Source organism: Pelecanus crispus, chromosome 5, assembly GCF_030463565.1.
Source record: "Pelecanus crispus isolate bPelCri1 chromosome 5, bPelCri1.pri, whole genome shotgun sequence".
NCBI lineage: Eukaryota > Metazoa > Chordata > Aves > Pelecaniformes > Pelecanidae > Pelecanus > Pelecanus crispus.
Genome location: NC_134647.1, coordinates 17,396,313 through 17,527,459, shown reverse-complemented (window position 1 = coordinate 17,527,459; position 131,147 = coordinate 17,396,313). Strand labels below are relative to the sequence as shown.

General features: G+C 47.7%; 1 protein-coding gene across 1 annotated transcript; it reads left to right on the top strand.

The window, feature by feature from the left end:
* Positions 1-15,031: 15,031 nt before the first annotated feature.
* MARCHF4 (membrane associated ring-CH-type finger 4) lies at positions 15,032-125,039 on the top strand. The gene is made up of 4 exons (XM_075711381.1): positions 15,032-15,505; positions 91,632-91,787; positions 100,609-100,801; positions 124,678-125,039. Exons 1-4 carry the CDS (start codon positions 15,032-15,034, stop codon positions 125,037-125,039), a joined length of 1,185 nt encoding a protein of 394 aa, XP_075567496.1.
* The last annotated feature ends 6,108 nt before the right edge of the window (positions 125,040-131,147 follow it).

The following is a 131,147-nucleotide window of genomic DNA, read 5'->3' as shown; positions in this document are numbered from 1 at the left end:
CGAAGTAATATTAATGGTCCTTTGCCCTTGCACAGGAGCAGCATCCCTCCTTGGAGGATCTCAAAGTATAGTCCAGACCAAGAGGAGTTGGCAGAGCAGCTCTGGACTTCTGTGGGATGCAAAGTCTAATGCCAAGGGGGTTTCTAAGAGGCAGACCCAGGGTTGTGGCATGCCCAAGACTCTCCTAAAAGCCCTGAGCTTACAGTGGGTTCTCATACAACTGTTTGCTGTCCTCTACTGTGGCTTAGATGGGAGCAGCACAACACCACTGCTTTAATTAGGAATGTGGACTCAGCACAGGACTCTCTTCTGCCCCAGTCTTCACTCAAGCAATGATGCAGGAAGGTTGTTCTCATCTTAGAATCCTCTGTGAATGCAGTGCATGGAAAGTAAACCAGAATCTGGCCCTGGCAAACAGCACACTTAAGCACATGGTTAACTTGTAGTGTGTGCTTAAGCTTTTTAAGCCTCCTCCTTTAACAGAGTTGATTCTCCTTTATGTTGGAAGTCTCATCTACTACAGGAGGGGGGAGTCACAAGGTGATTTGTTTGTTATATTTTCTATAGCAGCCTGATCTAGAAAACACTTGCTGTCAGCTGCAGTATTTTGCTACCAGCTTGTCTCAGTGACTTCCACTGGGCTCCTTGGGATAGCACTTATTCCACAACAGGGAGTGCTCTTGAAGTGTCAGGGCAGCGTGCTCGCAAGGCGCTGCTGCAGTCTGCCTGGGCGGTGCTATACATCTCTCTATAAATAACAAGGGTCATAGGCAATGGGAATGCACATGCCTTTATTTAGGGGGGGTATTTCCCCATTTTGATCACAGTAAAAATCGTGATAGCCAGATCCTGAGAAACCGCTACAAAGGTTCTGTTTAAAAGAATGTGACTACAGAAAGCAGATGCTCATCAAGTTAAATAAGGAATTTAATTAGCCTGCATTTTATCTTGTTTTCAGCAATATGATGACAAATCGCATCTTAATAAAATAACATTAGGGAGCAGCACAATTCCAGTGCTTCAGGAAATGAGAAGCAGTATAAGTTATAGGCCTGTTCCCACCAAAGAAGTCATTCTCATTCAGAAATCTGACACGATGTTAAGACCGATAATGTTTTAGCAAAACGGTCCTCTGGCATTTAGAAAGATTTATAGTCACTTTCAGCTTAAAAGGCTTAATATAGGGTGGTGGGGGAGAAGGAAGTGGCATCAATAGCTCAAGGGACTGGTAGTGCAATTAATATTTTTTATTCCTATGGTGGCACAGGTGTGCAGGGTTCTTTACAGGTGAATAAAAAGAGTTGTGCTTTCCCCAGTGGGGCTATAACTAAACGTAGGCATTACACATTGTACAACAAGCAGCGGGTTTAGTGTTTGTCATGTAGTTGAATACGTCCAAATTCAATTACAAACTCGCTTCTAGGAGATCAGTTTTGTGTAACATCGTGAGGACAGGTCTTGCCTCACCCTGAGAAATGTTCATGAAGGATCCACAGAAAGTTCGCACATGTCATGGTCTGAGGGTTGCAAAAGTTTGTCTAAGCTCACTTGTAACTTCTGGGACTCAAGAAACTAGTATTGTTTGGAATATTTCTGTCCAGTGAAAGGGATTACAAAACACAAGAGTTACAACAATAAAAGATTATGAGATTTAGCTTCAAGAATAAAGGAACTACTTGTCCCATTCATCACGGTTGTCCACTGAGTTCTTTCTTTTGTCTGTACCAGGGAGCAGATCCATGTTTTAGGTGATAGATCATGGGATTATCACATAGCTGTCCACTAAGAAATGCACAGTTTGATCCTTGGTGATACCTTGAAGCAATGTATTTCACTTGCTGATCATATGTTGTAACAAGTTATTCCAGGTGGTCTATTTGACACTTTCTGTCTTTCAGATCCAGTGTTTGCTCCATAGCTCTTGTATTAGGAAAGGAGAAAAGTGTAAGACTTGTCTGATTGGATCTCTTGTCATGCGAGGGTGCACACGTACACAGACAGTACACACATTGAGTTTATACATGTATACATATTTATGCATATACAAATATATATATTTGCTGATAGAGTAATTTTCTGGATTCATGATTTCATGTATTAATCTGATTATGCTGCTATTGCTGAGGACAGAAGTGCTTCAGAAGTTTTTGATGAATTGGGAGTCTTCTGCCAGTAACTTCTTGGCCTGCATTTAGTTTAGGTTGATAAGGGCTGAAAGCTGTTGTTCTCTGACAGCTGTTCACTGATGTGTGTGAAATGAGCTTATAATTCTTGATCCAAGTCCTAGAAAACAGATGCCCATGCTACAAAACCCACCTTTGCTATTTAGACCCTCACTAACACCGTCTAGAGGGATGGTGATGAAGCTCTGCTCATTGCTATGGGGCAGCCTTGAATCAAAAGACAGTGCAGAGGTATGGGTTGGGAGTGGGTCTCCTCTTTTAACAGGCAACGAATTCCTTTTAAAATTATCTTGCAGGAACTAGATTTAAGACTGAGTATGGAAGGGTGAGGTTTTCCCTTCTCTCTGCCAGTGGAGGAAATTTTGAAATGTATTGACCTGGAAAATCCAAGCTCAGAAGCAGCAGCTGGGTTTTCAGAAAGTCCCTTGTTTCTTTCCCTGTTGTCCATCTGGATTCACTGTAACAAAGAGAAATCAAGCATTGCTTCTGAGGGCAAGTAAGGTTTGGAAATGGCCACAATTTCCGTACAATTTTGCCAGGATGGGTGGTGCTGCCCTGTGCTCTGAGAACACTGCTTGCTGGATGTGAAGGGCTCAGGTCTGTAAGCAGTAGTGGGGATGACTTTTCTCATTTGCAGAGCTGTTTGCAGATTTGGACCCTAAGCCCTCCTGGAGCGAATTGTGAAGCAATGCACAAATCAAATCAAGATGCTGACTGTGACTGCATCACAGCACAATATCATGCTGACAGAATTTGAGGCTAAAAGCAGTGACATTCATGTCTGGTGATGTCTAATACATCATATGGTTGTAAAGTGACAGCTGAGTCCTGGAGGACAAAGACTAACCCCTGTATGGCCTGCAAATATTTTCCAGTCCACGGACAAGTTAAAGACCAGGTCTTGAAAATCATTTGGTGCAGCGCCTGAACTTGATCTCTTAACAGCAGAACAGGTAGTTCCCTCTGAATTTGCACATGCTGTCAGGTTTTATTCATGGTGATGACACCATGCAGTATTAATGTTCCCTGTGGATGCAACCAACTTTTTTTTATAGATTTTCCAGACTTTCATTAATTACTTAATTGGCGCACAGTAATATAAGAAATTAAGTGTATTCCTATAGGGCAGTCATACTTCAGACAGGCACCAAGCTACTTGCAAGCAGAATTAAAAACAAACGAGAGAAACATTTCCAGTTGTCCCTGCTTCATCCCCGATTTCAGCAACAAAGCTGATATATTGCCAAGTACTGATCCCACTACCTGGGATTTGTCCAAGTTAAGAACTTATTAGTGCTTATTTGAGGGAAGAGGGGGAGAAAGACAGAACACAGCTTATATAAATCAGATTAAAGTATTGACAACTCTTAAGCAATGCTCATTCCAGGCACAAGCTCACTATGTGGTAACACCACTGCTATAAAAGAAGGGCATTTTGAATGCATGCCACTTTGCAAATACCTGGCAGGTCATGAGTTCCTGAGGCTTAGTTCCTAGAAGAGAAAACAGGATTGCTGTAAAAGTTAAATACTTTAGATGGAGATTATCTGAATGATTTAATAGGTGAGAAACTTAATGGCCGCTGAACCTTGCTTTTCCTGTAGTTGATGGTTCAGAGCCATCTTGGGTAAGAGTAGAGTAGAAATTGTTACAGCTGCTACAGACTAAATGACAAAATCAGGCTCTTGACCCAGGCCTAGTGAGCAAAGAACTGCACCGTGTGCTGTGATTAGCCTTGGCTTGCACGTTCAGTGGGAAGGGCATGGTTAAATGTGAACCTAGAAGAACAAACTCCCGTCTCTCATCTCAGTGTGGTTGCTGGACGTCAGGACCATGAAATATTAATAGTCAGTGTGTGTTAAGAGTCCCTCTCTCTGCCTGATCCACAGACGATGTGCATCTGTCTCTGTTTTCAGCCACAGAGCTCAGCTCAAGCTGCAGACGCTGGTGCTTTTCGCTTGGGAGCCCTTGATGCACCCAGCAGCAGGGCAGCTTTGCCACCGGTGTTGAGTTTGGCTTTGGCAGGTGGCTCTAGCTTCCTGACTGTCACCCTGGCATCTTGCATCAGCACTAAAAACCCCTGTGTTATTTTTATTTGATACTTTAGTCTCTTTTTTGCTACAAAGCAGAACATGAGCAAAGCACTGGAGGCAATGTGAGATGACCGGAGGAGGGATGGATAGCAGGGTGGTGGGAAGGAAAGGGGAGAGCTACAGTTGCAAGCAGAGACACCTTCAGTGGCTCTGCCAGTATCCTGTCCCCTTTCCCCATCCCTCTTTCACACACACACACACACACAGAGGGAATTGAGCAGTGGCAGATGGGGAAAGAAAATAGGTAAATAAACGTGTCAGTAGGATGGATTGGTTTGCACTTGGTCTCCTCTCATCTCTGTGCGTATGTCTACTGGTATGTAAAGATCACACAACCAAGGGATTTAGCACTGACCTGGAAAATATATACCACTGAACAGAAAAATGAATCAAAACGAAAAATGTAGGAAGGGGGTGGTCAGGGAAGAGAACAAAAGGAGATTAATTATTTTTCCTGTGTACATCAGGTTTTCCTTGGGACAGCAATTTTGTGGGAGCACATATTGCCAATGCCACCACAGGAGCAGCTCTGCCTTAGAGAAAACAGACCTGGCGGGCAGTTTCCTGCGCTGAGATCCCTCATGGTTTTGATCCTTATCTGCCTAAATGAGGGCTCCCAAAAAGGCATCACAGCTGGACAGGGGTGAGCTCAGCAGCAGAGTCCCAACACATGACGGCTTCAGACAGAAGAGACACCATCTCCCTCTGCAAGCTGTCCTGGTATCACACACCCAAGCCACATCAGGGAGGGCAAGAGGAGGATATATCTCAAAGTACTCTGGGCCAATCATCCTGTGATTTTCCAATTTTCTAGTAAGCTGGTGTGTCCAGAGGAAATTCTTCCCCTCTGTGTAGTGCCACCATGTAACTGAGAAAGCAGCATCCCAAGGAGGAGATTGTTGGTCTGCCCGCTCTGCCTTTTGCCTGGGTGACCAGGACTCCAGCCATGGGCTTTGTTTAGCATATGTCAGCAGCAACTCCTCATTGTCATAATGTACATAAGCACAGTCATTCCTGCAGTCCTGCCAGCTTGTGATCTTCCTCTGGGTTTCATCAGACCCAGGCCCTTTCCCAGAGTTACAATGGGTACCACAACACCATGCTCTGCAGGTGGCAAAAGCAGGTCCTGCACTGGGCTAAGCCCGCCTTGCCCCATGCACCCTCCTGTGCAGGGAGCCTGGGCAGAGACCCACAACATGGCCACTGTGCTGGGGTAGGGTGATGGTTGGGAGCAGGGGAAACAAGAATGGCTACCAGCTTCTCCAGAGGGGCCACAGCAAGCCTGAACGTCCATCCGTGCTCCTGCAGGGGTAGGTGGGGAGAATCTGGGTCACCATGCTGCCAGCGATCCTGGCCTCCATGCCCGGCATGGGAGCCTTGCCCAGGACCACAGGCAGGTTCAAGGATGGGATGAAGTTCAAATTTGGCCTGTGTCTTATGCATGGAAACCTTCCTTTTTAGAACATGCTGGAAACTTTTTTCCTAAGGCACTGTCTATCCCCCAGGGCATCCTTTCCTCCTTCTCACTGCTAGTTTCTACACAAATGCAGGATCTTTGGTGCTTAGTCACTCTACTGTTCGTGCTGTTTATTGCCTCCAACGGGCATAATTCTCTGCTCGGGAGAACTTTGAGAGTTGCTGTGGAGGAGCCATAGGCTGTTGTCATCCTGTTTCCAGGGGGCAATGAACAGCAGCAGTCAAACATCCATGGAACAAAGATTGTGTGATTATTGAGTTGTAAAGAGAGGGAAGAAAACCAGATATATATTGCATGTGTGCTTATTTGCACATCACACAAGGATGTGCAAATTGGTCTCAGAAGAGAGTCTTGCTATGAGGTAAAATAGATCCCCACGTAGCGGTTCACTGCTGACTTGAATGAGGGAATTCTCCTCGGTTTCCCTATGCAAATCAAATGGCTTGTAGCTCTTCCCACCTAGCTTAAGTGCTTTCAGGGCCAGGAGTTTACTCATTACATACAGGGCAGGTCAAGAAGGCAGGGATGTGAGTTTGGGGGTGACGCAGGGAGGGAAGTGTTTCCTGGCGTTAACGGCTTGTGTTTTCCCCCTCTTCTTGAATGAGAGCCAGCAGTTGTCTGGGAGGAAGATCCAGAGAAACCACATTAGTCTTAAGATGGAAAGGGCTGGTATTAGAGCCAGCCCATCAGCACAGCCATCTGCATCTGACCTGAGGGTTAAAAACCCATGACCAGAGAGAGCTAAAGCCTGTGAGGAAGGAAAAGCCCCTTCAACAGCCAGGAACTGCTGCTTATATGCAAACACTGCCTCAGAAGCAAGGGCTTTTGAGGGTTTCCTTTTGGAGGCTGTGAGACTGAATACTTCAGTCTAGTGGGACCAAGTCATTAAGAGCTGCATGACCCCAAGGACCAAAGGGGATTTCCAGCTCATGAGCAGAGAGGGCTCAACCCACTGGGAAACCCAGGTGCTCAGCACCTTCATGGAGGTGTTCAGCACCTGGCAGCATCCATCCCTAAAATGGTCCCCCTGCCATAAAATGTAATTACAAAAGCCTTTAACTACATAAACTTCTAAATCAATTAATTATCTTGGCAAGAAAATGTATATGGTTGTGAAATCTCATTGTAATTAACATAAAGTCCATTAGGAAATGGTAGATCTAGGCCATCACTTGGACATAACAGTCTCTCACTTCACGTGCTCCTGAGGTCCTGGGAGAGTGTGTCAATGTGATGCTCAAACTCCCTTTCAAATCATAGAACCATAGAACCATTTAGGTTGGAAAAGACCTTTAAGGTCAAGTCCAACCATTAACCTAGCACTGCCAAGTCCACCACTAAAGCATATCCCTAAGCAGCACATCTACACAGCTTTTAAATACCTCCAGGGATGGTGACTCAACCACTTCCTTGGGCAGCCTGTTCCAATGCTTGACAACCCTTTCAGTGAAGAAATTTTTCCTAATATCCAATCTAAACTTCCTTGGTGCAACTTGCGGCCATTTCCTCTCGTCCTATCACTTGTTACTTGGGAGAAGAGACCGACACCCACCTCACTACAACCTCCTTTCAGGTAGTTGTAGAGAGCGATAAGCCACTCATAAGACTAGACCCTTCACCAGCTTTGTTGCCCTTCTTTGGACACGCTGCAGCACCTCAATGTCTTTCTTGTAGTGAGGGGCCCAAAACTGAACACAGTAGTTGGGGTGCAGCCTCACCAGTGCCGAGTACAGGAGGACGATCATTTCCCTAGTCCTGCTGGCCATGCTGTTTCTGATACAAGTGCTGTGTCTGGACCACGTGCAAGGCCAAGACATCCCTTTCAGAACAAGGTTTGCATTCTGATGTACTATTGGGCGACCCTACTTAGAAGTGCAACAGTCAAAAATCAACTCCTGTTTCCACTGGTGTAAATCCATTAACTTTTTGACTCACTGCTCTTCCATTTCTCTCTGCTTACATCGCTGGCAGCACTCCATCTCCGACAGCCCTGCCTTTAAATCCACACTTATCCTCTTATCTGTGTCTTATCTCTTCCTGATGGAGCCCTCAGTTCTTTCATCGACAGACACTGTGCTTGTCCTTTGTGCAAAGGTGTGGGGAGGAGTCACCAGTGAAATCTTTGCACGCTTATTAGCGACACTTGTAAGCTTTCCTGTATTTCTGATGTGCATTGGAGCATATATTCCAGGCAAGGGAGAGAGGCAGTGCAGTATCTTAACAGGCTGTGGGTTAGCCCAGTGTTTTGTACCTGGCGTTTCCAGGCAGATCTGGAAACCTCTGGAAACCTACTGACTGCTCCTGCTGTGAAAATAAAATGGAGCTGGTACATGTGGTGGGTGCTTCTTCAGCACAGGGAGAAACTAGGATGTCCTCCTACAATGTTCTCCACTGTGTGCCTTTCTCTGATCTCCAGTGTCCCCTCCCTTCTCAAGACACACTATATGCAAAGAGGGTCACTTAGGAAGACAGCTAAAATGGTCTTCTCCTCATTTCTGGACCTTGGCATCTGCCAACATGGAAACTCATCTGCTGATGAAACTAAGAAGATTATCTGGCTTGTAAGTGACTTCACTGCCTGCATTGTATTTATGCAGCATGTGTATATTTGCCTGCTGATCCAGAAACAACTGCTGTAGCTGAGGAAGTTATCTGGGCAGCCTAAGATGTTAAATCCTAAGATATGGATTTGTAAGAATTTGGGGAAACAGTCTCAAATGTTCAAGATGTTTATTATACTGAAGCGGAGTTCTAGCTCAAGAGGGATCTCAGCTCAGCACAGGATTCACAGGATTAATCTCCTGGACGTCCTGGCATGGTGCCACCATGCATGAGCCCTTTATGCCACAAATGGGTCCTCCTAAGGACAGACATTCAGTCTTCCCATCCAAAGTTGCTCATGTTTTCTTAAGCTGAGTATGGCAGTGTTGTGCCACAGTATAATCATGATGGTCCTAAGGGGAATAACCTCAGTGTTACTGTGTCTGATCATGAATCCTGGTAGCTAAGCAAATGCCTGATGACATCCTCCCAGTTCACCTTGATTTGGAGAGCACAGTGTATCTCTCAGGATCAGCCCCTAATGGGCTCATTTAACAACATTGTTTTCTCTCTAAATCCCATGTCAGACAAGTAAGAGCTAGTTCTAGGACTGTTGCGTGTCACTAAAATAACATACATCTGAGAATGCAATTAGAGGCTTGAAATAAATTTGACTTGACTCAGGAGAGTAGTGGAAATATCCAAGGGACCTGTGATTATATACTTTCTTTTTTTTCTTTTTTTTTTTTTTTTTTTAATGTCTAAATCCCAGGTCCTTTTAGGTTTGGGATTTCTTGACAATTACTACATTCCTGGATAGATAAAACCACTCAGCATTTGGCTAAATGCCTTCTGAAGATATCCTGAAATGCACCATCTATTGCAGCTGCTCTATTCAAGTCACAGTTCTGACTAGTCACCCAAGGGGACAAGGAATTCCTTTTGTAGGAGTTAGTGTAGGACTTGTTACCAGGAAAGCTCTATGTTTGGGGTTGTCTAGTCCTGAAGAGAAGTGCTGTGGCTTTGCAAGTTTGAATTTGAAATCCAAATCGTGAAGGAGGAAAGGTGGGGGCTGTTGTCATCAGCAATTGTATCATCTCTCTCATGTACTGCTGCACATTGACTGGCCTCAAGACTGCTTGTAGAGAAAGCTCAATAAAACAAAGACCTGGATTTCTTCCTAAACCCAAGGAAAAAGATGTGTAGTTGTACTTCTTTGCTTGGGCTCCTGTTGTGGGACATGCCTGATTTTTCAAGGAACAATTCCTTCTTTTCCGTTAGCAGAGAGCAAGCTGCCATGGAAGTAGAAAAATTTGCTCTGTATCAGCACAGAGGCAGACCATGATCCTCGCACAACAGAGTGAGTGGAAATTCAGTCCCTGCTTGGGGAGAAAGCAATAGCACAGGGACTCCCTGTGTGCAAAGTACCATGCTTTTGCTCCAGCCCATGGCAGCAGATATACCAAGGCACAGCACTCCAGAAATTATTTCTGATCTCCTTTGAGAAGATCATTCCAATCAATACATGGATTATTTCTGGATGCTTGGAGGATGCATATCCCCCACCTGCTGAGCCCAGCTTCCCAGCAGCAGCATCCTTTGCATCGGCACATTTGCAACTGCCCAGAAAGAAAGAGAGACCAAAGAAAATGGAACAGAGCTCCCTCCAGCCCCCAGCTGTGTCTGCCCACAAGCTTCGTCAACTGAGTTATGGTAATTACATCACTTGAGATTTATTTAATATCTCCATCCGGGAAAAAGAACCAGGAAGTCTGGCTGCGACAAGCAATCAGAGGGCACTCAGCTGATGAGCAGCTCCCCATCACTGAGAGAGCAGTGGGCACCTTCGATGGATTGGATTTAAGTAATGGTTTGCCAGAGGGATGGGGCCCACGCCACAGCAATCAAAGCTCCTCTGCACCATTAAGGAGCTGTAAGTGGAGCAGGAGGTGCAGTGCAGCTATTGACCGAGTAGGTGGGCATGAAAATGGGTTTAGGTAACTGTTTACTTCCTGAGAGATGGAAAACACAAAGGGATGTTTCTCTGGCAGCTTGCTGGCTCTCTGATCGTGGCTGTCTACATCAGCATTTATATTGTCTGTCTCTCACATACTTGTGCACAATGACCGGTATGCTGTGTTCAAGCTGTTCAGCTGCAGTCCATGCAGAGCTTTCCTGCTTGCATTTGCCCTCTCACTCTCTCTGCCACTTTTTAAATCTCTGACCTAACAACATTTTAAAAAAAAAAAGATTTCTGGTATGATTTTATATCAGACCACCACATAGGCAGATCCAGTATTGCTGCTGCTCTAGCTACCCTTTTTCTTCCTTCCTCCCCTCTGCACTGAGCAATGGCTTGTACAGAGAGATGAAGAGGAGGCACATAAACAGCAATACATTTTTCCTCCTTGTTGAGGTGGTAGCTAAGGGCCAATGGCCCCACCCTCTGTTCTGGAAGACCAGAGTTAGAATATCTGCCTTGACCACCTGAATCCATCCTGATGCAGGATCTATAACAAACAGGCATGCAGGTCTGCACCGAGATGCCTGGGCATCTCTCCTTCTGATTTCCCAGTCAGTAACTCAGGTGTAATCAATCAAGAGGAACCAGTTCTCCACTTTCTGCTGATGGATCCATGTTTTTTTCTTCCCCTTTCTGTACCTGAAGAGGGCAGGGATAGTGTGTGCCAGAGCTGATGCCTCCCATATGTCTCCTCCCTACGTTAACCTCATGACCGCTACTGGGCTCAAGAGACACAGCGTCAAAACTCCCAGAGACAGGACCTTCTGCAAAAGAAGGTCTTGCCCATCATTTGCTGCACATTGCTTCCTGTGGAGCAAAGTTAGGAAGGCTGCATTGGCCTCCTGACAGCCCCCTCCTCTCACTGGGATCTCACCAAAGTGTCTCGGGCCAGCTCTTTCCTGTGCGAGCATTTTAAGCACGGCACCTTGATCCATACCAAGGGACCTGAATGCAGCATCCAAGTGTGAAAACATTGGCCGCTGTCCCATTTACCAAAAGAGGAATAATAGTACCCACTCACCTCTGGGAAGCATATGGAGCACCTCCAATTTATTATTTGTTTTATTTATTTTGTCACATTTATCAGCCATTCAACTCTCTGGGCACACAGCCCATGCATTAAAACCCAGAGTATAATACAAAGATCTCCTCTATCCTAAGCATATCCTTTCTGTAAAACCAGGCATGGGCAGGAGGGAAGGATGAAAGATGCTTTACACAAGCCAAGGATGACAACAATATATTTTTCGCCAATTCTGTTATTGATGGAACCATTCTAAAAATGTTGGCGACATCAAGACAAGAAGATGAGGGCAGTAAAAAGCAGGGGGGGTGGAAAGCCATCCTGGAGCATTGGCACAGAGACTCAGCCTCTAGCCAGCCTGTCTCATGCTCAGGAAGTCCCTAAAATGCTCTTCCCATTATTATTTCTCTAATGACCCCATTAGACACATGTGAAATTCTGAGAAGCCTTAAATATGTTGTAGAGAGCCACACTGGCAAACCTGCCCAGCTTTTCTGAGAAATGGCAGGCTGCAGTGATGAATGTTTTAGCTTTAGAGCATCCTGATGTGTAATTTATTTGCTGGAAATTAATTGCATGTGCTGGTTTTGTTCTCCTGTAGCGAATAATCAGTTTTGCTCCCTTTTTAATTAGGTAACAACATAGATTCCTCTGCTGATCATGGCACAGTGGTTTATGCATGTCACGTCTTATTCTAATCGTTGTCTAGGGCCCAGAACAACTTTTGAGTGACATTAAATTGTCTATCAGCTGTAACTCCTGGGTCACTGCCAATGAAGACCTCATGCACAAGACCAGCTAGAGAACCCAGCCTGGGCATTGGTGCATGCTGTATCCTACTGAAGCAGGAGTTTGAGGAAACCCTACGGAGAAACCAAATTCAGGAGCCTGAAATTTCAATGGCGTTGACATGATGTCGGACCCAGGCCCAGCTCTATGTCACCGAAAGGTGCGTCCCGTCTGGTGGGTGTTCGCTGGTCCCTGAGCTGAGACATTGCATTGACATTAGCCAGATTGCATAAGACTAGAAGCCTTCAGATCATCTGTATCATTAATACTTTTGGTCCACGTCAAACCCAGCACCTTTGTCAGCTGTTCCAGCTGGGATGGCAAAGACAAAGTCCCAGTGGAAAGCTAACTTTCCTCTTGTATTCGGAGGCTGGATGGGGCTGCATGGACACACATAGCAGGACAGGGTGGAAGAAGCCACCTCTGCCGATGTTTGCAGAGAAAAGCTAATGGACTCCAGCAGCTGCTACTTCAAATCTTCAAATAGGCTGAAGAGTGTAAAACCTGTCAGCTTTGGCTGCCATTGGTTACTTTTAGCAAATCTCTAATTAAGCGAGAGCGTTCAGTCATATTTACCCTTCATGGGCTACAAGGAACCCATATTTGTACTGAAATATATGCTACTGAAACAAAACAAATCTATCAGCGAGCAAACCCCGCTGGAGTGAGATGAAAAAAATATTGATTACCGTAGCTATTAAACCATGAAATCCTCTGCAACTAATTAATCTGCTAGGGAAAAAAAGTTTGTTAGTGGGATTTCGGCTTCCTGCTGGGAACCTGTAAAGCAGGCAGCGTCGCCCGAGAAATCCCCAAACACTCGATCGCTGCCACCTGCCCCGGAAAGTTTCCTTATTTCACGGGTCCCCGCAACGGCCGGTGGGAGGTGGAAACCAGCCTGGAAGCAGGCCGGAGCGCAGGGCGGAGGCTGCGGGGCGCGGGGGGCGCGGAGCAGCGCGGAGCTCCGCGGAGCTCCGCGCTGCTCCGCGCCCCCCGCGCCCGGCGGAGCTGTCCGCGGCCGGTGGTGCTGAAGCTGCAGCGGCCGCCCAGCCCCTTCCCCCGCCCCTCCGCCCTCCCCGGCGTGGGCTCTTGCAGGCAGCCGGCAGCCCGGGGCATCAGAGCTTGGGGAGGGCCCCATTTCTCCCTTTGATTCTCCCCCCCACACCCCTCCACCCCGCCTTTTTGCTTCTTTTTTTTTTTTTTTTTTCCTTTTTTTTTTTTTTTTTAAAGCCGGGGGAGGGAGGAGAGCGCGGCCACGTTACACCCCTCCCTTCCTGCAAATCCCCGCTTGCACTGCAAACAATCTGCCTTCCCCATTGCATGTAAGGGAGATAGCAACAGCAACATCATCACGGCAAGCCGGATGGGAGAGCGGAGAGGAGGCTGCTGCTGAAGGGAGGAAGGCACACACGCACACACCAGCTCGATGTTGCCAAAGCGGTAGGAGCCGCACGAAAAATAAGCCGTGCTGCCCCGTGTGTCTGGCGCATTGTGCTCCATCCGAGCCTTTTAGGAGGAAGAAGAGAATTATCTGCTCCGATTTTTTTTTTTTTTCCTGCCAGCGAGAGTGCGACAGACTTGCGATGGTTGAATGTCAATGCCTGTGAGAGAGAACAACAGTCAGAGGAGGAGGAGGGCAGAAGGGGAGGAAAATGAAGGTGGGGACGGTGGTGGAGAGAAAGAAGGAGCCTCGTCCAATGCATCAAAAGGAGGTCCCTGCAATTGCTGATAGAGCCCCGGCCGCCTCGCCATCCACAATGGTCTGTACAAGCTGCCAATGCGTTTGATGACGTTCCTGTTTTGTGAAAGGAGGAAAGGAAACGTGACCATGTAAGATCCACGTTTCCCCGGTCAATTACATGCGAAGAATAGATCCGATTTCGACGAGTTTTTTTTGGTCCAGGATGGTAACAGCTTAGGGAATAATACAGCCGCCTTCCCTCACCAATTTCGCTGTGATTTTTTTGGTGTGGTCCAGACAGCTGCTGGAATAGAGAAGGTCAGAATATATAAATATATATAAAAATATATATGATCTATATATATTATATATATATAAAATATATTTATCTCAGTACATCTGGGATTAAGCTCATTGAATGCTAATTATTTCTTTCAGGACTTTTAATATTTACAATGAAATCTTTTAAAGGCAACGGTAAAACCTGAAGCCACCTGGGAGTACAGCGTTGGAAACGTAGGGTGTTTTCCCACAAACAATGTGAAGGTCTTTTTTGTCAAAGAGGCAATTTTGATAATAACAACAGCTACCAATTTTGCATTTTGATAGCCAGACCGGCTGCTATTTTGTCTGGGTGCACACCGGGTCTCGTGTGATCGGGTTTTATTTTTTAATTGAAAAAAAAAATTAAAAAAAAATAGAAGAAAAAGGAAAATTACTTGAGATGCCAAACACTGTCGAGAGAACCATATTCTCCCCTCTCCCCACACCCACCGGAGACGTGGACCCTTCTTTTTTACAGGCTTAGGAGTTGCGAGAGCCGAGCAGGGGCTTCCTCCCGAGCCCGCCGCCCGCGCCTCCGGACCCTCGGGCGTGGGAGATTTATTTCCTCCTCCCGCTGATTTCTAAACAAACTTGTGGACGGGGGGGGGTAAGAATCCGCCAGGAGCGCAGAGTCGTGGTTTTTTGGTTGGTTTTTTTTTTTTTTTTTTTTTTTGTGGGCTTGGTTTTTTTTTTTATTTATCGTCATCCTCGGCGGATTTCAGCGGGCTGCCGGGGCTTGCACCCCCTCGCCCTCCGGCTCTGCTTTTGTCCTTTCCCCGCCGGCCAGCGCAGCCCCCCCCAGGCACTGAGGCCGCAGCGGAGCCCCCCCGGCCGCGGGGCGCCCGGCTCCTGCCCTTTTCTTTCCCACCCCGTCCCCGCCTGCCAAGGAAAGGCACATGTTAATACCACCCGGCGCGGTCATTTTCTGCTACTGCTGCTGCGGGCTCCTCCGTCCGAGACAGATGTTGCGAAACCAAGGCCTCCTCAAGTGCCGCTGCCGCATGCTCTTCAATGACCTGAAGGTCTTCCTGCTGCGGAGACCCCCCGCGCCGCCGCCGCCCTCCCCGCCGCCGCCGCTCCCCATGCCCGGCGGCGCAGAGGCGGCGGCGGGCGGCCCGGCGGGGGCCGCAGCGCCCGGGGGGCGCGGGCCCGGCTGGCGGGCGGCGGCGGCGGGCGGCGGCGGAGCGGGCAGCCCGGCCGCCGAGGAGTGGGGCAGCCCCGCCGGGGAGCCGCCCGCCTCCCTGCCCAGCAGCACCTCCTCGGATGACTTCGGCAAGGGCAAGGCCGAGGACCGCTACTCGCTGGGCAGCAGCGTCGACAGCGGCATCCGCACCCCGCTCTGCAGGATCTGCTTCCAGGGGCCCGAGCAGGTGAGCCCGCGGGGGGCGGCGGGCGCTGGGGCGGGGGCACGGCGAGGGCCCGGGGCGGCAGCCCGCCTCGCCCGGCGGCGGCGATGCCCCGGCCTGCGGGAACTGGGGCCTGCTGCTCGCGGGGGTCTGCCCGCTGCCGGGAACAGGACCCCCAACCCAGAGGGGCTCTGCCCTCCGCCCGCGGCTCCAGGATTTTGCGCCTCGGCGGTGTTTCCCTGGGAAATGTGGGGCGGAGGCCTGCTCCGTCCCCTTCTGCTGCCCGGCAGCCTTGCCCCGGGCACCCAGAGCCGTGCAGCTGTGGCATGGCAGGGACTCACGGACTCCTCCATGGAGCAGAGCGCATCTCAGCACGGTGGGCTTTTTGTCGCCTCATGGCTACCCGGTTGCGATGATCCCAGAAGTGATGCAAAGGACGCGTTTAATGTGCTGTTTGCTCTTAAAAATACAACTTCAGTCTGTATAAACACGTGGCAGGAGGCAGCCCCACCTCATCAGTGGCTCCCGGGGGATGGCTAGTAGGAGCTCTGCAGGTTTGCCATTGCTCCCATGCTCCCAGCTGCACTAGGAGGAAAAGCGCTGGTTACAGTTGCACCTGCTGAAGCTGCAGCCTTGAGATGCTCTTTGGTACAGACTGAGGTTGGGCCGGTGAAGTTTCCCTCCACTGCACAGGAGAATAAAACAAATGCAGCCTCACTAGAATATAAGGTGCCACCCTGGGGCATTATTCTCCCTATTTAATGACAATTAAAAGCAGTTCACCTATTTTCAGGCTGGCAGCTTCCTTACAGTAATATACACAGCAACATTTGTACCCAACGTGACACAGCTGCAGGCAGCAAGCAAGGCTGCAGACCTCTGCTTGCGGGATCAAGCCCAGATATGCAGATTACCTTTATTACTGTTGCCTGTGATAATAAGGGATCCTTGCACAAGAAGGGGTTGCGAGGTTCGACTTGGCTGATACCGATTTCCATTTTAGGCACAGATCCTGGCACGTAAAGTGATACGTTGAAAACTTGAGTCAAACAGGTTTTGCCCCATGTCTTCTTTCCCCTTCGTGGACCTGTGTGCTCTGCTACGGAAAGCCAGTGCTCATCTGAGAGTGGCCACACTCTGGCACACGTCCTGCCTGTCCCAAGGATAGTGCCCACGTCTGTAATGCAGCGATCGTGCCTTCCCTTGTGTCTGTCCAAGGATGGTGGTAATGGGGGCAGGGAGGTGGGGAATAGGCTCCCATTCTTCTTTGGGAGAAGCAGGGCCTGCCACCAACTCATCCAACTATCCACAGCCCTGATGAATGTGTCATACCAAGGGTCCCATAGATCAGAGCTCAGTGCTCAATGGACTGTAGCCTTCTCTAATGGTTTATGCAGCTGACTGATAGCTGTGAGACACACTTTTCACCATAGGCTTTTAGATAGGGGTGGGGGAAGTAATTTTTTTTTGGAGGTGCTTTATGCCTTCCTCACTTGACTGTCTCCTCCCCAACTCTTCTAAAAGTTGGAAGCCATGCAACTCGCTCCCTGGGAATTTGCATTATTCCACATCTCTAGTACTCTTCCCTGGCTTGCCATTCTGCCTGTGTACACAAGATGTAGTGCCTGCAAGATCGGCTTACGTGTCTGAGCAAATAGAGCCTAAGCAGAATTAAAATAGAGGTAGCTCACTTCCTTGGAGCACATTAATGCTCAAAAATAATTGGATGCTAATTTTCACACTGAAAACCTGTGTAAGTTGCATTGTAAAAGTGAGGCTATTTGCTGACCATCTGCCAGCCTACCTGAGTGAGAAGCTGAGCAGACGTGACTGGCATCTAATAGACTTTCACCAGGATTTCTCTTTTTTGCTTCTTACAGTTTCTGACTAATGTAATAAGACACTTACAGCTGGATTCTGCCGCTCGTCCTTGAGCAGTACCTTATTCCACAAATAATTTTTTCTTCACCAGCATGTCTTGAGGAGTGTCTGAAACCCTTTGCCCTGCAGCAGCTGGGAAGCACAAGTCATTACGGAGGCCCAAATCGTGGGGTTTTAAAGCGTGGCCAGATCCTGACACAGCTTCCTAGAAGTACAGTTCAGACGAACTGAGAGCTGAATCAGTGCAGCTGATGTCAAGACCTGTGGTTCGGTTTATTTGGCCCTTGCATCAATAAAACTCCAACAGGGCTAAATCCCGAATTCCTTGTTCCTTTTTATTATGGTGGTTATTACCAGTTTAGCCTTTATTTACCATTTGTTTTCCAACTCAACAGCTGAGCGAGGACCCTTCATGTTTCTGCCCCTTGAAACTATAAAAGTCATAGATGCACATTATTCTATACCACCCCTGCCAAGATCATCATGAAAATTTATCCACTTGGAAACAAAATATAATTGCTAGTTCTTTACTGTGCAGATTAATAACATTGACAGATATAAACAGTGTTTTATTTACCTGTCAAAAAGATCTGAAACTGCTGCAGCTGTGGGCAAATTTGCAGGGCTGCATCACAGTACCAAGAACAAAAGCCTTCATTATAAATTGACTGTTAGGCGCTCTAAGCTTATTTACCCAGATAAAATGACAGCGAGTCTCCAAAAGATGTTTTAATCCGTTTTGATTTAAAAAAAAAATCTCACAACCGCCAAAAAGGTTTTTTTACTAATCTGGCTTCACAAGTAGGTTTTATTTAATATCTAATGCAGAACAAAGTCAGTAGGGATATTCACTTTAAATTTATGATTGCCCAACATGCATGAATACTTCAGGCTACTGAATTGCTTATATCTTAAGCTACTCATGTTTGTTTGTGGCTCTTATGGGTAAGCTGAATCTTTCATTTTAAAATGTGCTGAGGACCGTAGGAAGAAGTAAAGTTCATTATTATAAAACTCTCCTGATCCTGGCATGTTACTCAAGAGGAACCAGTGATGCAGATGACAAAAAGTGGATCTGATGGCCAGGTGATCACAGCATCTGGGATCCCATTTTGAGGGCATGAAGGGCAAGCTCTGCTCAGGTCTGACAGTTGACAGAGGCAATTGCTTTTATTGAAAATGAGGGCTTAACATCATGGAAGTTGATGGGCTGAACTCTGAGCTTGGTAATGGCATTAGCTTTCAGGGGCTTGCTTGGCATTTTCAAAGGTTTCACTGAGTGAGCATCCTGCACCATTGTTGGCTAATTCTGAGACCTTGGATTGAACGGCAAAGCTCTGGGGAGAAAGTGGGAAAGAAAGGTGCTAGAGTATTTTCTTCTGTTTTGGTTAATGCTCAGTGTTTGCAGAATTTTGGCTGCTTTCCTGGATCTCTGACAATGTTCTGCAAGAGAAAGAAACTAAGAGCTCTGCTCTCACAAATGTTTCACAGTGCTTGGTATGGATCCAAGCTGAAAGCAAGTCATGGAGAGTAGCAGGAAAAGACATGGGTGAAAAGTCCCTTCACATCAGCAGATAAACTGTTTGCCCATGTCACAAAGAGTTAGCAGGACGGTGGGATTTAGGAGCTCAGAGTTGGTGCTAGCTGTGCTGAAAATAAATAGAAAAGCGTTCTTAAATGAAACTGAGATCATTTGGAAATCAGTGTGTCTCAAGAATTGCTTGTTAGATTGTCAGTTAGAGCGTGCGCACATCTTTTCTTACCTGTCAGTTTCTGTCTGCTTTTCTCTATTTCTCTGTTCTGGGGAAAAATGCTGTAAAGATGGAGCTTTGAAAAGTCAGTGCAGATAGGATTGGTTGGCTAAGGAGAATCAGAGAGAACAGACTGGGGACTGTTGCCTGCAGGCTGCTAGCTTCGACTTAGCTCAGTATTCAATAGAAATGCTTGAAAATAGACTATTCTTCCCACCAAAGTCCCCTCCAGACTTTAGGGACACCAAATCATTAATACGAGAACATGAAGACCTTCAGGGAAATTGGAAGGGAAGACAACTTATAATGGATATTAGGATATGCATTTCCATGTGATATGTCATTAGGCTGTGGAGCTCCTTGCTGCAGGATGTTAGCAGGACAGAGAATTTGCCTAAGTTTAATAAAGGATTGTAAAGCCATGTGGTTATTAAGGATATCTAGAGTCATCACAATTAATGATAACACTTCTGAAAGTAAAATTCATGCTTCAGGTCTGAAGCCACTCTAGAGATCAGGGTAATACTGAAGAGGAGCAGAGCCCGGGGGCTGGTCTCTAGCCCCACAGCTCACCAGCCCCTTATGTGTGGCCAGTGAGATCCGCCTCTCCAGGTGCATGTCTGGATTTCGTGCACATGTAATGTAATGTAATGTCTTCGGCAAGTAGGCACCTGCCATGCTCAGGACCTCCGTAGAGCTAATGTGACCCTAAATTACTCAGTCTGGATTAATACACCATTCTTGAGGGCCCTATGTAGGATCAGTGAACGGTTAGTACCATTGAATGGCTGGTCAGTAGCATGTGTTGCTTGAAATAACTAGTGAGAATCTCAACCCCGTTCCTGTTACAAATACAGGCACAGGCAGAAGCCATTATTAGCTTCCTGCCTGGTAGTGTCTGCAGAGAAGGCATGAACTAAGCCAGGAAATATTGCCACTCTACAGACTGGTCTTTCAGCAGCACAGAGGAGTGGAGGAAGTCTCTGGGATGCTTGATTTCTGATTTATAATATCATTAGATTGAGGAGAATCAGGTACCTCTTTTCTGGAGTGAGACAAAGAAGGAAAGAGGTAGCCTGTGGCAGAATTCTGAGCACGAGCACTATAATGACGAGTGGAAGAAATAACTGTGCAACCAGCATCACAAGCATGTCTAAAGCCAGGGAAACTTGGGAATTGGGATGCTGGTGTTTGGTGGGGTCTGTCCAAACTGGGTAGACCATCAGGACACTGTTTTCAAACATGGTGAATCACATGATGACAGTGCAGACTTTCCATCTACATCATTTTCATAGGTGTGTTCCCACAGGATTCATTTACTGGGTATTAGAAGAATAATCATTCATTGGATAACAGCCAGTCCTGCTAAAACTGAAGACTAAGAGATGCTGGGATGCAGTCCTTTAGGTTTCAATCTGTATATTGTAATTTATGACAGAAAGGAAGAGAAGATGCTTCCTGTGACATTCAGTCCACCTCTCTGCCTTCCCATCTTTGAATCTTAACACCTCTATAGCTAACTCTCCTGTTTAATCTGTTCCAGGATCAAATCTATGCTGCGCAGGCAGAACGTTTTTGGCTTTGGCAAAAGCTTTGCTTGAGCCATCAACTGAATGGAGCCCAGGATGTCATCTATTTTAGATTTAGACTCTGTTGCCACAGAGTTGATTGGCAAAGTTCCCATTAACTTCAACAGCAAAAGGATAGGCATCCAGTAGCAGGGACTTGACCCCTGTATTTCAATAATGTTGTGCACACAGCAGGGTTTCTATAAATAACAGTGAAGGCCACAAATCCCATTGGCTTTTAATTGCTCCAGGAGACAGGGTTTTCACCTTTTGTGCCTGCTGAAACTCTGATGCCTGACCCATTTATTTCAGTGCCGCTAGCTAGCCTGAGGAGCAGTTTTTCTTTTCTTTCACTTTTCCCTATATAAAAGGCTTCATGAAGGAACTTGTCTGTGTTTGTGTCACTGTTTCTTAAATATACATTTCAGGCCGTGATTAACAGTGGCTGATGTCAGTTAGTGACAGAACAAGCAATGCAAAAGCATGTAGCTCCATTGTTTGCATCCGTAGAGTCACTGTTATTTCCACAAAGGCAACACTTGCTCCTGGAAGGGCTCTGTCCGTACAAAACTGAATTGCATTCAGGTTGTCGTTCCAGCAAAAAATCATTCCCAGCAAGGGCCTCCTCTGTGGCAGCCTTTTGCTCACATTGATATTTTTCTATTCAAGGTTGGCCCAGTCCAGAAGTCAGAAATACAGTTGTGCCAAAAATCTGTGATGCTGTGTGTCCTGTGTGTCTGCTGCACCTGTTTTCATCACTCCTAGGCCTGGAGTAAGATAATAAGATAGACTGTAGTCGTTGTTGATCCGCATCTGTGGCCACCCCGTCCCTTTTACTAGCTGATTGCTAAAGGAATAAAGCCATGTGATGGTGTTAGCTGTTAAGAGTTTATGCTCATCAGCCCTCCTCTGAACCTATCGGCTGATTTCAGCCAGATTTGGCAGAGAGTGGAGATCTGAAAGGCATTAAATTCCTGCAGGTTTCATGGAAACTAGCTGGATGAAGAAGAGGAAACCTAGAAACGTCCTGTTGCGGGAGAGATTATAGCATTGGCTGCGCTACACACTGCAGAGTCCATGCAAGACAGAGCTTCAGCTGGAGCAAAAGCTTTAACATTAGACATAAAAAAACCCCCAACATGATATGGTTTCCATGGGAAACCAGACTCAAATAATACTCACAGAATAGCTTGTTAACTTTTTATCTTTCTGCTTTTCCTTTGTTAATCAGGGATACTTGCCTTAAATGAATTGCTTGGTGCTGAAGACTTTCTCGGTTTCCCCCATCTTTTCACAACCAACCTTTTATCCTTTTCTGATTTATCACTGGTTACAGTAGAACAGATTACATTGTTGGCAGTGGAGAGTGATGAGTGATGACTTTCTTCTGGTGAGGAAAAAACCAGCAAGACCTGGAAACCTATGTAGATAATAAATGGGCTGTCCCCATGCCCCTCTGTGAAAATTGATGAGATAAGGCAAAATGTTGGTGGGCAGACTGGTTCCAGTGATAGGGCCCAGATCCTGAAATCTTCACACATCTTTTCTTCCATCGTGTCATTTCTTCTTCATTATGCTCTTTGGTGGTTTTCTCTCACCTTCTCTTCTTCTTGGCCAAAGTCAATTGACACATCAGACCTTGGTCCCACCCATCCTATCTGGCTCTGCTCTGCACAGGTTCCTCAATGGCCTATGTACCTTCTTATCCAAGCACCCTCTGTTTCCAGCTTAAACACTGGTGGCATCACTCACAACATTCACACAAGTTGAGCCTGTTTCCCTGGGTGGGAGTGACGGAAGGAATGGTACAGAATGGGAGAATGATGAGCAAAAATATGTTTTACATGTTGTTTTATTCTTTCCTACATCTGGTGCCTTGTGTTTGTTGGAGAAACCAGGTTGTGCTTGGGGAAAACTGTGTAAACCCCATGGAGGATGGGGCAGTTCAATCTTGAACAGATTCCTGAGAAAGTTTTGTCTCCTCTATAGAAGAACTTTGTAGGGAACTTCCATTACGGGTGGAGAATAGGACTGTCAGCCATACTTTTTACCATGGAGTCACAGACATTTTAGACCAGCAGGTCCACACACAAAACAACTTTTCAGAACAGGAGAGAGAAAATGAACCTGATATTCCACCGGTTTGGGAGGCCAAAGACTGCTACTGTCTTTGTGGTGTCCCATTGTGCCATGTTGCTCTTAGCAGAAGTTTACCAAGGATTGCTTGATTGACAGTGTGTTTATGTTTAAGGTAAGGCCATGAGGTCACCTTTTCCATGCAAAAAGTATGTGTCATTGGCTAAGAGATCCATGTAAGAAGCACCTTTAAAGTTTGTAGTGCATTGAGCATTCAGAGGTGTTTGCCCTCACTGGATGCAGACAGTCCCGTAGCTGCAACCTCTGTGAAGTCGTTCCCTGTGATTACCATAGTACGTCTGGTACTATGTGGGTTTAGCTTCTGTTACTTAATCCATGCACTGATCATGCCCAAGCGCTGGGCAGTGCCCAGGTCTCAAGAGATCAATTAGTCCACCCATCCAATATCCTGACAGAGGCTGATCTAACCAGTTCTGAAGGGTGATCATGGTTGGAGACTCCATCTTTCCTGCTGCAGCCCATTTCTTCTTGCCCTGCCCACTAGGAGGAGAGCAGATTATTTTTACCATTTCCTTTTTTCCAAGCAGTAAGTAATTGAAGGTATTATCCAGTAGTTGCATGTAAATATAGTGAAAATTCATCCTCTGAGGACTTTACAAGTTCAAGTGACAACTGAAGCCATGACACTCCCTGTTCTTCTCTAGGCCAAACAATCCCAATTCTACCTTTGCTCTTATGATATGTTTTCTAGACCGCTGATCATCCTTGGTGTTATCCTCTGGACTCTCACCAAATGGTCCATATTTTGCTTTAAATGCACTGTCCAAAGTTGGAAGCAATTCTCCAGCTGATTCCTTGTCGGTGCTGAGCAGTGCAGAAAGGTTTTGAATCCTGTTTAACAGATAACAGATGCCATCCATTCCAGGGTGATGTTTGCCCTATTTATTTATTTATGGATCAGCAGAAGATTATTGATTGTTACTCAACTCATGATCCCATATAATCTCCGTGTCCTTCAGAACTGCTTCCTGGCCAGTCCTCCTCCATCCTGGCTCTGTGCAGCTGGCATTACTGCTTTGGTGGAGGAGCTGTACTTGGCCCTACTGAATTGCATCTTTTTTCCCCAGTCGTCTCCTCTGCAGTAGCAGCCCCTTCCAGGTGGGCCTGCAGGTGCAGTAAGCATTAACTCTATTGAATCTTCTGTGTCATTGATGACTTGAGCTCTTCTGCCTTGACTCCTGAGGAGAGCTGGGAGGAAAAGGCTGGAAAAGCAGCTGTGCTTTTCTGCAAGGATCATTTGGCTGCCAGAGTGAGACTTATGGCTGGGGCCTGTCCTGTCACTGTTCACTTGCAGCCATGTAGAGGAGGAGAGAATGGATCCTCATTACTTCAGTTCAGGTGTCCGCTCTCTGCCCCCAATTAAAGCCACTCTTAGCAAGGCTGAATATGACCTTTCCTGACAGATGCAGGCCTCCAGCCAGTCCTGCCTGAAATGTTGCCCCCACCACCCATTTCTCTTCTGCTTCTCCAATCACTTTATCATTGATGGGGTGGCTCACATTTCCCCCCCAGTCCCCTAGCGGGGTACCACAAAGCTGCTTTCTCCTTGTCCTTCCCATCTTTCTCCAGCTTGTCCGCTTCCTCCATTATGTCAGCCCTTAAGGCTGGCTCTGCAAGCTTGATTTGCTTCGGTCCAACCCCAGATCTCCTTCTGTCTTCTGGATATCTGTTATTGAATGCTCTGCTATCAGCTCAGTTTTCTTGTATCCAGCGTTTTCCTCCATGTCCATCTTTTTTCTGCCTTCCTCTTGTGCTAGCACTGTCACTTGGGGCATTAACCCTACCCTCAGCTTGAGCTTCTTTCCTCTCACTTCCCAGCTGTGTATTCATGTTGTGCCCAGACCTTCATTTGCTTTCTTTTGGGTTGCACAGACACTTGCTCAGATCCTTATTTCTTCCCTTCATTTCTGTGATCCCTTCTTCTCTACCTTCTTAGCACAGACATTGCCCTGCTTCAGTTAAGTCAAAATCAAGATGTGAAGATCATTTTCTTGACCGGTATTTTGATGGGAGAAGTGGTTCCCCTCCCATCAGCGTTCCTTGTTTTTACCCAGGTAGGTCCTGTCCAGTTTTTTAATCCCATTCCTAGTCTTTGGGAAAGCCAGGAAAGCCCTGTGGATGGATCTGATGAAGACATAACATACAACATTGGCATGCAGGAGTCCTGCTGACACTCTGCTGACACTTCACCCACGTCACATCAGTACCTGCACTGGCAATTTCATGTGGGTGGTGAACTAAAGCTCAAAGGGTGGTTTGCACTTTCTGCAAGTACAGGGCCATGGGCTAAACCTGCCCCTCCAAGCACCCCAGCACTTTTAGTTGTGCCAGGTCGTCTTCTCGGTCTGTCTAATATCCTGCATGACCTTGCTCTGTCTGATGAATGAATTATTTTCCCTCTCCTTTTCTCCTTGTTAAGCACACTAGGACCTGTCAGGATTAAAGGTGCTGGAGAAGTACAAGCAGATTATTATCCCATCCCAAGTGATATTAAAAGAACATTAAGACGGATCAGATGAGCATTCAAGAAAAGTAGGTAATAATAAAATACTATATCAGAGAGAAATAGCAGTTAAGTAATTAAAGAGGGGGTTTGCACAAGAGGCAGAAGTAAAGTTATGGGTGCTTCTGGCCTCTAGACCATTCTTTATTTTAATACTGTGGTAACCTTTAGAGGATGTCAGTAAGCCAAGCTTTGCACCAAGAAGTGAAGCAAAGGCTTTTCTTGCCCTAAAGAGTTCACATTTTAGGACATAAAAACCCAACATTTCCTTAACGTTGAAGAGAGGTGAATTCTTACAAGATTTAGGGCCAGAGGGTGTTATTGGGCTAGTCTAGTCTGAACCTTTCTATAATAGCAGTGAAATAAGTTCCCTCAATGAAATTCCTGCTTGAAGGTTAATAGCTGTGCAAGGACTGGAGAAGAAATATCCCACCTTGATTTTAAAATCTCCAACAACAGGAAATTGTTGCAGTGCCCAAGGAGAAAATCTGGGGAAACAGAGAACTGGAACTGACTTTGCATATGAACTTTTGTCTTTTCTGTCACAGAAAGCACCATGTACTGTGTGCATCCTTAGAAACCAGCTTCAGAAAATCTTGGCCTGGCTGGCAGAGGAGATTTCCCCCATGGAAAAAGTTTGTGGTTGAAGATAGCTTTATTTGACATCAGATTAAAAGAAAGAAACTTTCAGTCTGGGAAAACATGCATGGGATTCAGCTAGTTAGCAAAAACCAGTTCATAGCCTCCTCTGACATATGAAAGCAGAAGTGCTGTCACCTACATTTAACCCACGTTCAGAAAATTTTCTTCATAGGCAGGATGGCTACATCATTTCTAAGAAAAACATTTCTACAGCCCCCTATAGCCTGCAGTGAGGAATCCTACTTAAAATCCATCTTGCTAAGCTGTCGTGACCTGGCCCAGCTGCCACTGGCTTTCTCCTTCCCAGACCTCATGGATTTATTTCTTGCCCTTCTTGCAGGCATGCGAAAATCTGCAGGAGAGCCCCTGGCCTTCCCATCCTGCAGCTATTCAAGAGATTTCTTCTCTTACCTTTTTCTTGGTGTTGCCAGACAAGAGCTTCATGTCTTTGGAGGTGTACTCAGGCATATGATGCAAATGTCAAGGAAAGGTGGCAATTCTGACTGTTATATCTCAGGTCAAACAAAATCATACAACCCAAGAATAATGCAGGATACAGGTATCTCTGGAGGTCATCTTGTCCAACACCCTACTCAAGCAGATCCAACTAGATCAGGTTGCTCTGGGCCTTGTCCAGCTGAGAGCTGGATATCTCCAAGCATGGTTATTCCACTCACCTCTCTAGACCCCTAGTCCAATATTTGACCTCCCTCATAGTGAAAATGTTTTTTTTCTGATTTCTAATCAGAATTTCTTGTGTTCCAAATTGTGTCTGTTGCCTTTTGTCTTATAACCATGCACCTTTGAGAAGAGTCTGGCTCTCATAGAATCATAGAATTGTTTAGGTTGGAAGAGACCTTTAAGATCAAGTCCAACCATTAACCTAGCACTGCCAAGTCCACCACTAAAGCATATCCCTAAGCAGCACATCTACACAGCTTTTAAATACCTCCAGGGATGGTGACTCAACCACTTCCCTGGGCAGCCTGTTCCAATTCTTGACTACCCTTTCTGTGAAGAAATTTCTCCTAATTTCCAATCTAAACCTCCTCTGACACAACTTGCAGCCATTTCCTCTTGTCCTATCACTTGTTACTTGGGAGAAGAGACCAACACCCACATCGCTACAACCTCCTTTCAGGTAGTTGTAGAGAGCAATAAGGTCTCCCCTCAGCCTCCTCTTCTCCAGACTAAACAAGCCCAGTTCCCTCAGCCACTCCTCATAAGACTTGTTCTCTAGACCCTTCACCAGCTTTGTTGCCCTTCTTTGGACACGCTGCAGCACCTCAATGTCTTTCTTGTAGTGAGGGGCCCAAAACTGGACATAGTATTCCAGGTGTGGCCTCATCAGCGCTGAGTATGGGGAGACGATCACTTCCCTGCTCCTGCTGGCCACACTATTCCTGATACAAGCCAGGATGCTGTTGGCCTTCTTGGCCACCTGGGCACACTGCTGGCTCATGTTCAGCCAGCTGTGTACCAACATCCCCAGGTCCTTTTCAGCCAGGCAGCTTTCCAGCCACTCTTCCCCAAGCCTGCAGTGTTGCATGGGGTTGTTGTGACCAAAGTACAGCACCCGGCACTTGGCCTTGTTGAACCTCATACAATTGGCCTTGGACCATCGATCCAGCCTGTCCTGATCCCTCTGTACCGCCTTCCTACCCTCAAGCAGATCAACACTCCCGCCCAACTTGGTGTCATCTGCAAACTTACTGAAGGTGCTCTCCATCCCCTCGTCCAGATCATTGATAAAGATATTAAGCAGAACTGGCCCCAGTACTGAGCCCTGGTGAACACCACTTGTGACTGGCTGCCAACTGAATTTAACACCATTCACCACAACTCTTTGGGCCTGGCCATCCAGCCATTTTTTTACCCAGCAAAGAGTACACCATTCCAAGCCATGAACAGCCAGTTTCTCGAGGAGAATGCTGTGGGAAATGGTGTCAAAGGCTTTACTAAAGTCTAGGTAGACAATATCCACAGCCTTTCCCTCATCTGCTAAGCAGGTCACCTTGGAGGAAATCAGGTTAGTCAAGCAGGACCTGCCTTTCATAAACCCATGCTGACTGGGCCTGATCACCTGGTTGTCCTCTCTTTGCTGTACCTTTCCACATGGTGGCTGAAGACAGCAATAATATCTCCCCTTAGCCTCTACAGAGATTTTAGGAAGAGCTGTACAAAAGATAGGATTAAATGTCTGCTCTAGCTCCCTAGGGTGGATTTAGACAGGGGCTGAGATTTTTGTGATGGTAGTCAGATAAATACCAAGGGAAAATAGCCGCCTAGCCACAGATTGAAGAATGAGAACAAACATCCCTAATAATAGCAAAGGCTCAGATATTTCTGTTTGTCATAGCCAAGACACTTCTTGATCCAATAATCACTAAACCTCCAAGAAGCGATACTATTTCAAATCTGACTCTTATATAGAGATACTGGCAGTAGAAAAGCTTGATTGAGCAAGAACTATTTCTGTTTAAATTGAACAGAAGGATAAGCAAAAAGAGATCTGTAACTAAGGCTTTCAACTTTGCAAAAGCAGATTTTGAAAAATTAGGAATCTTTAAAAACATGCAATATAGCAGAAATTTATTGTATGTTTTCTGATGACTACCAAAAGCCATTAGTCTCATTATAGCAAAAAAAAGCATTCTGTTACAATTGCTGCTTTCTGGAAGCTCACAGTCATTCTCCCTTCTACAGGCTATTTTTGCTTTCTGCCTTCAATTAATTTGCCTAGAAAGCTGTTCAAAACCTGTCCCAAGAAGTATTTTAATAAAAATGAAAAATATTCTTTTCTCTCTTTCTAGCTTGCTTTTCTAAGCAACAGTACTTACCCATGTAAGTTCTAAGTCCATGAGATATACTCAGTGACATTTAAACTTCTTTGCCAAATTCAGCCACCTTTGATAAATAAAAGCTGCAGAATTATTAAGCTTTTATGAGTTGCATGAAAATAAGTAGCCAACTGGGGTATACTCCCACATTCGGTTTGTGATACCATGGAAGGGAACTGTCTTAAGAGGTCCATCCATGCTAGATATCAAAGAAGTGACCTTACTCCCAGGTACAAATCAGAGGGAACCTACACTTTGTTTGGCTCCATTGCTCCGAGAACTTCTGGGTTTGCTGTTATTTTTGTTCTCCATTCTGTTTAAAAAAAGGCAAGAAAAAGATCCATCTGCCAGCAGAGGCTGAGCCTAGCAAGTTTGAATGTAGTAGTAGAGTATGTCAGAAACTATACATTTAGGAAAACCAAGGAACTGCATAGTAAAGATTTTTGAGTCTTCTCCACTGATCACAGTCCAGGATCTGTTTTTTCAGTCAGACTCTTCCAAGGGCACTTCACAACAGGGCAGTCACACCCAGCCAAATGATGGCGTTTGTCCTTCAGGTAGCATGGCCGTGGAGGAGGTTGATGTAGAGCTGCCTAGGAGAGCCTGAAAGCCTGAACCAGCATCTTTGGTAGTTGGCTGATGGCAGCACCTCTTCCCCAAGCCTGCAGAACCCCATGTGTCACTCGATCACTATAGCAGATCCAGCTGGAGTGGGGGAATGATTGCAGACCAGTTAAGTGAGCGTGCACGGTGGGGAGAATATCAGAAATATTTCTGTGCAACTTAACGAGAAGAGGAACTTCGATCAGAGGCAGCCAAAGTGCATCTGTTGGTGGGAAAGCGAACTAAGCTGCTGGGACTCTTCAGATGTTGTTATTGTCGTGGTAAGCCAAGGGGAATGCAGAGATGGCTATGGGCTTATGGATTTCCACAGAGCAGTCGAAGAGGCTCCATACCAGAGATTATTTGCAAACACAAGGCATACAAATGTGTGTGTGTGTGTGTAACTGAGCTGCTCTGTGTGTGTTTAGGAGGATAAGAAACATAGGGGGCAAATGTTGCAATCTCCTCTGAAGCTAGCAGGTTTGCTACCATAGCATGGCTCTATTTTCTGTTTGGGTTGGATCCAGTTATTTTTCCCTGTAATGGATGTGAAGAGACCTCTGAGATCAGGTTTCTCTGATGAAACAGAAGGTGCAGGGGGATGATCCTGGGAGAGAAGAAGCTGGAAAACACATGCTCTGCTTCTGTGATCAGCACAAGGTTGTGTTGCACCTGATGGAGCCTCACTCATTCGCTCCTGCAGGCTATCCCACTGCCACCAAAAGAGCCCAATGGCATTCATCTGGTCCTCACTTCTTTGCATCATTCCCAGTTCTGCCTTTCCCCACTTGTGTATCTCCTTCTGTAGGATTTACAATTTCATCCCTCTCCAGGTGACGTCTCTCCAATGGGGGAATGTAACTCTGTCTTTCCTCACCAGATAATCCTCTGTCCCTAAGCGCTGTGATAGGAGCAGCAATACCAGCCCTCAGGCTGCAGGGGAGGTTTTCACCTTCTCTAACTACATCCTGAATGTTCCCAGTTTTTCAGCAGGCTCTGCATTTTGGCCTGATTAGGCTATTTGTTCTGTTGTATTGCAGAGACAAGGAGTGGTGCTTAGGCACAAGAGAGTATGTTCTCTCTGTATCCTGTAAAATAAGAGAAAATTTGCTCAGCTGGAAATGAAACAACCTGGAGTTCAAAACTCACTTCCACTGACAGCTGTTTTGCATTTTCATACACTTACCAGCCATCAGCACTGGCCAAGGTCTCTACCCCTAGGTAAATGCCCATAAGGCACTTAGCTATTTGTATGCTGAGATACTGATGAGTCAAAAAGAGGCTGTAGGAACACACGGAGATCAGGAAAACCATCCAGATCCCTGCAATTCAGCCTGCCTTAACCACATCTGGGACAAATATGCACCCCTTGAGTCCCCTTTCTCTGACTGCCCTGTGGTACATGGTTCCCCGAGGTGAGATAAAACCCATGAGTCCTCCTAGTTGACACTATTTGGTAACCCTCTGACACAGCTTCAGACGTAACGGGTGGGCCACAGGATGAATAAAAGCCCTTCCCATGATTTATATCCTGTCGGTGGGGAGGGAGGGATTTTTGCCAGATATCTATCTACCTATAAATGCGTACGGCATAACTGCTGGGACACAGCTGCACTCACGTGTCTGTCTTTAATCTGTTTCCTTTTAAATCACTGTGTCTACATTGCCTTGAGCTGTTTTTCTTCCCTCCTGAAATGTGCACAGCAGCATCGGAGGTAGGTATCTTCAGTGTATTGCTCCACTCCCAGACTGCACACCCTCTGGGGCTTTCATGAGATGGTTGGAGGACCATGGAGGTCAGGGACCTGGGTTCCCACTAACACACTCCCTGACCCCTCTGTCTTTCAAGGATCAGCATGATTTCCAAGCAGCAGCCAGCCACCATGCACTGCCGTAGTGCGCGTCGATCCCAGCGCTCGCTGTTAGGCAGGGATTTGCTGTGTGCGTATTTGCAGCAGTGCGGTGGAAGGCAGATGCCACGTGGCTGAGCCAAATGGGATAGAGAAGGCGATTAAGTGGTCACTTGTGGGTCACGTTTTCCTGCAGAGGGCAGCTTGGTGCCACGGTGCACATCTGGGCTGTTGTGCAGATGCAGCAGTTTCAGGCTGCTGCAAGGCACTTTCCTGGAGGTCTTTGCTGAGCTTACTGCAGGGTTGGAGACACAACACACCAACCAAAAGCTCCCCCAGCCAGGGACATTCCTGTGCAGAAAGCAGTCCTTTGGAAGGTAACTGCTCTTCGCTGTTACTGGTACATTTGTAGTCATAGATCAGCACTTTGGCTGTTTCTCCCAGTTAGCATGTGCATGGCACGTCCAGTGCAGCATGGTGATTTGCAGTGTATCATGACTCGGCTGAATCACAGTGGCCCACGGATCAGGCCCATGTGTCTTTTGTTTTTTCAATCCCCATACTAGTGCTCTGTGTCCACCCACTGAAACAGATCTTTCCATCTGGCTGGTCAGCTATGGGGTTCACTGGATCATGAAAGCAGGCTGACCTAAGACATGATGATGCTTAAGAACTTAGGCTTGTTTAGGCTTGAGCATTTTCTGACGCTGGGATGTCAGGCCTGTGACTGTGAAACAGTAGTGAGACCTTGCTGGACAATACAAGCAGTAAAGAAAACTTGCTGGTCAGGGCATTATTTAACCTATGTGAGAAGATCTCTAAGCACACCGTGATATAGAGGAAAACCACATGGCCTGCCCCGATGAGTGCTTGGAGAGAGCCACCTCTGCTTTCTATGGAGCCAGGGTTTGCCTTTCTGCTAGAGAAAAAAAGGTAGGCTGAAGGGTGTGGGGAACTGAGCAGCAGACACAGTCCTCTCAGATGAGAGGTACTGTAGAGATCAGTCTTAGCAAACCCCAGGTTTTAGAGTCAAGGTGGCAGCTCAGTCACTGGATAACAAACAGGTCCCAACCCAGGTGGAGGGTTGCTCACTGGCTCTAGGAGGACATATTTAGAGTAGTTCCCCCATGGTGACAGCTTGACTAGAGGAGGTTTCTCTTCCAGTTCAAGCGGACAAAGGAGATGAGCAGCAACCCAAGGATCTCAGCTTCACCTCCGAGCTTTGTAAACAAGCCGTGATCCTGGGCACATCACCGAGGCAGGACGCAGCTTCGGATTGCAGACACCTCAATGTGAGTGTTGCAATGTAGGTGTCTGCATGTGGACTGGGTGTCTAGGCAGTGGAAAATCAAGAGCTTGACTCATGCCCACACAATGATTTCTTAACGGAAAACATCTCAAGGTAAGTAATTGTGCCCCTAGTCAATACAGTCAGTGGAGCTGGAGAGCTAGACACCTACATTTGCTCGGCTGACTCACTCCCAGGGCTCTGCTGTCAGCATTGACAAGACCTCCATCAATTATATGGGAACACAGATACCCAGTGCACATGTAGCTGCTACATCTAGATATAGTCCGTCTGGACCTGGGTTCACCTGTAGTGATACATAGGGCCCTTTCATCCCACCATAAAGCGGGACTAGAAATCTTCGCTTCCTCCCAGGAAAGCCGTAAGGGATCCTTGCTTGACTATAAAACACCTAAACCGCTTCAAAGCTAGGTGCTCTGCAAATGCTGAGTATCGGCATTATTATAAGTAAACAGCAGTTCAGAAATGCACGCACAACGTTGAAGAGTAGTAAACAGATGGGAGAAGTTGCCAAATAAGGCCACGCTGAAGCGGTGAGCAAAAATAAGTGTTAGAGACAGTCTGACATTTTCATAGCGAGACAGACGCAGCCAGGATTTGAAGCATATAGCAATGAAATGGGGTCAAGGAGGTGAGCTGCCTTTTCTTGGCCAAGTTCTCCTGTTGGGCAGTCCCTTCTGCACTCAGACAGCAAGTGTTCCTTGTCGCTGGGAGTTTTCGAGATAATCACAGCGCAACACAGCTCCAGTGGACAAGGCAAGAAAAGCAATACTGTTTATGATGAGCTGCTGTGTGGGAGAAAAGAGATTTTAAACACATCCTTGAAGTCACTGGGTTACACCAGCACTGGGCTGAGTTGAACTGACAACTACTAATTACTGAGAGAAAAATGACTCACTAAACCCAATAACAATTGTCTTACATCTAATTAAAAAGGATGCTTTACAGTCAAATAGAAAACTATAGTCTTGGCATGGGGCACATGCAGAATGTGATGGACAGCCTGCAGCCTCACATATCTTTTACAGAAACAGAGTTCAAAAGTTCTGTGAGACATACTATATTTTAATTAACCAAAGCCCAGAGAAGCTGTTCTGTAAACATAGGCAGAAACTGCACGAGGACACCTTTCTCCTGGCAAAACACTGAAAGTCCAGTCTGATACTGCTAACAGCAAAACTACTCTGGCTTTCGAGGAGTGACTAGTTTACCTTTTCCGGTATCCATCTGGAATTGCTGCTGGAAACTCTCCCATGGGGAAAGCATTGGCAGAGAGGATCTCCACAGAGAAATAGTGAGAGGGAGCAATTCTTGGGGACTGACATAATAAATCTGTGACAGGCACTTCTGAAAATTCATGTGTCTGTCAGAGACATTAAAACTATTTCCTGTTGGTGTGATAAGAATGTATGAAATACTTGTCGGGGTTTACATGAGCATGGATTATAAGGAAAGCTCTTATATTTTAAGGGATTACATACTTTATTACAGTATATGCTACCTAAGTAGTACTTGAGAGCAGTTCTTGTGTGTCCGTGTGCTACAAGGGAACAGTAAGCAAAAGGCAAATGGTTGTTGGTGGTCTTAGGTGTAATTTGGATGAACAGGCATGGTTTGCCTCTTTTTGGCATCCAGAATGATCTTTTCACCTCCAGAAAGTGACCTGAAGTCTGTCTGAAATCTGAGTTGGTGTTGAAGCTCTCCTTGTTTGGGTGTAAATGGCTCCACCATGCTTCTGGGTCATCAGAGCTCAAGGGATCTGTCTCTGGTTCCCAGCTCACTTTTTAACCTTGGCAGGTCGTTTCCAATCTCTGTTTTGGGAGGGACAGACTCAGCAGGAGCTCAGTCTCAGCAGACTTTGACTCTGAATTTCAAACTGCTGGGCCTACTCAGCAGACAGAAATATCTGCTGGGGAACAGGGCACTCAGCATCTCTGGAAACGGCACCATCAGTTCAATGTCATTTTTATTTTTTAAGAAAAAGTTTGCTTGGTTGGTCTTTGTGTTAGTGTTACCTTCCTGTGCATATGTTGGTAATTCCTTGTTATTGGGTCATTTCTGTTTGTAAAGCACTTTAAGTACTGTTCAATACCAGTGTGGGACACGCTCTTCCCTAAGATGGTGGTGGCCTCCTGTTCGCCTCCCCTTCTCTTTTTCTCCTCTCTTGCAATTGCTTGAAAGTTCCCTTGAGCCCTTGCTTAGCTCGTTCACCCTGGACTCGAAATAGTAACACCCTTAATCCAGGGGACTTCTCTAATCCTGGGGTTGGAGTGAGAGGCATGAGTGATTGCTCTGAGCAGCAAACCCATTTATGCAAAGTGTTTCACTCTCTGAGCAGCATCGTTGAGGAAGGATGAGATTAGAAGGATATCACTGGCAAAGTGACTAAGAGATTTATCTTATTCATAGGCTTGGCTCGTACTTAAGGAATTTACATTATTGGGATTTTTCAAAATCTGAGCCAGTTGAATCTATCCTTCTTCCAGCAGTGTCACAGATATCGAAGGCCTGTTGTTTCCTTTCTAGTTCGTACCTTCCAGCACTCACACATCGCTCCCATTGCTTTCTTTGTTGCTTTTCCACACTTGTTTTCAAATGCCAGGAGTACCACAGGCTCCCCCAAGTTCCTAAGAGATTATCATAAGGTGATTCAGTGTCAAGACATTTTCCCAGGTATTCAGCCTGTTTTTTCTTTTGCTTAATTAATTTCTTCCTGATTTGTCTAGTTAATACTCTTGGGAAGGATTAAGAGGGATGCATCTCCCTCTGACACTGACATGTCTGGATATTTATAATAACGAACAGTTAGATCTCCTTGAAACTTCTAGGTCAGAGATCCCTTCTAGAGAGGGAGTTGGGCCAGACTGTAGGATGGAGATAGATATTTCTGTGCATCTGTCCTGAGAGAAAACCCTCGGGAGGTCAGACCTCAAGGATCCCTTACCCCAGCTGAGGTCAGGGGTGCCAGCGCAACGCCCCCAGCTCGCAACACTGAGGGAAGTCCTAAAGTACCTTTCCTGCACTAGGACTGTGTATGCAGCCAGACTACTTGGGAAATTATATCAGCAAAACACCACATTCCTCTGCTAATGAAGACTGACACCTTGCTGGGGGCCGGAGAGGTGGCAGGGCTGGGCTGGATGAGGAGTGGGGATGGCTGGGCTGGGCTGGCACAAACGAATTGCTCTGGGGAAAGGCGGCATGGAACAAGACGTGCAATGCTGGAAGGCAAAACGTCCACAGTAAGCAAAGTCAGGCTAAAGTCAGTTCAGAAACTGTGTCCTCCCAGCACGGTGTCTCCCTGCTCAGCAATTGAGCCAGGAGGAGTAGGGACATTCCCAAGAGAAAAAAAGAAAAAAAAAGGTGTCACTGAAGTCCAAGGAGAGGAAGTGGGTGTCACTGAAAGAAGGCAAAGTCTAATCTACAGACCTTTCCTCAGCAAAAGGATGACTTTCCAGTCTCTTGGTGGTGTGTGTGCATGAGCAAGCTGAGCCAATCTAAGCCCATGCAGCTATAGTGAGCAGCAAACTCAACTCTGCATTTCCATCCTTTCTGAGCTCTAGCACCAGTGACCATGCAGCCAGGGACTTGATCCAACAAGAATCAATTTTTTAAAAATTTTGATTAGCTTTTAGTTGGATCAGTTCCCTGATCTGATCACTCGGTCACCAACACAGCACTGGTGAAGGGGCAGGGCAGCACACCCAGGAGGGCAAGGGGAAGGGGGAGATGGCAGCGCAGACTTAGGCATAAACTGTGCATGGAATTGCATCCCGATACCAAGAATTTACCAACTCCCTTCTAGCAACAATGAAGTATAAGGCATTTGAAGATATAGTGCAGCAATTTCAAGGGGATTATTCAGCCCAGTGAGAAAAAGCATACTTAGGGCTCAACTCTTCAAGAAAACAAGCTCCCTACCTGGCCTGACATCTGAATATCTGTCCCAGGAGGGAGTCCCTTTTACCTCTGTAAAAGGAAAAAGAAAACTAGTGGCACTCTCAGGCATGGAGCCATGCCATTTTCATTCTCATATACTTTCCAGTTTTTCCCAAGTGACACTGAAGTTGTTCAGAGATGCAATGTCTTCTGGCCAACCTGGGAAGAAGGGTTATACTACAGCTGTGTATGAGGTGGTTGCAGGCTGTAATTCCAGAGATGTCTTTCTTAGACCCCCCAGTACAAAGCAGAGATTGACAGTCTATGGCCAGTCCGTGGGGGAGCTGCTAAAATGGTCAAGGGGCAGGAGCCCATGATGGGTGAGGAGAGGTGGAGGGAGTTGGACTTGTTCAGCCTAGCAATGAGAAGATGAAAGGGGAAATCTGCTGCCTTCTGCCACCTAAAGTCAGATTACAGAAACCGCAGAGCCAGAAGGGCACAGCAAAGGACAAGAGGCACTGTCACAAGTTGCAGCAAGAGAAATGCTTGTTATATACAGAAACAAACATTCACAGTGAGAGCGGTGCAGCCCTGAGACAAGGGCCCAGAGATACGGTAGGTCCTCAGTCCTCAGAGATCTTCAAGGTTCAGCTAAACAAAGCCCTGAGCAGCCTTGAAGCTAGCCCTGGTGTGAGCAGGAGGTTGGACTAAAGAAAACCAGAGACTTTCCCAACCTAAATTCTGCAACCCTACAAAAAACACAGGGTGAGGGGATTGAGAAGTGTTTGCAATGTCATTGCTCATAGGATTTAGACTTCTTGTTCTGGAGAAGGATGTTGGGAGCAAAGATTTTTACACATGCAGGGACGTGTGCCCACCCACTTGCCTGCCTTCATATGCGAATGTGCCTGCAGCCGTCTCAGTGGTGTCCCAACTTCTGTCTTATTGACCTTTAAATGCTTGAGCTGGCCCAGCATGAGAGCCTGCCCTAATGAGCACAGCAAAGCCACGGCCTGTTGAACGGGTGGCAGCAGTTGGTTCATCACTGGTGCCAAGGAGGTGCCTGTGCCTGGCTTCCCACTCATGTCGGGGGGGTTGCTGCTGCCATCCTTCACCTGCTGCTCTTTTAAGATCAAATTAATGTACAACCAGTGAAAACTGGAGCTAGAAAGGGCTGGATAGACCTGCTTTATGCCCACCACCTGCCTTACTTGTACCTCTAACATGGCCCCTGCCCTATCCCCTGCATAACCCCCAATCTCCCATATCATCCTGCCTCTTTCCACCCCATGGCCCCCAGCTGACTCCCCACTACTCACTTTTCTCCTTGTTTCCAAGCATGGCTCTCCTGCCTTTTCCCTCCTCTCTCCCTCAGATCTGGTGCTCAAGCCTTGATTGAAGGTCCCTTCTGTGCTCCCTGGGGACAGCAGCAGAGTGGGACTGGTGATGGAGCCACATTCTGAGGTCTGCTTAGCTCCCATGGTGAGACCACCCTGTGGTGAGCGTGAGGCTGGGTTTGGTGCCTCTCTCTCTCCCAATCCCCTCCCTCCTGGCAGAGATGGAAATAATTTCCTCCAAGCCTGTCTCGCTTATGGGACCCTGGAGCACCTGGACAAACTGTGTGCCCATGCCCATCCCAGCACTGCTGCCGCCCTTTCTCTATCAGGAAGCAAGGAGGGAAAAGCAGCCAGGAAAAAGAAAGCACTTCTTTGACCAACCTGGTTTACTGCAGGTTATCCCAGGTCCCTCCAGGGTGACATCAGACCCCTGTTCCCCAGTTCATCAGACCCTTTACCCTCACTATTATTCCCCAGTCCATCTTGCTGCGGCATCCCTGTCCTCCATTCCCAGTGACTGTCACCTCAGAGCCACACTTGGAAGAACCCCTCTTTACGCCCCCATTTCCCAGAGCCCTTCCAAGCTCAGTACTGCCAGCTCATCACAGTTGTGACTGTTGTCACACAGGGCCCTTTCCCCTCTGGCACATCCCCATCACCTGCGCATCCCCCGCCTCTCCCAGCGGGTCTCCCAGCCCAGCCTCCAGAAATGGTCCTCCCAGGTCCCCCCCTTCATCTTCACCTTCCTCCCTGGCGGGAGCATGGGAGGAAAAGGCGGGCAAAACCTGTCCCCATAGGGTGGGTGTGCTTAATTTGGTGTTTGTTTTCAGTGCCGTCTGCTCAGTCACTACTTAATGGAGTTCATTTGTGATGTTCAAAGAAAGGGAAAAAAAAGAGATATATCCCTGCCTCACTGCAGCACCTTCTTTCAAGGGAAAATACCTTCCCTGTTCACCTGTGGATGCTGGTTTCTGTCTGTGAGTTCAGCTGCCAAAAGGTTTGAGTGTGGTCACCTGAAACATGCTTTGAAATGCTGCTTATTTTCTCCCTTAAGAGAGCAGGTGACAGGTTTTAAATCTGGTCCTGTTCTGCCAAGGGAGAAAGCGATACCAAAATGCAGCCTGCCCCAGCAGAGGAGCCGGGCGAAGAGGACGGCTCTGGAAAGGCAGCGTGGGCTCGCCCGGCCAGCTCTGGCTGTCACAGGCAACCCCTGTACCTCCTGAGCATACCCAGTTTCTTCCCTCCCTGCTCTTGCTGCGGACAGACCCTGAGCATCCCTGCACTGGGGATGGCCGGGAAATCTCGACTGATTTCTAGCCTGCCCACAAGTCCAGGCTACTTGAGATCCATTTGGTTCTGTGTCCACAAAGCCCTTTATTTAACCCAAGGCAGGCCTTCAACCTCCACAATACACTCTAAAGTGTGAAATGGTCGATTCATATTCCTTTAAATTGCTATTAATTTCCTCTTTTAAAATTTCCCTCCCATTCTCCTACACTATGAGTTTGGATCAGGTGCCACAACCAGCCTGTCTGTCCCTGGACAGGGCAGCTTTCCCGGCCTCCACGTGGGGTTTGGTACCAGACGGCAGGTTTGCAGGGGAGCCATTTTCCTGATTTCAGCATGGGCTTCGACTCTTACTCAAGCCGCCATGAAAGGAGAGGCATTAAGGAATGGCTACAGGGTCTCCAGAGAGCCACACCCAAGCAGAAGTGTGAAATGTCACTGTGCCAGCGGGTGAGAAGGAAGAAAGTGTGTTAATGCTTTCAAGAAGTACTGTCAGGCCACAGACTTCATTTCTCAGCCATCCACCCCGCCACCCTATTTGCAAACCGCAAATAGTAACACGTCCCTCCGTGTCCCTCCCTCCCTCTCGGGAGCTGGGAGGCAAAATTAACTATTGCAAAGCCCACTGGGCGCATGAAACAAGAGTCCAAACGGTCTATGAAAAAGTCTTTCCACGATGTAAATTCTCACTCGTGATGTATTTTAGGCTTTTCATAAAATTAAAAATAAAGCGAGACAAGCCTCCTAACAGCGCTCAGAGCTGGGTGTGTGTGCAAGGCGGATTTTGGCTCAGAGCAGGCGCTCCTCTCCACAGTGCGAGGAACTTGAAGGAGGGAGCCCGGCCTCTCATTGTGCTTTTAGCGCAAAAGGATAGATTCTGAGGCTCACTGCAAAGGAGCAGTGCTGCCTTCCCCTGCCACCGTGGTCCCACCTTTGTTACGGCAGAGCGCGCTGCCAGGAGCAATTAGGCAGAGCAAGTTTTGTTCTCTCCGAGAGCAAGAGCTCTCTCGTGGCGAGGTTGCTTCTCACCGCTCAAATGTGGCTTAGCTCAGGAATTTCTCATGGTTTTTGAAGGGTGCTGCCAGGCAGGGTAGGACCAACAGGTTTCATTAGAAAGAGGATGAATGCAAAGCCGAGGAGGGGCATACAGGCTGGTTAAAGGAAAGAAAGATGATGCCAAGAAGAAACATCTTACCTGGCACTTGGAAGCCCACGGTGTAAATCCCTGCTCTGCTGGAGACCTCCCATGTGTCCTCCAGTGAGTCTCTGCCCACACACCAGCTCCCACGTGGGCGCTGGGGACACTGTGCTGTCCCTTCTCCCCAGGGAGACTGTCAAGGTAAAGGCATCGACAATTACACAGCTCTCAGTATGAGAAAAGGAGACACACGCGCACATGCCCGAGATAGCCACTATTAACCTTGCCTCATTTTATATATTTTTACAGCTGCAGCAGATGTCTCTGTGTCTCCCTGGAGGGACGTTAGGTACTTACAGCCCTTTCGGCTCAGACAGAGCTGCCTAGAGGAGCTGATGGCTTTGGCCCCAGCTCTGTGAGGCTCCCTCCTCGCAGGCAGGCTGATTGAAGTCAGTCGAATCATCCCTGCCCTGAAAGGGACTTGTCTGCCAGAGCGCGGCTGGGTTTCGGCAGCCGGGTCAGTGCCAGCAGCCGCTCACCCAGATCTAATTGCAAGCTCGGGACGTAAATAAGACAGAGGATAAATAAGAAAGGATGTGCTGGGAAGCCCCACAAGAGGAAATAAGGATATTATTATTGGTTAATAAAGACAATAACAATAGTAGTTATCAACTCAATCTTGCAGTGTCAGGCACACCAGCCATGTTGTGCTAATGCAGGAGAAGCCAGAGGTGCAGCAACCCCTGCACGCCAGTCACGCAGCTTGTTTGCTCTCGCCGAGCTGAACTGGAGAGCTCACATTTGTAGAATGCAGCCTGAATATCATAAGCTAAAGTGACCTGTAGGATTTTCCTGCTCTAGTCACCTGGGGAGCAGTTGGCAGCAGTAGTCCAGAAGTATTTTTCTGTGGCATCAGCCCGGAGGATGGTGGCATTACTGGGAAATGCGCGGAGCTTTGGAGCTGGCTGGAAGAGTCTTGCAGAAGATGAAAAGGAATTGGGGTTTGGAGTCAGGGCAGTGCTGGCTCCCAGTCCTGGGTTCTGCAGCAAACAGGCCTCCCCCTTTAAGCCCCCCCAAGGGAATGCTGGGTGCAGATAAACCCATCACCCACCCTCCTGGTGAACTCTGCATGTATTCATGGGGTGGAATAAAACACCTGTGATTTTCACTTCTGATGCAGCCATATCTGCTGTGGCCCAAAGTAATTTTGTTTTTTTCCCCTCAAAGATTATTTTTCCCTGTTCCTTCCCAGCTGCCTGCTGCTTGCCTGGCCCTGGCTGGGGCTCTCCTTCTGCAGTGTATGGGTGATGTCTGAGCATCGCATCTCTGGGCACCCTGGGTGGTGGGTTAGCCTGGCTTTGAGTGGGGACTCAAAGCAGCCAGGAATGGGACACCCTGACAGGCAGCTTTGCCACCCCTTTGCCCAGCTCTCCATCCTATACATGGCCCCAGCACAGGCTGCCCAGCCCCGGTCCTGCCTCTCTGCTCTGTTTCCCCATGTCCTCACTGGCTTGGCTTACAAAATGCTGGTAGCTACATGGAGATCCCCTTGCCAGAGTAAAGCGGCATTTCCCAGATTCTGGAGTTGCTTAATAGGGCAGGTTTGCTTGCTGGAGAGCCGGTGTCCCTGGCACATCCCAGTTTGCAGCTGCTCCCTTCACCCCACTTGTGCCTCGTTTCCCCTGTATATGAAATACAAATGAGAGTAGCTAGCTCTGATAGGAACTAGGATGCTTAGCATATTAAAGATCACATGGCACCTCGATAGCCTTGGATGGAAGCACCTGGAAAACAGCCCCACATTTTTATTAAATGCATTTTCTGCCAGTCATTCTGTGCTGCCTCCCCAAAGCCACCAACTCCCTTGCAGATGAGGTGAAAACTAGGTACCGAGCAGCCAAGCCAGCTGTGGGGACCTGCTGGTGGCAGAGCCATCCCTGGGCTCACCGTAGCTCCCTAAGCTCAGGGCTGGCACAGCCGTCCCTGGAAATGCCACATGGAGGGACATATCCCTCCCACTCTGGCTCATTGTGCACAGCTGGACCCCCAGCCTTAATGCCAAGGCAAAGGATGCTTTCTGCAGAGCTAAACACTAAACATACTTGCTGTCCTCTGCTTCGTGGCCCCCAGCCACCTCTCCACCTGGCCCCTTTGCAAGGCAGGTAGCTTTTAGTCGGGGAAAGGACTACTGGGACACTGCAGCAGCTGCTGGCTCAGAAAACAAGTTTCAAACGGCCTGAATGAGAAAATGCAGAGCTCAGGTAACCCACAGGGTCTGTGGGATAGATGCAGCCTTGACCTGAGTAAGAGGCTTATGTGTGCTACGGCGAGCGCATGTCACACTGCACAGGAGCAGCTCGCATTTGCTTTGTCCTCTCGCCCCCTAAACCTTATTTAGGGTGGCCTCATCTATGAGGAAACCCGCTTATTTCCCATTCCTTCAGTCTGTTTCAAATCACCCTGCCAGCCACCCTGCCTAGTGTGAGGCTGTACATGTGTGTAGAGGGGTGTTAAGCCTTTTAGAGCATGAAATGTGATAGCTCTCCCGGCACGCAGTGAACTGGGGCTGCAAAGGGAGATGGAATTAATTGCACCAGCGGTAGAAGTTGATTGACAGTCAGCGTCGCGGTGGTGGGGAGGTGAGTCTGCAAAGGAGTGAGCTTTATCAAAAAGCTGGGAATCGGCTTAATCAGGAGGGTTTTTCTTTGGCTGGTATCTGGGCAGAAAACACATCCGTTGGCATCAGCGCCTGAGGGCACCCGCTGGGTTTGGAGGTGTGGCAGCCACCTGGGTGCCAGCCTGGGCTCCCCAAGAGTGGGGAAGGGCTCATGGGAGAGCAGCCTGGATGTGCTGCATGAGAAACCCGGTTTGATGTGTACGTAGGAAGGGGGCCACAGACCAGTCCCTGGGGATGCGGGCTGTAAGTGAGGGCTTGGGACTGATCTGAAATACCAGATCTAAAAATGAATTTTGGAGGTAGCAATTTTCAGAGGTATCTGCCCCTGGCAACTGGGTGGGAGGATAGGAGACATTTAGCTGCTCACCCTGCTTGAGGTTCAGCCTGGCATTTCTGGCCCCAGAGCATGGAGCTACCATGAACCTGCTTTGCCAGGGCAGGGTAAAGCACAGTGCCAAAGTTGTTTTTACTGTGCTATAGGCAACACTTGACAGCTAATCTCCAACCCCCTAGCTCCCTGTGGAAGACTTTATTAAACATCTCCATAACCCCAAAACCACTTTGTACAATATACTGATTCAGGGTCCCTGCTACAACCAGATCCTCAGTGACTCCAGCTTGGTGTCTTTCCCTCCTCAGCGCCATGGAGAGGTTTTATTGCATGCATCGGAGATGTGACCACCCAGGCTGATCAGTCCCAGGCTGATAGTCACCATAATGACAAATTACCCCATGGCTCTGCCTTTTGTTACAGGGCTATTGCCACCACGTCCATGACATACAGATGAATCATTCTGCCCAGAAGTAGCGCACAGCCTCCTCCAGAATAGCCGCTGGTTACTCATGCACAGCAGCAATACGTGCTGGCTTACTGCTCCAGGAGTGTCATCTCCAGCTGCTGCTTCGAAATGCAAGAGGGGGCTGATTTAGACCTGCCCCATGCTGTAGCTGAGTGGGGCTGAGCCCCTAGATGGGTGAAAAGAGGGGCAGCAAATTGTCCCTCTACGGGAAGCAATGTTGCTCAGAGTCTCTACTGAGCATAAGGAAGAACCAGGATTTCCACCCTTGCATAAAGTCATTTGAGCTGATCTCGGTGGGAGGCTGGACTGGGCAGCAGGGCCCCTCAGCCCGGTATTCGGCTCACAGCCTGACATTGGAAAATGAACGAGGGCTTGTCTACACTGGAGAATTTCCCCCCGCACTAATCTGGTCTGGCAGGGGAGGCAGAGTGAGATGCCAAAATGCTTTTTTTTTTTTCTTTTCCTTTTCATCCTCTTTTTAAATAGCAGTTCAGCTGATGGGCAAAACACGGTCTAGAGTAGCATTTCAGGCAGCAGAAAATTACTTTAGCTTTTACCCTCATTAGCTGATTGCCAGTAATTAACATTTTGTCATTAACTACAGATGTTTATGGCCTGGAAGAGAAGTTTGGGTGTCTCCACATTAGCTCTCAGAAATGCACTGATTATCTCCATTTAATTGGCTGACTGTGCCTCAGTTTCCTTATCACTAAGGGGAAAAAAATGTCATAATGACTCACCCCCATCCTCTACTTTACATCCCAGCCTACAAGGGCTGTCAAAGTAGAATCTGCTGCCTTTAGATATGGGTCTTTTTTGGAAGCTTGGCTTCAGGAAATGCAGTTTTTCACTCTCTCTAGCTTGCCAGCCCTTCCCTTTAATGAGCCTCATCGTCCAATAAATCATAATCTCCTTGGCATTAAGTGACTCTACATTGTGTCCTGGGGCTTTATTCAAAGTATTATCTTCAAATGAGCATGGATGCCCACAAGTGCATTCATGCCTGTTTTTTGATGGCACCTAGTTCTTTTGCAGCTGGTTACACTAAGGTGTCTTAAAGAACCATAGCTGGTGCCCAGATGGACCATCCCACCCTAAAGATCCTGCTCCTGGTCTGAAAAAGCAGGCATAGCCCAGCACTTGGGTCCCGAACCCAGCAGCAGCTGGGGATGGCTAGCACTCATTCATGTCATCCTCATGCCTTCTCCCTCTTTGGCAGGTTTCTGTATCTCTCTGGGTTTCAGAACAAATCCTTCCATATTGCTTGTTTTCTCATTAAAATAAATGCATTTATGTAGCAACCTCTTCTGGAGGAGTAACCCCATGGTAGCAAATTCATATGTGCAGCCTGGCATTTCAGAGCAATGGTGTAATGGGAAATAAAGTCAGCTGGAGTTTCATTGGGGAAGCTGAAAGAGAGCTCCCTCTCCCCTGTCCCCACTCCTCCTGCCTGGGACATTGAGCATGGCCCCAGCAACATGAGGTGGTTGTGGCTCTCCTCCCCTCCTATTCCCACTGCAGCTGTGACGGCCCCAGAAAACACAAAAGGCAGCAGCACTTGGTGCAGAAATGTGTTTCCAGGAGGCTGCTCTAAGTGTCACTGAACAAACAGGGGGCCTGGGTAGGTAGGAAGAACTGGAAAATCATGCACAATACCCTCCCAGTTTCCCTTTGAAAGTCATTCCCATTTATCTCCCCAGCACACCCCTCTCCCTTCCTTCCACTGGTGCTGGGAGCCTCAGTGCTCTCTGCTTACCAGCTATTCCTCTCCTTTTCTCACGTGGCAATCGCCACCTTTTGATGCTCTTTCTCTGAGCAGGAGGGCTCAAAGTGGAGATTGACAATGGAGTTCAAAGGCCCTGGGGATCGAGCAGTGCCACTTTCTCACTGCTGCAGTGACTGAGTCTCTTTTTGGTGACTCCATGTGCAGAGTTGTACGCTAGTGCCTCTCCCAGGTATAGCTATGGTGTCTGCAGGCTGAGGCGAAGGCTCTGGCTCTATTTGGAGATAGTGGCAGACTTTGATAGGAGGGAATATAGGTTTTCAGCAGAGCTAAAGGCAGCTGGGTGGTTCCTGGTTCACACAACAGGCCCAGAGCTCAGCTGCTCTCTGCACAGGCAGAGGGAGTTTGCATGTGCAAAATGCACATCAATGCAGCCTCGCACACCAACTCCCCCCGCACAGTGGCTTTGGCTGCCGATGCAGTCCCTGCCGTATTTATATCCCAGCAGTGCCCAAGCCGTGCTGTTAATAGGTGTCAGCATCAGGGCAAGCAGATTTAACGGTCTCTGGGGAGAGCTCATCTGAAGGATAGGGACATGAGGGCATTGCAGTATCCAGGCTGGGGCTGCTCAAGCACAGGATGGGAGTATTGGTGTTGGAGTCCAGGGACAGGCTGTCGTACTGAGGGCAGGAGGCAGGATAAATGGGGTTCATGCAGTAATGCCCAGCGCTTGTGTTTTCTTGCCCTCACACCTGCTTACTTTCCTGTCCTCCTGCGAGGACATCACCTGCTGAGTCTTTGGCCTTGCTTTTCTGTGTGGCATGCCCTGGCTTTGCACAGGTTAAACCCAGGCATGGCTGAAAACTCCTGGGCAGCACTGGGAAAACATGACAGCATAGAGAGTGGCATCCCAGCAGCAGCCAAGACAAAGGAATTACTGTGCATCCAGATAAATCCAAGGAGGAGTCCAAGGATCAGCCTCAAGCGGGGCCAGCATGTGGCCAGAAGCCATGTCACAGCCACATGTAATGCCAGGTCATTATGAAGGAACAGGACCCCAGTGGCTGTCCAAGCTGTGCAGAGGATGTTTGCACACAGTGGGAGCTGTGTGTCTCAGAGCGCCCTGTGCTCTCCACATCCCGGTCAGGCTGGGGGCATTGTGCAGTCATACCTGATCTCGTATCAGAGCAATGGCCCTGTTGGGATGACCTGTAAGTCCCAGTGGCTGTATTAGCTCTTGTTGGACCCATTGTTCATCTCTCCAGCTCTGCCCTGTGAGCACCGTCCCACTGGAGTGGCTTTATACAAGGCAGGAATCCCCAGTCCCTGTATTTCCCTCTGCTCTTGTCAGGCGGGCTTTCCTCATGTAGTAAAACCTCCAAACACCTACTGGATTCCTGCAGAGGAAAAAATCCCAGTCTCTCTTTTGATGAATTCGCTGCCTTCTCTACTCCTCAGCGTACCACCCAGTTGCCTGGGGTGAAATAACTGCTTTGCAGGTGGAGAGGGAACTCCAGAGGAACCTGGAAAATGTGCTTTTCCTGCTAGTTAGATGTCTTCAAAATGGGAGGATCCTCCACCAACAGCCTCAGCAAACATTGTCTCCAGTGCTGGCACCCTAGTCCTAGCTCCGTGGTTTCCAGGAGGAAAAGACCCTGGGTCTTCAGTGGAGGTCTTGAAGAAAAGGGTGGATCAAGGCTGATCAAGACTGCTTTCCTCTGTGCCTTGCAGTGAAATTCTCTGGTGCTTAATCATGTGAACTGAAGCAATTTCCGAGATACCAGGGCATTTCTGACACTACTCTTTGTGTTCTCTCCATCTTGTGTGGATACTCCACTCCAGAGTCTAATAACAAATATAACTCAGTCCATTGATTTTTCTACATTGGTAGTTTTTAATAAGGTTTCTCTCTTCTATGCATTCCCCTATTTTCAAGAAACATAAGCAAATTTATTATCTTGGAGCCCTTCAATCCTTGCCAAATTTGGCTGAAAGTGGCCAATGACTTAAAAATGAGTTATTGGGTGGTATACACAGACCCATATGTTACCAGCAATGTGGTCTTGTAAGTCCCATTCCCATTACAAACCATGCTAAAAAGGGGAAGAGCAAAAGCTGGTGGGACTCTGTGATGTCTGATGAGATGAGGAAAGTCATGATGGGGGGAGGTGCAACACTGTAGAGATGGCAATGATGAGAGAGCAGAGGTGAGGTAGCCCTGACTGTGCAGTAGAGATGGAAGAATGAAATTCAGCAGAGTATGAGGCTGCTGAAATGACGGGATGTATCTGACATATGCTGGCCAAAGTGTGTGCCAGGATAATCCAAAAGACTGCAGTTCTGGCCAAAAGTTGATACTTCAGGTGTGGCTGAGCACTGGTTTGAATGCCTCCATGCTAAGATCCTGTGGATGTCCCAGAGTTTGAGCTAGAGAACTGGACAGACCATTGGCGGTCACTGGGAAAGTTGGGGCAGGGCAGGAACTGGTACATGCGTTTCTGCACGCATTGCTGCACAAGCACATTGTGTCCTGAAGAAGGGCTTCAGGGCCAGACTGCCAAAGTGTCTCAAAGGGTTTGGACAAGAAGGTCTCTGGCAGGTGCTCAATGTGCCAATGAGAATGAAAAACGCCTGTGGGACATGTCATTGCCATGACTGCTGTAACTACGAGGGAAAGTCCTCAATTCTCTCAACAGTGCTCGTGTGGCCCTTTGGTCACCAGATGGATGCCAGCAAGACCATTTTGCTTGTGGGAACTTTTTCAGTTATTCGGAGTGTTGTGGCTTACCCAGAACAACTGCTCCCAGGTGGGGGCTGGAGAGACATCTGGGACTCGGTGTGAGCCTGAGCAGCACAGAGATCCTCCTCACGCCCCAGTAAACACAAAAACGGGGAGAAACACGTTCCAAACTGGGAGCCAGATTGAGATGCATTTGCAGCCTCTGAGCAGATCCAGGGGAGAGGCAGGGAGCGTCTGCGCCCAAGAGATACAGGGAGAAAATAGTGCGAGAAGAGAGCATGGGAGTGGGCTGCAAGAGGAGGCAGGTTATTCTGGTCACGTATAGGTATGGAGCAGAGGTCACGGTTACTGTAGGGCCCTTGAAAACTGAAGCAGGAGAGGAGGAGTATGTGCGAGTGATTAAGAGCCTGATTAATGTTCTCCCATGAAGAACGTGTGTAACCGCATGATGCACAACTCATGGCTGGAAGGCAACAGCTATTAAACAGACATACAGAAGCCTTTTGGAAGCAAAGGTAAATTCATGGATTTTTTTTTTTTAAGTGGGTCTTTTATAAACCAGCTATCCTGGTTTCTCTGTGGTGTGAAATTCTAGCAGGTTGCCCTTATTTCAGACCCAGTGACACCTATCATTTCAAACATAAACAGGTTTTGTTTGAGACTTAAGGAGCTAGGGGACCTACTGCATCTCACCGTAGGTTCTTTAATGGCTAATTGCTTTCACTGTTTAATAAGAAAAGCATTTTATTTCTAGACTGTATCTGCCCACCTTCATCTTCCATCCACTGGATCTCATTCTGCCTGCCTACTGGATTAAAAAGCCCTCCACTGTTAAAAGCCTTCTCCCAGTGGTAGTACTTAACAGATTGCAGTTGTGTCACGTCTTCACCTTCTCTTCATTAAGCTAAGCAGATTAAGCTTCTCTCTCCACTCACCAGAGAGGCAGGTTTTCCCAAACATGGACTCACAGTTCTGCTTTTCACCTCTGAAATTGTAGGAGGGTTGCGGGGAGTCAGGGTACACTCCAGATGGTCCAGGTGGCCAGACTAACCTCAAGACATGAGGATAAGGTGCAGGCTGTGTTTAGGAGGCTAAATACACTCTGTCTGAGATGCTGATTTGCCAGACCCTGGTCCATGGAGATGAAGTACAGTGCAGTATGGTCTTGGGGACCTCTCCTCTCCACCGTATCCCTTTCCAGGGTGTCTTTACAGGAACTGGAGGTAAAAGAACATTTCTTAACTTTCCCAGCTTATAGCAGCTCCTCTCTGCATCTGGGAATCATTGAGTTAATCTTGCACTTGGAAGTTTACTGATTTGCAGAAATCTCCTGTTTATTTCTTGTGTACACTTTGTTAAGGATAGGCCCATATGTCCTGTCTGCTCATCTAGCATGAAGAGGATTGACACAAATGAATGGTGCCATCCACAGCCTGATCATACTTGGCATCCTTGCATTTGGCAGAGGCTGTGGAGCTAGTTTTAAAAATAAGAAAGAAGAAAAAACTGTAAGATACTGTCAACTCTGCTTTCCTAAAGGGCTTATTAGAAAGTATGTTGTAAGAATCTGCTCGGCATTTTTGTGATTTGATCAAGAGTACCCAGGAGGGATGAGTGAAGCAATCTGGAAGGAATAAGAATTGATCCAAAGCTCAGCCTGAAACGTATTGGAAGTTTGTAAGTTTGAGCAGCTTCATGTAACTGTTCCCATCGCTGCTTTCATGAGCTCCTACCTTGCTAACTCTGGGACCAGGGTCCTGAATAACAGAACTGCTCTAAAGCCAGGACATGTCCTGCCTGACCAGACATGCCAAGTCTTGAAGAGGATCTCTGCCTCTGGATTTCTGGCCAAGCCACACTCCTCGATCGCATGTTCCTCCCTCAATGTAAATGCACGGTTTCTCATCCTGGCAGTCTGAGAACATGCTGTCATTGCTGCCACACGGGAGCAGTGGGTGGGATAGGCCTCTGAGCTGGGGACTGAAAGATGTCCAATCCCATATCTTTGCATGGTGTTTGTGATGTTGTCGGTGAAATATGAATCCCTTGCTAGCTGATTTGATTTAATGCACTCAGATCATTTTGTGTCAGGTCCCCAAAGCCTTTCCCATCCTCTTCTCTCTGGTTTGTGAAGAGTCAGGAAAGGGATGTCCAGCTGACCAAACTGTGCCAAGGACTGAAGAGTCCTCAAGACTCAGAAGTCCTCAAGATGACACAGAATGATTTAGTGAGAGAGAAGACTAAGCAGAAAACAGCTCCAAGCTTGAGGCGGGGGGGTGGGGTGGGTGTAGAAAGAAGAGTAATTGTTGGAAGTTATCCTAGTGTCACCACAGTAGGTCTGCCTGCTGCCTGGGGACACTTCCAGTCCAGACCCAATGGACTGCCTGGAGCAGTGTTACTGAGTTAAGGAGATATCTCCCACCTGCCTCCAGTCCCCAGTGTGATGTTAGGGCTTGTGTTTATCTCAAGCAGCTTGCTTTCAGTCAGAATGGCAGTGCCTGTTCCTACTGGTGGGCGTGAAAGTTCTCATGATGCTTTTGGAAAGGGCATCCAAACAACAGTGTCCTCGTGAAAGGGCATCCAAACAAATGTCTGAGCCACTTGCCAGGCTGGGGAAATCACAGCTCCTGCAGTCTGCCCAGATCTCTCCTTAGAGTTATTAAATTGTGGTAGGCCTGCCAACACTAGTGGCATTGTGGGTAAATTACTACATGTAGTGGCAGTCTACTGCCTCCCTGCTTTGGGCCCTGATCTGCCACATTTGCAGTTACCTATTGACATATGTACACCTCCTCTCCATGTGTCAAGTAGGTGAGTTGTACATTGAGCAGTAAATTGGATGCCTTCAGGTGGCACTGGACTTTCCAGAGCAACTGCACTTTTCCAGAGGAAGAATCTGCTTTCCCAGGAGGTGGTATGGTGATGGTTGGGTGGCAGTCCAGGAAATGACTCCTATGTATCGCACCAAGTGATGGAGAAGGCATTGCAGGCTTTCATGCCTAGTACATGAAGCTTAGCAGATACAAGGGTACATGTTAATTGCGGAGTTGTGCAAATACTACGTGCATAACCAGGACCCAGTTCCCCTTGTATCCTGTTAGTACAGTAGAAGTGAAAGGTCTTAGGTAGCAGATACACTCAGTTACAATGTTCAGACTAAAAATAATTAATCCTTATGAATGCTAAGAAAGAGTTTAAGGAGCCACCTGCCTGTTTGGTTATATGTAAATCCCAACTAAATGCATTTACCACAGTCAGTCAAACTGTAACTTAACACTGACAATTTCTTAGTAAGCAAGGAGATTATTAGCTGTCTGGGCAGGAAGAGTGGATCAGAGTGTTGAGCCTTAGAAGTCAGTGCCCCTGTGGTGGTTAAAATGTCCCCTCTGTGTCCCCCTGGGCTTCCACAAAACACACAGGATAGGATATTTAACCATGCGTGCTTAAGGCCATGGGTGATAACTTCAAGCCTCAGGGGACCTGTGAACACTAAACCCACTAAGACTACTGAAGGGACTGTTCAGTACTGAGGAAATCTCCTGTGCAAAGATCGTTTTCCATGCAGCAATCATGGGTGTTCACAGCATAAACATGTATAGATTCACATTCCTTTTTGCACTTTAAAGACAAAAAACATGAGAAGGTTGGGAAAACACAAGGTGTAAACATAAAAGATAAGAAAAAAAAATTATGTGTAACAGAGAGAGAGTTGCAATCTCCCCAGCTTTCTCCATCTCTGGACGCTTCCAGGATAAGCACCAGAAGTGCAGTCACTGCCATGGCTGCTGGCATGGTGGGTTCTGCTTATCAGGGAAAGCCTGATTGAAGGACAGAGTGGCTTGGTGGGCTATTACAGGAATGTGCTAATGAAATCTGCTGATGACATGAGGTTCAGAGGCATTGGCTGTGGAGAGGAGAATGAGAGTCTCAGCTTTGGATTACTCTGGGTAATAGAAATGACATGAAATGGTGTAGGGCTACAGGGAATAACAGCCTGGACTTCCAGTGTTGCAGCTGGAAAGGGCAATGATGGACCTAGCAGGCCAGGTGTTTCCTGCAGAGGCAGGAAAATCATGACCATGGCATTGGCGAGCCCTCCTGGGGAGGCCTGGGCAGAGGAGGGTTTCTCAGATGGCTGCAGGCATGGAGACTCCATCAGATGAGAGGAAGACACCAGCCATGTGTTTAGCCTAAGAAAGCAAAGTCTGGAGGAGAGACATTGGGCTATTCTAACTCTGCTGGGAGTGGGAGATCACAGAGCGAAAGAGTGATGTATGCTAGCGGTCAGCACTGGTTGCCAGAGGAGAGAGATTCAGAAACAGGCTCTCAATAGGAAGAACAAGAAGAGGAGACCTACTTGTAAGAGGAGCCCGAGTCCTTTATTTGGGATTGAGGCTTGCCTTGGAGTCATGCGACTTGATCTATCCCAGTTCAAAGTCTCCCCTATAACAACAGTCAGTTCAGAAAAGTCTTGCGTAAATCACCCACCATTTTATGTCCCAGAGTCTGTAACCCCACTGTTCTTCACAAACCCAGCACCCATTTACCAAAAATAATAAATAAGGTGGCTACAGTTAGGAGGAAGGTGCATGAAGTTTTACCTGGGAGAGGAGGATTTGAGATTCCAACATTAGGTATACAATTCTATACATACAGCTGGTTAATCCCAGCTGGATTTGTTTGGTTTAGTCATTTGAGACTCATCCACTAGCAAAAATAAAAATAACTTTGAACTTATGACTATTTCATCATCTCTGGTTTCTTCTCCCTGATCAAAAACTAGAGCTATAAATCAGGCAGTTCATCTTTGTAACCTACATCTAGTTAAAGAAATGTTATCCTAGATCTTAATCAGAGTAAAGCTTCCTTTGAACACAGAGTATTACGTTTGGAAAATGTCTAGATCTCCACACACACTCTTCATCCCACCTAAGTAGCCAGGTCTGCTGTCAGGAGACACAGAGAGGAGCTGAGATTTGCTCTGGTCCAGCTCCTGCTCTCATAAACAAGGGCACAGCAAGCACAGACACCAAGACCTTGTCTCAGCTTTGTTTCAGCTCTCATGGCTTTGTAGAGAGAAGAGAGATAAGATGCAAATCATTCAGGTCAGTATTTAAACTTCCACTCACTGTCCGACTGGTGGTCTGTCAAGACATGGCTATCTGAGGACAACCCCAACTGATTAGAAGGCAACTGGGTTTGGCATTAGCTGTAGCTAATTACCTGTAGCTAGAGCAAGCTCTTCAGAGGTAGCCTCTAGTGACAGTCCCGTTGTACCTCAGTCATCTGTGCAATGCAGTGCAACCTCTCCAGCACCTGAAGTTATGAACGTACGTAACACTCTCTGCTAGAAAAAAATAAAACCAAACACTCCCAGGAAATGAACCTGGGAATCAAGCTCCCTTCCCAGGCTTGACCAAGGGGCAGCAGATGCTACCCCTCAAGCTCTCATCCTCTCTTTGTTTCACCCAGCCCTCAGCATTATCTTTGTCTCCTCCTTGCTGAGTATCGGACAGATATGTGAGGACCCACTGTCCAGCTCTGATGTAGATTCATTGCAGGACATACTTACTCCAACTCGATTTCATCCTCCACTAAGTAAAGGTAGCATTGCTTCTCCACAGCCACAATGCTTTGTGTTACGTAAATGGTGCCTTTCCAGTAACTTTGGAGAGGCTGATGGTGGACTGAACTCTCAGCAGCTCAGCCTGGGAAATTATGTCAAAAGAGTCATAGAATCATACAATCATTTAGGTTGGAAAAGACCTTTAAGATCATCCAGTCCAATCATTACCCTAACATTACCAAGTCCACCACTAAACCAATTAAGGGTAGAGTAGCAATTTTGTGTTTCCTGGCTTGGTGGCTGCATTATTTTTAATGAAAGGAAAAACTAGGAATCATTAAGATTGGAAAGGATATCTAAGATCATCAGTCCAACCGTCAACCCAACACCACCATGCCTACTAAACCATGTCCCAAAGTGCCACATCTACCCATTTTTTGAACGCCTCCAGGGATGGTGACTCCATCACTTCTCTGGGCAGACTGTTCCAATGCTTGACCACTCTTTCCATGAAGAAATTTTTCCTAATATCCAATCTAAACCTCCCCCGACGCAGCTTGACCCCATTTCCTCTCGTCCTATCGTTATCTACTTGGGAGAAGAGACCAACACCCACCTCACTACAACCTCCTTTCAGGTAGCTGTAGAGAGCGATAAGGTCTCCCCTCAGCCTCCTCTTCTCTAGGCTAAACAACCCCAGTTCCCTCAGCTGCTCCTCATAAGGCCTGTGCTCCAGACCCTTCACCAGCCTTGTTGCCCTTCTCTGGACACGCTCTAGTACCTCAATGCCCTTCTTGTAGTGAGGGGCCCAGAACTGGACACAGTATTCCAGGTGTGGCCTCACCAGTGCCAAGTACAGGGGGATGATCACTTCCCTGTTTCTGCTGGCCACACTATTCCTGATACAAGCCAGGATGCTATTGGCCTTCTTGGCCACCTGGGCACACTGCTGGCTCATGTTCAGCCAGCTATCTACCAACACCCCCAGGTCCTTTTCCGTCAGGCAGCTTTCCAGCCACTCTTCCCCAAGCCTGTAGCATTGCATGGGGTTATTTTGACCGAAGTGCAGGACCCAGCACTTGGCCTTGTTGAACTTCATACAACTGGCCTCAGCCCGTTGATCCATCCTGTTCAGGTCCCTCTTCAGGGCCAGCCCAAATTCGGCCGTCCGAGTGGGACTGGGAAAGGGCCTTTAGTTCTTCACAGCCGAGAGGCAACAGTCTCAAAAGTTCCTAGAGTGTGTGGAGGATAACTTTCTGACGCAGCTGGTAAGTGAGCCTACCAGGGGAGGTGCCTCACTTGACCTGCTGTTTACTAACAGAGAAGGGCTTGTGGGAGATGTCGTGGTCAGAGGCCGTCTTGGGCTTAGCGACCACGATATGATAGAGTTCTCGATTCTGGGCGATGCCAAGTGGAGGGGCAGCAAAACTGTTACCATGGACTTCCAGAGGGCAGACTTTGGCCTGTTCAGGACCCTGGTTGGGAAAGTCCCTTGGGGGGCAGTCCTGAAAGGCAAAGGGGTCCAGGAAGGCTGGGCCTTCTTCAAGAACGAAGTCTTAAGGGCGCAGGAGCGGGCTGTCCCCATGTGCTGTAAGACCAACCGGTAGGGAAAACGACCGGCCTGGCTGAATAGGGAGCTTTTGAGGGGACTCAGGGAAAAAAGGAGAGTCTACTGCCTTTGGAAGAAGGGGCAGGCAACTCAGGAGGAGTACAGGGATCTTGTATGGTCATGCAGGGAGGAAATTAGAAAAGCAAAAGCCCAGCAAGAAGTTAATCTGGTGAATGCTGTAAAAGATAATAAAAAATGCTTTTATAAGTACATCAGCAATAAAAGGAGAGCCAAGGAGGATCTCCATCCCTTGCTGGATGTGGGGGGGAACATTGTCACTGAGGACAAGGAACAGGCTGAGGTACTTAACGCCTTCTTTGCCTCTGTGTTTAACAGCCAGACGGTCATCCCCAGGGTACTCAGGCCCTTGAGCTAGAGGATAGGGACGGGGACCAGAATGGAGCCCTCATAGTCCAGGAGGAAGCAGTTAATGACCTGCTACGCCACCTGGATGCTCACAAGTCTATGGGGCTGGATGGGATCCACCCGAGAGTACTGAGGGAGCTGGCAGAGGAACTTGCCAAGCCACTTTCCATCATCTATCAGCAGTCCTGGTTAACAGGGGAGGTCCCTGATGATTGGAGGCTTGCCAATGTGACGCCCATCTACAAGAAGGGCCGGAAGGAGGACCCGGGGAACTACAGGCCTGTAAGCCTGACCTCGGTGCTGGGGAAGATTATGGAGCAGTTCATCTTGAGTGCGCTCAACAGGCAAGTGCAGGTCAACCAGGGGATAGGGCCCAGCCAGCACGGGTTCATGAAAGGCAGGTCCTGCTTGAACCAACCTGATCTCCTTTTATGACCTAGTGACCCACCTGGTAGATGATGGGAAGGCTGTGGATGTCACTTACCTGGACTTTAGCAAAGCTTTTGACACCTTCTCCTATAATATTCTCTTTGGGAAGCTGGCAGCTCATGGCTTGGACGGGTGTAGTCTTCACTGGGTAAAAAACTGGTTGGGTGGCCGAGCCCAGGGTTGTGGTGAATGGAGTTAAGTCCAGTTGGTGGCCGGTCACGAGCAGTGTTCCCCAGGGCTCTGTTTTGGGGCCAGCCTTGTTTAATATCTTTATCAATGATCTGGATGAGGGGATTGAGTGCACCCTCAGTAAGTTTGCAGATGACACCAAGTTGGGTGGGAGTGTCGATCTGCTGGAGGGTAGGATGGCCCTGCAGAGGGTCCTGGACAGGCTGGATCGATGGGCCGAGGCCAACTGTATGAGGTTAAACAAGGCCAAGTGCCGGGTCCTGCACTTTGGTCACAACAACCCCATGCAATGCTACAGGCTTGGGGAGGAGTGGCTGGAAAGCTGCCTGGCTGAAAAGGACCTGGGGGTGTTGGTACACAGCTGGCTGAACATGAGCCAGCAGTGTGCCCAGGTGGCCAAGGAGGCCAACAGCATCCTGGCTTGTATCAGGAATAGTGTGGCCAGCAGAAACAGGGAAGTGATCATCCCCCTGTACTCAGCACTGGTGAGGCCACACCTGGAATACTGTGTCCAGTTCTGGGCCCCTCACTACAAGAAAGACATTGAGGTGCTGGAGCGTGTCCAGAGAAGGGCAACAAGGCTGGTGAAGGGTCTTGAGCACAGGCCTTATGAGGAGCGGCTGAGGGAACTGGGGTTGTTTAGCCTAGAGAAGAGGAGGCTGAGGGGAGACCTTATCGCTCTCTACAGCTACCTGAAAGGAGGTTGTAGTGAGGTGGGTGTTGGTCTCTTCTCCCATGTAGTTAGCGATAGGACGAGAGGAAATGGGCTCAAGCTGCGCCAGGGGAGGTTTAGGCTGGAAATTAGGAGAAATTTCTTCACAGAAAGGGTAGTCAAGCATTGGAACAGTCTGCCCAGAGATGTGGTGGAGTCACCATCCTTGGATGTGTTCAAAAAGCGGGTAGATGTGGCACTTTGGGACATGGTTTAGTCTAGTCTCCCCTTGATTGGTTTATTGTGGACTTGGTAGTGTAGGTTAATGGTTGGACTGGATGATCTTAAACGTCTTTTCCAACCTAAACGATTCTATGATGCTGTGATTCTATGATTCTGTGAAAACATGGTGGGTTTGAACACACCCTCCCTGAGCGACCTGCCCCAGGACCGTGCTGTGGAGAGGCATACATTACCCAGCTCCTGCCGGCTGCACAGAGAGCATTAAATGACTCAGTAGGCTTTTCTGCCAGTTTATTGGGTTTTTTTTTTTATTTTTTTACTTATTATTTAGCTTCCAAAAGCATTTTTCATATCCTCTCATCTGCTTTTAATGGAATGCATTTAGTTTTCTTTTTTTTTTACCCAAGATTAAGGCATGATTTTCTGTTTCTAAATCTGGGCTGGTCATTATCTCTGTCAAAGGTTTTGATATGTCTGGGATTTCTTTTCTGCGTGTGTTACGGAGAACAGGACTTGAAGTAAGAATAGACATCTTACATTTATTCACTGTGCCTGCCATGAAAACCGTTCCTGTTTGAAATGAAGTCTTGTTATCTCAAAGATGCCTCTTCTGCCGTGGCAGCTGCCAGAAAAAATGCATTACCCTTCCAGCTTGTGCAGGGGGGTTAGGGCTGCGTGTATGGGAAGGGAGGAGTGTTTTTTCTGGAAAGACCCTTTACCCAAGTGCAGATGCCTGTCCAGTACAAAATTCTTGCTCCTAGGATGAGGGACACCATGAGAAGATGGAGTTTGCTCCTCAGGAAAACATGGGAAGAGCAGTTGAGATGAATTGTGTGAGCGTGTTGCATTTTTAGGAAGTCTCTACTGTCATTCGGCTCTAGCAAAGGCTAACATGCTTTTCTGATGGAGCAGAGGGCCTCCAAGAGGAGCAGCACAGCCCTCACTGCCCACCTACACAACAGCACATTGAGGTCTCATTCCCAGCCTTTCCCGAAGCCTTCGCCAGCCCTGGAGATGGAGGCGTGTGTGGATGAGATGGGTGCCTCTCAGAGCAGCTCTCCAAATTACATCACTGGAGAAAAACAAGGAATACCAGCAGGGTGCAGGGAAGAGGCAGGGAGACAGACTGGAAGGGTGAACCCAGGAGCAGGCAGGGGAGAGTGGTTTGGCAGGATTTCAGAAGCAGAGGCAAAAAGAGAGCTCGATGCTGTCGCCAACCTGGGAGGTTCAGGTGAACAGCATGGGCATCCTGAGGACCCTGTGGCTGTGCTGGGATGTGTGGGTGTATTTGCTATCTGACAGAGATTGCACAGCATCTTCATCATCCCTATCTAATATATTGATTGTGATTAATGCTATTACACAGCCTATCTGATGAATTAACAATGGTTTCCCACTTGCAACTCCTTCTAGGCCAGAAAGTGCATCAGCTCTCGCCCAGCAGATGCTGGCACTGGTACTGCTGGTCCCAACAGTGGGACTCCCCACTGCCCACCATGGGAGCACAGTGGCCAGGGCACTAACAAAAGGGCTGAAGGAGATGTGCAAAAAGCACCATGTTGGTGGCAAACCAAGCTTTGTCACAGGAAGACCAGGGTGGCCCATTGTGACAGCAGAAATGATAGCAAAGGGGAGGATGTTCATCTGGCCAGATGGAGCAGGAGGCTTGGAGAAGTCAGAATTGCCCCTATGCAGGGCCTTCATCCTCCTCACAGCCCCAGTTCCCAACCACTAGGCTGTAGGCTTTGATCTCCTCCAAATGGAGGGCTCAGCACTATTCGGACAGGAGGGTTTGAGGCTCTTCATTGCCTCACATCGCCTCCTCCTTTGGCATCAGTTGTTTTATCTCCACTACAAAGTTCTCTAGCCTTGCCAGGGAAAAGGCACTATGGCAACCTCCTTGCCCTGACCTCCATGGCAGGGGAAATCAGGAGCCTGCACGTCTGCATCTCCTCTCTCCTGTGCTCAAAAGCCATCTTGATCTGCTGCCTGTTGGCACCTGCATGAGAACCAAAGCAGAGTGGTGGATTTTTGCAGCCTCTTCTATGTGGAGGACAGTTCTCCCCCTGCCTTCCCCCTCATCCAGGGGCAAAACCACCCTTTGGCATCCCCTTCCCTGCTGTGTGTCCATCCTCCCCCCACCCCAGTTGCCATCTCGTGATATTTTTTCGTGGATGGTTTTTGATAGCTGATAACCTGTTACCATGACAACCGGCCCCTGTTGTGACATCGGTCTTGAAACAAGCCCAGGCTGATGGTTTTCAAAGTTCCCGCATGTCTCAAGCGGTCAGAAGGCTGCCTTTGTGCCCTCCATTCATCCCCGGCATGCCTCTGAGGCTGAGAGGAGGAGGGTAGAGTTTCCTTCTAATGAGGGCAGTGGGTGCCTGGCTACATTTTTATGTATTAGTGAACCAGAGGGAGATTAAAGGAAAGAGGGTCCACTAAAGGATTAGCAGATTTGGGTATTCAACTATTGCTTTAAATTCTTATCTTTAATTATGAGTATGATGAAAGTCCACTTGGTGAGGGATTAGAAAAAAGTCAGATGCAGCACTTGGAGCTCTTGTGCTAGTGCCTGGCTCTGGGGAAGATCTCCATGTTGTGCTTTTGTGTGCTCCACTCTGCTCTTTCTTGTTAAGGTGGAGAACAACTCACTTAAAGGGGGGGGTTGACGTCCTGGTGTTCCCTTTCCTCCCCTCTGAACCCAGTGAGATGTCCCATGTGTAGAAGACAAAGGCAAGCAGGACCCCTGTCCCCTTCCCGGCTCCTCACCTTCTCCCTTTGCTTCCATTTCATTTGGACATGGTTTCTTTGTCTTCCCACATCACAACATGATCAGAGCCTCACCATTGTTTGCAAAACCCTTTGGGGTCTTCACATATGCTCCAGACACAAAAATTATTAGTATTTAAAACCCACTCAGTCTTTGCTACATGTAGGTTTTTTGCACCTGCTACATTATTTTCCACTTGAAGGGCTCCAAAGCAGTTTGCAAGGACAAGACTCGGGCTCCTGCTGCTGCTGGGACTTGTGGTGGGAGGGAAGAAGGGGACTGTCACCAAAGACACAACTCCTCAAACTGGGCCAGACACTGGAAGTGAGCTGAAGGACAGGGATTTCCTCCTAGGAAGAAAGCTGAAATTTGGGCAGAAGATAGGGACTAGCTCACCTGTGCCTGCAAAGGGCACACAGAGACTTTAGGTCATTTAGGAGGTCATTTTGGGGATGTTATGCCCCCATTTTCCTGGCAAGCTAGAACACTCCTTCCTGGCAGCCTGCAGGGTCTGGAGTGAGAGTCAGCCATGAAGCAGAGCTGAGTGCTGGGGACCAGAAATGGGATGAAGCTCAGGGGTTGAACTAATTAAGCTCAAACACCCTCTGGGGAAGGGTGAGGCTCAGCAGGACCAGGGAGGGGGAGAAGCAGATGGTATCCTGGGTTTTGTCAGGGCCTTGGTGGTACTAATCTCATGGCAAAAGCAGCTGGGAGAAGGACCCTACAACCCCTTGTGAATGATGCCTTGGGACAGCTGAGCAGGAGCCCCAAATCTGGCTGCAGCAGTCTGGGGTCTCTTGTGGCTGTGGTGTCGCACTACAGATTTGACTGAATAATTTCTTTTTTGGGTGTTTGGGAGTGGGAGAGAGTAAATCACTGGCAAGAACTCGAAACACAGCAATTAATAGGATTAAAGTGTCATGTTTTACAGGACTGCGTACACAATTTACAATAATGGGAATTGTAATTATAAGCGCTCCCAACTGACAGGAAAGGCACAGCTTTGCCAGTCAGAGCGCCTTACCCAGCACACCACAGCATCTCTTTGGGATGCAGAAGAAATGAGCAGCAGTGCTTGGGAGTGGCATCATTTTGGGGGAGGAGTTGTTACATTGTCTCGTAGAGGAAACCTGAGTGGTCCCAGGTCGGGAATGGAAACCACATCCAAACCAAGCATCATCATCACTATCAGGGCTGCCAAGCTCTAAGTTATTTCCCAGTAACCACAGCAGTATTGCCTCCAAACAGAGATAACCATGGCTTTGCTGAGCTTCTTTGTGATGAGAGGGGAGGAGGAGATCAGAGAGGAGGTGAAAAACCACGTTTTGATCACTGCTTTGACTCAGTGGAGATATGTGCCAGTTTTGCTACAGCGATAACCTTAGCTTTGTGCATCTGGTGGAATAAAATTGAATGATGTGCAAAGAGCTCTACATAGCGGGGGTGGCAGTGTGCTGAATCAAAAAGGCTCCTTGGAGAGGCCCAAGGCCAGCACCCTGTGCCCCAGATATCTGCCCACCTCTGTAACTGCCCTTTCTGCAGGGCATGGTGGCTCCATGGTCCATGTCTCAAAGGGAAGGTCTTTGGGGTGTGGTCAACGTGGTTAATCAGTAACATCATAATCATGAGTCAAGAGGTGTCAGTAATTGGACTCTGTCACTTAGTTTCATCTGCAGCACATAAATTTGGGGGTTCCCAGCACAGGGAGATAGTTGCCAAGCAGGGCTGGATTTTTGGAAGGTTTCTATGTTGGGGACCTCTGTGAGGTTGGCTGTGACATTAACTCCTCTTAGGCCCCTGCATGTGGCTGGCACCCAAAACTGGTTCTCCTGCATGCCCATGGCCATGGGCTCAGCTGTTTCCCAGCAGGCAGGAGGACACCCAGGCTCTGCATCATTACCTGAGTAAATGGCGCATCCTGAGCAGTGGTGCTTTGTCCCCAGCCTGGCTGGTGTGGGACGCACCGGTTGGGTAAATAAACTAAGAAGCCTGAGAGAGGTGATCTGACACCTGTTTCCACAAGCTTCATCTCACACCATTAACAGCAGAAGCTGAATTTTACCTGTTAGTTTGCAGCCCTGGGCCTGGTTTTGTGGTGCTGTCATGCAGTGGCAGGTTCAGATCCAGCTGGGCTGACTGAAACAAGCCTCTGTGCTCTGCAGCATCACAGTGATTTAGACCTGCTCCAATGTCAGCATTGTGGGAGCAAGCACATTCGGGCAGGATCTGCCACTTTTCTTTGTCTACCAGAAAGTAGTGGAGCTTCCCATAAACTGTTCCCTCACTACCACATAGATACAGTCCAAAAAGGTCTCCCTTTTCCAGGAAAGAAGCCAGGATTAGGTTCCTCATAAAGATCAGCCTTGGCATCATCAGGCTGAAAATAGGGTCAAGCCAGTCTCTGTGTTGTCCAGTACACCAGTTGTAACCTCTGGATCAGTAGTTACCAAATTAGGGGTCCCCTTAGCCAGTGGGGTCACAAGCCCCTTGGAGATATATTCCTAGTAATAGGGCTATGAAGTGAACCCAGCAGTGCTCTAGGAAGTGGATCATCTGTGAAAAAGTCTAGATACAACAGGGCTAGAAACTGCCACCACGAAGAAAGCGGAGATTGTCACTGAGGGGGAACAGGACCTGTTGGCAGGCAAAGCAGCACAAAATCCATTTCCTTTAATTACCGTGGGAGACACCCACTGTAGAAAGGAACAAAAAAATGTGTCCTTCACCTGACACTAATCAGCAGTTACCAGGATCTTTATGTAAAGATCTACACAAAGGTGCTGCAATATCTGGGGGATGACAAGGGCAGAGGGTGGGCTAGATTTACTCAAATCCCATTTAGGAGAGATTTTTGTATGTGTTGACTCTGAAATTCACAGCAAGGACAGAACAAAGCTCATGCAACACAAAGGCCTCACAGGGAAAAAAAAAAAAAAACCCAAGCAGCTCAGCATGGGGGGTTAATTCCCTATTGTCAAGAACTGGAAAGCAAACCTCCTCCAGTTCATGATGTGCTCACCTTCCTGCCAGACTGGTCTGTAAAATCTCTGCCTGCAGCCAAGACTCCTCCTAGCTCCATGCAGTTGTTGCTCCTGCACCATTTCAACCTGGACCTCTTAGGTCGTGTTTACAAGGTGCTGATGGAAACCTGATTCATAGCGCTCAGCTCAGGAGCTGGGTCTGTGTCTAATGACAAGCAAGAGTAAGGAGCAAATGTTGCCTTGGACAAGATCAGTTGTTACAGGTTTACATTTTTTTCATCTAGATTTATACCCCTGTCCAGCCCTACTCTGTGTCTGGGGGTTACTGCTGCAAATAATAAATAAGTGAAAAGCTGGGCTGAAATTCCTGCAGAAACCCACTCCATTTTGGGCTAGTTTTCTGCTGGCTGGCAAGGAACAGAACAACTCCAAGCTCCCTGGCCCTTTAGCTGAAGGCTTTTCCACCATGTTTCAGTAACAGCATTCAAAGTCACCCTCTTGCTGATTTAAATGTTTCACGGCTTACAGGGCCTTAAATGAGTTGTGTATTATGAACAATAAATTACATCACAGCGTGTGCAATTGGGTTCAGCCTAAACATGAAACACTCCTTTTCCTGAGTCAGCGAGTTTTCCCAGATAACTTTTAAGGCCATTTGTGTTTAAATGTCATCTGCGCAGAGGATTTGGGACCTGTCTCTTTGAATGCTGAGGTCAATAACTACCTACTGAATGCTGGCAAGAGCAAAAAGGATTTCAGTTATCCACGCTCCTTTTACCGGGGAGATTATTGCTTTGTTCAGAGAAGTTGTGTGTGGTTGGGGGTGTTATAGGGGATTGCAAAATATGCCAGGAGGCTGCAATGTTTGATGGCTGGAGCTCTGCACTGGGTCTTGAGTCCTGGGTTTGATTCTTAAGTCCATATTTAGTCCCCTGAAGCATCTGCCCTTCCCATGCCTCAGTTTCCCCAGCAGTAAATTGGAGACAGTGGCTCCTCCTCCCTATAAAGTATTATGAAGTAATCCTGAAAAACAATTCATATGAGAGAGGTTATATTTTCAATACGGTGTTAATAAATACTGCAATACGAATCATTCGGTAGCCTTACATATAATTATATATCCTCCTTAATTATTGAAGAGATGCTTTAATAAAACATGCAACAAATAATTCCAAATCTATTCAAGGAAAAAGATGTGCAAAAATTCTTCCTGTAAATATGTACAAAAAAATAATGTGTGTATTATTTAAAAATCAGAGCAGTCCTTTGCTCTATCTATAGACAATAATTGAATAGAAAAATATTGAAGTTAGTAAACAGCAAATTAATAATTCACACGGTATCTACAGTCACAGTACACCATATTTTCCACCAAGTGCATGTTCTCTTTTCACCAATCGACCGAAGGGATGCTGCAGTCTAAGGCCCTTGTGTCTGGGCACTTCTGTGAGCCATTTTGTGACTGGTGGATGCTGCTGTGAGTGACTCGTCAAGTTGTCTAGCTGACATTGGGGCCAATGAAAACCTGCCGAGATGGAAAGCCAACCCCTAACTAGAGGCCTGCAACATTTTAGCTCCAGTGTCCGGAGCATCCTACAACCCCTGCTTCGTGTGAGGACTAATGATCTCATTTGCCTGCTCTGCATCCTGGTCCCGTTATCACAGACTGAATTCGGTTTATGGCACACAAAAAAAATTGTTTTAAATTATTTTCCTTGCTCCTAGCTCTGCAATTGTCAGTTTTGGAGGTGATTGTCTTATGTTAACATTTATTCTTCTCTGGAATTGTCTGAAAATCTATTGCTTGGCCCGTACTAAAATCTGTGTGTTGCTCAGGAGACATAAGAAGTCATTTAGGGTTCTCATTTAAAGAGGAAATAGGGGTAGAAACCAAATTTTGCCACAGACCTCCTGTGGAGTCTTGGTGAATCACTCAGAGCCAACCTGAAACCATCACTAGAGTGTGCAAATTTTGGGGAAAAAGGAATAATTTGGGCCACCTGTTCTCCTGCGCCCCCCAGGGTGGAAATGCCAAGAGGTGTGCACCCTCAATACCCAGTTATTGGGTGCTGAAGGCTCCTCAGCATTGAATCAGCGCCACTACGGGTGTGGTTTGAAAGCAACCACTCATTGTGGAAACATGAGATGGTGTCTCTGGAGCAGCTTGTAGACAATCAGCTTGTACCCCCAAAGGCAGCCCCATGATGGCAGCAGGGGCATCACCTCTCCATCCCTGTCCCCAGCCATGACACAGGGGAAGGTGTCCTCACACCTCATGCGCACAGCAGTGCAGGAGGAGGCATCCCAAGAGCAGTGCTGGGCCAGCCTCCATAGGCAGCTATGACCTGGCTGCCAGACACCAGGCTGGGGATGTCTGCACTTGCCTGCAACCCCCCTGTTAAATCAAACCCCCGCAGCCACCGCTGGGGAGGAGTTTGCTGCGGGTCAGACCTTTACTTTCAGCTCCCATCCCTACAAGAGGCTGAAGCCCGGAAGTCAGACAGATTTATGTGGGCAGCTCTCCAGGGAGGGTTTCAGACCTGAACTCAGCAGCTTTTGGGCCACTTCGGTTAGGATCGCCTCCAACCTTCCACTTTTTCTAATGACACTGCCCAGGGCACATCGCTAGAGTTCAGTGCTTTTAAAACCTTTTTGGTTTTTTGGTGCTAAATCTTGGGGGAAGAAGGCCTTTTCAGAGGCTCTTTGAAAAGGTTTTTCCTGAGATCTAGATTTCTATTGTGTCCCTTCCCTTTCTTCAGATCTGAAAATTAAGTGCCACCTGACTTCTCCAGGAGTTTATCCCCGGAGCAGTCACATGTTACTTCCTTTCTGAAAACCCAGAGCATTCACAGCATCCATGAGCTCAGGCAACTGAAATCAGGAAAAGTAAGTGTTTTTTCCTTTCTAGCTCACTGGTCTAAATTCTGGTCAGTGACTACCTACATGGGGCAGTCCTGTCAGAAGGGCTGAACCTTATTTCTTATCCTGAGCCCTGGACAGTTGCAAAGGATTGAGATGCCAAGACATGCTCACAGCTAGGTGTTAGCGGGGCTGGGATGGAGTCAGAGAACTTTTGGGGGAACTGGGAGTTTTGGTGAAAGGGGAGCAAGTGGTAGGTGGCTCTCCAGCATGGCCTGTGCTCAAGGAGAGGCCAGGAGCAAGGGAGCAAGCCTTCAGCCACAAGTTAAAAGAGCACTAAACCCAAAAGGCTGGAGGAGCAAGAAGAGAAGCCTGGCCTTGTTTGCATGGCCCTCAGGGGTGCGTCTGGATCCGCTGATGAAGGTGGGGAGGGGAGTCACTGGAGATCTGCATCGGGGGTTATTTCTTCAATCAGGTTCCTCTTGCGTATCCCCCTGGGAGCCCCTGACTGACAGCTCTCCAGCAGGGATTCATGCAGCGCTGTCAGTCATTCATTACTGCCGGAGATGTTACATGCTGATGGCAGCCACTGATGGAACTGCAAAGGAGCAGGGGGTGTCTGAGGGACAGGAGGTACATTTTACTCCATCATTTCCCTTCCTTGCTGGGGTTCTCATGACTTTGTATCTGACAAAGACAGGGGTATTATCTTCAGCTCTGTGACCAGATTTTAATGAGGCAATTATTTTATTTCTGCTTTACATTCATTGAATGCCTGGATGCAGGGAGGAGGCATTGCACAAGGATTAAGCCATTATCAAACCTGCCAGAAGTGGCAAGCCAGAGCTGCCGTCCACACTTGCTGTCCCAAATCTCCCACAGAGGCTGTGATGGCCACCTTGCCCCAGCCCACAGTCAGGAATATCAACAAGGGATGATCAGGCGGTTTGGGGTGAAATTTGCTCATGAAAACCAACTTCTTACCTTTCAGGGTTAAGACTGGAAGACCACAGAGCATAAAAGGCAGCCATGGGTTTCACAAATGTTGCCTTGCTGTCCCATCAGGTGAAGGGTCTGGGTACAGGTTATAACTGGAGACTCCACTTGTGCTCTTACATGGTGAGGACTGGTGGGGCTGAATGTAGAGATGTGGTCAAGCACCCACTGATGCCAGCAGGGACTGGCCCTAGACTGCCTCAGATGAGAGCAGGGAACATGGGTTATCCTGAGCATGGATGTATGTTAGGTCCATCCTGGCCAAAATGACCCTTTTGTTTCATCTCTTTTCATGCATTTTCTTGGACACTCACAACCACATTAGGGAAAGCAGAGGAAAGTGAAAGGATCGGATCCACATGGCAACACCTGCTATTTTCACTTCTCCATGCTCTCCCACATTTTTAGATCCCATCATCTTTAACTGCTTGCTTGGGTGAGGTCCTCAGTCATGGCCTTGCCTTGGTCATAGAGCAGTGCCTGGGGAGAGGTGTTGCAGGTTTTGTGTGGTTTGTCTCTCCTGGCACCCCTGGAGTTGTCCACTCGTGGATACAGTCCTGGCATTGCCCCACTCTTTGGGTCACATGTTGGCAGGTGTTTAAATTTAGGGGCTGGCTGTTTCTGGCAGCAGTATTGGTTCTACCATCTAGGTTGAACCTTCCCTTTTTTCAAGGGGTTGCTCTACTCCTTTATAGTTTTATCACTGGTGATAGATCCCATTGCTGCCATGAGTAAGGACCCTTTTCTGGGCCTTGCCATGTGTTTAATGTATTTAGCATCTGTTTCATGCTAATGCTGCTGTTTTCTTTTGCTCATGAGAACACCAAAAGAAGAACTGAAGTGAGATTTAGATGATTTTCTTCTTTGTTCTCCCAAAAATATAAAGGGCATTATTCACAGTAAAGATATATTTAAATCAACTGAAACAGAAAGTCTGTCTTCTCCTCTATATACATATAATGTAATTTCAACTACAATTTAAAAATGAGGAAAGTTATCCCTCTAAAAGCTAATTATATTCAAAGATGATTAGTGTAAACGAGACATCAACTGATCAAAAATATTTTTGCATTTATAAAAAATTTAAATTCTAGTCAGCCTGATTGTGCAGGAAAAAGCCTAAAAATATCACATCTCAGATTTCTTGAGACAGAATTTCTGCCATTGAGATCAGAGAAGGGAAATTTCCAGGTGTGCAGGAGAAGGTAAGCACACTGCACCCCATATACCTCCAGAAACTTCTAGAAACCAAGCACTATCCCCATGGATTAATAATGGATATGGTACAGCAAGGAAGTGTCAAGACCAACTCATTGGCTGTGGCTGGTTAATGGTTACTGCTGCGGCTCTCAGCTCTAACTTAATGTTGGTGTCATCACAGCAAAAAGTAGGTGTTCACATCTGCCTCGGACTCCATTAAAGACAGTACACTGTAGGGCAGACATCATCTCACTCAAAATAAGCCAAACAAACCCTTCCCTCTCTCATCTGTCTTGACTCACCCCTTAACCAGGAGCCCAGGGAGCCAACCTCAGATTGAAATGTCTGCACAGGGGCACTGCACATTAGATGTGATAAATCCCACCTTCAGTGTCTTTCAGTTGAAGTGTTTCTCTTGCTGTCAGTGCCTTTCTCAATGTTCCTCTCCACTTCAGGTTTTAAAAAAGGCTGAAGTTGCTGCTATCTATAGGTTATGCAAATGAAACATCAATTTTTTTCCCCCAAAATACACCACCATCCTTTGCTCTGTTTCTAGATAGGAAGAAGCTAAATAACTAGTTCACCTTGGCTTGGCAAACGAATGATGGTGGGAATTATAGGGTAGAAACCTATAAAATCCAGAATGGAGTGGAGTACAAGAACAGGAAAAAATTAATTATTCACTGCTTCTTCCAGTTCTTGAACCAAAGGGTGCCCAGTTACCAGATAACAGGTCAGAAGGCAGCAAAAGGAAGTTGTTCCCACACAGTGCATCAGCAGGGCAGCTCATTTCCTCAGGATGCTAGCAGGAGGAAAAAGAATAAAACCCTTGAAAGAGGGATTAGGAGTTATTAAACCCAGTTATCCAGAAGTGACCTCTTTCATTGAACTTTTGGTCTGACCCTGTTCTTATGAAGACTGTTGCTGTGAATTGTTAACCCCAACCACTGTTGCAACCCCAAGTGGAATACTAATTAAAACACAGTTGACAGGTCCAGGGCAGACTGCCCAGTAGTGATGGGGGGAGATTCAACAGATATTGGTGGCTTTAGAGGCAAAAAGCAAAGGAGCCCAGCTGGACTCTGGGAAATGGGAAGCTGATCTGCTGCATGGCCTCAGGCAAACCATTTCCTTGGTATTGCTCCCAACCCTGGTCTGTCTTAACATGGTCACTCCTGTAGGGCAGGAGCAATCTTTTACTATTTGTCTGTTCAGTTCTTAGGAGAAATCAGCCCATCTCTCAGGCAGTGCCTCTCATTGTGCTTGCAACAGAGCGCCAAACTGGCAATAATTATGTCTATTAGGGGGAAAAAAAAAATCCCATTCCACTGTGTATTTTACTCTGCATATTTGAAGCTGTTCCATTTACAGACACCCTCCATGTGTCACTCCACTTACAGACTCTGGTGCAGATGGTCCAATTATTTATTAATCTGGTTTTAAAATATCCTCAGAGTGTTTCAGCAGGAGACACTTTCTTCAAGGTCCCAATTTCAGCAGAGTCAGTAAGAGTTTTTCTGTTGAATTTGCTGGAGAGCAGGACTGAGGCTTCTTTTGTCCTTTCTGACCTTCCCTTTCACATACTACCAACATCTCTCAGACATGGGAGAGGCAGTTACTCTTGTGGTGCATTCATATTTTTAAAATGTCTGAAATTGAAGGGATTAAGTCTTAAATCTTTGCCTGCATCCCTAGAGTGCCTTTATACTGTCACAAGCCATGACAGCATGAATAGGAAAAAGCATAAAAATTTCTGTGAATTAAGTGTTAAAGAGCTGGGGCTTTTTTTTTTTTTTTTTTCCTCCTTTCTGCCACATGTCTCAGAAGATCCAGGACATCTGGGATGTTGGCTGCAGACCTGAATGAACTCATTTTAATGGCAGCTTCTTGGCTTTTGTGCTCCCCCCCACCCCACCTTTATGAGTATGTGAAGATGACCAGGTGATTCATCCAACCCAGGCACCACAGCTGAATCGGGCATCACCATGACTCAGGCTTTTCCCTGGCTGTGACATGGAAGATGTCTCACTGCAGAATAAGCACGGTTAGCCACTCGCAGTTAGCCAGCTCTTGAGCTAGCCACCAGCCACATTCACGGGCTAGGTCACATGGGCTGCACTGAAACCCTAAGAGCCAAATTCACCCAAGCCATGGGGGACTTCAAACGTCTGCTTGGGTATTGTGCCCTTGCTCTGCAAAAGCAGAGGAAGTGCTAGGAAACACATTCACCACCTTTTCACTTTTCCAGCGCCAGTAGTTGAGCACCATTGCTGGTGTGCTCATGGGGGGTGATGCACAAAAGAGGTTCAGACAGCAATCTGAGATCTGTGCCTGCAACCTTCCACTGGCTTCACAGGATGAGGTCTGAAAATAACCATAGCATTCAAAAGATAACAGCAGAAAATAACACACACAAGACCTTCCTCTTGTGCATCCTGTGAACTTGAGGTTGTGGTATGACACTGCTGTTGCCACAGCCAGCCTGAGCATACCTGGGAGGAGGACTGCCTTGTACTGAATGGGACCGAGTGTATTTTAGAGGTCTGAACCTCTGCCTCCAGTTCAGTTCTCTGCCCCGCATGCAGGAACAGCTGGGGAGGCATAGAGGAACAGGGCAGCAGGTTTCCCCAGGACAGGTCCTTATTTCGCCTCATATCCTGACCTGCATCTCAAAAGTACCTGTCATTCAAATCCCATCATTGCAAGGTTAAGCTCCCTTCTGTTTCACCAAACGAGTAAATTCAGAAATGGTTAATTGGTACATTTGTCTTATACCTATTAAATTACAGCACAGCAAAAAAGGTTTCACGGGAATAAAACAATTATTGTGGAAAATGAAAGGAGCTGTTTGTTTAATTCCCTTTTGTAATGAATTGTTTGGACAATGCTACATTTGAACCGATGAGCAGGAAACAAAGGAATCCTGCCATTCAAGAGAAGTGAAAGTCTTCCCGGCACTGCTGCCGACAGGATGATCCTCCCTCTCCCAGCTCCACAGCTTAGAGCATCACTGCCTGAAAGTGCTCCCTGTGCCCTGGGTCTCGGAAGGAAACACAGACAAGAGGGACACCGAGGGCTTCTGCTTTGCTGAAGGAAATCTTCAGCTCATCTGGGCTTTTGCTGCTGTGCCCCTTTGTGCTTTTCCTCTGTATTGTTTTTTTTGCTTTTTGTAGCCAGGGGTTTCTGTCATTTAAAGACCCTTTGGCTTTAGGAGTAGCTCAGATGCTTACCCTGCTGCTGAAATGGGAAGGATGCAAGGGAGCAATATGGGGCTTCATCCCAGACAAGGCTTGGGCAGGTCTGGAGCTGATCTAGTGTGGAGCAATGCCAAAGGTGTGACATTCTCTTGTGAAATCTCTCAGTCCCTAAAGCACAAATATGAGAAATTTGATAAACTTGTGAGGCTTCCACCTCCACTAGGCTGGTCTCTCAAGGCTCCAATATACACCATCCGGTACAAATAACATTCCTACACTTGCTGCTGTAAAGTCCTGCACACATCAGAAACAGAAGGATGTATGTTTCCTTGTGTCTGACATCTCCACTGCTAGAAAAATTAACAACAACAGAGAGAAGGTGACTGAGCTCCTTGAGGAAGCCTGGTATCTGTACATCTGTAATACAGATAAAGACCTTGGTGTTGTCATTGAACATATGGTGATTTTGAATGACCAGAGTGCTTCTGGGCTGAAAAAGACAAACATGATCTTGCAACACCGTGGAAAAGAGTCTTCCCACCAGCTCTCATGCAATATTGATACCTCTGTGTCTGACTGCAGGAAGGGCTGGGCTAGGATAGCATGAGGAGCAGACCACCCATGCTTAAAGGGGAGGCCCTCAACGCAGAAACAGCACAGAAACAGACTACACACATAACCACAGTGAGGTGGTCTCATGAGCAGGAGCTCGGGAGTCCAGGAAAAAGAAACAGCTGACAGGGGACCTGGTTTATTCCCGTAAATATGCAAGAGAGGGGGAACTCTGAGGAGGGGAAAAGAGCTGTTCAAACCCCCAGAATTATTTTGCAGCAGAAGTATTTAATATAGAGAGAGTTGGAATGAATTTAGGGTGAAAATCATAAGCAAGTTTCTAAGTGACCAAGTAGGAAGGCTTTGGAGGAGCTTTCTGGAAGGAGCTGGGGCATTAAATTGAACTGCTTTTATAATGGAGCAGAGCATGTTCATGAGCAAATTTATGAGACATGCAATAACAGGAGGCTGAACCTGGCTGCTGAAGTGATCTCTTCAATCTTATATCTGTCTGTTCAAAGCAGGCTCCAATTTCTTAACATAAAGGCACTTATGTTCCTTCCTTCCCTCAGTGAGGGAAGATGTGTGGCTGGCCACCAGCCCATGGGCCTCTCGCCATAGCTCAGATCGGCTTCCCATGGTCTGCTCTCTCTGTGGTTGGGCTGGAGGCTCACAGTTCTTGATCTAAGGAGATACCGTCAAGCTACAGTGCAAGGCAACAAAAACTTCTGTACCAAAGAAACTCCTTCCTCTAAACTCAAACCTAGTTGTGCTCTATTTCTGGAAGAGCCTCTCTTGAATGCTTGTAGGCTTTTTTTCCTCCGGCTACAAGAATAAAGGTGTGTTATTCCTAATACAGAGGCAATCCAGAAAAAGCATCCACAGAACATTAGAAGCATTATGGCTCATGACACATGAAGGCTAGAACAGAGTCAATGCAATGGGAAGACCCTTCCCAGCTCAGGAGAGCATCATCCAGGCTAAGGTTGACCCTTGTCATGTGAGGGAATTTTGTTCACTTTCTCCCACTGCTTTTCCTTGAACTTTGCTAAATAATCACTCTCCCTCCCCGGTCTTGCAGCTTTCAGCAGGCCATATGCACAGTGGCACTACCTGTCCCTCTCCAGCCTTTGTGCAGGCTTTTAGCATGGATATTCCCCTATGTTAAACCCCCTTGGGTTTTGTGAGTCTGAATCAGGACAAGCAATCCTCAATCAGCCACAATTACTGAAAGCAGCCAGCTCCAAGCTCACACACACACGTGAGGGAACAAATAAACCTCAAATTGGTAAACAGCTTATTGCTCATTTAATATTATTGCTCAGCAAAGCTCCCAGTTTGCTAATATACCTGGGTGATCTTGTTACAATTACTATTGAATTGCAGAGGGGCACCCTCCAAAATAGTTCCAGGTAGATAGTGCTTGCCTGGCAGATAGCTCTGAGTATCTCCCAAGTGAAATAAGTACTGTTTCCACCTAAATAGGATCTAACAAGCCATTCAGGAGAATAGGAAAAAAAGTCTTTGCCCTGAAGAAAGGCATCCCAAATAACTCAACAGCATCTCCAGCCTGCTGCTTGTCTCTCAGGCAATCCAGGCTAAGATAATTTTCTTAAAATGTAAAGGAAAACACAAAATTAGGTGGAGGAAGTGGGGGTCTTTGGTGTACGGATTTCATAATTGTTTTCTGAAGTCTTAGCCTTCAGTTTCACAATACATTATCCTATCATGCTTGGGGAAAAAAAAAAATTGTTAAAGATTGACTGTGATGGTCCCAGAGACTGCTCCCTGTGTTTGCAGAGAGCCCAAGAAGACAGATCAGAGCTGAGCAATGGCTCATCACATGTCCACGGTAATGCAGGCATGACAATAGCTGTGATTTAGCAATAAAGTTAGCTTGTATTTTGTTATTAAACACTTAAAACACATGTCTGGGAACAGGCTCACAAACCATATGCAGGTACTGCATGACCACTCAGAGACAAGCAGAGGAGACAGGGAAAGGGGAGGCTGAGAAAATTGATGGTACCTGCTCTCCAAGGGACCACAGAATCAGTGAGCTAATCCTCCTATGAGGTAGGTGCAGATTAACATTATTGCTCTACCAGGAAAACCAATCCTGCATGACTCAGAGTAATGTATCACAACCTACTGAAGCCAAATCAAGACCATAATATTGCTGCCTAAAAGGGAGCACAGCCTCCTTCCACTCTGCTTCCAAGCACAGGTTCCCTTTGGTGTATCTATCCCTTCCCTGGCCCCACCAAAAGCTTCAGTTTTATCCCAGGCTGGTTTTCAGTCAGATCAGCAGAGCTGGGCAAGTGCATAGCCACCCAAGTGCCAGCTGCAGCACAAGAGAGACAGCAAAAACTTCCCAGATGTCTGTGTGACCCATAATAAACCTACACCCAGCCAGATTTCTGTCTTAACCTAGGCTTAAAACATACCTCCTCACAGCTGCTCTAGGAAGCAATTCAGCTATAAAGGCTCTACTCCTGGGACTATGCAAGTAGCCCAAGACTCCCCAACAGGAGACACTGCTGCTTCATCCAAATCCTAAGGCAGGCTTCCTTTCCACTCTTAAAGAGTGTACATGGGATGCTCAGGTGTGTCTGATAACGAGGAATAGGACTGTGGAGATGAGCCCAATGGCTTTCTACAAATGTGTTTAAAAACAAATTAAAGAGAAGGCTTGGGTAGAAGAAGTCCTGGCATGCCTTTTGGAGAGGTGCAGTGCTGTAGCAGCTGCAGGTAGGCTGTGGTGCTGTGTGGTACCTGCTAAGGAGGACTGAGCTGGAGAAGCTCCAGCTTCTCCCCAGACTGTATTTTAGGAAGTTGGGTTCCTGGAAATGTTTTCTACTTTAGCCAGGATGCTTTTAGTTTTAATTCAATATTAATACTTAAAAAGAAAGATAGTAATAAGACTGTTTCATGTTTCAGGGCACTTTATGATCCTTTTCCTAGTGTCTGGTGGGAACAGGGAAGCTTTTCTATTTGTGATAATCTCTGTAACTGAGTATCAAACTGCAAAAAGCCTGGGTACACCTGTGCTGATGCCTTTTCTTTTAAGGAACCCTCCACAGGATGGATAATGGTGTTTTCCTTGTAGGCCCTCGCTCCCTGTGTCTGTCCCCACGTATTACCCCCATCATCTTTCAAGGCTGTATCCTCTGATGTTTGTCCTGTGAATGCAGCCATCTATTGCCATCTACTTCTGACAGTCTGGGATGAAAAAGGAGAAAACAGTGTGTATAGGGAGATCATATAAAGAGCAGACAGGGAGGGGAGGAAAGAAAAGGTTATGGCAGAGTGAGTTGGGCAGGTTTGAGTGACTGCCTTTGCATATCTGAGCTTGTTTCATAGTGCAGGGAAAATAACTGGTTTTGCTTCCGGAAAACAACATGGAAATGTCTGTACAAAGCTGGGGACAGTGCAAAGCCTTGCCCTGAAGGGCTCGCGCCCTGGGGATGATGAGTATGTAATCAGCCCTGAGGTCCCGCTGCCTGAAATCCCAAGACCCAAAGCAGACAGGCAAAGCATCACCCAGGTCAAGGCAGGACTGGATCTGCTGGCTGTCTTGAGGTGGCATGACTTTTAACACGTTCAGTCCTAGCAGCATTTTATCCCTGCCTCATGGGGAAAACCAAATAACGAATCTCCCCAGGTTGCCACCTCACTGTTTCTGCACAGCCGGCGCTGCTATCGACTGTGGCCAGCATGCAGGCAGCACCGAGCAGGGCTCAGAGCGTGCTGCCAGCCTGTGTTTACTCCTCACACCGCAGCTCTCCGCATCTCTGTTTCCTTTGCAGTTTCACACCTAGCTCCCTTTCATCACATTATGCCAAGATGACCGCTTCCCCTCTGCCTTCCCTTTGTGTGCACTCCAGCCCAAGTGCCAGGCATTGCCTTCACATGCCTGAGTTACCTGCAGGCTATGCAAATAAAATCATTTCTGTGGTGACAAACGTGCCCCTGTTTTTGGCTTGCCTTGGGGAAACTCTCATTTGGCTTATGTCCCTGTTTCCTTGCAATCTAATCAGGTAAGGGGAGAGGTGAGCTCTCCCCTGTAACGATGGGCAGATCTAATAGTTGCAGGCTTGGATTATTCTTTTCTTTTTTCCTATTAGCGGTGAATTTAACCAGAAAACAAGCTAGTCAGGAGAGACCTGGGCACCCTGCTCTCTGTCTGTAATATAGCCAGCCCTGAACCACGTGGCAGTGCAGCAGAGCATGTTTCAAGACCTGCCCCCTGTGTGCTCATGTTCATCAGTGCTGTTACTGGACTTTAATCTCGGACATCTCCAAATAAATTAAGGAAAATAAATTAAATTAAAAATTCAAAAACTGTTGTTCTCCTCTGAGCAGAAAGGGGGGGGCAAAATTTCTGGAGCTCCTGGACAGCGAAGCCCAGGATGCAGGTCCCACCTGGAGATCACTCTCAGCTTTTCTGGCTGCTGGCAGAGCCCAGGGATGGTGGCCAAGGGCAAGGAGAGGATCTGGAGGACGCAGAAGGAGCAGAGCATTTCTACCTGCCAGGACCTGGGGCTGTCAGAAGTCCTCCAGCTTCTTGGGATGATTGCAAGTACCCTTGCGAGCAGGCACCACTGGTTTCATTTCTCACTCACTGCCCCTCAGAAAAAAAACCTCCGAGTGAATTTACCGCCTGTGGAAATGTGTGGATACAACAGATGAAGGCAGACGCAGCTTGCGCAGGAGCCATGGATGCAAGTGCCATGTCTCAACCCTGCTCTGCCATCCCTGGAGCCAGGGACCTCTCTGAGAACCGGCATTTCACGGAGCTTGCATGATAGCTGGAGGTACTCATTTTGGAAATGAAGTTTAAAAAAAGTCATCTCCCATTGCCCATTCCTTTCAGCAAGGACACAGAATTCAGACTGAGGATTTGTGTGTAAACATATCGAATAAGAGAAGCCTCCTGACTAGGTGGATGTGCAGTAGTAGGATAATTTCTTTTCCCTCAAAGGCTCAGTTTGCTTTCATGTAACACTGGCAGGGGCCTCTGGAGGACACCTTCGGGTTAAACACCCCTGTGGGTGGACAGGGCTGCTGCAAGGGACAGGACCTTCCTCCAGAGCAGATGTGAGCTGCCCCAGTGCTCAAGGCTGGGACACGCTTTGACTGCCAGAGCAGCAAAGGCACGCCAGCGAAGATCAATGTCTATGCAGACGGGTGACCATCCACGTTTAATCATTTGCTCTTCAACAGCCTTGTTTATTCAAGATCTCAAAGCCCCCAACAAATGCAGATAAATGAAGTCTCCGGTTGGCTGTGTGCAGTAGATAAGAGTGATTACCCTGATACACAGAGCAAGGATCCTGGCATGGAAATTGCCCCAGACCCAACAGCATGTCATCAGCAGAGCTGCAGGAGGGAGAGCCAGGGCTGGGACCCCCTCTGCCCATGCTGACCTCAGATGGACGTGCTTCCCAGCACACCACAGCCCATGAGGCATCTGCGGCTGCTGCAGATATTTCCCATTCCTGGAGCATCGTCGTGAAGGGTGATGGCTGGGTGATGAGTTTCTTTAGTCTTGCCTGAATGCTTCCGGCTCCGCAGACACAACTTCTCAGCGTTCAGCACCAAAGAGCAGATGAGTAGCTGATTACATACTACCCTGCCCTGAACACAAATCTCAACAATTAGTGGGACTTCTTCCAGGTAATACATGGCTGTGAATAGTGATCATTTCTGTGCTCATCTCTCTACCAATCCCAGTTCTGCAAAGGCAAGGAAAAAACCCAGGAACTTTCAAAAAACCTCTTAAAATCTTCCTGGCATAACAAAGCCAAGGAGCACCACACTTAAAAGATCTCAGCTCTTGGGACTTCCAGCCCTGGCCACTTTGCACCCATGATACCCAGGGCAAAGTGATGAGAACAGCATCCCTCTTTTCACTTGTTTCTCTGATGGCCCAGCTGGTGAGCCTGTTGCAGCATGAAGTGAAGGAGTAACTGGTCCTGCCAGCAGACAGCAGGTCATCATCAGGGAAGGGGGCTGGCCGAATGGCACACTTCCATGTTGCTCTTAGCTCAGTGCACCAGTAAGTGGGGTAGAGCAGCTGTGTGGGTGTAAAGGACAATCCCATCCTAAAAGCTGACTGCAGATTAGAAAGACAATAAAATCTCCACCACTGGTAAGTAACAGCAGTGGTGTCTCTGTGCAGCTCGAGTGGCTGAAGCCCGTGGCCGGTGCACACCAACTTTTTGTTCCCAATGCTGCCCAAGAGCGGGTCAAGCACCAGTTTCATTGCTTGTGCCTTTGACTTCATTGACAAGACAAAAGAAAAGCCTGGCCAGGAACAGGCACTTGACCCTTCCTGTGCAGAGACACATCTTGCTAAGGGAACTGTACATTGTCGGAAGGAGGCGAGTTGTTTCAGAGGAAGGCAGCCTACCCCCTAAGTAAAGGATGATGCTGGAAGACCTGTCACAGCCCAGTCTGACTGGATGCAGTTCACCAAGTTAAATAACCTAATCCAGGTGTAGTAGGAAGAATGTCAAGTATGTGGTAGAAACAGGTTCTGCATCTGATATAGCAAATCCCATGGGGAGGGAGCAGAAGCAGCAATTTGACAAAACACAATAAAGACCAACAACAGAGAGGGTAATAATTCATATTTCAATAGGGCATCTTTTGTGCTGAAGGATACAAATGATTTGGCCACTGTTTGAAATTCAGCCCCCTCTGGAGTGGAACATAGCCATGTATAACATCTGACTGCCTCGGTGTTGATGTATTTGTTAATATGCAACCTGCCAATCAGTATATCGTCAAAAGGTTATTGCAGAGTCAGATAATAAATCAGACCTATGTAATGCTTAATATCTTTATGCTGACAGTGCCAAAACCTCAGAGCCCTGGCACTGTTTATATATACGCACAGAGAGATGTGTGTATTTCTCTTACATACACACACAATAAACCTGATATTGTTCTTGTGCAAAAAGGAAGACTGAAAGAAAAAATAGAAAATGGCTTCTGTAGCCCACTTTACTGATGTTACAGCTATTCTTATACTTATTTCTACCTTTTCTCCTCTCTGTTTTATACTCTGCCTGTGAAAGGGAAAGCTGGATTCCCCAGCTGGGTGGGAAAACACAACAAGGCTTTTCACCAGGGGGTATATGCAGGCAAAGACTGAAACACATGGATTCCTGCAGCTTCTTATACAGGAGGCCTCTGGCCAGGGCAGCATTGGAAAATGAGAATTAATGTTGTGCAGCTTCCACCGGGGATGGTGCAAGCCAGCACCGCCAGTACCTTTGGCTCTATCCTCTTGAGCTGCTCTCGGCTGGAAAGTTGTCACGCAAGGCAAAGGGATTTGGGGATTAAGCTGCCTGTTCTCCTTTCCCATGGTTTATTTTTGCTGCACTTCAACTAAGTGGCCCTACAGGTTTATGAGCTCTGGACCACGCTCCCGCAGTGAGGGGGAGGATGGTGCTGAGAGCCGGCAAGAGCGTGCTCGCCTGCTTCCTAATCCCAGCTTTTCCCCAGGGGACTTCACCTACTTTTCGAGCACCCAGGATACCTTGAAAATAGAAAGCAAGTGAAGGGGCAACATGACCACTCTTGCCACGGCCAAGTGGTTTGAGACTCCCTGCTTTTATCCCCTCCCTTATCCCATCCCTTGCTCTGGCTGCTCCACGCTGCCTCTGGCTCTCCCATCTAGTTCGCAGTCCCCTGACTCCCCCAGGCTTGACCCTGAGCCGCCAGCCCTGCAGACACCTCTCCCCAGATCCCATTGAGAGGGATCAGTGCCGATGGTTGATTTGGCCCGTTCGGGGTCCTGCACGGCATCTGTCATCGCTGCACGAGTGCATCCTGCAGGCAGCTGCTCTGCTGCCACTCCACCCGCCGGCTCAGCAGATATCTGCTGAAGAAACACTTTATATTTATGGCTGGATTTTAGCTCACTGCCAGTAAAGGCAGTTCAGCCTCGCTCTGTAACTGCATCATTTCCAAAGGAGGTGCCTCTGCCTCCAGCGCACGTTTGTGCCAGCAAGTGTTTTGACTTTCCGCCAAACATTTAAGTGACCTTATGGCAGGATTGGAAGGCAAGGCTCTGGAGTTCCACCACCCATGATCCCTGAGGACTTCTATTCTCCCCTCCACCACCTCGTTTGTGTATTTTTGTTCAGCATCTCTGCTTGCAGGGTTGCCTGAGACGTTAAAAAGAAATGCCTTCCCCGCTAATGCCTTCCCTGCTAAGACACTCTGTAGTAATAAGAAACTTGATCTCACATAAATTGGGATGTTCTGAGAACCATTTTAATTTCTGCTAATCGGCAGATGAAAAATGAATTACTTCAGATGTCATGTCCTACTGCACGAGTCTTGTAACGTTTGGAAAAGCCATAACAGAGTTACCCAGTAATTGAAGGGCTCTACATGAGTGAACTTTGTAATTGCATATTCTTCTCCTTGAGTCCGGGAGGCAGAAAGGAAATGCGGATCAGGCCACATCTTAATGAAACAGCTCGGTCCCGCAGCGTTACCAAAGCTAAAAGTAAACAAACCACACTCATTATTTTATATCGCAGCTCCCTGGGTACCGCGGCAGCCCTGTGTGTGATGTGCTGTCTCCCACTTCACTGCCCCTTCTCCACATCTGCTTTCAGCCCCGTGCCAGACTGCCCTGGGCCCCGGGTGCACCTGCAGCCACCCCCGTCCCAGTGCTACCCCACACTGCAGGAGACAAATGGCTTTGGAGACACAAATGGCTTTGGAGACACAAATGGCTTTGGAGGGTTTCCACCTTCAAGCTGCTGGTCCTGACCGACCTGGGAGGAGGAGGAAAAGCAACTGCATAACACCGCCAATCCAGACCTGTTGGGGTGGCCCCTCCTGCTGAATCCCCGTCTCTGCTCCCAGCTGGGAAATGTTGCCTTTGAGTACTGGAAACCTTTCTGTCTGCACCTTACTCCTCTTACTGAACATGCACACAGCTCCCCCAGCTCCCTACCCTGCTGCCCTCGGTCCTGGCTGGGGGTCACTTGAGGGCACTATGGCAAACAGGAACCCCCAAACCCTGCAGTACCATCATTTTCCACTCCCCTCCATTGATGAACTGATGGTACCGGCATGAAGCAGCTCTTGAGGAGTTGTGGCACTTTTGGAAGGAGCATCTCACTGCTGTAAGGCTGCAAACAACATCTGGCCATTTTCTCGTTCGTGAAGAAAGCAGGAAGATGAGACAAATATTACAGAATAAAGATTTTCTCAGCACTTATGTTGAAGGGTTTTTCAGCTTTCTCAGGGAAAAAAAAAAAAGAAAAAAGCATATCACTCTGTTTGTTTCACTGTCTTTAAAAGTAGGATCTATCATCTGGAGAGTCAAACCAGCATCCATTTCTGTGGATTTTCCATGGCTGCTCCTCAGTAGCTGATGGCATAATGTTTTCTGAAATGGCCATTAGTTGAGTATCTTTATGAACAGATTCCCAGGGAAGTAACTGCAAAGTTCAATTTGCTGAATTATCAGCACATCTCTGATAAGAATTGCATTATATGTACTTGCATGCTGAAAGCATTAACTTTATACTTTGAACCTTTAAAATACGCATTGATGGATCTGATGAGGACTGGAGAAGTAGAAAGGTGAAGGTCCCCAAGGATTAGAGATAATAAGGAATAATTGCTATCTTTTTTTTTCCATGAAAAAAGCAGTATATTTAGAAGAATTCTATTTAGCTGGGGCTTTTTCACTAGAAAAAGCCATTTGTACCAAAAAAAAAAAAAAAAAAAAAATTGAAAACCTCTTTAATTGGTTGAAAATTTATTACAACAAGCCATAACTTAAGGGCACTTGATTTGTGCTGAAGAGTTGTTTGGCTTCATGGAGTCACATCAGATTTACCCCAGCATCCTAGGGAGCAAAACTGAGCTCACTCTTGTATCTCACACAGAATAAATCTAAGTATTGTCTGAAATACTTTCATTTTTTAATTAAGAAGAACCAGAATGAAACAACAGTGGATTTCTCTTTCAGAAGAGACTAGATCATTCTACCTCACAAAATGGATGTGGTCTACAGTAAATCTCCAGGAGTTTAAAGCCTTGATACTTCGGGTGAAAGCCCAAGAGCTACAGGCTAGGACACTTCTCTGGGATACTGAGACAGCTCCACTCTGTATTCAGGACAAGTCTGGAGCTGAACTCACTCTAACACCCAAGTGCTCAGGGATATTCAGGTATCTTGATTTCACATGCACAGCACTGTGATTTCTATGCACCGACGGCTCTTCACTTAATCAGTGCTATTATCACACCTGATGAGGCACAGCAGGTGATATTTGAGATGCTTGCCTTTTGATTCCTTGCAACTGAGCAACATTTAGTAAGAATTACTTAAATCAGCTAATCAAAAACATGTTCAATGACATTAAGATGAAGTGGGCTCTAGAACACCTAAGCAAAGTTATTTTTCTTGTGGAAATCCTTCTGTAGAGAGAAAAGCAAATAAATCCCAATGTGATCTATATATTGTAAGCTCTCTGCTCCTTGGGCTATTGATAAGTAGTTCCTGAAAATCCTTTGTTATTCCATACTTGAGGCAAGGTTCTACTTTGTTCTGGTGGAACAGGTTTTCACAAACCTTTTCTATTTGTGTTTTGGTGGCATAGCTGAAACTGGCCAAGAGCCTGTGTGATAGCTGCCAGAGCAAGGGCATGCAGTGGTGTAGCTGGGCGGTGGCTAGGCTCTGCGAACACATCCGTGCACAGCTGGGACAGTCTGCCTCCCCTGCGCCAGGGAAATGGGATGGTGGGGCTGTTTGCAGGTGTCATTTTGATGGTGGTGCGTGTAAGGCAGTGGCACGGTCCTTTGCAGCATTGGTCCACCAGTTGCTGTTTCTGTTGAATAGGCATTGAGCCCTGCTCCTTTAAACCAAGTTTTCATCCCCTAGGAAGGGTGTTCCCCTAGGAAGGGTGTTCTCTGACTTTAGGAAATTAATTTGCATGGAATTTGGCTACTCAAAAGTGATGATGCTGAAAGGACAAGGCGGTGGAGCTGTAAAAGGGCAAAGTATGAAGCTTGGTTGCACCTCCAGCCCCTGGTCACTTGGGAGCTGGATGAGATCCTGCCATCCATGCAGAGGGGACCACAACACTTTGTCCTGCAGAGGCATGAGGGCCTGATCAGGTACAGTGAGGAGACACCACCTAACTGCCTGGCCTCTGCAAACTGAGGGCTTCCATTTTACTGAGAAACAAAACTAGAGATGCTGCTGACACAAACTGCTGGAAAAAAATACCTGCAGAAAGTCAAGGCACATGTTTTCTCCTCTCTGAAGTCAGTAGAGCCCTTCTGCTGTATTGCACAACGCGGAACGGCCCAGTCTGCTGGGCACAGGACAGGATCAGTCCCAACTCCTTCTTGGGTTCAGTAGCGGCAGCAACAGCACAGCAGGAGGGCTTACAGGTCCCCCTGCTTGCTGTGTTATTTCCTCTGAGGACAACTGATGGGTCAGGATTCCTGTTCAGAGGAATCTCCTCCCAGAAGGGCCCATCTGTTGGCAAGACCTGCACACAGGGATGGTGCTCACTGTCTTCCCTCTCAGTCAAAGGGGCCCTTAGGGACTGTCCTCCCCTCTCACTCCCCGAGCAGTGGCTGTCCCAGGTGAGAACCAGCCCCCAGCATCCCTTTCCATGCTGTCCCCCTTTCATAGCCGAGTGGGACTTATGTCGTAGAGGTCTCTGCCCTTCACCTTTCACTGGCCTAAAACCAGGTGTTAAAATCCTCTGTAGCCCATTGCACAAAAAATACCTTGTGATTCTCTGTTTCTCACAAAAATGTGTGCTTGCTTCTCCTTTAAAGTACTTTCCCTTAAAGGAAATTGATGTTAAGCCATGAGACGCTTGGTCCTACTTGTACCAGCTCCCTTTGGTCTCTACCAGTGGCGGCAGGGATGCGATGCATCCAGAGCTGGTGGATTGTGCCTGCCTGCAGGCAAACACATGGGCAAGTTACTGTCAGCTAAATACTGAAACAGCCCTAGCCTAGATTAAGCCCTTTTTTCCTTTTTTTTTTTTTAATGGGAAGGGGTGGGGCCACATCCAAATATTTCACATTAAACTCCGCAACATTCCTCCTTTGTTTTTCTGTTTCCGAGGCATTGCGCAAACGTGCTCCAGCTCCCTGACAGCTCACATTAAGCTCCGCAGAGCTGCGTTCAATCACCGTCCCCTGGAAATCAGTGAAGGAGCGAGGGCAGAGCCGTGCCGCAGAGCCACCACTCCAGACTACTCCAAGGATGAGTCACTGAGGTGAAGGCTCCTGTCTAAGGGAGGCAGAGCCACTGCTCTGATGTGCTGGGCTTTCTGCACCGGGGACTTATCAAGCCTCTTCCTCCTCCTTTCTTTGCGTCCTGAGTTTTTATTCCTTGTCTTTGTTTGTCTCTCGCCCGCCCTCCTGTCCCACAGAGCTCTTTAAGGTTTTAGTAATTAAAGGGGGAAAAAAAAAGCCATCCCTATTCTGCTCCCTGGTGGGGCCAAGAGCTGATCTGTGTGCAGAGGAGACCTGTCCCTGCTCCTGCCTAGCTGAGTCCATTGCACCATTGCTTACCCTATGGGAAACGTGGAGTACGGAGGTTGCTCTCAGGCTTTTTTTGATGTGGCACCCATCCCTGTTAATAAGCAGTGGGGATCCCATGGGGACACACAGCACAGTGGGGGTCTTGCTTTTGAACATCCCACTCAGAGGTGGCAGAGGAGGAGCAGGGCAATTTGGTGAAGAGGGTGGCCAACACTGTGGAGCAGCTCAGGGCCCATTTGGGGTTTCCTGTGCTCTGCTGACTGGGGCACAGCTCTGGGATGGGGACCGGCCAGATGCCTCTTCCCCAAATTCCTGCACTGTTGTTGGGCATGGGGACACAGGGGTTTTGCTTGATTTCTCCCTCTGACACAGCTGAGCTTCCTGCGTCATCTACTTTAACCAAAAAACCCATCTTTTGGCTTAAAACATGGGCGAACTTCACTGATGCCCTGGTGAGCAGGCAAGGTGGGGTTATGGTCCCTTAGCTCTGCAACAACAAAAAATCACAGAAACCCTGTGGGGATAGCGATAGGTCCAGAGGAAATGGGCTCAAGCTGCGCCGGGGAGGTTTAGGCTGGAAATTAGGAGAAATTTCTTCACGGAAAGGATAGTCAAGCATTGGAACAGGCTGCCCGGAGAGGTGGTGGAGTCACCATCCCTGGAAGTGTTCAAGAAACGGGTAGATGTGGCACTTCGGGACATGGTTTAGTCTAGTCTACCCTTGATTGGTTTAGTGTGGATTTGGTTGTGTAGGTTAATGGTTGGACTGGATGATCTTAAAGGTCTTTTCCAACCTAAATGATTCTATGATTCTATGATCAATAAGGCTCAGAGAAAAGAAAGTCTCCCTTCCTTCCCCCTTCTCCATCCCACTCCCAAATCCTGAGCTGCCACCCCCAACTTTGTCCATCCATCCATCCATCTGTCCCAGTGGTGGTGACAGGTACAAAATGCTGGAGAGGGAAGGAGTAGAGATCACTTAAAATTCCCCTTGGCCATGGTAAAGACAAATGCTGTGGGCAGAAGCTGCTCAGCTGGAAAGCCAAGTCGCTTGTGATAGCAGTGGGACAAGTTTTCCTGCAGAAGGAGGCTGCGGAGCAGGTGCCACCCTGCCCTCCATGCAGATGTGGCTGCAGCCTTTCGTATTTTCATCAGAGAGGTGCAGAAAAAGCCTAAGCAGTGTGGCAGCCTCAACGCTCCTGGCAGGTGCCGCAGCAGCAGTCTCCGTGGGCGGAAAGGCAATTTGTGCTGTTTTCAGAGGATCGGGAGCTCTGCAGACGTGATGGCTTTTCAGAGAGGACTCACTCTGGACAAACATTGGGTCTGAGATCAGGACTGTGTGAGATATCTCCCTCTCCTAACCAGCACCCACATTTCCAGACACCCCCAAAATATACCTGGCAGTCCCAGAGGGGTGCATGTTGATTTTGTTGGGTGCATTAAAGCCGAGCTGCCTTTCTGCTTGCACCCAGCGTGTAGATAGAGGGATGCCTGTGTTTTGTTGCTAGATTAGCCATTGCCCTGTCAGAGATAAGTGCCCCATTTGCAGGGCTGCCACAACAACTAATACCCATCGAAAATTTCAGAAAACCATGAAAAGCAGAACTCTGTGTCTCACCCCCTGCCCGACACCCATCTCAGGGCCCCCAGGCTACCGTGCCCCGCTGTGGCTGCTCACTCATACTGCTGTGGGGATGAGGAGCCCCAGAGAGGGACCCACACCTCTACCATGCCAGAGCCCCACAGAGATGTGGTTCTGCCCCATGGAGCTCCCTGGCCAAGATCCCACACCAGAAATTTCAGCCATGCAGCCACAGGCTTAAAGCCACAGCTGAGGAACAGAAATAATTGTCCAGAGCTGGATTTTTCTCCAGTCCTTTACAGGGCTGCATTTTCTCTTGCTGCTGGGGTGGGAGGTGCTCATTACACTGCAGGGCACACAGGTCTTGCCTGGCTTGGGGCAGCTCTGCCTCTGCATGCTGCAGGGATGCCTGGTCTTGCAGGGAAGCTGTGTGATGAGCCACTCCTGGTCATGGAGGTGGCATGGCAGCAATGATGGCACTGGGGGTAGGAAGCGAGCTGCAAGGAGTCTGGGCAATTTCGTTTTATAATCACTTGCATAGATTTTTTCCTATAGATTCTCCAGGTTTTAGGGACCTGCCCAGTCAGGGTATCCCCTGCCAAGGAAAGTCTCTCAGCAAGTTGCTGCCAAGACAGAGATTGGGGTCAGCATCCAGCTCTGCCGGGGTACCTGGGGAGATGCCACTTCACCACAGAGCCCCATATATAACCATGTCCTGTGCTGTCCTGACACCACAGGAGACAAGCCCACTCCTCGTGGGTCCACACTCTGCATCAATCTCCCACAATGCTGGAGAATTTTCATGCAATATGCATATATTTTCATAGGTAGTTATTTCATGTCCCTTGTTGTCTGTTGCTGGCTGGCACAGCGCCTGCACACGGGAGGGTACTCACAGGAAGCATTTGAGATGCTGATAGTAATGTGTGTGTTTAGGTTTAAAAGCATGGGGGGGGGGGGGCAGTTCCTGTAAGTGTGTGTGAAGACAGAGTGATCATTAGTACCATGTTTATTGAAGTTTACCAGCTCTGTAACAATGGGTTTCTCTTTGCCATCAGATTTAATTCCTCTGTAATTATGTTCCTAATATAGAAATCATTTGGCATTTATTTGCCATAATAAAACTTCCCATTGCATTTAAATTCAATGTGAAGATTTAAGTGTATTTAGGAGACTCAGTTGAAAGCCTGAAATTAAATATTCCTGTTTTCCTTTTCCAAACAAGACAAACTCAGATAAATGCTAGCAGTCACATCCATGTGTGCAGCTACCCTTGTGAGCTGTAGCAGCTGCACATGCATACCCAGAGAGAGATGGTAGCCCTTGTGATGTGGACAACTCTTTCACTGTCCTGCTCTGGCCTGGGGCCCTGGTCCAGCAGGTGATGCTAGCGACTGATGCTACTTTGTACATCTGAGCAGGGAAAACACATAGTTGAGGAAAAACTGCAGCTTTTAAGATCACCATCAACCAGCCCAGTTTGCTGTACAGCTTGCACTGTTTTTCAAAATGCTTGCTTTGATAGTTGGGGTAGCAGGATGTTGCTAATGTGGCTCTTTCCAGCTGAGCTGGTGCTCAGGAGCAGCCCAGGCAGCCAAGGTAGGTCTGGAGGTGGGAGAGCCTAGAAGACCCGTCCTGGCCCAGTGACACAATTGTCCCCAGCCCTGCCATGTTCAAAGGAGACTGGGTGGGCAATTTTGCTATACTTAATTTATAGTTAAAAGAACAGGCCTGGAGAACACATCCCATGACCGCCTGCTGGTGGGTGAGCAGCTGCAGCTTTGGTAGCAATGTGTGGATGGGCTCCCAGCACTGATAAATGACAGATAAAACAGCCGGGTGAAACATTGACACCAGCACACAACAGGGGTGACACTGCTCCTGGCGCCGTTATTTTCTCCCTAGATATACTGAACATCAGAAGCATGCACTGGCAATAGGGTTTTTTTCCATCCTTTCTCAGAAATCCTCACAGTAGGCTTAAAATAGCAGGGCCCAGATAATCATTAACCACTCTGACGTATTGCAATGGGGACAGATTGGGAATTCGTAAGGAGGGAACAGAGCTGGAACAGGCCTGCACTCCCGGTTTGTCTCCAGCAGTAGTGTTCTCCTCAGGGTAAAGCCAGTTCAGCCTGGCCTTGCCGCTGCTGCTCCTAGAGACCAGCTCTGATCACAATCAGAAAAGGGGCAGAATATTATATGTAATTGCTTCTTCCCAGAAGTAGGGAAGAGTGATAATATGTAAGGAAGAGTATTTAATCTGGCTGAAGCCAGAGTCACCCTTCCCTTTTTGTTAACTCTGGTTTCCCACCTTGGACGTGAACCCTAATTTAGGCTTGGATAACAACAAAAAAAAGGGAGGTGCCCTGAGTCTTAAGCCCACTTGGTTGTTTCAGGGGAACAAGATGGTACTGAGCAAGCTGAGGATGAAGCTTGCAGCCAGGAAGCATTTCTCCACTAGTTGCTGATAAAGCGGAAATGCTGCTTAGGCTGATCCGAGTGACGGGTTATAACTCTACAACGGAAAATTGCAAAAATAAGTGTTGGGAAATAGACCCTTCAATAGACCCTCTTTGGAGAGCAGTCCCCAAAGGGAATTGGTGGGAACGCTGTTGTTTGATGCACTGGAGAATATGTTGTGCAGAGCTGACTTCTACAAACCTAGAAATGGGTGCAGGGATTTAATTTCCATCTCTAATTGCTGTGATCTGCACCTCATTTTGGGCTCGCTTTTGCATGCATGTAGCTTTTAGCAGAGGACTCTGCGCAGCAAATCCTTCATGCGTATCACAGCTGATGGACTGCTCCTGAGCTCACTGTACAGCCAGCAATGAGACTCCTTCTCCTTTGCTGTACAAAGGATTTATTCCTTTAATATGCCCCTGATGTTTATTTTTCTGCTGGTACAGGAGTGTGTGTGTGCATGTGTGCATGTGGCAGTGTTTTATGAATGCCTGCTGTGGACAGAATTGGGCTTCACAGTATGCAAAAATAGCTGTGCGCCACATGCAAGGATATAATATTTCACACGGCTGGAGAAAATGTGATAAATCAGGTTTTTGCTGGATTTGCAAAAATCAAGAAACTGGGGGATTAATCTCCACAGTTGAGTCCTGAACTCTTGCAGGAGCCAGCAGGACTGTCTGGGTTGGAGCATCCCAATTAGGGAAGGGGGACCAGGCCCCCTTGGCAGTGTAGTTTATGGACATCTCTTCGCTCTGAAGAGACAAGCTTAGATTTTTTAGAGTCATTTATTACGGAGCCCAAGAAGCCAAGGTGAGTCCAGGCTGCAGCTACAGCTTTTCTCCTCTGCCTTTGCCTGGAGGTTGTTACCTTAGTTCCTGCTCCATTCTGCCCCGTTCCTGATCCCTCATCGCCAGTGCCTCCAGCTGCTCGTTAGACAAAACCCAGGTCCCTCGCTCACCCTTTTGAGCCCTGCAGGAGACCTCGCTGTGTGGTGAGGTGGAAAGGCAGGGATGCTCTAGAGCTGGGAGGTTTCTGTGTTACCTGCTTGGTGCTGGGATCACACTTGTGCGCTGAGGAGTGAAGCCGTTGAGAAAATAAAACACCAGGAACTGAGATGAGGAGGGTAGACCAGAGGCACAGAGCAGTGGTCCTTGTACCAGACTAGCTCTTGGTGTGGAAGAGAATGGGTGAACGGGAGCGCAGGGGAGGTGTGCTAAGCCCTGATCCCTCCGCTTTTGCATCCTGGCTGGCAGTATGTGCTCACGCAGGTTCCTTATCACACTTGTGCTTTCCCACCCCAGTCCCAGCAAGGGGCACAAACATGCACAGCTGAACCTGAGCCCCCCAAAAGTGCACCTTACACAGGGAATTTGAATGCCCAATGTCAGTGCTCCTTCCCACAGGCACCTTCCTCCCATCTAATCCTTCCCTGCTTCCCTTCTCCTGGCATGTCCTGTCTCACCTTTCCAGGTGAAAAAGGTTCACAGATCCTACAATCCTCCTTATTCCTCCCTCTCCCTTTGTGTCCCCTCCTGTGTGTAATGAAAACCAGTGACAGGTAGAGCTGAACCTGGTTTTGTAACGTAAACAGTTATTTACACTTTTGCTAAAATTTCATGGAAGATGACATTTTTAGGTCACCTAGCTGAAGCAAATGAAATTATTAAAGTGTTTGCATTAGTTTTCATTTAAAAAAGTATCGCTCTTGCCCAGCATGGTGCTCAGTTCCTCAGGTCCTGAGACCTGCCTTGGTACCCTGAAAGTGAAGGCAGTTTCCCACCAGGGTTAGTAAGAGCAGGATCTGGTTTCCTAACCCAAGGCAGCTGGGACAGATGTCTTTTACTGTGTCCAGCAGCCTCAGACACCAGGGTCTGTTATCCTTGTGCTGCATTGGTGGTAATGATGGGACTGATCTAGAGGTGCAAGAGGAAATATCCTCTCCCCAACACTGAAAGTATAATGCCAGCCTTCCCCATCCGATAGATATTCTCATTCTGCCTTTAAAAATCTTTTGAATCTTGGAGCACAGCTAAATACACAATTGGAGTCTATACTGTGGCTTTTAAGCACTAAAGGGCAGGGAGTAAAATGTAATGGGTCTGTTCTTCCCTAAATAAGCAACGGCAAATGACTTAAAACGAGCTCCTGAGCTTGTGCGTGCAGAGGGGAATTTTGTCCCATGGTGAACAGGACAATAGCAGCTGGATCAGAATAATATTGAGGTTGCCTGGATACCCCTGTTTAAAGCTACACCAGAAACAAGGGAGCAAGCCAGGAGGATCAGTGTTTCAGCCACCACTCATAAATGTCTGTGTGTCACAAACCAGGACACAGTTTGTTCTCCATCTTGCTTACATCTAGGGTGGAAATAGCCAGCCCTACAGGCTATCCATCGGTATGACTCACTTTCGGGACAGACTGTCTTGGGGAAGTGGATGGGGGGTGAAATTAGAGGACATTTTCCCTTCTGGGCTATGGGTACACAAAGACCTGGACCTAAAGCACATGCCTGCCACCCACGGTCAGGTTCATCCCTCCTGGTCTGGGAGCACTGGGAAGGAGAGACCTGTGTCTGGTGCAGCAAACACCCACTGCCTGGCAAGTCCTGGGAGGTACCACATGGCACTGGGCTCAGTCCAGCTCCCGGAGAGGAGCAGCACCTCCATGGCTGGCGTGAGCCAGCCTGTGCAGAAAGGCCAAGGGCCACCACATCTGTGCTTCCCCTCCTGCCCATTTGGGCTCGAGGGAGCCACCCTGGGCTGAGCGGGACACCAGCCTGCAGCAGAGGCTGTCTCGCAGCTGTCCCCACTGCCAACCTCACTTTCTAAAATAGGTAGCAGAGAGACAGAAACCTGAGCAGTGAAACAGTGGCATCTGGTTGCCAACATAGCTGTCCCCACTTGTTGTGGTCTAGTGTGGGTGCTCCAGTGTCTAGTAAGAGCTGTGCTCATCTAGCTTTTCCTTCAGCGGTGATATTAGGTGTCTTTCATCTACCCAGCTGTCTCTTTCCACAAAAAATTGTAGGACCCAAGTATTTGAGACCGTTACATCCCTGTCAAACTCTGTCCACATCAGCCAAGAATTACTAGAGGGAAAACGAATGGAGGCAGCACCATTACCTAAGCCAAACCAGGTAAAAAGGAACAAAGAGTAAATGGGTAGATGATGGAGCTTCTGCCATGCCATGCCGTGCCATGCTCGGGCCCTGTGGGAGGAGGGGAGCCTTGCTAATGCTGTCTGTCTTTTTCAGGGGGAGTTGCTGAGCCCGTGTCGATGTGATGGATCGGTGAAGTGCACACACCAGCCATGTCTGATCAAATGGATTAGCGAGAGAGGCTGCTGGAGCTGTGAACTGTGTTACTACAAGTATCACGTCATTGCCATAAGCACAAAGAACCCTCTGCAGGTAAAGGTACTAGAGACATTTCAAAGTCTATTTATTATCACTTCTATTTTTGTTTCTGGGAGCAAGTGGATTTTACCCATGTAGGTTTTCCTTCCCTGTGCACAGTGATGTGTATGTCTGAGATACCTAGAAAGGGTTGTCGGGGGCTGGTCCAAAGAGGCCCCATGTTCTGCTCAGTGGTACCCAGGGAATCCCTCAGAATGTCTGCTCTTTCTGTCTTTTGACAATCCCCACATTCATTTCCTCCTGTTGAAAACACCAGTGTGACCACGATAGTGCAGTAACACCTCACAGCCCTTCAAATGTGTTCATCCACTGGAGACCGCAGGTATGGCACTGTCCCCAGAGGTAGATGAGGACGAAGAAGTTGTGGCATTTGCTATAAGAGGGCACACAGTCTGTGGCAGAGCAGTATCTTGAGACCCCATGTATCTAGAGTTGTGCCATTAACCCCAGTCTCCCGCTGGGCCTCCTCTATGTTGGCATGAGGGACGGAGGAGGTAGATGGAGTGCTCTTACACCTCTCCTCTCTGATTCTGCCACCTTTTTCACTTTACTGCTCCCCCGTGATCAAATACATCCTGGCACAGCACAAGGCATGTTGATTCTGATGCTCTGGTCTCTCCAACCCTGATTCTCAGTGGACATTTGCAGATGTGCATGCAACAGGTAAAGCACATCTTGATGTGGCCCTTAAAGTGGCTGTGAAAGGCATCAGAGGACCCACCTTCTTTCTCTTCCAAATTCAAAAGCACTGTGGTTTAATAAGCCCCACTGCAGGCTGGTAACTGAAATCAAGATTCAGAATGGGGAAAACTGTGTGACTGTTAAAAAAGGGGATAAATTATCCTTAATAGCTATTGATTTATTACAGGGGCAACACCCGAAGATGGACTAATTGCTGCATGCCTTTGCTGAGCACCATTAGTGCCTTGGACATCAGGAAGCACATTATATCCAGGCACTACTGCTTAATTAGCATCATCTGGACAGGAGAGACATTACAGCAGCATGCTGTGGTTTAAAGACTGGGGCAATGTCTATAAGTATGTTGGCCTGTCCAGGACCTGGCTTTGGCTCTCTGCTGGTAGCTCTGCTCTCTAAGAGGAGGCAAAGACTTTGCCAGTGATGGTGCCCAGTTGTACAGGGGTGGGGGGAAATACAAATTCCTGCTCTCTCCTCCAAACTGCAGTCTCTGTGTGTCCTTTTCCAGGCTTGAGGTCACTAACCACAGTGAGGAAACAGCGACAGCCCTTTAGGACTCCAGATGTAAATGAAGTAGTGAAATTAGTCAGACATCATAGGGAAATCTTGCTGGGGGGAAGGAAAAAGCCTGCCTGCTCTCTGCAAGTCCCTACAGCTTCTGATTCAATTTTCCATGTGCTGTGGGCTGGAGAAATCAGTAGTTTCATCCCAAGCCCCAGACCCAGGGTATTTTAATTTCTTGGCTTTAGCAAGTCAGAGCAGATTGAAACACAGGAGGGGAGATGCAGACAAAGCAGTGTTTGCTTATTTCTGGAAAGCTGGTCCATGAGTGCCCTAATGCTTCCTGTGTCTCAAATTGGGGGTGCGATGCTGAGCATCACTGAAGGTTTGTGGGTGCAGATTTGCGAGTGTGTGTAGCCAGCACTGCCTTTAATGAATGTCCTCCAAATGCTCTACACCTTCAGGTGGCTCAGGGCAATGGGTCAGTCACTTTCCTCCTGCTGTTCACTTGGCAAAAATTTGTTGGAGCTATTCACAGACAAGCTCCCCTCACACACACACACGTTTCAAAAGCCTGTGCAAAGCATTGCTTTTTCTGGGCTCCCCTGTTAGAAAGTGGGCTGATCTGCTGGCCTTTGCCACAAACACAAAAACTGAGTGGCAGGAGCAACTGAGTTAGAGAGCTCAGCTCCAGGAGCGAGGGTCCCAGAGGACTGTGCAGACCCTGGGGCTTGGAGGTTTTATGTTGCTGGCTTAGACTTCGCAGCACTTCTCACAGAAGCACTGGGAGATTTGAAGGGTGGGAAGAAACAACTGGAGTGAAAAGCCACTTGGTCTGGAATAAATGTAGCATGTGTGGAATTACAGCTGTGTGCCTGGGCACCCTGTCTGGTGCCAGCACAAAGGCACTTCTGGGAAGCAGATGCTACACTAGCACTAGTATGTGAAATCCCATGGGAAGTGGCTGATGTACCAGCCTTGGACTTCCCATGAGGACTAAGGGCTTGAGCCCCCCATAACCCATCACCATGCATGCCATCAGGGTTTTCCTCATTCCTCAGTGGCTCTCACCATCCTCTGACGCTGGGAAAGGGAGGCAGAGAGGACCCAGGGGCTGCGATGCCTTGACACTATGTGCCATAAGAATGTGCCACAGCATGTGGCCTACCTATCCCCCTGCGATTATCCCTGCGTCCTCTCATGGGGACAGACTGCTGGGAAGTCAAACCCAGGCAGCTGGCAAGCCCTGGGCTCCCTGAAGCATGTCCAGTTGGTCCAAGCAGAGCAGCACACCCAACACCCACATGTTCCCTGGGACCTGCATGTTTCTCTGCCCATTTTGACATCTGCTGCACATTTTTTGGAGTGCCTAGGAGCACGGCACGGGCCAGATGTGTGTGGAGACGTGTGGCGTGGGCAGAGAAGTTACAGCCAGGGGAACATGGTTCATGCATAATTAACACAGACTCCTTCCAGCCTCCAGGCTGTTATGTCTCATTCCAGAGAGAGGTCTTTAGTCTGGTATTTTGGCAGAATGAATCTCTATAAATTAACACACACACCTGCCCCATCACTGGATTGCAGGCATTTAAGAGCAAAGGTCTTAAAGCAGCAACACTGCAAACCCGCTGAGACTGGGGGATTAAAGTTGTTGGACAACATGGCAGGTGTCCTGCCAAGCAGCAGTCAGGCAGCAAATGAGCAAAAATATCCCACCAGCTGTGAGCAAGCAGAAGATCCAGAGCTTTTGTCTGCCCATCTATCCATCCATCTGCCCATCCATCCTCCTGCTCTCCATTCTGCCAGTCACTGAGACAGGAGTCATGGGCATGGAGGCTTTAAATGCTCCTCTCCATTGCAATATTTGCGCAAAGCCTATGATTTTCAAAAGGCCCTGAAGACACAGGGTTTTAGAAGCACATGATAGTACTGCAGGTACCCTGGTGCTGATACATAGTGGAGCAGGTATCTGTCGTGATTGGACTCTGCAGTGGATTTCATCTATACAGCTCCTTTGTAGCTGCTCCTGAGTCACGTGCACTCTGATGCTTTGATTTTAGCAAATAGAAAATCTGTTTGAACCAACCTACCCAGACCTACAACTGTCTGCAGCCTTGGGGAGTTCAACTCTTCTTTACGGTTATCTCTGACTCTTGCTGTACTGCAGGTTGTTTCAGCTCCAAAGATCCTCAGTTATCCAGTGCTGGGGTTGGGATCTGGTCCTAGTTCTCCTCTGGCTCTATTTTTTTTGTGGTGATGCTCTGTTAAGAGCTGATGAGTGTTTGTTTATATGGCCTCTTCATCAGGACACCCACATCTTCAAGAAAAGTGGCCAAGGTGTTTGAACTTCAGCCTGAGCTCCTGAGCTAAAAAGCTTGAGGCAAGTTCACTGGTGTCTCCTGGTTGTCCCAACTTGCTGAATCACTTGTGTTTAGTATGAGCTTTGGCTGGTCCCTGCTGAGCTCCAGCTGCAGCCTGCAGCCTGCAAGCAATGGGTGCAATCACAGCAAGAGAGACTTCATGGCCTGTGCCTTATAACAGGGGCTTTCTAGGATACCGATACTGTAGCCTAAGTCTTACCAGATGCTCTGGCACAAGGAGGAGAGGGGGTTTAATCACTGCATGTTTCCATTACACAGCCCTAGTAGACCCTCCTTCCTCCCTGGTGCCTTTCCAGCATCTGAATAAGCCACAGCATCTGTAAACATACAGCAGAGAAGCTATCACAGCAGTGGCATAACTTTGCTTGGTGAATTTATAAAAAGAAAAGCCATCCTCCTAAAGATAATTGAGGACGATGGCCAGGACCTCAGGACAGCAGCAAGGGGAGAACCAGACCTAAGCAGTGCTGGGAACGGTCCACTCTAACCTTCTAGGAAAAAACCTCCACTTGCTTGTGATCCTGGGTCTGAAAATTAAATTGCTGACTAGCACAGCTCAGGATGTTAATGATATGTACTAAGGGGACATGTCAGATACAGCAATAAAAATAAACTGAACTGCCTGAGGCAGGCATAGGGGAGCTCTCAGAGGAGTGTAGGAAGGCTTTTTCCAGCAAGCAAGTCGTCTTTGCAAGCTGCTGCAGTAAGACATAGAGATCTTCTGCAGACAAATATCTGCCTTGGATCTGCTCATGCTGGTGCTTGGGAACCTTTGGAGACTGCTGGTGCCAAATGCAGGGAAATACTGATCAGGCTTTAAATACTATAGTAATGGCATTATTAATCTGTGTTACATTAGCAGAGGGAGTTTTCACTCACAAGCCTCTGAGCAGAAGTACTGAAGCAAACAGGGAAACAGGTTTGTCCCAAGTACAACACGTAGGCTATGAAACAGTGCAAGAGAACAAGTGACATTACTGGCAGGCACCATTCCCACCTTGGCCCCTGGCTAAGGTAATCACAAATGTTAGACCTGGGCTCCTAAGAAACCCTTTCTGAGGCATCTGTGTCGCAGAGCTTTGCTATTTGGGGAAAATCAGTCCAAGAGCATGTGGTGTTTTGCACATGCACATCTGGGTGGTGTGCCCAAAGCACTTGGCCAAGGAGGATGGTAGCAGAGGACAGGTAGACAGTTGCTGAGTGAATGAGGACATTTCTTCAGAATGGTCTGGAGGGATGGAGCCCTTTTTCCAGCGTGGGTGGCAAGCTCTGAAGCCATTGTAAGCCCGGAGCTCACAAAGCTGCTCCTGTTATCCTGCAGGAGCCTTTAAAGCTTTCCGGTACCACCAGTTCTGCCCTGTTCAGCGCTGGCAGAGCTGTAGAGCTGTGTAGAGCTGTAGAGATTTCTACCTTCCTAAAGGTCACGTTCCTGATTGACAACCTGGGTGAGCTGCCAGCTGTTAAAGGTGCACTTCAGTACAGCTCAGCGGCTACCTGGGACTCATCAGTCATTATCAGCTGAGGAAAGAAGGGCTCGGTTTTAGGTCTCTCCCTGCAAGGTGGGTTTGCTTGACACTGTGACCTTGCTAGAGCTTGGATGATTGAGCTGGAGATTTGGAGGGAGTGGGCTGTGTCTGCAGCCAGGCATTCAGACAGAGCTTTGGGGATTTCAGATGTGCCAGTAAAGAGACTCTGCAGCATTGCTGAGGCCTTTCTTTGTAGCTCTAGCAGTGACCCAAGGACAATAGGGTCACCCACCAAATCCCTGGTCTGCTGGCCATAATGATTTTGGAGAGGGGTTAGGAGAACGAGTGATTTTCTAAGGGCTGTTATGAAATCTGAAAGGTGCAGTGCTGTGATTGAGCTGGACTCCCGAGGCCACCGGTGCAGGGATGCATCAGGCCCAGCTCCTGCAGCTGAAATTCACCAGCACGTTCCACCTCTGAACGGCTCTTGGACCCTTCTGTCTGAACTCTCAGTGGGTAACATGCTTTATCCTCTGTCTCACCCCTTTTCTTCTCTCTATGCAAACCTCATACCCTAGAATGTGTAGCTAAATGGAATTAAAAGATGAAAAATAATGACTCTGGTTATTGGTGGCTCAGGCTAGATGTGTGATGCTAAACGGCAGTTCTCAGGGTTGCCAGAGAGGAAATACAACATTTATTACTTACTTCCCCACCTCACCCCCCCCCCCCACCCCACCCCAGAAAATATTAAATTCTTCTGCAAGTTGGTTATTTTCCCCAGTGTTCAGCTCTGACCCATTTACCTCCTTGCCAGAGGGTAATCACACCTCAGTGCCACCTCCTGAACAGTCAGGACTGCTGGTGCGTGTGTCACTGTCACTTAGTGCCAGATGCCAGGGGAGAGTCTCCTACCCCCTGGCATGGCTGATGGACTCCAGCCTCTTCATTATCACCCCAGCGAACTTCCCAGCATCTGCTGCCAGCTGAGCAGCGTCAGTCAGTGGCCCTGCCTGTGTTCCAGCCTCTCTGTTCCCAAGTGAAGTTTGCACTGGGGTGTAACTTCTCTGTGCTGTGAGCCACACCCCCTTTCACAGTGTATTTAGTGCTACACCTAAGCCTCCCTGTCTCTGCAAAGCAGTGGTGCTAGTTGTATGTGGCTGCTAGTTGTAGAAAACAGCTCCTTCTTCTTTTTCTGTCTTTAATTACCACCTTGGAAGGACCTGTTGCCACCACAGGCCTTGCAGTGTGCCAGACAGATGGTGAGGAGCCAGTCCATTACCTCCTCTCGAGAGGGAAATGATGCAGAATGATTTGGCTGGCACAGGCTCACATGGGTCAGCATGAGGGACCTGCAGTAAAACCTTCACATGCAGCACTAGGCTGTGCACCAGGCTCCCTGCACTCCCATCCCCTTTGCGTTTGCCAGAGTTGCTGGAAGGGGAGGTGAGACCTGGGTAAAGCTGCAGGGGTGAAAGTGCAACCCCATGCACTTACCCAACTCCCCCCCACCATGTGCCTCTAGTCCTGGAGATCTGAGCTGATGGCACCAGTTGCAGATTTGTCCTGCATCTGCTTATGGTGCTGTTGAAGACAAAGCTGAAGAGCTGATGGGAGGGCAGCATAGCTGCTGACCCCATCCTCAGAACCCAAATTTGGGCGTCATGGGTGCTGGGAGGCTTATTGCCCTCTCTCAGCTCTGAGGTGGCCTTTTCTCTGTCTCATGAGAGGAGAGAAGTGGCACAGCTGTGCATCTCCTGTGGACTCCAGCACCCCTTGACCCTCCAGTTGTGACTGGCACCACCAAGATCCCAGCCCTCAGAGGAGGGCAGTTTGCTACCTCAACTTTTTTGTGGCACAAAGGGGCCACTGGTGTGGCTGGATTTGGTGGAGGTGTGGAGCAGGTCAGGCTATGGCAGAGTGGGTATGGGCTGTTTAAGAGATCATTGAGTGTCCCCAGTGCTCAGTGTTTGCCTTTGGCTGGGCCAGCTGCTGGAGCAGATGGCAGGAAGGGGACCAGGGTTAGCTGAGCACAGTCCTGCCTCAGTGGGGAACAGGTTCTCTTCTGTTCAGCAGCTTTATGGCCACCTACTCTGTGGCCAACTACAAAATAAGCTTGTACCACTGACTTCACTGGTGCTGCACATCCCTGACATACCATTTGAGGGCTGTCTGCCCTTGCAGGACGTAAACCAAGGAGCAAGACTGGCAGAGGCAGACACTTCAGCTCACCTCTGAGCCAAGCCAGGCAGTCTCCTTCCAGTTGCAACCCACAGACCTCAGCCTCAGGCTGAAGCTCTTGTCTGTTCCTCTCCCTTTGCAGGGAAGTGCATTTGGTTCAGGGCTTTGGTCATTGGACTGGTAGCAATGCCATGCATGCCTGTACCAGCACAAGTCACCTGTTGTCCTTCTTGCCCTTCAATCAGGGTTCAAAGTCCTCCCTACCTCCCAAAAAACACTGGTAACTCCTGACTGGCCTGCACGTTAAAGCGGGACTCAGCAACTGAAGTCCCTTCTTGCCCTGCAGAAGGATGGGACAAGGCTTGACAGGTGACCCTGCTGTCCCAGGATATGTTTGACAAATGGGCAGCATGCTGAGGGCTCGCCAGAGATGCCACCTCGCAGGGACAGTGAATTTGAGCTGAATCCAGGGTAAACATTTTCAATTCCTCTGGATCCTCTATACCTGCAGTTGAAGCCTGCCTTTATTTATCCTTCTGCCAGTCCCACTGAGATTTCAAGGGCGTGTGTCTCACAGCTAAAGGTGGCCTATATACTTTGATGCCAGGAGAGACTGTCTCTCCCCAGCCTGTTTACATGTTTGACTTCTGATTTGCAGGAGGGGCTATGGACCATATCCCCAAGTCTTGTTAAAGAAAGCAATTTCTGCTCTTGGTTTTTACAGGGCAGTTCTCTCAGCAGTGTAAATCTGAGTGGGGAGGTTTTATGCTGGATGACAGAGAGGAATCTGGGCTTAAGATACTTATACTGTAGTTTATGCAAAGCTATTTGACATAGTGAATGGATTTGGGGGAGTTATTTCTACTTTTTTCTTCTTCTGAGGAAGAAGCATTGGCGTTTACCTTGGAAGACAGCCTGAACATGTCATCACCTAAAGACAGGGTGTCCTGACCACAGCAACTTGTGTTGTTTGTAACAAGTTTTGTGGGATGTGCGTTGCTGCTGCGAGATCCTACCTAATGCTGTGATCCTGTCAGAACTCACAAAGCGGCACAGAGCCACCTCATGGGAGGCCTCCGAAGGAAAGCTTGGCTCTCTGAGACACTTCTTCTCATGGTGATAGATGCCCTGGCCAAGGATGCTGCCTGACCTCTATTTGAGGTAGCAGCTGAATGCTCTGGTTTGTGATGGAGACCACAGACCTACGGTCATGGGGATGTTACTTTCAGTGTCTTGCCCCCAGTCCATCTTGCCTCCCTCAGGTCTCTGTGCTTTCCTGGTGAGATGCAGGATTCCTCCCCATTTCCTCTTCAGCAATGCTGACAGGAAATATGGGGCCATGCACTACTGAACAACTGCCATGCTGTTGGCATGGCATGGGGTCCACATCCCCAGATGTGGATCAGGTAAAAGCATCTATGCATAGGGTGCACATATAAGTCATAGGTGCTCTTTGAGATCTCCAAAACCACCACAATGATGTAAACCAGCAATGTTCCACACATAACTAATCTCTTCTATTTTTCCTTCCTCCCCTTCCTCCCTCCTCCTTGTCCCCTCTCCTCTCCCCATTGCCTCCCCTTGCAGTGGCAGGCCATCTCTCTGACGGTCATTGAGAAGGTTCAGATAGCAGCGGCCATCCTGGGTTCTCTCTTCCTCATTGCCAGTATCTCGTGGCTCATCTGGTCGACCTTCAGTCCTTCGGCCAAATGGCAGCGCCAGGACCTGCTCTTCCAGATCTGCTATGGAATGTACGGCTTCATGGACATTGTCTGTATAGGTGGGTGATCGCATCTCACGGCGCAGCTGAGGTGACCTGCCTGCTAACCTGTGGAGAGGAGCAGGAGATGGCATGGAGAGCCAGCCGGTACAGCTCGGCTTGGGTTGAGCCTCCCGGGCTTTTCCTGCTCTTTGCTTTTGCGACACATATTTTAAAGTCCTCTCTGCTCATCTGGGCAGCCCTGGAGTATCTTCTTGGCTGGGCTGGCAGAGGGACCTGCAGGAACCCCAGAGAGAAACAAACCTCTCTTCAGAGCAGGAAGAGGGTGGGGAGGTCTGGGAGAAGCTGGGGAGTGTAAGGCTTTTGAGAAACTCCTTCCTTTCTGGAATAGCTAATTTAGGGACTGCCCCATGGTTGGGTATGGCAGGGTCTCTCCACATGCAACTCCTTGGCTCTCCAGCCCAGTCTCTCTGCTGGTCAGGGGTGGCTGCCCCTTCTTTGGCCCACCCTGCAGCTGCAAGTCCCAATCAGCCCAGGTCATGGCCCAGCCTGGGGTCTTTGTCAGGTTGCTGGCACAGAGCTCTGAGGATGAAGCTGCCCCACACTAAGCAAGCCCAGACAGCAAAGCAGATGCTGGCAGCCTGGCCCCAGAAGGTCTCCCTGAGAGCAAAAGCTGTAACCCCAGTGCAGGCCTGTGGGGTGGGGGGATGTAGCTGATGATACCTACGGGCAGAGGTGCTCACCACCAGCCAGGCCGCTGAAAGAGCGGTGGTTACTGACACAGTTCAGTGAACACCAGCCACCTCCAAATGTGCTCCTAAGCAGTGTCCACCCAAGCACAGACAACCAGATAATGCCAGCTCAAGTGACCCTGCCAGGAAGCAGAGAGGGTCCCAGAGAGTTCCTCATGTCTGGGTCTTTCCATCATTGGTATAAAAGCAGAAGGAGCCTCTCAGAAACTTGGTGGGACAAGGCAGTCCTCTTGACTTGGTAGATTTGTGTTTGTGTGGGTAGGGCCACTCCAGAGAAAGGAGCACAGCCCCAAGTTCAGCCCTCAGGAGGAGCAGGACAGACATCACAGAGAAGCAGTACAGACATAAACCAAACCCAATGGCAGGGACAGAGGTCTCGACAGCACACCCTGGTATCCTGGTTCAAATGGCTCTTGGCTTCAGCATCCTTCCAGCACAGGACTTGGGCCTGCTGAAACCCAGATCAAGTCCTCCCACTGTTGCCACCGCTGTGCTGACAAGGAGATGTGAGCTTGGCCTGTAGACATCATCCTGCTCCTCCATGAGATGCTGGTGGAGCTATCACGTCTCCAGAAATGAAGGGTGGCAAAGGAGGGTGAAAGAGAGATGAGCAGCACCCACATGTTGGCACAATAGCCACTGGGGACATCCTCTTGCTGGTGTGATTGGGAGTGGGAAAAAATGATCCCTCTGTGTGTGTAGTGTGTCTATGTGTCACCTTGTTGGCAGAGGACAGAAGTGGAGAGCCCTGGCCTGGGCGGATATCAGTAACATGATTAACTGGCTTTGATAAAGCTTCAAGAGCTGAGGGGAACTGATTAGCTCATCTGTCAATAGGAGCTAAATCCTCCCATACAGCAAAGAACAAACCACACCAGCCATGAACTGAAGGGGAACTGGGCAGATGGATTTGGATTTGAGGTTTTTTTTCCTTTCTTATTAATTTTTTTAAGGGTCTGGCCTCTATTTCTCTGAAGGGAATAAAAGCCCCTTTTCCATCTCCATTGATGTCACCATCAAGCTTAATGCCCTAAGCTGGGAGCTTTGATTTTTTCCAGCCAAAGAGCAAGCGGCTGTCCTGTTTCCAGGAACATTTCAGAGTCATGGCTTGGGGCAGCCCCTTGTCTCACACTCCTCCCTGTGCAGCTGGCAGTCATGGTGGGCCAAGCATGCTGGCTTTCCCACAAACTCAAAAGCAAGTGGGAAGTGTTACAGACGCAGAGAGTTAACATGTCTGTATGTGGCTTCCCTTGCCCAGCACCTCAGAGCAGTGTCCACCCAGAGATGGCTCCACTTGTGTGCAGCATGTCTGCCTGTGCTGCCAGGCAGCCCACCCATGCTCAACCAGGAGAGATGATGTTCTGGACCATATGAGCCTTTCATACATTTCAGACTTTTCCCTAGAAAAGCTCATATGTGCATCCAGCCAGCCCTCTGCCCCTGCCGTGCTCCAGTGTAAAACTCTCTTGTATTGTGTATCAACGCGCTCTGCAATCCCAGCTGTTGCTGCTCCCAGGTCTGCAGTGGAGGGGAAGGGCAGCTCTGAGCAGTGCTAGCTGAGATTTGGTGTTCACTCTCCTCCCCGCCTCCTCCTCCTCCTCTTCTTTCTCTGCCCAGGTTGAATCAGGTGACAAATGAGGTCTTCACAGGGAGCTGTGACTCCCTGGCTGTCGATGCAGTCAGGTCTCTCCTCTGCGTGACTTCTCTCCAGCCCTGCTGATTTCAGGGGGCTCCACTAGTGCTGTCCAAAAGGCTGGTCTGTCCCAGGGAGAGGCCAGGCCAGGTCAGGTCAACAGAAGGGGCTGATCAAAGGGAACTCCGTGACTGGATTTAATTCCTCATTCATTATAGCTTTGCTCAACTGTGATGGATGCAGCCATGCCAGCTCCCTAGAAGACTCACAGTGAGTTTCTCACTGTGGAACAGCTATTCTCCCTCTCTTTATCCTTCTCCCAAACCTTGCAGCCTTGCACAGGGTCTTTGATCACAGCTGGGGAAAACCAGCTCCGGAGATTCAGAGTTCTGGTCCTAACTGCCAGCACGGCCCGAAGCCTCTTGTTACTCCTCCCTGGGCTTTAGTTCCACTTCTGCAAGTTCAGGATAAAACCTCTCATGGATAATTGCAGTGACAACGGTTCTTGAAATACCAGGGTGCTGTCTGTGCATTTCGGTGTCTCCTCCTCTGCAGTCCAGCCTTTTTCCCCTTTTGCTTTCCAGTCTGTGGGCGGGTAGGAAAGATTTAGGAACTAAGAAATGCTCAGCAATGGGGAAAGAGCAGGACATTAAATGCACTCAGTTCTACCACACTTGGTTTTTTCAGCTAATGTAACACACACATTGTCTGTGCATTGTTTGGCAGCCTTAGCTAGCAGAATGTTATACTGCAGGTCCTACACTAATTGTATGAATTCCAATTGTTCCTTCCCCCAGTTTGACCCCAAGTTTTGCTTTCACTGGCAGAGGAGCAAAGGTTTGAAAGACAAGGTATTTACTAAACTGCAGATGTGCTGAAGCAGAGCTCCTCTGCAGTTCCTGCCAGTTCCTGCTTCGGTTGTCCTTGGATGTCTCATGTCCATTGAGTAGCCAGTGACATTTGTCCAGGAGGCCAGTTTACACACCCTGTCACTGGAAGTGCTCAGCAGAACATTTCCTCTGGCACTGTAGAGTCTCAAAGCTGGAGAAGACACCAGATCTGCAGAGATCCTGACTATCATCAGCAACTGCCCAGCTGCTTTGTGTGATCTCCTCTCTACCAAGTCATTAAGGGATTTAGGTAACAATTTGCCAAGACAGAGATATCTGTGGCAATTTGCATGGGCAATGCCATTGCAGCACTGGTCTTTCCAATGTGGAGTCAAAGGCGAGGGCACGAGTGCTCACTTGCACGTATAGCCACCTAAGCACAGATCATTTGGTTGTTGTTATCTTCACTTGAGCTGTACTTGATCTGAAGCAGTCAGATCATCTAAGCTGAGCTCTCAAAATATGGCTGTTAACTCAGAGACTATTGATCCATGCATCAAAATCCAGGGGTCTTGGGTTTGACCCTCAGCCACTTACAATCACTGATACACTAGTTTTCTTTGGAATTTGCTAGATCCCAGCATTCTCCACAAAAACAGTTGTAAGGGACAGACACTCTTTGCTACCCCTTCATGCACCATGGAAACAAAACCACAACCAAAGTAAAATGAGTCTGCTCCTCATGACTAGCAGGACAGATGGTGTGGCCCTAAGTACCAGAAGCTACGTCCATCTGGGCAAGATGTGCAAAATGGTCTTTCAACATTGCTCTCCCCCTTTCTCTCAGACATCTAACAGGAGGGCGGGAAGCACTGGAAAGGATTGCTTGGGATTTGTGGGAGTCTCCAATACTGGATTTTTTTTAAGAACCTGTTAGAAAACATATGTCAAGAACAGGTTGAGGAGAGCTGATCCCAGTTTGTGGAGGAGGAACAGACTAAATGCTTCTTCATATCCAGCCAGCCCCAACATCTTTGATTCTGATCTCTCTCTTTCATGTGTGTTATTTCTGGTCATGTCTGTAGGACAGATATGAGAGCTGGATTAAACTAGAAACTGGTAAGGGTGCCAGAATAGGTATTGCTCTGCTATGAAGCCGTCTACAACACATTCATCTGAGATCAGCAACCAGGAAGTGAATGAAAAGTGAGATGGGGACTGTTCATTTGATTAACTGCTCTCTCCATGAGAGGTAAATCCAGAAAGCTGGCATAGAGAGGGATTAGCAGAAATGCGGTTATCAAAATGCAGAGATAAATGGAATGAGCCTTCACAGGCCTGAGTTACTGAGTAGGGCGAGTAGCAGCTTAGAGCTGGGCTATAAATCCTGAGAGATACCTGCCTGTTAATTAAATGACAGTCCTTGGAGGGGGAAGGAGGGGTTTGCCTCTCTCTTTGTCAAGGTGCAATTAGGGAAAGTCAGCGTTTGTAGATTAAGGTGTCATTTGGGGTCAGCAGGACAGGAAACCATCTCCTGTTAAACAAGGAGGAACTCTGCCAGCTAATGAGAGCACGTCACAGTCTAGGCTCAGGCATGACCAGATCAGCTCTAAGGGGGAAGCATGTCTCAGGAAGGCCATTAGCAGGCTGCGTGTGCAGGGCTGTCACTGTCACAGTTTGTGTGCACAGTCCTGCTTGTGCTCACACAGGGGTACCGCTGTGGTTGGCATGAGGGGGACTTATCCCCAGCGATGTGAAAGCAATCTGATCTTCCTCTCCTTGGATCGCTGTCTCGTAGAGACTGTTGCTTTGTCCATGCCCACCCAGTCCTTGCTCTCTGACTCACCCTGCCTTGGTGCTGACAGCCGCGCACTTTTGCAAGCACTAAATCCTCATGCTCTTTGAAGCTTTTCCCTTGCTTTCCTTGGCAGCCAGTCCCTGAGGGTATTTGCCTTCACAACAGTAACTGCACTGCAGCTCAATAGCACAAGAGACAGGCAAAGCAGGACCATTCATCCTGCCAACGATTTTTGTTGGCACACCATGGCAATCCATTACAGATCAGGAAGTGTGTGCCTGCTGTTTTTAATCCCAACTGCCAGCAAGAATAGTCAAAAGCATCCACTATGTCTGATGGCATCTCAGCACAACCGTAGGTAATAACATAAGAAATCAATAGCCAATTAAAACTGATCCACAGCATTTGATCTTTCGTAGTGCAATGGGAACAGTAATTAATGGAGCTTCCTTGAGACAGTCACAATTCAAACTTCCTGCTAAGACTAATATGGTTTCGTTTTAAATGAGCTTTGCTTCCTACAGGAAATGCCAGGCTGAGGTAGCCTCAGGGTGTTTTCTAGCCAGGTCACTCAGGCCTTCAGTATTCAAAGGATTTAGGAGTCAAAGTCCCAATAAAATAAAGAGAAACTGAGAAATTAAGTGTCTTCAGGGTCTTCATCTGTATTCATCTGATTCTCAAAAGGAAAGCAGATGTTTTCATTCAGGTCTGCATAGTCACCCAAGGTACAAAGCAGGAAGAACTGCTAGAGCAGTAGGGAATCTGTTCTGGGGAAGCACCAAGCCCATGCACGGGCTTGATGACACCGTAAAGGCAGGGCACAAGGCAGAGAAGTTCAGCAAATGTCTTCAGAGGAGAAACCTGGGACCAACCCAGACAGCAAACATGCATGCCTTCAACATACCTGGAAGACACCCATGAGAGTATGCAGAAGTCTTCTGTGCCCTTCAGCTTGCTTCACTGCTTGCCACGCTGTTCATGCACTTCTTGCTCAGTTTGCCTGCAAACTGGAGCTACCAGGAGCTAACTGGAATGACCAGATCCAGGGCCTATCATCAGAGCAGGTAGTTGGGATAAAGTCAGGCAGCCAATTCCCTTTTTTTTCACTGTGAATCGTGCTTTGCATACACTCAGCCACAATGTGTGTGCTCAAAAAATCACTGAGCAAATCATTGATTTATCAGCTGTAAAGGGGGGTGTTGGAGACAGGAACAGTCCCCACAGGGTGCATTGTGGGGCTCTCAATCCAGCTGGTCAGGGACTGTCCCTCAAGAGCAGTCATTCAGGGCCCTGTACCTGGTCCAGCAGCAGGAGAATTGATGCTGCACAGCTGATCTGCCGATTGACTTCTTGGCTGCTATCCAGGAACAGCGGATGCTCAGCAAAGCTGAGATATGCTGCCCCTCCGTTCCTGAAAGATGGGACCTATTTTTATCTAATGCTGCATTGATTATTCAATAAGAGCAGAGTGGGCCAGCCGGCACGCATGCATGTGTGCTGCTTTCACCAGCAGGCATTTCTGCGGAGGCTTAATGCGCCTGCTGAACTCCAGTGCAGCTCCGGCAGCTCTCTGCAGAACGAGTACGTCGCTGCTGAGCAAAGAGCCACGGGGCTTGGACCTGGCTCTGAACCCCCTCCCTTTTTGCAGGGAAGGAGCTTGGCTTCCAGCACAGTCAGAGCAGCACCTGGCCTTTCACATGTGTCCTTTCAGCTCCACAGTCCTTCACCACATCCATCTCCATGCAGTTTCCCACTGTTGCAACAGGGCTCTGGAGATGTATTTTGTCATGAATAACCATATGGTGCTCTCTGCTCCAGTGGATCAATGTGTTTAGCATTTAATGAGGGCAACATAATTAACATTTTCTGAGGAGGAAAAGAAATCCTTTTGCCTTGTGAACTGTATCTTTCAAGGGTGATACGTTATCGTCAGAATGATGTTTCTTTGTCACTAAACCCCATACTGGAGTCAAATGCCTGGTGTCCCTGGGTTAAGTTCCCATCCATTGGCAGAGGCAGAAGCACTCACCTGCCTGTCACAGCTTCTACGCTATGGCAGGAGATTCCCTCGTAGGCAGCTGGTAGGATCTCCCGCACCAGCTGCATAAACTGTGCTGTCTAGTAAAGGATGGAAAAAGTCCTCAGCTCTGTGCCAGGCTGTGTTTTTCCAACTGCCTTCTGTCCCATCACTGCTCCTACTACAGCCTCTGTCCCCACAGACACGTTACTCCTGGAGGTGAGAGGCTGTGGTCCATGGCAAGCCTTTGTGGCCATAGCAAGAGAAGTCACTCCATAGTCAAAGATGAGGCCACAGGGGGGGTCGTCCCCTGTGCATCGTGGATGAGGCTGCTTTTGCTGTGTCCCCAGCTCTGTAGGGAGCCAGAAACAGAGGTAAGAAGAGATTAACACGAATCCACATTAATCCAGCTCTGGGATCACTTCTTAAAGTGGTGACTGATCATTTCTTCTCCTGAGGGATGGCTACCTACAAACAGCCATCTTTCAGACCCAGATACAACAGTCTGTAAGCAAGAATACTGCAAACAGGCCCATGGGCTAAGTTGCTAAACTTATTCTGCCTGAAAGTTACTCCCTGAAGCAGCACTTTTCTTCCTGAATCATGACCACCGATGGCAGCCACAGCCTGGGTCCCTCTGCTCCATGGCAGAGCTGGATCCACAGTACCCATATGACCATGCAGTGTTTGGCAGCTGTTGTTCAATAAGATTAAATAACACCAGGGATCCTGTGCCCAGTGGTCCAGCCAGCACTTTACCTTCTCAGAAGAGGTCCAGCCAGCAAACAAACCCACAGCAATGACATTCAGGCAGGGCCAGTGTAGAGTGGGCAGTCATTACTACCTGCTGAATGCAGAGAAGCCTGAAGAGCCGAAGGTCCAGGCATTTACTATACCAGGTGGGGCAATTCACTCTGCTCAGCCACAGCCACATCATGGACCTCTCTGTGTCCTACAAGGCTCTTCTCCAGACCTTTGCTGCAGGCTTAGCCACTTGCAGTTCCTTTCACTGCTTTCACTCTTGTCAGCTCAGCATTGGCAGATTCCATACGTGCATATGAACTCTTACCTGCCCCTTTCAGCCTGTGTCAGCATTCGCTCAGCTGGATATTGCAGCCCCTAAAGGTCTTCAGCTCTGGTGGAAGAAGCTTGTATACCCAGAGCAGGGAAGGCAAATTTTGCCATCCCAGAAATCCTAGCTAGTAACGGAACAGAAATGATAGACCCTTGTTCTCTTGGCTCCTACTGCCTTCCTTAATTTTGAATAGTGCCTGTGTTTGAGAGGTGAAGACCTTTGCAGGGGAGAAGGTGGGGTGAGACCTGTGGGGACACTGTAGGGGAGCAGAGAGGAGAGGCAACAGCACCCAAGGTGGAAGGCTCCTGGAAATCTCACAGAAATCCTGGGGTCTGCAATGAAAGATTTTGTCATGGTTGTGGAGGACAAAGCAGCCAAACACAGGCTGCACCATGGTGTGTACCAGAGAAAGGCTGGCCAAAGAGCACCATGAGAACCTTCTGCCTCACACCGTTGGGATGCCTTCCTCCGTGGCAGAGGGGAAAGATGCCCACATCTTGCTCCAACAAGAAGCAATCGTAATGCACACACCGACCTGCAACTTCAGAGGCACACCGAGGTCCTTTAATTTAGCCTATGGGGGATCTGTACTCACCTTTATGTCTCTCCTAACTGGTCCCTATTCCTCTTAGAAAAAGAACGTTTGAGTGGCTGGAGCAGTCTGAAGGGACTGGGCTCAGACAGGACCTGCATCCCTCAGAAAATAAAAAACTGTGAAACTATTCCCATTTTTTCTTACAGAATTTCATTTGCTAATAAAAGCAGAGAGGGAGGCACTAGTTCTACCTTCAATAAGCAAATGTCATGTTTTGATCATTATTGAACAAAGCATTTTGATTTAGCATTTAGAGATGACTGCTCATGCTGAGTATTTCAAATTCCATGTCAGAAATGGAATACAACATTTAAAAAAAATTCAAGTCCAAATGAAACATTCTCATCTGTCTGAAAATATGTGTGTATTCTTCCATTCTGGGGGACAGCGTGACATTTTCAAGTCTCACTCTAAGCAAGTGTAAAGCCAGATTTCCAAACCCTACATAAAACAATGCTGTTGTCCAGCTTTGCCTTTAAAGAAATGTCCCAGGAATGGCTGAGGATGCAGCATGGTTGCACAGGCAGTGCTTTGGTCAAAGTAACGTTAGCTATAGGATAGAGTTTCAGGACCCAGACCTGGAGGACTGACTGCCGTGGTGCAAGTATAGTGAAATGGAAGCCATGTGCTTTTTCTCTCCTCACCACAAGGATCCACCTCCATGGACTTCTGTCAGGGAATGTCTGGAAACAGAGACCCAGAGACCAGGATGTGCATTTGGCCAGTGCTCTGTTCAATCCAGTTTGAAATTATTTTCTACTCCCATCTTTTAAAGACCTAAGAGTATCTGCCATGCACACAATGAGTGACTTTCAACTCTCGTGCACAAAGTCCTTTCAAGATGTGGGGTGCTGTTCCCATCTCCATTTTAAATTTGGGGAAAAAAGGCACCAAGAGGGTCTATATAATCCTAGCTACAAAGCAAGGGGGGAAAACTTTAAGAGAGCAAGGAGCTGTATGGGTAATGCCTCCAAGCCCTATCCCTCCTATACTGGCACAGTTATGGGTAGACTCACAAGTGGGGAATGATGCTGGAGATGTATGATTCAGAAGCAAGGCTGTTCTGCTGGTGGAGCTCTAGTCTTTATTTATTTATTTGCTTTTTCCAAGAAGAGTCTCATTTATTGCTGCCTGCATAGCTAGAGACTGCCCTTTAATCCTCTGCTTTATCGTGCACTGTGAATTAAATACCATAGGAGTACAAGAGCCCTTAAGGGCACAACATCCATTTGCTGTAGCTGTCCACAGCCAGCTGAGTTTACAGGAGTGCTTTTGTTTATGGCTTATCTATTGCCTGAGCAAGGATTTCTCTGGGTTTATTTTACCTATTTTTGCTGTTATTTCTTCTTTTGGAGTTTTTTTGTCCCAGTTTTGAGGCAGGGTGTAAAAGTGCTAGTCTGAGCAGGGCAGGAGAAAGTTGTGGTGGTTGGTAGCTCCTATGCTTACTGCAGCATTTCTAGAGCGATTGATGTTGCTGTGTGTTGTTCCCGGGGTCAGGCCAGCTACTCTGTCACAGATGGCATCCTGCAGACAACTGATGCTGTTTTCCCATTACAAACAGACCGTGTGGGAGTGCTGAATGAAAAGGAATTTCCTGTCCTTTGGACACCTCCTATCAGCTCCTTAATTTTGCCAGTCTTTCCTCATTTGTGGCCTTACTAGCTCAGCCCTACAGGGCGCAGCCCATGTGTTGTAGAGGAACATGAGGATGGGAAGAGGACATGAATGAAGATGGCTGCCCTGGTATGAAGGTACCACCTGCCAGAGAAGCTGGCATCTACCTGTCAGCCATAAAAGTTCCCCCAATGCTCCTACAACATATTGCCCCCAGCTCCCACCAGCTCACAAGCCCAATGACAGGCAGTCCTACCTGTCCCCTCAATTCATCCCACTGGATAAAGCATTCCTCCTTCCCCAGCTACAAATGCTGTGTATGTGGGATGGACTGCTCCTGCTTCCGAGAGGAACCCATAGCATCCTGTGTGCACAGGAATCACTGCCACATACTTGTGTTACATGAACTCATGACGTGCTGCGGTGTCATGACCTGGAAATTGTCTCTTGCCGTGTAGCTCAGCAGCATCCTGCAAAATCACGGTGCTGCCTGGAGGAGAGATGCTGTGGGCTGTCACACCAAGCACTCCCATCAGTAGTAAAAAAGCTGTCTCCTTTCCCCGGTCCTCCATGCTCAGTCCCAGCATGGCAGGGGCCAAGGTCTGCCATGATTGCTCCCTGGTGGAACAGCAACTGTGGGGACCCTCTGAGATGCTGGCACGCTGGATCCATCTCCCACCCGGCAGAGCTCTTGCTGAGCTTGGGGCGTAGTGTAACCACCCGCCCAGATGGGACCTGCTGCTCCCGTTGCTCTGCCAGATGGAGCAGAGGAGGTAGGGAAGGAGAAGGGCTCTCGCTGCCTTTGTGGGGGGTCCTGTCCCACCTGGGGCTGAGGAAGCTTTGAGGCAGAGCCGTCCTTGAACCCCAGCTTGCATGAGAGAAGACAAGCTGTAATAAGCACAAGGTTTGCCTGTTAGTCAGCAGTCAAAGGCTTGGGGGCCAGCCTGTTTGTGCTGTTGTCCTGGTTTCGGCTGGGGTAGAGTTAATTTTCTTCCTAGCAGCAGGCATAGTGCTGTGTTTTGGATTTAGTAGGAGAAGAATGTTGATAACATGCTGATGTTTTTAGTTGTTGCTGAGTACTGCTTATGCTAGTCAAGGACTTTTTCAGCTTCCCATGCTCTGCCAGGCGCACAAGAAACTGGGAGGGGGCACAGCCAGAATAGTTGATCCAAACTGACCAAAGGGCTATTCCATACCATATGACGTCATGCTCAGTATAGAAACTGGGGGGGGGGGGGGTGGCCAGGGAGCAGCGATTGCTGCTCGGGAACTGTCTGGGTATCAGTTGGCAGGTGGTGAGCAATTGCATTGTGCATCACTTGCTTCGTGTATCATTATTATTATTATCATTATTATACTGTTACTATTAGCATTACTATTTTACTTTATTATTTATTTTAAACTGTTCTTATCTCAACCCAGGAGTGTTTCTCACTCTTACTCCTCCAATTCTCTCCCCCATCCCATCAGGGTAGGGGGAGTGAGCGAGCGGCTGCGTGGTGCTTAGTTGCTGGCTGGGGCTAAACCACGACAGTCCTTTTTGGCGCCCAACGCGGGGCACGAAGGGTTTGAGATAACAACAGATTAACCAGAGTGTATTAAGGAGGCTGTTAACAGTTGCCGGTCACGATATTAGTTCATCTGGTCTGCACCATGTTCTTTTTTTTGCAGCACGTGTTAAAGCTTGTTGTCAGTTTGTGTAGTGTGCTATGCTCTGCAGTGATTCATGATCTTTTGCTTGGGAGGCTCCTTATCAAAACCCTGACCTTGAGCATTCTTTGGTATTTGGGTTTCATACAGAGGTCACTACTGTACTTCGGGTACTACCTCATAGAGAGAGTTAGCAATTATACTTCTTACTCTGAGAGGCTTGTTGTGGAGGAAATACAGAATGGCACCTTTGCTGCTTTCTTCTATGATGTTTCCTCCTTCATTACAACAACTTTCCAGTATCTTGAACACCCCTGGGCAGTTAAGATACTTCTATTGATACTTCTTGGGAATGTTGTTTCCGTTTTGATAAAGGTCAGTAAGCAGTTTAAAAATATCATCCAGAAATCTACCCCAAGGCTGGATAGTTATGAGTGGCAGGGTGTGTGGGATCGTATGCGCAAGTACCTAGGGCAGTGGGGACCTCCAGTGTTTTGGAACTTCACCCCTGAACAAGTGCAGAATCCTGAACAATTAGTAAAGTATTTGGAAGAAGTATGTTGTCACCCTGGTAGCTCCAGAGAGACACAAATCATTGCAACATGCTGGGGACTGGCCCATGCCTATCGAGCCGTGGTCAACACTAATCAGTACCCTCAAAAGAAAGAGAAGGTCTCTGGATCTGATGACAAAACAACAAGCACTGTGGCTACTCAAACCCCCACTACAGGCCCTGCGGCTACTCCAACCCCCACTACAGGCCTTGCAGCTACTCAAACCCCTGCCCCAGGCACTGTGGCTACTCCAGCCACAGCCATGAGCACTGCGGCTACTCAAACCCCAGTGACAGACACTGTGGCTAAACCAGAGAACCAACCTGCGCCGGTATCAGTTGCCCCTATACAGAAGAAAAAATACACGAGGAAATCAGTTCATTTAGTAAGGGATGAAGATGAACCAGGGCCATCACAAGAACCAGAGGAGGAAGAACCCATAAATGAGATGGTGACCACCCGATCCCTATCCCTGAGTGAGCTGCAAGATATGCGAAAAGATTCCGGTCGTCATCCAGGCGAGCACATCATCACCTGGCTGCTCCGATGCTGGGATAACGGGGCCAGTAGCCTGGATTTAGAGGGTAGGGAAGCCAAGCAGCTGGGATCCCTTTCCAGGGAAGGGGGCATTGACAAAGCAATTGGAAAAGGGGCAAAACCGCTCAGCCTCTGGAGGCGACTTCTGTCAAGCGTGAAGGAAAGGTATCCCTTCAAGGAGGATGTTTTATACCGCCCAAGCAAATGGACCACCGTAGAGAAAGGTATCCAGTACCTGAGGGAATTAGGCGTGCTGGAGGTGATTTACAGTGACCTGAATGATGAGCGGTTACCCAAAGACCCAGATGAAGTCAGGTGCACACAATCCATGTGGCGGAAGGTGGTACGGAGCGCACCAGCATCGTATTCCAACTCGTTGGCAATACTAGCCTGGAAAGACGACGAGGCACCAACGGTGGATGAAGTGGCTAGACAACTCTGGGAATACGAAGAAAAGCTCTCTTCCTCCCTACGGGCCTGTGTCTCGGCTGTGGAAAAACTGTCTGAAAAAATATGCCAAGAGTTCCAACAACTCAGAGAGGATCTGTCCTACTCCCCACCTGCACGGACCAGTGTCTCAGCCATTAGGAGTCAACGTCCCTATGCTCAAGAGAGAGGATATAGAGGATACACACCACGGGGCACCCTGTGGTTTTACCTGCGTGATTATGGAGAGGACATGAGAAAGTGGGATGGAAAATCCACCTCAACCTTAGAGGCACGGGTGCGTGAGTTGCAAGGAAAAACTATTAGAAAAGGCGGTTCTCCCAGGAAAATTGCAGCTCCAGTTTCCAGTGAGCAGTTCCCGAGACAGAGTAAGAGGGCTAATTTTACTTCCGACCTTGATCAGGGGACTTTTGATTCACATTTACAGGAAGCGAACAGCAAATACTGTGACCAGTGTTAGAGGGGCCCTGCCTCCAGCCAGGTGGAGGAAAGGGACAACCGGGTTTACTGGACTGTGTGGATTCGATGGCCTGGAACGTCAGACCCACAGGAGTATAAGGCTCTAGTGGACACTGGTGCACAGTGCACGCTAATACCATCAAACTATAGAGGGGCAGAACCCATTTGTATTTCTGGAGTGACAGGGGGATCCCAACAGCTAACTGTACTGGAAGCTGAAGTGAGCCTAACTGGGAATGAGTGGCAAAAGCACCCCATTGTGACTGGCCCAGACGCTCCGTGCATCCTTGGCATAGACTACCTCAGGAGAGGGTATTTCAAGGACCCAAAAGGGTACCGGTGGGCTTTTGGTATAGCTGCTTTGGAGACAGAGGAAATTAAACAGTTGTCTACCTTGCCCGGTCTCTCAGAGGACCCTTCGATTGTAGGGTTGCTGAAGGTTGAGGAACAACAGGTGCCAATTGCTACCACAACTGTGCACAGGCGGCAATATCGCACCAACCGAGACTCCCTGATTCCCATCCATAACCTGATTCGTCGACTGGAGAGCCAGGGAGTGATCAGCAAGACTCGCTCACCCTTTAACAGTCCCATATGGCCAGTGCGAAAGTCTAATGGGGAGTGGAGACTAACAGTGGACTATCGTGGCCTGAACGAAGTTACACCGCCGCTGAGTGCTGCCGTGCCAGACATGCTAGAACTTCAATATGAACTGGAGTCAAAGGCAGCTAAGTGGTATGCCACAATTGATATTGCTAATGCATTTTTCTCCATCCCTTTGGCAGCAGAGTGCAGACCCCAGTTTGCTTTTACCTGGAGGGGTGTTCAGTACACCTGGAACTGACTGCCCCAGGGGTGGAAGCACAGCCCCACGTTGGGCACCAAAAAGGACTGTCGTGGTTTAGCCCCAGCCAGCAACTAAGCACCACGCAGCCGCTCGCTCACTCCCCCTACCCCGATGGGATGGGGGAGAGAATTGGAGGAGTAAGAGTGAGAAACACTCCTGGGTTGAGATAAGAACAGTTTAATAATTGAAATAAAGTAAAATAGTAATGCTAATAGTAACAGTATAATAATGATAATAATAATAATGATACACGAAGCAAGTGATGCACAATGCAATTGCTCACCACCCGCCGACTGATACCCAGACAGTTCCCGAGCAGCAATCGCTGCTCCCTGGCCACCCCCCCACCCCAGTTTATATACTGAGCATGACGTCATATGGTATGGAATAGCCCTTTGGTCAGTTTGGATCAACTATTCTGGCTGTGCCCCCTCCCAGTTTCTTGTGCGCCTGGCAGAGCATGGGAAGCTGAAAAAGTCCTTGACTAGCATAAGCAGTACTCAGCAACAACTAAAAACATCAGCATGTTATCAACATTCTTCTCCTACTAAATCCAAAACACAGCACTATGCCTGCTGCTAGGAAGAAAATTAACTCTACCCCAGCTGAAACCAGGACAGCTGTTAATGACCCAAAGTGGAGGAGTCCATACCTCCATAAAATACCTCCCTAAGGCAGCTGGGAGCAGCTTTTCTGCATACACTGGTGGGGGCTCTGCCCAGGCCATGGAGGTCTCACCCTTTGAGAGGCTGAATTTCAGTTTTGCTGGAGTTGTGGCCCCTGGGCCCTGAGGAGAGTTAAGCATGGCACATGCATCGCTGTGAAAGCTGCCTGCCAGTGGAGCCCCATTACAGCAAATACACTTAAAGGGTGATGGGCAGGAGGGGGGGTGTTTCATCTTCCCCAGACCTGTGGGCTCCATGACAGCTCATGTCATCCAGTGATCAACAGCACTCAACAGGGTCCAGCCATGCAGCCATCCCAGTTCTGCCAAGCCAAAACACAGCCCAGATTTGTACATATTTAATCAGTTCTTTAGATATTAAAAAAATGTGCATGGAGAATGATTGATAATGAAATGCCTGATTATAATCAGCTAATTATTTTTTCCATATGCTAAGCACTCACTCGAGTGCCAATCATTATGAATACAGTTTCAGCTTATGCTATATGTCGTTCAGTGCTGGACATTTCTAAGCTTGCACACTCTCCTTGTACAGTTCCAGCATTATTCAGAGCAGACCTTTGCTAGATGTCTTGTGGACTAGAGACATCCTGCTCACTGATCCAGTGTCTTGCAACTACCTGAAATGTCTAAAAGACAGCACCAGAGGTCCCAGGTCATTCGTTACTTGGACGACTTCTGTATGCAAGATAGACTGTCCACTAAGCTCTTGAAACATTTTGGGGGCAAAAATTATATTTTGGAAAGCCAGGGTAACAGTTATGAAGTAGTCTATACTTCCTATTTGATTTCACCAGAAACCCTGAAAATCTGAATGTAGCAGTAGTTTGTATGAAAAGTGGCTGTGATGAAAGCATTCCTGAGCTGAAGAAAAGTATGATGTGGGATAATGGACTCCAGAAAAGCAGCGACAGCAGCCTCAGGGGACCAGAGCAGGGAGTGTCTCTTGGGAAAAGAATCTGAAGGATAAAAGCTGCGAACGGCTCGCGGCTGCCAAAAGGGATGATACTAAAGGCACAACAGCAAACTGTGCCTGTGCATGGGAAAGCTCAGAAGCGTGGGAAGAAAGCACTGAGGCTGCATCGGGAGCTCTTTGAGGACCCAAAATCAGAAGCTGCAATCACACAAAAGGCAGAAAGAAGAGCCTGCAACTAATGAAAAGTCTCTAGGAATCACACAGGCACGGGGAGCTGTCAGAGCTGAACCCCAGGATGACCACCCAGAGACATAAAAGGCAACAAGAAATAGGTCCATAAGCATATGTAAAGTAAGAAGAACAAGGCAAGTCTAAGAGCTCAAATAATATTTGATACAAAAAGGGCCAAAGAGTTAAATGTTTGCCTTTGTTTCAGTCTTCAAAACATAACTAAAATAATTTTAATGAGGAGAAAGAAGCCCAGGGCAGAATCAGAAAAGAACAGACTCAAAAATATTCAAACGAGTTAGCTCTGTCCTTGTCAGCATGTCCTAATGAACTTCAGAGGAAGCTGCAGGAGCAGTCTGTGACCCATGACCCATTCATCATCAAAAACTTGAGGAGGATGCGGGAGGTGCCAGGCAGCTGGGGAAATGCAAGCAGAGTACCTAGCTTTAAATATAATCTCCCTCATTAAAGAAGGTAGGAACTGAGGATCAAGGAAAAGAAGGGCAGATCAGCTTAACTGATTCATAGAAAGATATTAGAATATTTTTTTTTAACTAACTATTTGATGAGCACGAGAGTATAACTGTATCTAATTTGGGAGGTCAATTGTCCTAGTGGCTAAGGAGGAAGCAGTCAGTTTGATGTGCTGTGACTTGGGCAATACTTTTGGTGCTTTGCCTTAAGATTCTCCTAAACAAACCAGAGAAATGTGGTCTAGATTAAATAACTATAATGCAGGTGTATAGCCAATCGAAAACTGCTTTCTCAGTAGTTGTCAGTGGTGTACTGTAAACTGGAAACATGTTTCAAGTAGGACTGTTTTGGACTCTGCTCTCTTCAATATTTTTATTAATGGCTTAGATAATGAAATAGGAAGTGCTGTTATAAAATTCACAGATGACACCAAGCTTGGAAAGGCTGCAAGTGCTCTGGAGGATCAGATCAGTATCTGAAATGATCTTGGCAAATTGGAGAAATCAACAAGATGGAATTGAATAAAGAGAAGTGCAACGTGCTACCCTTAGGAAGGAGAAATCAGAATCCCAAACACAAGCTGGACCGGGCAGTCACACTGCCAAAGACAGCGATTCTGTGACATATCAGGTTATTCCAACAGGATATCAAAAGGAAGGTGGGGTGTACAGTGCTGATTCTGCATCTCTTTGCTCTGGGGACTCCACCTTCCTAGGGAATTCACTTGCACAAAAAGGGGGATGAAATGAAGACGTTCTGGAGATGCTGAACAGAAGTGAGGAGAGGGAGGGCATTACCTGATTCTCCACCTGGTCAACTCAGATGTTCACATCTCCCCTCCCAAACCAGTTCAAGTGCAGAGTGCCGCTGGTGCCACAACATTACTTTCAATTATGAATCTGCCTCACTCTACTCCCTGGTTCACCCTCTTCCCCATTGCCTGCAGAGCATAGCTCTGCAGCCTTGGGTCTCGGCCACTGGAGGATTTAAAGATGCTAGGTTTTTTTAAAGAACTTGACATATTCAGCTGGAACTGACTCTGCCACAATGTTGAGGGATGCCAGACACTAGGTGTCCCTTTCCCAGCCCGTACTTGCAGAAAAAGGTTCCTCTGGCTCTCTTTTCCCAGTTTATCACCAAGGACTATTTTGCATCATGGATGAGGGATAAAGTACAGTGGATTGCACTGAAAAACAGTATGGATTGGAAGGGTCCAGTGGGAGCTCGGTGACTCATCTCCCATGTACTGTGAGGTACTTGCGAAGCTGGGGTGAGGCAGAGATTCATGGTTATTTCTAAAGCACTTTTTGAAATGGAGTGATCTCATGGGGACTGTGAGAATTTGGGAAGTGGCAGGGCACCCTAACTTGAGCAAATGCAGAGCGCAGAGCACAAGTCAGTAGATTTTACTGTACTACACTACAAACCTATGGTTAGGGAATGCAAATGAGCCAGAAGAGACCGTCTGTGGCTAGGTATGGCCCCTGCAGTGTACAGAGCCCATCAGGGAAACATCAGTCTCCTGGCTTTGTTTTTACACCCTTCCTTGTACTGTTGGCCACTGCTGGAGGCAGGATAGACAGAGTCCTTGTCTGAACCAGTACAGCCACTTTTCTGCTCATAGGTTAAGATAAAAGGCAGCTAAGGATGGAGCATATAGGATGAGCTTAAGGCAAAGAGATAAGTGAGGGCTGACCTGCTGGAGCTTTGGAAACAAAAGTGGAGGAATTTGAGATTACCACAAAAGATTAAAGAATTCACAGAAAGGGATAAAAGGGTTTGTGTATGCAATGATGTCAATAGAGGGAAAGCCCGGCAATGAAAGTGTTATCTCCCAGGAGGATTGGTTTGCTTTGGCCTGAGCCACCGCTGCCGTAGATGCAAACATTAAGCTTTGATCACAGCTGCTGTAATCTTCCCCTGACACCCAGCAAGGAAAGCAATAGAAACAGGCTACAGCATGGCAGCTGTCTGGCTGAGGTGAAACTGCATTTGGAAAGGAAACCGAATGGGGAAAGTGCTGCCGAAGGTGGCCACATGAGGTGACAGCTCAGGTGGCAGGACAGGGACTTTATGAGAACTAGGACAAAGTAACTGGCTGGAATGGACTGTGATTTTTTTCTCCTGTAGATAATGTGAGTGACAGCGCAGGGGTGATGTACCACTCACTGTCAGCAGAAGCCTTGTTTTGGTGGTTTCTTTACTGGCAAACAGGAGAAACAGTTCCTGCCCCAAGAATTTACCTGTCTCTTTCAAGCAAATGCATGGCAAGTGTTGGAATAAGGGGAAGGTTAATTACAGGCTGAAAATCCTGGTGAAAAGATCACTTGGTAGTAGAGGCTGACAACGTGCAGAAAGTGACTGCTTGTCATTTCTGGGGAAAATGCTACTCCAAAGTTGCCTTAAACTGGAGGCTCACAACCACTTGGGTTAATCTCATAGGATGGTGGTGTGCCAGCTGATCCTCCCTTGCCCATCTGGAGGCACAAATGCAGTTGTCCTTGTTACATCTGGGTTTTGCCTATGTTCTTCCAACAGCCCTTCTAGCCGTTGGGCTGAGGACCAAGGCTTGAGAAGTCTTGCTGCAGGCCCACTGATGGCAAGGCTCCTCTGTCCCAACTACTCCCAAGAAACAGAGGCACATAGCCCATATATGTCTACCCACCAGGAACATTTCTTTGCACAGAGACTGCCCACGTGGATCATGATCTGGTGTGGGCAGGTATTGCAAGGCTCAGAGAAGTCCTACAGTGACATGAGCCTTACCTCTGGGCCATGATACTCACCCTTGGTCATGCTCCCCTTTCTGACTCTTGCATTTTAAGAGTCCAGAAGCTCAGGGTTAGCTGTAGCAATCAGTAGAACATAGAAATTACACTGCTTTCACCATTGCTAGCTCTGGTGCAGACTGCATCTCGATCATCTGGAAAAGAAACAGTCCAGTTATTCTTGCTTTGGGATGAAAATGAGAGTGAGGGTGGGGGGTAAATGGAAGAGGTAAGTCTCTCCCCGAGTCATCGGTTGTCAGCTTGCTCTCCCAGATGCTGTGGGCATGCACTGATTGGATATGCAACTGTACTGACACAGCCGTTGCCTAGCCAACCTCTACTGATGTTGCTTACCTGTTGCTTTAAATCCAGTCTGGAACCAGGCTCTGTGCTCTTTGGGGCCAGGCCACTTACTGTGATAATTTTGCATAAGAGCAGTGGTTAGGTGCTGGGTACTTTCCCATGTATAATAAATGAAAGTATAAGATACCGGTATAAGCAATATGTACAGTTTTGGTCTAACCTATTGCCAAGATATTGTTGTGTTTGCCTGTGCTATGAAGCACAAAGCAGCTTCTCAGCTCTGGGAAGTAATCCCTGCACCCAGGATAATCCCTGCACCCTGCACTAGACTCTCCTGCCTGGACTCTACAGAGCTCCACAGGGCTGACCACGATCTGACCCTATGTGTGGACTCAATAAAGCCACAAGAGAAAGTGAAAAAAAAGCTAATGTATGGAGAGAATGAACACAGTGAAAAGAGATCAGTATGGCTTCCTGTACATTTTGTTCCAGATTCAGCATGTGTTAATTTGGAGCACTGCAACTGGGTTAGCTCTACCATGTTAGCTAAGAGATACTGTCTTGTCCTGGGAACAGCACGGCCACACCAATGTGGCAATGCAAGCAGAGGCACTAGAAATTTCTTTTGTAGACTTTGTTGTCAGGTTAATGACCCCATCGTGTAATATGGGCTGCCTCCAGCTCCAGAGCCATCTGGGAAATCTTTTCATGGCACAAGCTGGTGCAAGTAAAAATGTCTAAGAATATAAGAACAGCCTATAAGAACAGCCAAGGCTCCATCTAGCCAGCTGCCCTGCTTCCATCAATGGCCACAAACAGATATAAGAATGAAATAAGACAAAACAAGTGTATATTATAGTTCTCCTGAATACTTCTTCTAGCGTTCCACAATTATCAGCTCAAGGAATTTCTTCTGATGCTGGTCCAGCCAGGTCTCTACATGAGAAAATGGGAATGAGAACAGCACATTTTCAGTGCCCATGTTCCACAGGAGTTTCATTTCACCAACACTACAAACAAGGGTTTTCATGGACCAGGCAACCAATCTGGACCAACATATTTTGCATGAAACACAGGGATTTTCTTTCCGAAGAGGATGGTTTTCACAGAGGATCCATTGAGAACAGATTTTTGTGAAGCAGAAGGGGGCAAGATAAACTTGGGAGGAGTGGAGAAGGACCAGGCCACTGCCAGAATCCATCTGAAATTCTGCCATATATACATTTCTGTATTGAAAAGAGAGAAATACACAAAGACAGAAGTTCATACCAACCTGCTATCTTCCCCACATACACAGGATTTGGCTTATGGAATAATTGCTTCCAGCTGGACACTTCTAGTGGAATACAATTCTTCCTGAAGGATTTCCCACTTAAGTCTGGCCTTTAATTGGAAAGTTTCACCTCTGTAAACAAGAATGATCCTTGAGGGAGGGGTGTTTCTGGAAGGGGATGGACAGAGTTGGATGTAGGAATTCCAATCCTAATTTATCTCAGGCAGACAAAATTTGTTTCAATGAGAACATTAAGCATCCTGCAGCTTGATAGAAAACTGATGGACTCTTGCTTACTCTTGGCATTTACTCTTGCAAATGAATCACTGTTACTTCCACCTCCCTGCCCACCCCTCCACTTGGTTCCTTTTTAATTTTACAGCTTCCTGAGCTTGACACTGGGAAATCGATAAGTAATTTAGAGCCCAGTAAATACAGACGAAAACAAGTTATTTTGTACTTTTATAAATATTTGGAAACCAAAATTATCTAAGAAAACAGGTGCTCAGTTGACTCAGCAACCCATCCATCAGCATCACACAGTTAATTGCATAAGATCATAAACATTTATAATTAGAAGGCAAACAAACAAGAATTTTATAAACAGCCCTCTTGAATCAGGCTGCGCATTAAATATTTGTGATAAGGTAATTAAGAGTAGATTTACAATCCTGGCTCAGTGTTTAATACTTTGGATAATGGATTTGATTCTATGGAGAATGTTCTACAGCCAAGGAGAAAACATTTGATTTCGGCTCTTTTATCCGAGGCTTAAAGTGGTCTCACAGAAACATTGGCTCTGTCATTGATCAGAGTGGAATTTCATTCACTACAGATCAGACAGCTCATTTAAATATATGCCTAATGTCCCTTGTCATGGGCTGATCCACTTCAGGCCTGCTTCAAAGCTCTGTCTCCTTGGCTGGATCTGCAGGCTTTCCCTAAGTCCTGCTTTTTATGGTTGATGCTTTGATCAGGAGATGTCAGAATGCTCAACCATGTTTCAAAGTAAGGAGGAAAAAAACCACATTTTTCTATTATGACATCACACTGTTTGGTTATGAAAAGACGGCATCACTACAGGATTACAGCTGTGCAATCTCACTGGTCTACAGGAACCAGAGTAAAGATCTCTCCTATACTGTAGCGCCCAATGCCATTCCCTGTCCCAAAATAGCCAGATTTGAATACTTAAACTATCTAATGTGATTACTTCTACAGCCAGTAAGCAGGCTCAGCACCCCATTACAATGAATGTGAGAGTCGGCCTGAAGCTATTCTGCGATCAAGTGAGCAGAGCTTCTAGTTATGCTTAAAATCAGAGAGGCTAGAAACTCGATCTGTAGTGAAGTTAGAGTTTAAACTCTGTAAAATCAGATGCAGACCCTAAGAAACAAGGTGGCTGCACCTCATCAGTGAGAAATGGGGAGGTCAGCCCTAAGGGTAGGATGACCTTCAGATATTTGGGGTTTTGATATACAGAGATTTACTCCAATAATTACCTGTCATCAGAAACTAGAACAGTCTGGAAAAGCTGGGTAGAGGGTAAAGCCCTAGCATTTGATTCATCAGGGATAGCAGTAAACCACTTTATTCTGTGGTGACCATCATCTTCCCACACAATGCTGGTCAAGGCAACCTCCTCGTTTCAGTATGATTCTGCTTCTTATTTCTTGCGCTGCTCACTCTCTTTCAAATGCAGAGACCACTACAAGACAGTTGTCCTACAGCCCAGTCCCATCCCCTAGACATCAGCTCTGGTATATGTAGATGGGTAGCAGGACATATGCATTACGCACACAATCAGTGCACACACGGTGTAAGCTCATCTGCCCTTTCTTTCAAGTGTGTTGTTTTCCCCCTTGGAAGGGAGCAATGACGTATGATGAGGTACCTGCTCTGCAGATGAGCAAAACTAGGATGACAAACCATTTATAGGTATAGACAGACCCTTTTTTTGCTCGATTGCCGCCTCTGGCCTCCATGTGCGTGTCTGCTCTGCTGCTGTGTGTGTGGCGAGAGACTCGGGCTGTGCACACACATGACGCTGGTGCAGCAGACGTCACTGGCACGTCAGATCCAGATACACCCCCTCCAAACACACGCCGTTAGCTGGGTGAATCATGCCTATGCAGCGTGCAAAACCAGTCCAGTGACAGATAAACCTTGGGCGTTTATTGGTAAACAGATACTGTTTTGCTGTAAGAGCATAACTCACTCTGCTGCATTTACGACCCATCTATTGATTGCTGAGATAAAGCTGTAATCCTTTTAACTCAGGGGAAAAGGGATCCAGCAGAGCAGGAGCACCAGTGCTCTGCCAGCCAGTAATTAAAATACGTGATTTATCGTTGAATAAACACTGGCTGAGGGAAAGCTGAGCTAACTAGCTAGCTGGGGGCAGGATGCTGGGGTAGGTTTATGGTTCTTTCTAAAGTTTTGTTTCTGTTTTATGTTTATTTCTTTCCCCCTTCCCTCCAGGTCTAATAATACACGAAGGGCCCTCGGTTTACCGGATTTTTAAACGGTGGCAGGCGGTCAATCAGCAGTGGAAAGTGCTGAACTATGACAAAACAAAGGACATGGAGGAACAAAAAACAGGGACCAGGACAAATCAGCGCCCCTCTTCCCAAACCACCCACTCGTCCTCCACTGGTGGTACAGCCACTAACTCCGCTCCAGCCGACAGCGGGGCACGGGCTGCCGGCCATGCCACAGGCACCCTCTCTGACCACCACTGTGCTTATACCATCCTGCATATACTCAGCCACCTGAGGCCTCACGAACAGAGGAGTCAGTCTAGTAGTAACAGAGAGCTCGTCATGAGGGTCACGACGGTCTGAGCCGAGGAATTCAGGAGGCCTTAACACGAAGCGGAGGAGACAAAGAACTCATGAGGCAGAGGAGCATGGTGTGCCTTTTTCTTTCTCTTTCCTTTTCTTTTTTTCTTTTTTTTTTTTTTTTTTTTCCCTCCTCTCCTTTTCTTTTTTGGTAACTGCACAAGATATAAGAGGCGGCACCTGGCCAGCTGAGGAAAAAAAGCAGGTGGAGGGAGAGCTGCACACTCATGCTTAAGAGGTTAATGTTTTCAAGCTAGTTTAAAAAAGAAAAAAAAAAAAAGAATAAAAACCCAACAACACAAATCACAAAATCCAACAAAACAAGTGCAATACAGACTACAAACTGAGTAGGCAGAGTTCTGGGGAAGCAGAGGAACAGACGGTTTAGCATGTCTTTCAAATCCTATTACCTGGAATAGGTAACGCTCTGTACACACACCCCGTACACACACACGCGCACACAAACACACACACACACAGTGTGAGAGTTATAAAAACAAGGAAGGGAGTGAATTATTTGGAGTATTTTTATTTTCCAGACTGTGATTAACCAGGGCTATGAGTCGTTTTGTTTCATGAGTCACTCTGGAGCCTTGTTCGATTTACCATAAGACACCTGAAGTGAAATGGCTTGGGATTTTTCAGTATTGATTTATGGAAAGAGACACTGAATCATTCCACCAAGAAAATCTAACAAAACCCAGGCATACCCAAATTTCACCAAAACAAAATACCTGTTTTTTTTCATAATATTCCTGACAAAGGGTTTGTGAGGGTGGTATTGGGAGGGGGGGAGGGCGCTCCATGACCTTTATCTGACGTATACGCATTTTTGGCAAATTTTGTACAAATGCTCCACAGGTGTTTCAAGCACAAGTACTGGTGTGATTTTTGCCTTCATAACCCCAAATCCAGCATCCAAATGTTGCCACTCACACACATCATTTCCCATGCAGACATTCCAGGTTAATTTTCCTCCATTTTACTCCAATCACAAGAAGCCAACCCATCTCGGTGGGTTTCTGCTACCTTGCTGATTCAGACACTCATGCATTAGAGTTGTACATCTTTTTTTTGGGTGTCTGTACCCCTGCTGCTCGATTTGCAACAGTCTCACTCAGTCTTGTAGGCTGAGCCTTTCACCATCCAGTCTGTTAATTTATTACAGAGTCTATTCCATTCAATCATTCAAGAGAGAGTTAGTCTGAAGAGGGAGCACAGTTGCTGATCAAATATGTAACACTTCTAATAACTCTCCTTCTCTGGGATATATCCTCGAAGGTACCGGTTGCTCTTCAGGAACATTCTCTTTCAATGCACAATGGCTGAATCATTTGTGGATATTAAAGGGACACTGTCAAGTACTTTTTAAATAGTTTTTAGGGTTTGGGCTTTTTTTACTCTCCATTGTTTGTAATATTCTCTTACAAGCTTGAAAATAAAATTTCTTTCCCTACTGATTTTGTCCTTTTCCATTTGGGCACGTACTGTTCTCTCCATTCACCACATTCCTTTCACCATCCTCATCCTTCTCCTCACCACCTTTCTTCTGCAACAGGAGGAAATCCATGTTACTGATTTCCTGCTGACTGTCTTTGCTCTATGGAGGGTATGTCCCAGTACTATGGGGTTGAGCTGTTTTGCCAGTGCAACTGCCACAAAGGAAGTATAAGAGCAGGAACCCTAAAAATACAGAGACTAGCTAATTGAAGAGCAACAGCTCAGCAATCCCAAAACAATGAGCCCATAGTGATCAAGCCTGAACCCAGCTCCCCCCAAAATTAAGGACTTCAGTCAAACTGCATCCATTTAGCAGCAGTGCTGAGCAACACTGCACAATGGCTGTGCCCAACTGCCCTCCGTGTCATACCAGCACCTCTCGCAGCTTCTATTGGAGCCAGGGCAAATGCGAGCCACAGGCTCCTTTGGCAGCTAGGCCATCATGGGCAGGTGCTTCTGGACTGGGGAAGGTGTCAAACTTCAGCCTCTGGGTTTGAACACACCAGCCATTCTGCAGTGTTGAAGATGGAGGTTAGCATCTCCTCAAAAGGCAGGTCATATTTTTCACCTTGATTACTTGACAGTGTCCCTTTGAATATCAGAATGCAACAGAACAGGTACTTCTCTGGCAGAGAATATGGGAGGTGAAACACCGGCCAAGAAAGCTAATTTACTGAGGACCCATGTGAAACAGCATGGTTTCTGAGACCACTGTACCTTTATCTGACCAATCTTACTATCTACCAAAGAGTGCTTTTGGCAGAGGGGAGGGAAGGGGTGATGGTGGGCGGAGGGAGAGGGAAGGGGCAATTCCAATCATCTCTAAAAGCAGCTACCCCCAGAATGAAGGTGTTGCAATGAACAGTCTCTGGAAGAACCACTTCTGACCCACAGTAGAGAGAGAAACCTGGCCAAAGCAAGCAAACACGGCAGCCTCTCACCCCCATGCCTATCCTGGAAGCTGTCCTCATTCCAAGAGATGAGTAATTATGGTGGTTTTGGGAAGGGGGAAGCATACACAGACGAAGGGACAGCTGTCAGACTTGATGTTTCCCTCCCTGCCCTCTGCTCATTTAATATGGAGAAGTCAAATTCCTTTAATTTGGCTAACGGCTAAAAGTTTATGAGGTCAGAAGCACAACTTGCCGTGAAAGAGTGGTGTGATCTAGTAATCTGAGCACACAGGACTCTGCATACTCTCACTCCAGCTCTGCCACCGACTCTGTAGCCTTGGGCTGTTTGGCTCAGTCCCCCCTCCACGCAAAGGGGGAATAACAATACGTACCTACCTCACAGGGGTGTTGTGAGAATCCACGTTGGTAAAGCCTGTTGAAGTGCTAAGTCTACCACCGGTAGTCACGAAGCGTGTGGTGGGGGTGAGCAGCGCTGACCTTTTGCTGGTTACAGTCCGAATCACTCAGCGGGAGTCCCATCGGCCCTCTCCTGCTTGGAGATCCTCCTTGATCCGAAGCGGAGGGTGTCGTCCGAGTGCCCTCTCCTCCATTGCATGACATTTTAGCGGCTGTGAGGTGCAGGGTAGTGACAGACATGAAGTCCTACTTGACCAGGGATTTGCTACAACGTTTTCTATATCTGTGGGGTTTGTTGGTTTGGTTTTTCCATATATTGTGCTTAGAAATAAACTTTCCACTTAGGGCTGGCGGTTCGGGGTCTCTTCTGTTGCATGGCAATGTATACAAGTCTTATTGTCTGTCTTACTGTGCAAATGATCCCGCAGCCCAATTTCAGAGATGGGTATGGTCTGAGCCTTTTCATAGCGGCATAAGACTCAAAAGCCTGTCTAGACTGTTTAATATTTAAACAACACTATGAACTTGTCAATTGTATGTGTTCTGTGCAATACAAAGCATGTCATTAGCTGGCTTGATGGGCAGAGGGGCTAAAGGAAGGTCAAAACTTGTTCAAAGAGCTTCATACATGTGCCAGCATGGAGCCGAAGGGCTGCCACCAGCAAAGCAAACTCGGGGAAGCCATTGGAAACTGTTTTCAGAACAGTTTACTCCAGAAGAAGGTAATTCTGAGTTTACGAACTTCTAGGCTGCCAGCCTGAGAGAACAAGTGCAAATTTAGTGCGGGGTTTGGGGTTTTGGATTCTCTTTTTCTTTCCTCCCCAAAATATTGATGGCAGAAATACTGTTGAGGGTCTCTTCCTTCCATAGCACAGTTCTCTCGTCTCCCACAACTTCCTTGTGCCATCCCCTTTGTGCTACTATGCAGGAGTTTAAAAGGTGCAAATGGAGACAGTACGCTCTCGAGACATGCGAAATATGTTGCGTATTGGGGGATTCTAGCGGACAGAAGAGATGGGGCAGAGCTATGCTACAGAAGACATCTCTTCTTCCCCACATCTTTCCTCTGGTCTTGTCTGCTGGGTTCCTGAAGAGACATTCTCTAGTTTTTGTTACAAAGTGGTCAGGTCAGCTTCCACCGACAAACAAAGCTTGCAGAGTTTGGCAGCTGTTTCTCCCAGTGGAGAAAATTCCAGGTCCTATCACTGTGGAGACCTCTCATTTCTTGGGCTTTGTGGTCCTCCAACACCGTTTGGGGGTGGTCAGTGTGGAGGACTGTGTTCAGCCATCATCAGAATTCGTGTGCGTGTGGTCCTGCTCATTCTTGTGATTTCTGCTAGTCCTCTGATTTTCCATCAGTTTTGACAGGTTTTTCTGGTAATGTTTTTCTGGTTATGCTCTTCAGAGGTGTTTTGCTCTGTGTCAGTTGCCAACACTATTCTTGCCTACTGAAACATCAGTGCTGGCCTCCAGCTTCCACAGCTTTTCCATTCTTGCCATCCCGTCTCTTGGTTAATACCCACTGCCAAGTTCAGGCCCTCTTCCTTTGTGCCTGCAATGGCTCAAACTCATGCACTAATCCAAGGGTCATCAGAGAACACAGGGACCATTAAGAGTCTGTATCAATAGTCAGACTCCATAACCATCAGTCAGTCGTCTTTGATATATATTCACTTTGCCAATCTCAGTGCCTGCTGTTAATTGGTTGCCACAAAAACCCCATAATACTAGCAAAACGCATATACCCCACTCACTTGGTTTCCAGTTTCAAATGTCAGAAGTGATGAACTGTTTTCCAAGTAAATCAGGTATGTTCCCTGTTGTGGTTTCCCAAGCAAGAGGTCCATGTCTTACATTACCCAAGGAAAGAGCAAGTCAGCAGCATAGATTTCAGCCAAGAGAGGCATCAGCTGTCTGCTATGTTTTTACTCGGGGAGACAGGAAAATACTACTCATGTCTGCCAGGTCCCTGGCCCTTCTCAAAGCCCTTTTACCTTGCAGCAGTAAAACATCAAAGCCAATGCCTGCAGATGGAGGACAATTCTGAAGACTTCCCAGTTCTGAAGACCATCGCCTGCCCATGTGTGGTGGTCAGTCATTCAAGCATCTTCTCTTTGTTTTCCTCAAGAGAAAAAAAAGATTATTTTGACTAAGCAAAGTATTGCTACTCTTCAGTGTAGGAGGAGGCTGCACCATTAGCATTTCCAACCTGTGGTTCATCCACCAGGACTTCTGCACATCTCACTGTGAGAAGCATGGCAGAAGACCTATTCCTTCCTCTTAGTATTATATGTCAGTCAAGCACTTGGAAGGAAATAGTCAGCAGTGCAATTGCTTTAGTGACTACTGGCTGAGTATCCTAACCTCCCCTCCACTATTAACCTCACTTGTGACTGCTCCTTATTCCTGAGCCAACAGATGCCTCATCCCTTCTGCTGTCCCTAGACTCCAGCCCTGAATATCTCCTGAGCAGACACAGACACAGGATTCCTCCCAGACTAGTTTCAGAGTCTTCTACATCCTTCATGTATCCAGACAGGCAAATTCATTTCATTGATAGACAATGGCATATTTGAATCCAGAGAGGAGAAACAAGTGTAGGACCTTATTGCATTGACCTTCACCTCTCCTTCCGTGTTGAAGGGACGTAGTGAAAACATCAATTCATTTCCATACAACAGCAATGAGCTGATGGCTTTAGGAACATTTCCCTCAATAATGCAAGTCTGACATGCTGCAGTTACTGAAGGCAGTCTTTGATCTCACATATATCATGTTGGATACAAGGAGAACAGAATCTGACACTTCTGTGCTGTTTACACAAACATCAAAAACTACCTTCGTTCATTATTCAAATTACCTCCAGGTCAGTGGGTGAATTTCTCCTTTGATGAAAGAATGATGTTTTCTTTTTCAGAACTGGAATTCCAAGATAAAATATATGTACACATATACATATATATTTATAAATGTTATCCTGAAAACATAAAGAAAAGAAAAAAAATCCAAATAAACCTGAAAGAATACTTAACTGCATTGAATAAATCTTGACAGGAGCTAGGGAGTTGCTGTGTGGAAAGTACTACATATGATTTGACTTCAGGCAAAGAGAAGACAGAAGAGGGAAATGCTTTTATGTGACCTCTGGCCTATCTCTAGCTCATGCTCATTATTGTAGAGCATTTAATTAATGATGAAGTACGAGGAAAACAGACACTCAGCTCCAGCAGCAGGGAACAGACTGAAGACCCCTCAAGTTTATCTATCTGAGCCATACTCAAACAAGCACAATGATGCAAAA

Excerpts from the sequence above, each read along its gene's own strand:
- MARCHF4 (XM_075711381.1), top strand. The coding sequence starts at position 15,032 with ATGTTAATACCACCCGGCGCGGTCATTTTCTGCTACTGCTGCTGCGGG. Across the intron at positions 15,506-91,631 it reads GCTTCCAGGGGCCCGAGCAG|GGGGAGTTGCTGAGCCCGTG; the intron begins GTGAGCCCGCGG and ends TGTCTTTTTCAG. Across the intron at positions 100,802-124,677 it reads CATGGACATTGTCTGTATAG|GTCTAATAATACACGAAGGG; the intron begins GTGGGTGATCGC and ends CCTTCCCTCCAG.